Source organism: Dasypus novemcinctus, chromosome 9, assembly GCF_030445035.2.
Source record: "Dasypus novemcinctus isolate mDasNov1 chromosome 9, mDasNov1.1.hap2, whole genome shotgun sequence".
Classification (NCBI taxonomy): domain Eukaryota; kingdom Metazoa; phylum Chordata; class Mammalia; order Cingulata; family Dasypodidae; genus Dasypus; species Dasypus novemcinctus.
In genome coordinates, this window is record NC_080681.1 from 10,491,348 (window position 1) to 10,606,642 (window position 115,295).

Sequence of the window (115,295 nt, forward strand, 5' to 3'; positions counted from 1 at the left end):
CGTCCGTCCCGGACGGCTCTTCCCTTTTCTCCGCTAGAAGGTGAAGGGTGAGACCGTCGTTTCTGGCCGTGACGTGCGTAGGTCACCACGAGCTCCTCGGCCGCGAGGCGGAAGGGCGAGCCCCGTCAGTGATGCTCGGCCCAGCGCGGCCGGCCGGTTCGCGCCACACTGCGGGGGCGCCGCGCGCCGCCTCGCCCGGCGCGGGTCACGTGGCGGGGAGGGGGGCCCCGGCGCGCACGGGGGAGCGAGCCGGCGGGCGCGCGCCCCCGAGAACGTGTGGAGGCGCGGGTCGGCGTCCGCTGTATGTATGGGGAGGGGAGCGGGGAGGGGGGGGCGCGGCGCCCGGGAGCGCAGCCTCCGCCTCCAGTGCGCATGCTCGCGTCCCGGCGGGTTATAAGGCAGCCGCGCTCGCCCGGCCCGACAAAGTGTCTGCGACGTGGTCTGCCGGCCGCGTGGGGGCCGGGGCTGGCGAGCGAAGCCGCCGGCGGGCGACGTGACCGGGACGCAGGCCCCCGTGGAACTCTCGCTCGCGCCACCGCGTCACCACACAGCGCCGCGAGCCGCGCACATAACGGTTAGTTGGGGGAACGGCTCGTGGCGCCCGGCGCCGTCCCTGCGGTGCCCTCGCTGCCCGGCTGGGGTCGGAGGGAACCTCGGGTCCCGCGTCCCGCGAGGCGGGAGGCGGCCCGGCAGCCGGCCTCGTGGCCGCTGGCCGCCGCCGGGCGGGGGAGCGCCGCGGCCCGGGACGCGGTGCCGCTGAAGGGGACCTTGAGGCGCGGGGGAGCGGCGCTCTCCCGGCCGGGTCGCGGGCCCCGCGGGCACGTGCGGGCTGATGGCCCGGCCGAGGAGTTGGGTGGCGGTGCCCGGTGACCTTGGGGGCGTCGCTTCCCCGCCAGCGTTGAAGAGATGCTTCGATCTGGAGCAGGGACGCCGTGCGGCCGCTTCACGTGGTGCCTGCGGACTCTGGCGGCTCTCGGCGCCCAGGGAAGGGACTTGGGGCGGGAGTTATTTTGGACTCGTGGCACGTCCGTCCCAACCTTCTCGGCTGACCGATCCTGGTCCCACCTGGTAACTTGCTGACCTGGAGCTGCATTCCTCGCTGCTAAGGCGCGACTGCGGGATCTGGGTGGACTTGGTGAAGGGCCGGGGCAGCCGGCGGGCTCTCGGGACCGGGGCCGACGGGGTCTCTTTGTCATTCAGAGTCTGCGGCACGTCCGCCCCCGCGCCCGCCCGCGCTCGCGTTTAGGGTGGCGGTTTTGAGGGGGAATCCGAGGGACGGGGTTACGTTTATTTGGTTAGATGCATGCCTTTTGCTTCAAGTACACCTTTTTTCCTCCGCTCTGTGCCTTTTCACAGTTCATTTCTTCGTCGTGTCTTATTTACTAGCGGTTACCAAATCTAGTTGGTAATGATTCTAAAGCAGGAAATGTGTTACTACCTTAGTCCTTCGGTGCGTTTCCAGTTGTTGGTTATAAGGTCGGTGCCTGCTGATTACAAACTACTTTGTTTATCATAACGAGTTTTGAATTTCCCCTCCTAATTATTTCTGGCTTCAAACTCTGTACAAGTCAGTGCCCTGGGATAAACTTTTAATTGTGTGAGTTTGGGAGCGTGTGAGTAGGCATTAGGCTACATAAACTATTTTTTGGTGTCAGCTACCAGCCCAGTGAGGTGAAGCACAGACTATCTTCAGCTTTTTAGTTAGGCTTGAATAGTACCCATAAATCCAAGTCCCTGGGATAAATTTTGCCTTCAAATTTGCCATTCAAATGACCAAGAATTCAGTAGTTCTATCCCTTCAAACTGATAGTGGTTACTTAAATAAAAACATTAATTTATTGTGGGTTTGGAGGGATGCTGTTCTTTCACTGGATTGCGGTGACCCTTGTTAAATATGCAAGTCCATGGGCTGGGGAGCATTTTGCAAGATTTTTTTTTTAATAGTTGAAAAGGTTTAAAAGTTTAGTTTAAGCCCAACATAATAGGCTATAACATCCCTAAAGAGATTAAAAAGGGGGGGAAAAAGGGTACCACTGTAAGGGTAAAGCCAACTGATGTGTGGTTCAATAGTTTACATATCACTTGGCTTTCTAAATATTAGGGCATATAATATTAGCTCTGGAAAGAATCTTAATACCATCTACAGTTCTTTTGTTGTACACATAAACTGAGGCGGGAGGTGACTTGACTTAGGTCTGAAACCTTATACATTTTTATATTTTTTTCCCCAAACTTTTGTGCTTTTTAAATCAAATTAATTTTCAGACAATTAGTGGGTGACTGGGAACTTGACTGTCTTTGACTTAGGCTTCTTGTTTCATCAATATGGTAATCCTGAACTTTATCTAAAATTGCAGATATGGATAGATATTATCTGAAAATAGATTTTAAAAATGAGAACTTTCCCAACTTCTTATGTATTTCATTCCCATTGTATTTTTCAATTAACTTCATAATATGTATTCCTATGCAGGATTCAGGTCCTGTACATGCCTTCGTGGCAGTCTGTTTTTGTTGCGTGTGAGGGCTAGGAAATGGAACTTAGGTATGAGGAAAACTTAGTCCAAAAAGTTGTGAATTGTTGTATATGCAGCCGTTTGTTATTAACTACCAGGCATTACAAGACTTAGGATTCAGCAGTGAGCAACATTCAGCTGGTGCCCTCCCAGAATTTATAGTCTAGCTAGAAAACAGATACATATATCATTACCACAAGGAGTACTCTTGACAGACAAGTCATGAATGTTATGATAGGTGAAGTGCCCGTTCCTTGGGGAACAGATTCTATGTTGTGTAGGTGTGAGAAGGTTTTGGAAGCAATGTGGGTATTCCTTTCTAAAGACCTGAGACCTGAAAGATAAAGGACAGTGATGGTGAGTGATAAGAGCCTTCCAAACATGGGTCCAAACAGAGTGCACTGGAGGAACTGAAAGAATTTCCCCCAAGCATAATGAGGGGCCCCGAGAGCATGGGAAGAGGTGGAAATTAGAGAGGTAGACAATATCCAGATAATAGAGGGCCTTAAAAGTCATTTAAAAGGATTAGGGATGGATTCAGTTTTTAAAAAAGCAAAAACTTATTTTAAAGCTGATGAAAAGCAATTAAAGGGTGTTAAGTGGGACTGCACTGATTAGTTTGTATTTTAGGAACATCATTCTGGATTTAAGTATGGAGAATGGTTTGTAAGGAGGAAACTAGGAAGGACACAATTGTGGTGTGAGACCAGGACAAAATGGACAGTTGTAAGGAGGAAGAGAAAGAGGGACCAGGATTTGGTGGTAGATCGAATGTGGGAGACTGGGGAAGTCAGAGGACTTAAGGATATGTCCCAGGTTTATGGCTTGAGCAAATGAGTTTATTAGGTAGTACGGTCTCCATTTAATCTGTGGACAACCTAAGAGGTTGTATGACTAGCCCAGGGCTGTTCATTTTTTAAGTTTTGAGACCAAATTCAAGCCCAAGTGATATTGATGATTTTCTTATTTTGTCTTTTCTGAACAATTTATTGTGGAAAATTTCAAGTGCAAACAGTTGAGCGTCCCTTTTGTTTCATCTGTACCTTTATGTACTTCCCCTAATCCCTTCTGTTTTGTGAAGCAAATCCCAGGTATTTCATCTGTGACTATTTTAGTATGTATCTCTAAAAGACACAGCTCTTAAAAAATCATAACCACAATACCATTATACCACCTTTAAACATTAACATCACCAAATATCCAGCTAGTATTCAGATTTTCCTAAATTATTTATAATTGATTGATTTGGGATCCAAACAAGGTCACACATTACATTTGGTTGGTGTCTCTCTTAAGTCTTTTTAATGTACAGGGTCCCCTGTTCTCTTTTTCCTTGTAATTTATTTGTTGAAGGAGCCAAGTCATTTTTCCTACACTTTCATTCATTTTGGATTTTGCTCATTGTGTCTCTCTGGTAGTTATAATATGTCCTAGTGTAAAATACCCCTCTTTACCTTGAATTTCCTGTTAATTGGTAGCTAGATTTGAAGACTTTTATCAAGCATAGTTCAGTTCAGGTTTGATTTTGGAGAGGGGGAGGGAAAGTGTAATTTCATAGGTGGCAATATGTATTTCCATCAGGAGGCCTATGATGTTTGATTGACCCTCTTTCTGCAAAATTAATGGCTTAGGTCCATTATTAGGAGTGTGCAAATGGCAGTAATTTAATTCTGCCTTTAATTCTACCATTCCTTCTTAATTTATTGGGTAAAATTCCTCAGTAGTATAGAAATACAGTTTGAATAGGAAGGGCAAATTAAGGTTTGTATGTTTTAATGCAACATAATATATAATTGAGAACTATCTTTTTGGAGAATTATTTGAATGTATAAAAGTACTTTATCATTGAAAACCACTATTTTAGGTTGTTAAAATGTGTTCAGCACAAGATGCTAACTTTTAAAATGGCATTTAATATTTGGAATATTTAGAAATAGTGTTCTTACATTGCTCTTCTCTGCTCTTTTTTGGAGAGTTCATCTGTTTTCAGAGCTTTTGGGGGAATTTCTTGTAGAATGACTTCAAATCTAAACCACTGTCCATAACCGTATTCTAAGTTTTAAGTTCCTTGAAGCCAGTGGTTGGCTATTCTTATTGATCATCTGCTTTTCCATTTTCCTCTTGGGCATTTAAAACTTAACATGTTGCTTAAAGCCTATTATTTTCTGCCTGTTTTCAACTTTCCTTCATCCTCCATACCTTCTTTTTCCTTCTGACTCTTTTCATTCTTCCGAGTGGTCAGGCTTAAAGTCTGAGTCATTTTAATACTTCCTTCACCTGGATCTCCTGCCATATTATTTCCAGTTAGGTGGCAAACCCTTGTACCCTTTGATATCCTTTGTGTCCGTCTGTTTTTCCTTCTTGTTTACTGCTACCTAGTTTAGGCTGCTACCACAGTTAGGGTAGTGGCCTATTCCTTTTATGAAACATTCCTAACCCCCTACTCCAATCCATTCTACATTGTGCTGCCAGTTCCTAATCATGTCGTTTATCAAAAACTTTGTGGCTTTCCAGTAGCTACCAAATTAACACCTAGATAGAATTAAGTCTTCTGTAATATATGCCACCAAGTTACCTTTTTAAGTTCTATGTTACTCTTCCTTTAATTTACCCTGACAAATTGGAATTTCCCTCGCTTTCTTCCCTGTAATTTTTTTTTCTTTTTAGTCACAGGAGATTTTACAGTGGATCTGTATGGTAGAAAGACCAGTATAAGTGACACATTTGAGCCCTTTGGTCATGCAGAGAAGTGATTAAAACAGCAGTGACCATTATGGAATTTTTAGTTGTTCTTGTGGAGACAAGGTACACACAATGCCAGGATGAGTTCACATCTACCACAGCAGTGAGACTGGTTACAAGAACTGGGCCACTGAGGGGTACTGCTGACCATTTATGCAGAAGCATCAGGATTTAGCTCTCTTGGTTGACCCCAGCACTCTTTTGCTAATCACAATTCGTAATATTGTTAAATCTGATTTGATTACAATTATTTAGCTTTTGTAAAGGAGAAATTCTTAAAAGTGCACTGACATATTTGGTCATTGGTTGAAAAATGTTTTCTCTGTGATTTTGCTTTTATCATTTGTATAAATCTTCTGAAGGTTATTGAATGAATGAAAGCATGGTGACACCTCTTTGGTGTATTAGAATATTTTGGAGTATAACAGGTCTTTGCAAGTTGCCTTGCTAAGTTCTGAGAGCCAAAGCTAACATTTTACTTTATCTTTCTTTTCCATTTGTCTATCAGGGCCTTCTAACTTGGAATCTGTAAATCAATCTCCCAAGGCAGATGGAATTTAGGGGATCTGTGAACTTGGTTGGGGAAAAAGAATTGTGTCTTTATTTTCATTAACCTCTAAAATTTGGAATTTCTTTCAACTGTGAATGTAGGCAACAGACCATAGTAGTATTATTGGTATCTGTGGGTTTAGCACCAGTTGAAATCACAGGCATTTTCATATACTGTAGTTATTGCTGTCATCTTGAAATTGTTTATGCTTCTCACTACTTCAAAATTACTCCATCTAGGGACATGGAGAATGAGAAAGTCATGAGACTCACTTCTCTCCCAGAAAAATAGCTTGAGGACAAGCAGAAATGGCCTGAAAAAATTGTTTTAGAGTTTAGGTCACCAGAGGAAGACTGGCCACCACCCAGAAGAGAGAGGGGCAAAGGAAAAGACTCTCGAAGGAAAACTCAGTCAGTAAAAGCTACAGCTGCAGTTGTTGGTGCCCATCCCCTCCACCTTGGAGAAGGACAGCTTTGAATGCTCCGGTCTCTGGCCTGGCAGCCACTGACAGAGGGGACCATAGGGATCCACCTCACCAGGAAACAGGAGAGAGAGGGACAACCTAAGATTGATCCAGCTTTTGGCTCACAAATCTGGTCTGTTGTGTCCCACTAGCTCTTCCAGACTGGGTAGGGCCGTGCTATTGTTTGCCCTGGGAGGTGGCACAGGACTGAAAGATCGAACTCACAGACACCCTCCCTTATTGACTGGGACTGGTTGTTGAGGACGCAGTGGGCAGTGGAATTATTTCCTACCAGGGAAAAGGGGGGGCTGCTGGCAAAGTTGTAGAACGGCCTCTGAGAAAGTTTGATTTGTGGAGCTCTGAATAGCCTTGAGGCAGGAACCTGTGCCACATTGTTGCAGCTGGTGTTGCAGTGAACACAGTCCAACCAGTATTTGAACTGAGAGGTCTGTGGAAGGGCGCTTTCTGCTGGCAGACCAAGAAAGTGCTGTATGAGGAAAATAAACGTAAATAAGCTTTTTCAGGCCTTTACAGCCTCATCTCCAAGGCCCTTGGAAGCGGGCTGCAATCCATTACTGACCCATGGTCCAGACTTGAGCAAAAAAACAGTGATAAATAAAGGATATTAAAGGACACTAGGTGAGTGCAAAGAAGAATTTGAAAATCCGAGTAGAAAAATAACAGAGCTTAAGGGAATAAAAGACACAAAGGTGAGATCAGAAACTTTAGAAGCATACAGAAGCAGACTTGAAGTGATAGAATAAAGATGTGATGCAGAAGACAGAATAGTTGAAATTGAAGAGAGAAAAGAATGGAAAAATTGAGCAGGGGCTCAGGGAGTTAAAAGATAACACAGAGCACAACAACATATGTGCTGTGGTAGTTTCAGAAGGAAAAGAGAAGGGAAAAGGGTCAGAAAGAGTATTTGAGGAAATAGTGGCTAAAATTTCCTAACTCACTTGAAAGAAATGAATTTGAGAAAGCTTTGTGGGCACTTGAGAAGAACGTATAACCTGCTGATTTGGGATGTAACATTCTTTATATGTCTGTTAGGTCTAAGTGGTTTAACATATTGTTCAGTTTCTCTGTTTCCTTGTTGATCTTCTGCCTAATGATGTGAGTGGTGTGTTGATGTCGCCATCTGCTATTGTAGAGAAATCTGTTTCTCCTTTAAGTTTTGCCAGAGTTTGCCTCATGTATTTTGGGGCACAATAGTCAGGTGCATAGATATTTATGACTGTTACTCCTTCCTGGTAGAATGTCCCTTTTGTTAATATATAATGACTCTCAGAATCTCATAACTTTTTTACATTTAAAGTTTGTTTGGTCTAATATCAGTATAGTGATCCTTGCTCTTTTTTTTTTTTTTTTTTTTGATTACTGTTCTGCATGGAATATCTTTTTACAACATTTCACTTTCAGCTGATTTGTATCCCTGGATCTTAAATTGAGTTCCTTGTAGACAGCATATGGATGACTCATGTTTTCTTATCCATTCTTTCAGTCTGTCTTTTGATTGGGGAGTTTAATCCATTCACATTTAATGATATTACTGTAAACGCATTGTTTGCTTCCACCATTTTATTCTTTGGCTTTCATGTCATATATTATTTCTGTCTTTTTACTCTTTTGGTTATTCTTTCTTATATTCTTCCCTTCTACACTCTACTCCAAGCCTCTGTCTCCTTTTTCTTTCTGACTATAAGGCTCCTTCTAATGCTTTCTGCAAAGCTGGATTCTTTGTTACAAATTCTTAGTTGGTTTATTTGTGAATATTTTAAACTCCCCTTCATATTTGAAAGACAGTTTTGCTGGATAAAGAGTGCTTGGCTGGCAATATTTGACATTCCCAGTAGTATGTGTCTTAGAGTAGGTATACGTATAAAGAATGCTGCATCCCAGATCAGCAGGTTTTACGTTCTTTTCAAGTGCTCATGGATCTTTCTCAAGTATAAACCACATGTTAGTTCACAAAGTTGATCTCAATGAAAATAAAAAGATTGAAATTATACAAAGCACCTTTTCCTATCATAATGGAATGAAGCTGGAAATCAGTAATAAATGGGAAAGGGGGAAATTCACAAATGTATGGAGGCTGAACAACACAGCCCTAAACAATCAGTGGGTCAAAGAATTTGTAAGAGAAATTAGTCAACAACACAACTTATCAAAACTTATGAGATACAGCAGAGGCAGTGCTGAGAGGGAAATTGATAGCCCTAAACACCTATATTAAAAAAGAGGGAATAGATGTGGCTCAAGCAGTTGAGCACCCGGGTTCTGTTCCTGGTGCCTCCTAAAGAAGAGAAAACAATGAGAGAGAGAGAAAAAGGCAGACAATGAGCAAAATACAATGAGGAAAATAAAAAAAAGGAACAGGGAGTGGATGTGGCTTAAGCACTTGAGTGCCTGCCTCCCACATGGGAGGTCCCACGTTTGGTTCCAGATGCCTCCTGAAAAAAACAGACACAGTGAGCAGACGAGAAGTGGACACGATAAGCATAAACAATGAGCAAACAGATGAGGGAGCAATGAGGAGGAGGGATATATTTTTTAATTTAAAAAAAAGAGCTAAAATCAAAGCTCAGACACCTGGAGGAACTAGAAAAAGAATAGCAACTCAATCCCAAAGCAAGCAGAAGAAAGGAAATAATAAAGATTAGAGCAGAAATAAATGAAATGGAGAAAAAAAATTAGGGAAAATCAATAAAACGAAAATCTGATCCTTTGAGAAGATCAGTAAAATTAGCAAACCCTTAGCCAGACTAACAAAGAAAGAGAAAAGATGCAAATCAAAATGGAAAGGGGCGTGTTACAACTGACCCCAAGAAATGAATCATAAAAGGATATTATGAGAACCTTTTGTGTCAAAAAATTTGACAACCAGGTGAAATGGACACATTTCTAGAATGTACAAACAACCTACATTGACTCTACAAGAAATACAAGAACTCAGCAAACCAATTATATTTATAGTGATTGACTCAGTTGTCAAAAATCCCCTCCCCCCCCCCAAAAAAAGAGACCATATTAAAAGAATTAGACACCACAACAAGTGGGATTTAGTCCTGATATGCATATGCAGGGATGGTTCAATTCCACATTGATCAGTGTAATAGAATCGAGAGTCCATAAATAGACATTCACCCCTGCGGTCAGCTGTTTTTTTATACACCTACCAAGTCCACGTTACTGAGACAAAACAGTCTCTTCAACAAATGGTGCAGGGAGAACTGGATATCCATAACCAAAGGAATGAAAGAGGACCCCTATCTCACTCCCTATGCATAATTTAGCTCAAAATTGACCAAAGACCTAAATATAAAAGCTAGGACCATAAACCTACTAGAAGAAATGTAGGGAAACATCTTCAAGATCTTGTGGTAAGTGGTGGTTTCTTGGACGTTATACCTCCAAAGCACAAGCAACAAAAGAAAAATAGATAAACAGGACCTCCTCAAAATTAAACACTTTTGCACTCAAAAGACTTTGTCAAGAGTGTGAAAAGGCAGCTGACTCAATGGGAGAAAATATTTGGAAATCATATATCTGATATGTAGAGATGCTTCAAGTCACCATAAAAAGACAAAACTCAATTTAAAAACGGGCAAAAGACTTGAATTTCCAAAGAAGAAATACAAATGGTGAAAAAATACATGAAAAAAATGTTCAACATCACCATTGATTAGGGAAATGCAAATCAAAGCAACAATGAGATATCATTTCACACCTATTAGAATGGCCACTATTAAAAAGACAGAACTACAAGTGTTGGAGAGGATGTGGAGAGAGAGGAATGCTTATTCACTGTGGGTGGGAATGTAGAATGGTATGGCCACTGTGGCAGATTGTTTGGTAGTTCCCAAAGAAGTTGAATATAGATTTTCTATGTGACCCGACAATGCCACTACTAGGTTTATATCCAGAAGAACTGAGAGCAGTGACATGAGCAGACATCTGTACACAGATGTTCACAGTGGCCACAATTCACAACTGCCAAGAGATGGAAACAACCCAGTTGTCCACCAGTGAATGGATAAACAAATTGTGGTGTACACCTATGATGGAATATTATGCAGCTATGCGAAATGAATTTGTGAAGCGTATGATAGTATGGATGAACTTGGAGGACATTATGTTGAGTGAAACAAACCAGGCACAAAATAACAAATACTGTGACTGTGGCATTCTGAACTAAAACTATATTTTCCAAACTCATGGAGTTAATAACTTGAATATGGGTTGCCAGAAAAGCACCATATGGCTAGTAGTGTATAATAATATGTTAATAATCTTCCATTAAGGGTTAAAAGAAAAGGAAATATACTAAGTGAAAGAAAGTAGACAAAAACTACCACATATTTTTTTACTCCATTATATTATGTTATGTTATATATAAAATAAATACAAATATATTAGAAACAATAGCAGCTATGTATGGCAGGGGAAGCATAGACTGAGGTGATTTTCAAGAGGTACAGCTTTTTTTGCTTGTTTATTTTTGGAATAATGAAAATCTTATACTAACTGAAGTGATGAATGCACAACTATTAATTATACCAAAAATCATTGATTGTACACTTTGGATGGAGTGTATGATTTATTTTAAAATTAATTTAAAAATTACTGTGGTTATTAGACCCATTGGTAGATCATACTTAATATATTATTTTTAAGAGTATATTATCATATTCCATTAAAAATATTTTGACAATTATACCTTTGTGTTTTATTTTAGTTAAGTGCATGAGATAAATAGCATTCTGACAAGGGCACCATATATTTTACCGACATCCCCATTTATAAATGAGCTGTTACTATTTGTTACAATCCACTCTATACATTTCCATACTTTTACAGTAAAGCTAATTAAAACTTCTACATATGTTAAACATCGGTAGTCCATCTCAGTCCTCCTCTTGTCTCCTTTAAGAATCCACCACCTGTCCACCAGGTCTTGAAGATGATTTCTTGCAATCTCTTTTAGAAGTTTTATGGTTCTTTTATTTTTAGGTTTTTGTTGCATTTTGAGTTAATTTTTGGATAGGATGTGAGATAGGGGTCCTCTTTCCTTCTTTTAGCTATGGATATTCAGTTCTTTCAGCACCATCTGTTGAATAGATTGTTCTGCCCGAGCTGGGAGTTGGGTTTGACAAGCTAGTCAAAAATCACTTGACCATACATGTGAATGTCTGTTTTTGAACCATCAGTTTGGTCCCATTGGTCTATGTGTCTGTCTTTATGCCAGTAACTTTTTGTTTTCACCACTGTAGCTAGGTAATGGGATTTAAAGTCTGGAGATGAGGGTGTGCTTTTCCTTTTTAAAATGTTTCTGGCTATTCAGGACCCCTTACCCTTCCAAATAAATTTGATAGTTGTGTTTTCAAATTTTAAAAAAATTCTGATGGAATTTTTATTGGGATTACATTGAATCTGTATATCAATTTGAGTAGAATTGACATCTTAATGATATTTAGTCTTCCAATGTGTGACCATAGAATGTTCTTCCAGTTATTTAGGCCTTTTTTGATTTCTTTTAACATTGAGCTGCAGTTTTCTGAATACAAGTGGTTTACATCATTGAGTTTATTCCTGACTTTTTTAGTTTTATCTGTCATTTTATTTTCACTACTCTTTTGACACTTTTAGTTACTTTTATTGATATAATCTTCATTTCTAGACTCTCTTCCAGGCCTCTCTCTCCTGTCTTCTCAGGCCCTAGCACATCCTTTAGTATTTCCTGAAAATCTGGTCTTTTGGTTAGAAATTCTCTCAGTTTCTGTTTATCTGTGAATATTCTAGTCTCGCCCTCATTTTTGAAAGGCAGTCTTGCCGAATATAAGATTCTTGGCTGAAAGTTTTTCTCTTGTAATATCTTAAATATATCAGACCACTTTCTTGCCTCCATGGTTTCTGGTGAGAAATCAGCACTTAATCTTGTTGGGTATCCCTTATGTGTTTTGCATTGTCTTTGGCATTTGACATTCTGATTAGTGTGTGTCTCAGAGTTGGTCTAATCAAAATTTTTCTGGGAGTACATGTATTTCTTGGACATGGATATCTATATCCTTAAACAGTGTTGGGACATTTTCTCCCATTATTTCTTCAAATAATCCTTCTGCCCCTTTTCCCTTCTCTTCTCCTTTTGGGACACCCATAACATATATGTTGGCATGTCTTTTTCTGTCGTTTAGTTCCCTGAGACCGTGTTCAATTTCTCCATTCTTCATCTGTTCTTTTGTATGTTCATGTTCAGAGACCACTTTTTCAAGCTCACCAGTCCTTCTGCCTTCTCAAATCTGCTATTACATGATTCCAGTGTTTTTTAAATTTCCAATTCCACAGAATAGCTCCTGGGGCAGCTTGTGCTCTTCCCTTTCAGAGGTGGGGTTGAAGCCTAGGTTAGGGCTGCAGGCCAATGTGGGTAAAAGAAACCAGTTCTTACTGTCACTGTGATTTCAACCCGCCCTGCTTCCCCTCCGGCTGGGGGTGGAGTAAAAATGGCAGCTATGGCCTTTTTCGAACTTGGGCAGATTCACTCCCCAGCTGTTCCTAGGGTTACACCTTAGCCAACAAAGTACACTAATCAGTAGCCCAAATCTGTGAATCTGCCCAAGTTGGAAAGAGGCTGTTTTTGGAAGTGGAGCTTTCAATTCCAGACGTGGAACAGCTCCCGAGGCGGCTTGTGCCTCCAGTGGAGGATGGGCACCGGCCTCTGCAGTGTGGAGCCTCTACTTAAGAGTTTACTCTGCAGTGTGGAGCCTCTACTTATGAGTTCTCTCTGCAATGTGGAGCCTCTACTTATGAGTTTTCTGCAGTGTGGAGCCTCTACTTATGAGTTTTCTCTGCAGGTGGGCAGGCTCCTCCTCCCATTCCTGCAAAGATGTTGCATGATGCTCTTCTGGCCTCCTGAAGCCCCCAAACAATTGCAGCTCGCTCCAGAGAGCTCTGGGTGTTTACTGACTGCCCTGTAGCAGGAGCTGACTCCAGGAGCTCCTTACTCTACCACCATCTTGCTGGTTATTCCTAACTTACTTTCAAAACTAAATCATAAATTCTGACCTCAAATTTGAGAGGGAACAAAGTGCATTTGCATATGCTAAGGGAGAATAAAATGATTTTCACAAATTTGGCAGAATAATTTTCCTTTGCATTCAGTGAGTACATGTTTATGTAACTTAAAATTACTATCTCCAAAGGTATTCTATTTTAATTGCCACAAGTTAAATGGAACATTAGATGTCTTTGAAAAAATTTCAGACCAATTGCAGGTTTACAAAAAAATCGTACAGAAAATACTGAATTCCCATATACTGCCCTCTCATGCAATTTTCCCTATTAGCATTTTGCATTAATATGGTATATTTGTTGCAATTGATGAACCCATATTATAATTATTAACTAAGGTACATAGTTTACATTAGGGTTCACCTTTTGTGTTGTAGAGTTCTATGGTTTTGTTTTAATTTTTATTCTGGAAACATATACAGAACAAAATTTCTGATTTTTAACCACTCTCAAATATACAATTCAGTGGTATTAATTACATTCACAAGGTTGTGCCACTATCACCAACTGTTACCAAAAGCTTTCCATCACACCAAAAAGAAACTCTGTACCAGTTAAGTATTAAGTCCTCATTCCCCACATCTGCCCTGATAACTTGTAATTCTTGTCTCTAAATTTGCATGTTCTAATTATTTCATGTAAGTGAGATACAATATCTGTCCTTTCATTTAACATGTCTTCAAAATTAATCCATGTTGTTGCTTGTATCTTCATTTTTATGGCTGAATATCCCATTGTGTGGGTATTCCATATTTTGTTTTTCCATTCATCTGTTGATGGACAGTTGGGTTGCTTTCATCTTTTAGCAGTTGTGAATAATGCTCCTATGAACATAGGTCTGGAAAAAAACTGTTCAAGGAACAACAGGTATCTTCAGTGACTTAGGGGATTTTTTTAACCTGCTTTAGGTACCTTCATATCAGCAAAGTACTTGAAATTAGATGCAAGCCTTTATTGTGCTCAACTGCAAAGACCCCTAAAGAGATCGATGAACTTCAGATTTGAGATGCCTGCTGTGTACATTAGAAACACACATTTACTTCAGCCTATTGTGGTTGTGAAATGCTATTGTTTGTATTTACTTCATTACCTAGAAAACCACTTGCTGAAGTAGAGAGCGGAGTAGTATACTATCCAGGAAAAACACTTTGTTTGAAAATTGTACAGTTCTAATAGAACGTAGATGATTATCTTAATAACAACATAGTGTAAGATTTAGTCCATCAGCATTTTAAAAGGCCAAGTTTCACTATAGTCTATTTTGAGGTAATAATGCTGACTTTTTTTTTTTAATGAAAGATAAATGTTTATTACTAGAGAAGAGAAAAATGTATACAAGAAAGTGTATATTCTAGTGTCTAGATTTGGATCTCCCAGAGTTTGACCTCTGTTAATCATGAGCATATTTCCAGTCTTCCCTTAAATGATCTTTTTATAAAATAATATATCCCAAACAAACGAACAGTCTATATTCTTTCTCCTCTGCACTAATTTTGAAATAAAGTTCCAAATAACAACTTCCAAGATATATCCAAGGATAAACTTTCTTAACATGTGACCATTTACTATGTGGTAGATATTTATCATAGAAATAATATACTGCAAACTAAATACATTCTTACAACTTACGGTAACTAGGGGCTTAACAGAAGAAATTATATTTTACTGCAAAATATTATAAAAGTGATACATGGCTTTTAAATGTTTAATTTCTTGTTTGAACAAGAGAATGGGGGAAAATCAAGGCAGGCCTGGCTTTAAGATTTTTTTGTATTTAATCCATTCTACTTTCACGTCATCTCCATAAGTGACAACTATAGAAGCCTGGATAGTCATCAACACAAATGAAAGAATAATGTTTGTTTCCAAGGCATTATATGCTCCAGTGGCAGACCCTGGGTTAATGTAGAATTTATTTTCACACTTAAATGCTTCAAATTTGGGTGTGTGTTCCGAGATAAGAATGTACACATCAAACTGCCTCTGTAATAGGGCTAAGCTGGCCTTATCTCCCCATGGAATCACTTGATGTCCATGGAGCCAACCAATTTTGAACTGTCCGACAGTCACAATTTTCTGTTCGGGATAACTTAAGTTCTCATCAGAGTCTCCTCTCACAGTAGGCACATCACCAGCCAGAGTCTTGAGGTAGTGCTAACTTTCTTTGGTGCAAAGATTTCCAGTGCAGAGAATGTGCTGGATCTTTGCCGGCACCAGCAGTTTTTTAGATGTAGCTGGTGTGGGATGTGCAGATCTCCTAATACCACCACCAGGCAGCGCCCGGCCATCCTGTCACCCGGCTCAGCGCAGACACCACAGCCGCCGCCGCTCTCGTCCTCAGGCACCCTGACTTCTTCTTTCATACATCTTTTAGTGTCTATGAGTATCTCCTAAAACAGCTTTCTAAATAATTTCAGAATGGTGAATAATGCTTTAATGACAGAGAAACAATACTCAATTTTAATAATCTTCTGTTTTTTTCTGATGTTAGTAAAACAAACACAGAAAACAATGTAGTTCTTAATTTGAGGTAATAAGAGTCAAAGGTAGCAGTGATGATGAGGTTCAGACTCATTCAAGGAATATTTATATTTATTAAACAATTACCTGTATACAAGGAATTACTAGAAAGAGATTTAAAATATATATATAAAAATCTGGTTTGAAACTTAATAGAATGAAAGCTTTGAAATAAAATGTTAGATATTGCTATGTTGCCTCTATTCTTTAAAACTTAAGATATTTTTATGTAAAATTAAATATAATGTTAATTCTGTGAGAGAGTTGCTCAACTCCTCTTTTTATAGTAAAACAAAAGCTTCAGATTCGTCAAATTTTAGAATAAGGTAGGTCATATATTAATAAATTGAAATGGCCCACTTAGGTCCTGCCTTGTTGAATATATAATATGGATTGCTGCACAAAACAGAACATATACAGTTATTCTAGAATATAACCTGGAATTCTACCAGTCAGAACCCTCCTTTGAAGGACACAGTGTTAAATTTCCCTTTCTTCAGTATTGTCCTAATTGTGTAAAATATGAACCGGTTCTGTGTTTGAAAACTCTTGCTCAAGCCAAAAAGTAAACTAACATGTGGAAAGGACTGGACTTGGTCTCAACGTAAATAATAGCCAGTTTTTCAGTTTGTGGGAAGAAGACAAAAATGAAGCATTGAAGAAGGCATCATCTGCTTGGGATGGTAATAGCTCAGAAAGTGAGATGGTCAGATAATTTCTATGTGTCAAAGTTGCATTCAGTAATTTTTTTCTATGTTAAAAAGTCCTTTTCAGCCTTTTTGTAGAGATCACTATCTCTAGCAAGTATAACATCACTGGAGGTTTTTTTTTCTGGTTTCATATTTTTCTCTGCTTCTCAAAAATTGGGAAAACCAGATGCCCTGAAGTTCACCCAATAATTGTATTTAGTCACGGGTGGGGAGAAGGTAATTTTAAAAGGAGAAAGAACAGCCTCTGTCCTTAATTCATAATCTAAAAGCACATACCTGAAGTAATTGAACGAAAATATTACTTGCAAAGAAAGAGACATACAGCTTATTGTCTTTAGCTTTTAGTGCTACACAAGAAGCATTGAGATATCGAGGAGGAATTAACTCTATATTACAAGGTCTATCCAGGAAACAAGAATATTAGCGGGCTGGAGTAGAAACCTGCTGTGAGAGAAAATTAGAGTTACAGAAATTGTCAGCTTAATGAAAAATCATTTCATTTTTGCAAATTGCCAAATGTTTCTCTTGTATCACATCGATATGTGAATTGGGAACAAAATTATACTTTCTGCCTTTGTTTATTTCATTCAGAGCTGGTCTTTAAGACTGAGGTGTCCTGAAGCAACAGTGCCTTTTGACAGCCAGTAATCTCTTTTTCTCCCCAGAGAATCATGCAGTTGACTTTCTCTTCCCTTTTCTTCTTTTGCTCCCTCCCAGGTTAGAGTGGCTGAAGCTTGGTTATGTTATAAACTGTTCATACATTCTTTAAAAGTCCCCCTACCTTACCCTCCTCTATTTGCAACTTTTACACCATGAGCCTTATTGGAATATTTCTTCTTTTTCTCCTTCCTTCTTTCTTCTCTGATTTGTGAGACAAAAAACCCTCACTATTTAGTAATAAGTGTGAGAAGTGCTAAAGCCAGAACAATATCATGGAAAAGGAAACTTGTAGACATTTTAGTGTGACTGATGTAATGAAGAATTGAGTCTACTATTCTTAAAGCTTTGAAATTCATAGAAGTTATTTGCCGGTACTTATGACCTGGTGTCGAACTGTTAGCCAACAAATCTTACTTCTCGGCCCTGAATAAACCACTACCCTGTTATGTTGGAGAACTAGCCACTTTTAATTCATCTGATATTAAATACTCTATGACCTCTTGATGTAAGAAAAAACGTAGATGTTGGTTATTGTCTATCTTAAACCATCCTGTCTTTGACATTTACTGAGAATTTTAGCACTCTTAAGTTCTGAATATTGGTGTGGTTCTCAGTCAAAAGTACTTTTACCAAATAATGTTATGAATGAGTAAAAAAAATAAGTCCTTTCTTACTCTGTGTAGGAAGTGAAAATTGGTATAATCATAAGGGCAAGTTGGCTGTATGAATCAAAAATCTTAGAATGTTGTAGAAATTCCATGTCTAAAATTTTTCCTAAATTGCTAGTTCATCACAGTAGTGTTTACAGAAGAATTAAAAGTAACCAAGGGTGTCACAACAAATAATTGTTTTAAAGACTGGTGCATCCATAGAGTAGACTGCTGCTATTCAAAAATCAAACCCTCCTACGAAGGTGTGTCTGTGGTTCCCTGTGCTTGGACATGTTAAGAATTGGAGGCAAAGAGAGGTGGACTTGGGTAAGCCTGGAGCTAGCTTGCTCAACTCCACAGGCTCAAGATCACCCTTTCCCACACAGGGGAAAAAAAAAAAAAATCAGGTTGTAGAACTAGACACGCATGTTGAAAAGTGTTTCTGATTTTAAATGAAAAGAGCAGGCTGTAAGGCAGCATGATACACTCCCATATTTATGTTTATGTACAACTATTGTAGGAAGGAAGTTTAAGAGAATTTATACCAAAATGTTAATAACTTATATGAGGATAGTAGGATGTCAGGTAAATTTTATTTTCTATTCATATTTATATCTTCTAATTTTTCTCTAATGGGAGGTTTTTCCCTTATTTTGAAAACTTGTTCTCAAAATGCTCATTACTTAACATATGCCAATATTATTATCTATTCTGTACATTTACAGATGGCTCACTTACTTTTGAAAGAAATTGCGCAGATGTGTGAGGGGGGATTAAAAAAAAAATTTAACCTTCGAGGGAGGTGGATGTGGCTCAACTGATAAGAGCATCCGCCTACCCTATATGAGGTCCAGGGTTTGAACCCAAGGCCTCCTTGACTGTGTGGTGAGCTGGCCCACACACAGTGCTGTTGTGCACAGGGAGTGCCATGCCACATGGGTGTCCCCCGCATAGGACAGCCCCACGCGCAAGGAGTGCACCCCGCAAGGAGAGCCGCCCTGCACAAAAAAAGCACAGCCCGCCCTGGAGTAGCGCCACACACACAAAATGCTGATGCAGCAAGATGATGCAACAAAAAGACACACATTACTGGTGCCGCCGAGAATGCAAGCGACTGCAGAAGAACACACAGCGAATGGACACGAGAGAGCAGACAACAGAGTGGGGGAAGGGGAGAGAAATAAATAAAATAAATCTTAAAAAAAAAACAAAATTAACCCTCGAGAGGAACTAGAACCTACAATTGAGAGTTTCTATAGTTACTAGGAACATACTTCCTCTTCTTTCCCAACCTATATAAAATCACGCTTTTTTTAAAGATTTATTATGGTTGCCTGCTCTCTGTGTCCATTCACTGTGTGTGTTCTTCTGTCTGCTTGTATTCTCATTAGGTGGCTCCAGGAACCAATCCTGGGACCTTCCAGAGTGGGAGAGAGGTGATCGTTCTCTTGCGCCACCTCAGCTCTGCTACATCTCATCTCTCTTCTGTGTCTCTTGTTGCATCATCTTGCTGCGCCAGCCTTCTGTGTTGGCCGGCACTCCTGTGGGGAGTGGCACTCTCACATGGGCTGGAACTCTGCGTAGGCCAGCTCTCTGCACAGGCCAGCTTGCCTTCACAGGAGGCCCTGGGCATCGAACGCTGAACAGCCTATATGTTAGATGGGAGCCCAACTGCTTGAGCCACATCTCTTTTCCAAATCATGCTTATTTGAATAAACAGATTCTGTAAGTTGTTGTCTTACAAGGAAAATTGAGAATTTGCTCAAGATTCAGATTAAATGAATACGACATTGAGATTGACAAAAGCAGACACTTTACGTATATGTATGTGTGTGTGTTTACACATATATACTACCATTAAGTTTGCTTGTTAGTTTGCCCATTTGCAAATATGACCAATTTCAGCAGTTCTCTATACTATTTATGAGACTTAAATACTTCTCCTTTTTAAACCAGGTACAAGATGATTAGATTTGACATTTGTAAAATTGTGAATAACAACAGCAACACCATATAGGGCTCCTGTCAAGTATATGGTGATATATTGATGGCGAGGAAGCCCTGTAGAAAAACCTAAATCAAACCTGTTTCACCAAACAAGCCAGAAATACTTATAATGCATGTTAGTTGGTGGTGGCACTTAATTCCATTTCCTGGAAATCTTTCTTAAGGCTGGATCTCTATGTCTGCACATCTCCACGTTATTTCCAATTTGTATTTCTGCCTTTTCAAAAAGATGCTTGCTCAGTTGAGAAAAAGATAGTTGGACAAATATTTAGTGAAGATTTTTTACAGAAAGCTGCCATCCATAAGGTAGAAAAGTGTCATACTTGAACAATTTATACATAAAACAGGAGTAGACAGAAGGTGTCAGAAAGCCTGAAAATTAGGAATTATTAATTGTTTATGCTGAAGAAACCCTCCCTTTCAACCTTCAACACTCCGTTCTGTCTTATTTTAGGTGCTGAAAGAGTCCTGAGATCTAACACCCTCCATTTCATCACATATCCTTTAGCACATGATAAATTTACTTGAAACAGAGCTGACCTTTTCTAGATCGCAGTAGAAATGAGGACAGTTATAAACGTTAGATTTCATTTGTTCATGGTGTTCTGCTCTCCTGACAGATATGGGTTGTGAGCTCCTTTCTTGGCAAAAACTTGAAACAAATTCTTTAGGGTAGAGAATATTCTCTAAAGATACATATAGTATTTGAGACTGTAACAAAATGTGAGAAGAATTGCGGGGAATAACCTGGAGAGGCCAAAGGACTTTTTTTTTTTTTTTAAACAAATCGATTTTATTGACATGTATTAATAAAGCATACAATTCATCCAAAGTGTACAATCAGTGGTGTTTGGTATAATTACATAGTTGTGTATTCGTAACTTCAATCATTTTTAGAGAATTTTCATATTTCAATAATAACAAAAAACAGACAAAATTCTTCACATCTCAATCTCTCTATGCTTCCCCTGCTGTATGTAGCTGCTATTTCTGGCTATTCTTGCATATTTATTTTTTTAAGTAGTTTTGAGATATAGTCACATACTGTATACTCTATCCAAAGTGTATAATCAGTGGCTTTTAGTATAATCACCAGGTTGTGATTTATCACCACAAAAAATTTTAGAACAATTTCATTATTTCAAAGAAGAAATCTGTACCCCTTTGGCAGTAATCTCTCAATCCCTCTCTCCTTTCTCAGCCTTTCATAACCACTAATCTAATTTCATCTTTATAAATTGATTTATCTTTACATTTTATATAAATGGAATCATACAATATGTAGTATTTTGTGTCTAATGTCTTTAACATGTATCAGTTCAGTTTCAAAAAAAAAACGGTCTAATATACACAGTTTTACCCATATATTTTGCCTGTGATTTTACTGTGCTATACGGTCCCATATTGCATTTTTTAGCTTTCCTTTTAGTAATAAACATGACCTTGGACTTTCCCTTAATCCACTGTTATACCCATAAATAGTACTGCTAGTTTACAAACATGTTGTACTTTCACCTTTTCTATTCGTTTCCAAAGATTAACACACATCCTTTTTACCAATTTTGTACAAGTTAACCCTCAGTTCTCCATTCTCTAACCTCATTCTATTTTCTGGTGACTTATATTCAGGTTATTAACTATGAGATTACAGAATATATTTAGTTCATAGAAGGGCAAGCATATACAGTATTTATCTTTTGTGACTGGCTTGCTTCACTCAGCGTAATGTCCTCCAGGTTCATCCATGTTGTCATATGCTTCACGACTTCATTTCTTCTTACAGCTGCATAATATTCCATCGTGTGTATACAACACAGTTTGTTTATCCATTCCTCAGGTGATGGGCACCTGTGTTGTTGCTATCTTTTGGCAATCATGAATAACACCGCATTGAACATCACCGTGCAGATGTCTGCCTGTGACACTGGGTAGTGGAATTGCTGAGTCTCTTGGCGAATCTGTATTCAACTTCTTCAGGAACTGCCAACAGTCCCACCAACAGTGAATAAAAGTTCCTGTTGGGAAGCGGACTTGGCCCAGTGGATAGGGCGTCCGTCTATCACATGGGAGGTCCCGGTGAATCCTAGAGGAAAAAATGAGAAGAGAAGATAAAAAGAGAAATAGATATAGAAGATCACACAGTGAGTGGACACATACAGCAAAAAAAAAAAAAAAAAAAAAAGCCGGCGGGGGGAGGGAGGAAGGAGAGGGGAAGAAAAAAAAAGAGACACAGAGGAGAGACCATAGGAGATGCAGCAGACCAGGGAGCTGAGGTGGTGCAAGATTGAGCACCTCTCACTCCAAAAGGTCCCAGGATCAGTTCCTGGTGCTGCCTAAAGAGAAAAGCAGACACGGAAGAACACAGAGAGCAGACTGTGAGCACAAAACAACCGGGGGTGAGAGGTTAGAAATAAATAAGTAAATAAATCTTAAAAAAAAAAAATCAGAGTCAGCCTTAGGCTGTATCGCCCCCACCCCTCACCTTTCCTGGTAGCTGCTTGCCCCAAGGCCTGAAAATTCAGGTGTCTGTAGGTTGGGGTGGATACCAGCAGTTGCAGCTGCAGCTTTTAACTCACAGTTTTGTTGTCATGATTCTTTGCCTTTGCTCCTCTCTCTTCTGCATGGTGTGTAGACTTCCTGTGGCATCCTAAACCCTGGAAAATGCTTTTCCTGGCCGTTTCTGCCTGTCCTCCCACTATTTTTCTGGGAGAAAAAAGAGTCTCATGTCTTTTTAGCCTGCCATCTTCCCAGAAGTCCTCCCAAAGGACTCTAAAAGGAAAGGACATTATTAGCTGTTTCGTTCTATAATAGAATTATTGCATAATTATTTTCTTTATAACTGACTAAATTATGAATTCAACATCCTTGATCAAAATTATTTTAGTAAATGAGAGATTATATTTAAAAATTATAAAAGTTTAAACATTTTTTATATGTGAAAATACATATAAAGGGAGTGGATGTAGCTCAGTGGTTGGGTGCCTTCCTCCCACTTATGAGGTCCCCGGTTTAATCCCAGATACCTCCTTTAAAAAAAATACATAAAAATATAGTTTATTCTGTACCATCTCCTACCACCCTTTCTTTATACATAGGCACAGCTTTTTCTGTAATTAATATATCAAAGTTAGAAATGAGAGTTGCCTGTAGCACTCTCATTGTTACAAATATTGCCTAAGTCCCAGAGATCAGATATTTGAGTGCAGCAAGATGATACACAATCTGAACAGACCAATAGTTACTAATTTAGTCACTTTGGTGATTAAATAGAATTAGTGGTTTAAAACAACAGCCATTCTGAAAGTGTGGTTTGTGGGCCCTTCTGGGACCTCAAGACCCTCTTAAGGATCCTTAGCTCCCAAATTAACTAGTCATTAAGAAACTATGATTTATCAAGTTTTGGCATAGTAGTAATAAAAAATATACACAATTATCTGAAAAGACTAATAAAATACTCACTGTTCAAGCTGTGAAAGATCACCTTAGACCAAAAATTTTGAGATCTGTCTTAAAAAAGAAACACTTTTCTAGGTATTAATAGATTGGTATAACCATATAAATAACTAATTACTCAATTTCTGGTAACTAAAATATCGATATTTTGAGAGATAAATATGAATTAAGCACAAACAAGATGTAAAATCAGTTTTCGTATATTCTAAAACACTTATTTAAACATTCTAAATGGTAAGGTATTAAATTCTCTTCAAGTATAATATATTTAACTTCTTGTAAAGTGGGTGGGATTTGCTGTGAATGATAGGGGATGTGCACAACAGTTGGAAATTTACAGAACGAGGTTTACATTTTGTTTTTGTGGGGGTTTTTTGAGTTCTTTATGTGCGGTTTGAGCAAAATTATGCATTTCACAACTCCTGTTTGACTAGCCAGATACAGTAGTTCTATTTCCCCTTTCATGGGGGTTTTCTGTTAGGTTTTGTTGTTTCAGTCCTCTCTATTGTTTCAAAGTGGTAAAGAAGGCAAGGAGATTGTCTAGACCTTGAATCTTGGAGGTTGCCCTGGGGCAGATGACTCTAAGCCACAAAGCTGGGCCAGTTGCAAAGCGAAGTAGGTATGAGCTGCTTGAGTAACAAGAGCTTCCGTAAATCATTCTCTCTGGATGTGAATGTTTCCATGTGAATTTGAACCCTAAAACTGGTCTCTACTTTAGTAACAAATTTGTTTAAAATTACTGATTTTAGATACTTTCTGCCTCTTTTAAGTTCACAAGGTGGTCATTGTCATTTTAGGAAATGGCAGTGGCTTTGTTTTAAATGTTGATAGGGAAAGAGGACATAATGAAAACTGCTTCCAAATGATTTTGTAACTCTTCTCTCTCGAGTCAGGGTGGAGTACAGGGGCTGGAAACATATAGAGCCCAATTTTGGCATTCTAGATACAGTGAGAGATCTAGGGAGAGTCATGACCCAAGTGTGACCCAAGAGAGTTTATACCTGAATGTGGCAAAAGTCCAGCATCTTTGTTTTAGATCAGAGATCAGCAAACTTTTTCAGTAAATGGCCTAAGGTAAATATTTTAGGCTTTTGGCCATATGGTCTCTGTCCTAACTATTCACTTCTAATGTAATGCAGGAGCAGCCATAGACAATACCTAAACAAATGAATGTGGTTGTGTTTCAGAGAAACTTTATTTACCAAAAAAAAAAAGCAATAGGCTAGGGTTTGCCAACTTCTGTTTTATTTATTTTTATTTTTTTTTAATTCTTAAAAGATTTATTTATTTATTTCTCTCCTCTTTCCCCCCACCCCTCTGCCCCAGTTGTCTGTTCTCTGTGTCTATTTGCTGCATCTTCTTCTTTGTCCACTTCTGTTGTCAGCGGCACAGGAATCTGTGTTTCTTTTTTTTGTTGTGTCATCTTGTTGTGTCAGCTCTCCGTGTGTGCGGCGCCATTCCTGGGCAGGCTGCACTTTCTTTCGCACTGGGCGGCTCTCCTTAGGGGCGCACTCCTTGCGCGTGGGGCTCCTCTGTGCGGGGGACACCCCCGCATGGCACGGCACTCCTTGTGCACATAAGCACTGCGCGTCGGCCAGCTCCACACAGGTCAAGGAGGCCCAGAGTTTGAACTGTGGACCCCCCATGTGGTAGGCGGACTCCCTAACCACTGGGCCAAGTCTGCTTCCCCCAACTTCTGTTTTAGATAAAAACCATTGGAATATAGGACTATAGGCCCTACTTTGTACAGAGAACCATATTGAAACCAGCTCAAAGGAAAGCAGAACTAAAAGAGAGAGAGAGCTCTGAAGACAACTTGTGTCTTTTCCAGATGAATTAACTATCACAATTTCTGAGAGTTATGAAAAAGGGAGAAAAATTAGAAAATCCAGAAGGTGATTCTGTCACCACTGTCATTGCCAAGAAAAGTTAGGGTCATTGTTTCTCTCCTTTGACTTTTACAGGTAAATTGAAGAATGCTCTCATTTTCCTATCACTTTTTTTTTCTTGTAATCTCTTCTTCACTTTTTAAAATTTAATACTTTTTATATAGTTTTTTCTGTGCTTTTGCTGTAAACTATTACAAAATTGTTGTTGTCAGCGGCAGTAGAAAAACATTCCTGTATTTATATTATTAACTACGGTCTTCATCTACCACCAAAGTCACTATTAAACATTCCCTCTGTTATCCTCCAGCTCTTCTCCAACACTAGCCTCCCTAGACTATTCGTTTCAGCCACAGTCACATGCGTGAGTCAAGAGTGTGTTGCCAGTGGTGGTTTTTCCAGGTTTTTGGCTATGTTATGAGAAGGAATTCAAAGACATACCAGGTTAAGCAGGCAAGTAAAGGGTTTATTGAGAAACAAGAGAAAGCCAGAATACAGGAGATTTGAGTGCGGGCATGCTCCAGGGCGAGATGTGCACTTGGGTTGGGGCTGCAGCCTTTTTAAGACTGGCCCTTTCTCCTCACCCTTCCCCATGTTAAGGAGGGTTCTTAGCTATTTGCTGTCCTGATTGGTTGCTTTTCTTCCTTCCTATAGTTTTATACTATAGACCACTCAGGTTGCACCTGTTATCTTTCAGGGAACCAATGGGGAGGCTTTCCTGTTTGGAGTTGCCCAGAGCTTTTTTCAGCCCCCGAGTTTCAAATGGGACCTCATGACCAGGTTTTTGGTGAGCTTAGATATTGTCATATTAGATATTATCATATTCATTAGATATATAGGTACAGCACTTTAATACAAATCAATACTAATCAGTTCTAGATAGGTACACTAGTTATATTTCCCCTTTCATGGGCATTTTCAAAGTTCTTTGAGCTGCAGTACATATATCTAAGTTCCAAGTTTGCAATGCCATATATTTTGTTTCTCCATAGGAGCAATCCATAATGCCAATTGAGTTTGTTTAGGTTCTACTCATATTACTTTGGTAATTATCGCTCCACTTGATATATTCTTCATACAGCCAGCATCCTGCAGCACCATTGGTCCTAGAGAGAGGCTCCCGTGCTTCAGTGGCCTGTGTATATGGCACCCTTCAGTACCATGAAACAGCCAGTCGGGGGGCAGTGTCCATTGTAAATCTAGTGATAGTGCCGCAGGAGTCTGAAACAGCAGCATATTTCCATCTATTTCAGGAGTATGACCAAGAAATGTGTGATAGATGCTTTTATTGTTTTAGGGGTTATAGTGACTGATCTAGCCAGTAACTCAAATCTTGAGGCCCCATGCAAGGAAATGGGGGCCTGGTTTAAATACGTAAGAGAGTTTAACGATACTGAAGTCTATCCCTTTTAATTTTTATATACTTTCTCAATATGTCCAATCCAGTTTATAACATAGCAAATAAACTTAGCTATTTTCAGTACTTTCCTTTTCACTTCTACACTTTTATCATGGTTAGGTTAATTAACAAGTGTTCTACTTTAACAGTACAGAAAAAGCTTCTTTCTCCATTATTTTATGAAAACCTAAGATTCCCAATGGAATCAAGATTATCTTCTCCCTCCCACCAACTTAATAGGCAGATCAAGGTGGCCTCTGACAGGTGTCTCTTTTATGAAGTTACTTTTTGTTATCAGTATCAGTTTAGGTTTCTATTTAATAATGCCTTCCTGGAATTAGCCATTTAAATACTTTAGTTTAGAAAATGCTTTTACAAACTTCCTATAACTAACCATAACCACAAAGACTCATTATTTTACCTTTAAATAAGCCTATTAAATTACAGTTAGCAGAATGGAATTTACTTTTTTTTTTTTTAGTTTTTTAAAAAAATTTGTTTCTCTCTCCCCCCTCATTGTTTGCATTTGCTGTCTGTTCTCTGTATCTGTTTTTGTGTGCTCTCTGTGTCTGCTCATCTTCTTTTTCTTTTTTTAGGAAGCAAGGGAACTGAACCCAGGATCTCCCATGTAGGAGGGAGGGCACCCAATTGCTTGAGCCACCTTCACTCCCTGCTCGACATGCCTCTTCATTGTGTCTCCTTGTTTTGTCAGCTTGCTGTCGTGTGCATCTTCTTTAGGAGGCACAGGGAACTGAACCCAGCACCTCCAATGTGGGAGGGGGGCACCCAACTGCTTGAACCATATCTGCTCCTGGAATTTACCTTTATCCATTTAAGTCTTACCTTACATTCCTCATTCTACTTTTTGAAAACTAGTCATTTCACTTTAGGACAGATCTATGTTTTCTTCTTTAACTTAATTTCATTAAACACAAACTTAAAAATTCTCATCATTTTAAAGATTTAATAAATATACTGCAATTTGTTTTCCTATAAGGTTAGGGAGATTCAACCCATGCCAAATAAAATTCAAACAGTTATAGTTTATGCAGGAAATGTTCTTTATCCTTCCTGTACATGAGGCTAAACACCCCTCCCCCCCCTTTAATAGATCTTCTAAAATTGTGAGTATCCTTAAAAGCACACTGACTGCCAGTTTCTGGAATATATTATAATTGATTTTTTTTTTAAATTATAATTTAGAAAAATCTTTTCCATAGCTTTCAAGGACTTTTTCTTACTGAAATTTGACAATTGGTTTATTAATTATTCTCATTTTAAGGCTGTTAAATAGTTTAAAGTGGGAAATTACAGGACAAATTATGATTCTTAATTCCCTGGCCTACTAGACAGAGTTTTAAGCTAAATTTACATTTCCCTATTTTGTCACATCTAGCCCTTCTGCAATAGCACTCTCAAAGAGAAAGTTCTAGCATGGCAGGGTAGTTCAAGGAGCTTAAGAAAAACTTTTTTCCTCTCCAAATAGATTCTGTATTCATATTTCTATATGATCTTTCCATCCTACTTAGCTTCTCTAATTTGGGCTCCAGAATATTCATTTACATATATAAGAATTTATTTATTTTAACAATTTGAATAGAGCTCTAAGAATTTTCAGTTGTTAATTTGATATTGTCATCCTGATATATGAAAATATACACTGAACAAATAACAGACACAAAGAGAGAGACACTCAAAAACATACAACTTACTAATGTTACTTATAATTTTCATTCTCTTACAAAATAAATTTAACTGTAAAATAACATTCAAAAGATTTCTTTGAAGGCTATTTCTGATTATTATAATCTGCACTCTGACCATGCAGTTTTGCACAAAATTTTGTTCTTTTAAATTATTGGCTTATAAAAAAAAAATTATTGGCATATAACCAAATTGTTCCCAATGCTTTAAAATACAATCTGCAACATTTTCCTTCACTTCAGAGCTTTTCTTATTTCCTGTTATGACTTTGACAGACCTTAAATGAGCAACACCAACTATTTTATACTCACCTAAGTCTTTGAAGTTTCAGGGAAAACTGGTTTCTCTCATGACCTGGTGCTTTCAGGGACCCTGATGTTCTAGATGGGAGGTCCCCCACTCCCCAGCCCTCAGAGATGATAGGACTGTGGCAGCCACTGGACTGAAAGAGTGAACATCCAGCCCCGAGGGTTGAGGATTCCACTTGGCAGTAATCTCAAAGGTGGTGGGTGTCCCTGTGGCTCCTGGCCGTTGTGGAGAAAATGGAGTCCACACCAGGAGGGTCATGAGAGAAAGTAGGGTTTCTCTGCCAGTGGAAGGGTAGGAGACAGGGGTCTCTGAAATCTGCATTCCCCTGAATCACGGGAGCAGAAGTTTCTATGGATTCAAAGGGGAGAATGGTTACCATCACAATGGCAAGTATACACAAGGGGGAGTGCTAATATGGAAAGAGCCATAAACAAAGATAAATTTGGTCTAGGATCACCATCACAATAATAAATATACACAGGGGTGAGGCTAGTTTTGACATAACCATAAGCAAAGGTAAGTTCAGTTTCAAATAACCATTGCAGTAACAAGTCTAGGCTAAATACAACCAGTTTCAGCAATTTTAGATATTATCCTTTTGCTGTTTTATAATACAAAGTCATCTATGTAATGATTTTGTCTTAACTCTTAAAGTTTCTAGTAAATTTTTACTTCAGAGCAAATTGGGTACTTTTATCAACTAAGCAACTAAAAATATTTTATTAGTAACGTTAATGTTCTAAATTTTGTTTTCTTCGACTTTCCAGGTAATTTCTTTTACAAATCAAATCCAATTGCAAGATAGTATTGAAATTTTTTAAAGATTCCTCTTTAGGTTACTTTTTACCATTCGTGAGCAGACAGACAAAATTAAAGTAAGCACAGATTAGAACAGAAGAAAGAATTTTACACACTTAATTAGCATAGAGAAAGACCTGACTTTAGAATTACCTTCACACGAAGCACCCGGTATCCACCCCCAGCAGAAACCTTGCCCAGAACCTCCGGCCTCCTTCCTCCGAGGAAATCCCCAGGCAGCTGCTAGGCACAGAGCTGAGCGATCCAGGGGAGACAGGTATCGAGGCTGTGCTGAGGGCTGCATCCCTTTGCAAGGGGTAAGTCCCACAGACTTTTTTGCTGGAAGGATTAGAGTGTTGCAAGGGAATTGGCAGGGAACTAGGAGGCCATTTTTAATCATGGGCCGGAGGCCTATAACAGCTTCCTCCTTGAAGGGATACTGCTTAATTGATGGCTTTTGAGGGGGTTTCCTGTTCTACAGGGGAGAGGTTTAGTAAATGGCCAAGATCTTGATTCCCCGTGCACTCCCCTTATTAGGCACGACTAAGGCAAGAGAGGTCCAGAGTAGAAGGTCAGGACTGAGTAAGTGGCTCCTGCATTAAGAAATGAACAGAGGGGAGGCAGACTTGGCCAAGTGGTTGGGGCCTCCACCTACCACATGGGAGGTCTGCGGTTCAAACCCCGGGCCTCCTTGACCCGTGTGGAGCTGGCCCATGCGCAGTGCTGATGCGCTCAAGGAGTGCTGTGCCATGCAGGGGTGTCCCCAGCATAGGGGAGCCCCACGCGCAAGGAATGCGCCCCGTAAGGGGAGCCGCCCAGCACGAAAGGAAGTGCAGCCTGCCCAGGAATGGTGCCACACACACGGAGAGCTGACACAACAAGATGATGCAACAAAAAGAAACACAGATTCCTGTGCCGCTGACAACAACAGAAGTGGACAAAGAAGACAAAGTAAAATAGACACAGAGAACAGACAGCCGGGGTGGGGGGTGGGGGAAGGGGAGAGAAATAAATAAATCTTTAAAAAAAAAAAAAAGAATGAACAAACTTACCTTCCACGTCAAGGGTCAGCGGAGGCTCCTCCTGGTTGATAGTCTGTGGTTTTGTCTAAGGGGCCATGCCTGGCCTTGGGCTCCTTCAGTCCTTTTTGGTTGTGGTGAGCAGTGCTCATTCAGTTCCCCGCCTGGCAGGTCTTGGTGGCGAGGCAGCTTGGGGCAGTCACCTTCCCAGTGGCCTGCCTCTCCACACTTGAAGCAGGGTCCTGCTGACATGGCCCCAAGGTGACAGGACACCTTTAATGGCGGCAGCTAGAAGGTGAGCCTGTTCCCGGGCCCTTTGCCTGCTCCTCCTTAACTGTTCCTCCTTAGCAGCATGGTCTCAATTACTGAAAACTGAGAAGGCTGCTTCTAAAAGGGAGTTCATAGAAGTTTGGGGACCTGTAGAAAACTTTTGCAGCTTTCTACAGATATCCAAGGCAGACTGACTAATGAAGTGAGTTCCTAGGAGGATCTGTCCTTTTCTAGAGTCAGGATCTATCAGAGTATATTTCTTTTCATTGCCTCTACCAACCTTCCTTGAAATAAGGCTAGTTTTTTTTTCCTGCTTCTGAGTAATTTCCCTGAGCTTATTATAATTTACCAGTTTGGTAGTATACTTCTTTACCCCTTTAAGGAGACATGACCCTCAGATCTACCTGTCCCCTCCTTCCCTCTTACAAAGAAGCTCTAACTGGAATTCAGGGTCCCATTCAGAGGCCACTTTCAACCATCCTTTAATTTTATTGCAGCCATGTGGTGTGGCAGAACAAGATGAGCTTCTTCCTTTTTAGACCATCAGTAGGCAGGTTGTCTCAGTTTCTGAGGAGACGCCCCAGTAGAGAGTCTGCAGAAACACTAGAGGAGCTGTCCATTATCCTAGGTGAAACATGGTTGTTAGTCTTTTTTTTTTTTTTTTTTTTAGATTTATTTATTTATTTAATTTCCCCCCCTCCCCTGGTTGTCTGTTCTTGGTGTCTATTTGCTGCGTCTTGTTTCTTTGTCCACTTCTGTTGTCGTCAGCGGCACGGGAAGTGTGGGCAGTGCCATTCCTGGGCAGGCTGTTCTTTCTTTTCACGCTGGGCGGCTTTCCTCACGGGCGCACTCCTTGCGCATGGGGCTCCCCTACGCGGGGGACACCCTTGCGTGGCAAGGCACTCCTTGCGCGCATTAGCACTGCCATGGCCAGCTCCACACGGGTCAAGGAGGCCCGGGGTTTGAACCGCGGACCTCCCATATGGTAGACGGACGCCCTAACCACTGGGCCAAAGTCCGTTTCCCGTGGTTGTTAGTCTTAGTGGCTTCCCGCTCCCAGACTGAACAGAGACTGCTTACCGTCCCGGGGATTGGGAGTCCTTCTTGCCATTCTGGTGTCGCAGGGATTGGGAGCCCTTACCCTGGATGTCCCCAGGACCTTAGAGATCTCAGGAGACATCTGGGTCTGGTTCCCAGACCAAGGCTACAAAGCCGAACTTCCTCCCTCGGAAAGGGGCTGGCCAGGGACTCTTCAATTCTTTCAGTCTACTTTTACAGAGTCCTAGGAAGTGACCATGAGAGAGAACTCATTTTATGGCTGATGCCAGAGTATAAATTTTGCCATTAAAACCCAACATTAAGAAGCCAGAGACTGATTGCTTTGCTCCTTGCAGGCAAACGGTCTTGGGGCTCCCAGACGTAATGGATTAACAGAAATTTCAGAGCCTCCAAGGTACTGGGGAAGGGACAAACTGCCAGGCACAGCCAAGAGTGGAAGTCTCAGGGGTCTCATTAACAAATACCTTTTCCTTTTATGAGGCATTCACAGACCCAACTATGAGAAGGACAACAGTAGTTGGAAGATTGAAGGTGCACTAATTTAAAGGGGTCCCCTGTTGGCCTGAGGAGATGCCACAATAAGTGGTAGTCATATTAGGAGGAAATGGTGGTAGGAAAGGTAAGACAAAAGAGGGCATGGACAGGCTCTGATTAAAAACCTAGACTCATCAGTCTTCAGTGGGTGTTGGGGAGTATTGTTTGCCTTGTTCATTCCTGGCTGGCTTACCAAAGATAACAGTGGTGGTTTATCCAGGTTCTTGGCTATGTCATGAGAAGGAATTCAAAGATTGCCAGGTTAAGCAAGCAAGTAAAGGGTTTGTTGAGAAACAAGAGAAAGCAAGAGTACGTACTCGAGATTTGAGTGTGGGCGTGCTCCAGAGCAAGGTGCATGCTGGGACTGGTGCTGCAGCCTTTTTAAGGCTGGCCTTTGCTTCTCCCCTTTCCCATTGTTAAGGAGGGTTTTAGCTATTTACTGTCCTGATTGGTTGCTTTTATTCCTTCCTGTTGTGTTATACTATAGACCACTCGGGTTGTGCCTGTTAGTTTTTGGGGAGCCAATGGGGAGACCTTCCTGTTTGGAGTTGTCTGGGGCCATTTGGAGTCCAGAAGTTTCAAATGGAATTTGTGACCAGATTCTTGGCAGACTTTTCAGCTGTAACTGTTATGGCTTTGTTCTTGGACTGGCTGCCTTCCCTCAGGGGGTTTCTGGGCTGGGTCTCAGCTATGATGTTACATATTTGTGCTGACCAGCGGCCTTCCCTCGTTTCCTGTACTAGCCCGCCTCATTTGTTACACTCATGATAATCTGCTACCATCAAGTCCATCCATTACCACATATTTACAGTTGACCTTACTAAACACTCTACATACATCCAGCATCGTCTCCCCCTTCTCAATCCACATTTTGTTTCCCACCAACCTACACTCCATAGTCCAACTCCATAAGTCTACTCATCATATTAGTTCATATCAGTGAGATCTTACAATATTCGTCATTTTGTGCCTGGCTTATTTCACTCAGCATAATGTCCTCAAGCTTCTTCAATGTTGTCATGCACTTCCCCAATTTATTTTTTCTCACAGCCGAATAGTATTCCATCTTATGTATATACCACATTTTGTTTATCGGTTGACAGACACTTGTTTCCATCTTTTAGCAATTGTTTCCATCTTTTAGCAATTACGAATAATGCTGCTGTGAACATCAGTGTGCAAATATCTGTTTGTGTCCTTGCTTTCAGTTCTTCTGAATACATTCCTAGTAGTGGAATTGCAAGATCATATGGCAGTTCTATATTTTGCTTCTTGAAGGAACCAGCAAATCATCTTCCACAGAGACTGCACCATTTTATACTCCCACCTACAGTGAAGGAATGTTCCTGTTTCTCCACATCTTCTCCAACACTTATAGTTTTCTGTTTTTTAAATAATGGCATTCTGTACGGTTTAAAATGATATCTCACTGCTAGGTCTTCATTTCCCTAATAATTAGTGATGGTGAGCATCTTTTTATATGCCTTTCAGCCATTTGTATTTCCTCTTTGGAAAAATTCTGTTCAAGTCTTTTGCCCATTTTTTAATTGGGTTGCTTGTCGTTTTGTCCTTAAGTTGTGTTGATCTCTGTATATAACATGGAAATCAAACCCTCATCAGGTATGTGGTTTCTGAAGACTTTTCTTCCATTGAGTTGGCTGCCATTTCACCTTCTTAACAAAATCGTTTGAAATACAAAAGTGTTTAATTTTGAAGCAGTCCCATTTATCTGTTTTTTTCTTTTGTTGCTTGTGCTTTGGGTATAAGGTCCAAGAAACCACCACCTCCCACAAGATCTTGAAGTTATTTCCCTCCATTTTCTTAATGGAATTTTATGGTTTTAACTTTTATATTTGGGTCCTTGATCCATTTTGAGTTAATTTTTGTATAAGGTGTGAGATTCTTATGTAGGATCTTCTTTCTTTGTTTTATAGATATCCAGTTTTCTCAGCATCAATTATTGAATAGGTTCTTCTGACCCATATTTAATATTTTCATTCTGCTTAACATGTGCTTGGTCTAAAGCCAATTATAAATAAAGTTGTTTAGAAAGGCCATCTTAATTAGGTCAATATCATAGTTCAGTTTTTATATAGGATATTAAACTCAGTTTCAGCACCTTCTAACAGTGCAATCAGTCATCCAAAAAATGTCAGTTTTTATGAAAGGATTGTGGATGGATTGCTACAAACTTCATTCCCACTTCTCAAAATTACCTTGAAAGATATGCTCTACCTAAAATTAATGCAAATTTTACCATATTGTAAGATATTTATAAACAAATGGCAAACATACACAAAAGACATATATAGGATACAGTTAATAAACTAATCAGCATTTTGGCAGTAGAAATACACCAACATTTGTTAAAACATTTATAACTTTCCCTGTAATCCAGAATTTGAGAACAGTTTAATCGTAATTCTCAATCTAATTATACCTCTTTATATATTGCCTATCGGTTAGCTCCTTTTTTGCCTCCTCTGTGGCAAAATATAATATTATTTTGCAATGATGTAAAGAGACAGTGGTTGTCCTGATACTAACAGTGCTGCTGGAATACTAGTATTATCACTTAGGGCTTTTTTCATTCAATAAGTAAGTTATGGTGATTTTTATCATTTGGTTATTTTAGTATAAATGCTTTATAAAGTTGTGCTTGTCTAGTGTTATTTCTAGGCATTTAACATTTTTAACTGTTGGGTAAAAATCTTAACCTATGTGTTTCTAGGAATTGATCATTAACGTTTAATCTAGGATTTCCTTATATTATACAGAACAGACATAAACATTTGGGACAGTCAGTAAATATTTATTAAGCACCTATTATATGCTAAACAATGAGAAGAACTCTATATTAGAATAGCAAGAAAAACTTGATTGGGTACTCCAGAATATGTGTAACTTTCAAAACTACTTTTCCGGGAAACGGACTTTGGCCCAGTGGTTAGGGCGTCCGTCTACCATATGGGAGGTCCGCGGTTCAAACCCCGGGCCTCCTTGACCCGTGTGGAGCTGGCCATGCGCAGCGCTGATGCGCGCAAGGAGTGCCGTGCCATGCAGGGGTGTCCCCCGCGTGGGGGAGCCCCACGCGCAAGGAGTGCGCCCGTGAGGAAAGCCGCCCAGTGTGAAAAGAAAGTGCAGCCTGCCCAGGAATGGCGCCGCCCACACTTCCCGTGCTGCTGACGACAACAGAAGCGGACAAAGAAACAAGACGCAGCAAATAGACACCAAGAACAGACAACCAGGGGAGGGGGGGGGGAGTTAAAATAAATAAATAAATCTTAAAAAAACAAAAACAAAAAAAACTACTTTTCCATGTAACCCTACCCCAGTCGGTATTTTAACATGTACAAAGTCACTTGTCTACATCTATCTTCAGTGTACAAGCCACCGGAGTCCCAACTATTAGTGAAATCACTTTCTGTGAGCCCTCCCCTATTTTCCATTTTTCAGTTATTTTTTATCTCATAGAACTCCAGTTTTACCATTTCTGTTTATTCTCCTCTCAGACTTTTGTGATGGACGGTACTTCTATTGTCCTTCCTCTCTTCAAACTCCAACCTCAGTCCCACCATAAACTAGCTTTTGTTTCATCTACTTTTCAACGTCTTTATGATTTTAATTTACAGAATTAAATTTTATTTGCCTCCACATGTTTTATTCAAGCTGACATTTTAAATTAGTCCTTAGAATCTTACCTTGTGCCTCCCCAGAAATAGGAGTCTTCTCATTTTTTATTTCTTCTGTATTTGATCAGTTGGGAGAACTTATCATTTCTACCAAGGTGTGTATCTGTGGGTGGTTCCTAAATGATCATAAGATCTGAATGTAATGAACATTCAGTTTGAATCGAATGAATATCTGATTAAAGTTAAATATTCATTGGGAAAAATCGCATAATAAAAGCAAACTCAAACTTGATGGAATAAGGAACTATTTTTGTTCATTCAGAAAACACAAAGTGATTTTTATGGTGGTGATAACATATACATATATAACATAACTTACCATTTTAACCACTTTTAAGTGTACAATCCAGTGGCAAATTTTTTTTACAGTGTTGTGATATCACTATCCATTACTAAAACTTTTTTATCACTTCAAACTCTTTACAAGTAATTAACTTTTTATTTTTTTAATTTATTAAAATTGTCACATCTTTATAAATGAAATCATTTTTACCAAAGTGCATTCATTTATTCTTGTTCTTGCCATCTTATGGCATCCAGGATCCTGGCTGACAGGTTTTAACTAGTGCTGGTGTGATCCTCTGAGGGCTCTTCTTTCCATAGTATGAACCAGAGGCATGTCTTTTCATAACGATTTTTATTTTGATGTGCAAACTTGTTCCATCTTCAGCTAGTGAGAGCCCCTCCAGTTGGTTCCCGTATCCTTTTGACATAATCCTTTTGGTTTCCTTGCTTCTCCTGTGCAATGATGTCCTAGGCTTCCCTTGTACATTTCCTGTTCCAGGTTTGGAATCAATCATTTATCCAAGGAGCTCTGATTCCTTAAGATGGGAAATGGTATTTAAAACCCATCATCGGGGATGAGATGTTAATTGCTACTGAATTGTCACTGGCGGCAGGCCTTTTCTGCAGACACAGCTTCCCACTCTGTTGGAATATCCTGCATTTCATAGCCTGCTTCTTTTATATTTGCTGCTTCTACAATCCTTTTTCCCTCGAATGGTTTGTCCTCTCCAGTTTTTGTACTCCAGGATACAGTAGTATTTGTTCCTGACTGGTCTGTGCCCACGTACTACTACACTTCCTTTGACAGGGCTCTCCACAAGCCACTGAACCAACTAAACTCTGAGACCAGCCCATGCCATCTGGCCTGCTGCCAGCCTGGGTAGGCTCTGCCAGTGCAGAAGCAAGAGCGCCCCAGCCTCTGAGCCCGCCTCCCACCTGAACTCTACATCCCTTTCAGTCAGCTATTAGGAAGTCTTAAAATCATACCTAAGCTAACAGGAAGACTACCATACCTTGGTAGGATTGAAATCTTGAGCCTTAATCCCTTTCAACCTCTGGACTTCACCCAAAAATGGATATGCTCCCTTTTCTCAAAGAGGCTTTGTGAATAATGCCAAAGGGGCCTACTCTCATAATTTACTTTTTGAATGAGTTCTGCAGTTTATAACTGCAATTCCACCAGTTTAAAAGGAAATACGTTTAGATGATGTTATTACTGACATTTTTTCTTACATGCTGTCAGAATTTTAAGTTAACAGGGACAGCCATTTGTCACGTAGTGGCAGAATTGTGTTGAATCTAAGTCTGATATTTTGATTTTTTTCTAAAAATGTTTGGATATACTTATTTCTTATAGTTTCCTCATTTCCTTCTGATTCCTTTTTAAGTCTTCTTGAAGTTTTAAATCCAATTTTGACCCTGCAAAATAAGTATTATTAGAAAATAATACCAATAACTTGATGAGGCAAGTTTTAGTGACTAAAAATGGTAACTACTTTACCTAATTGGGACAGATCATTCTTGCCTCAAAGTTGAATCACGTACAGCACGTATTAGCTGTTCCTGTCAGAGCTTGATGGTTTAAACACCTCTACGGTCTGTGTGTGGGTCTCTCTGTGTAATTATTTTGAGATGAATTTATCTCTTTATTGGTTCTTTGAAAAATTTCAACTGCTTTTCTCTTTATTCAGAATGTAGATGAAGGAAAAACTTGTAAAATTAATGTCAGGAGCATTTTTATTTAATATAATTTTAGAATCCAAACTGTTTTTCTTAGGGGAATTGAGCTGTTAAATAGCTTTTGTATTATACTCTCTTCAGTAGAAATTTCAGGAAACATCAACTTGTAAATATTTTTATCCTGCCCAAATCATAGGTAAGTGAAATGCTCTAGGACAAAGATATTTAATCTTAAAACTAAATTATATTTTTAGGAAAATATTTTCCAGATCTTCAGATTCATACATAACCTTAACTAAAAATAATCTTTCCTGAGAAATGGATGTTTGAGGTCTTCTCCTTTCTTTTCCAAACTTGCCTTATCCAAAAGCCCTTCTTCCTGCTACAAAAGAAAGGTACACTTCCCAGTCATCCTAACTCTTACTGTGGGTGACTGCCCTAGTTTTAAATATCTCTGGGGCCCCAAGCAGAGGAACATTCCAGGATGCATAGTTCCAGGGAGTCCCATGACCGAAATCCAGAGAGGGGTTCGATCAGAAATACTGGAGGGGACTTCACCTGGACAACAAACTCCCGCCTTCTTTCCCTGTTATCACAGGGGGGTGTATTAACACGTTTATTTCAGTTTAAATGAGGTACGACACTGACAGAAATCTGTTTCACCTGATTGATTTGATGATTTGACAAGACTGGCAATTAGGTCCCTAAATTGGATTGGCTAACTCTTTAGTCCCAACGTTTTAAAAATGCACATGTAATACAACATAATAGGCCAAAAAGTATATTCTTTACAATGATTAAGCTTAATAACAAGTTTTAGTTATCAAATTAATATACAAGTGGGTACTTATATTTCAAAACTATTTTGGGGATAAAGCCGTTGAGAACCACTGAGGAATCAGTTATACAAACTCACCTTGTTTCTTTCAGAGTAATATCAAAAAGGGAGAAGAATTAAATTTGAAAGGTGTATTGTAAATCACAATTGAGATCTTTTGTTATTGGCTTGATTTTTTTATCTGTTACTTACTAAGGGTAAAATGTATTAAAGACTGTAGTTCCCAGGAAGAGAATATTATTGTAGGAGATAAAACTTTTCCAAAGCAGAAACAAAGGAAACAGTATTCTTGTACAAGGGAGAATTACATTTAGGAGATTAGGACCAATCTGCAATTTTGGTGTGATTACAGGAACTCTGAAATGTCCCTTATACTGACTACAGTCCTTTTGTAGGGGAAATGGAGATATATTCTCTATTCCCCTGGGTTCTTCAGCTTCTAATCAACCATGCTTATCTGTTGCATCAATGAACAAGAACAAATTGAAAATTATATTTTAATATGGCTGGCTCAATCAAATCCATCTTGATGATATAATCAAGGGAAATGCTGGCAGGAATGAATCTATAATTGCTGTCACAGTCTGTGAATTATGATGACCTCTGGTCCCCCCCCCCCCCTTTTTTGTGTGTGGTAACATATATGTAGCATAACATTTACCATTTTAATTACCTTAAAGCATCTAGTTCATTGACAATAATTACATTCAAAGTGTTGTGCCATCACTGCCATCTATTACCAAAACTTTTCCATCACTCCAAACAAAAACTGCACCCATTAAGCATGGCTTCGCCATTTTCTATCCCCAACCCAGCCTCTCTGGTAACTTATATTCTAGATTCTTAATCTGTGATTTTGCATGTTCTAATTATTTCATATAAGTGAGATCATACAATATTTGTCCTTTTGTGTCTGGCTCATTTCACTCAACACGATGTCTTCAAGGTACATCCAAGGTGTTGCATGTATCAAAACTTCATTCCTTTTTATGGCTGAATAATATTCCATAGTATGTCTATACCACATTTTGTTTATCCATTCATCTGTTGATGGACACATGGGTTGCTTCCATCTTTTGGCAGTTGTGAATAATATCACTGTGAACATCAGTTTGTAAAAGATCTGTTTGAGACCCTGCTTTAATTTTCTTGGATATATACCTAGAGGTGGGATTGCTGGTTCTTACGGTAATTCTATACCTAACTTTCTGGAACCACCAAACTGTTTTCCACAGTAGCTGTGCCGTTTAACATTCCCACCAGCAATGAATGAGTGTTCCTCTTTCTCCACATACCCTCCACACTTATTTTCCATTTTTTAAAGTAGTAGCCTTTCTAGTGGGTGCAAAATGGTACCTCATTGTGTTGTTGTTTTTTTAAGATTTATTTATTTATTCCCCCTGCCCACCCCGTTATCTGCTCTCTCTGTCCGTTCGCTGTGTGTTCTTCTGTGTCCTCTTATATTTTCATTAGGCGGCACCAAGGATCTGTGTCCCTTTTTGTTGTGTCATCTCACTGCGTTAGCTCTCCGTGTGTGTGGCACCACTCCTGGGCAGGCTGCAATTTTGCACGGGGTTGCTCTCCTTGAGCAGGGGCCACTCCTTGCATGGGGGGCACCCTTACGTGGAGACATTCCTGTGGGGCTGGCACTCCTTGCACACAGCAGCACTGTGTGTGGGTCAGCTCACCACATAAGCTAGGAGGCCCTGGGTATCGAACCCTTAGACCTCCTGTACGATAGATGGACACTCTATCTGTTGAGCCACTTGCACTTCCCTCATTGTGGTTTTGAACTGCATTTCCCTGATGACTAATGATGGTGAGCATCTTTTTATGTGTTTTTTGGCCATTTGTTTATCTTCTTTTGAGAAACATCTAATCAAGTCCTTGGCCCATTTTTTAAAATTAGGTGGTTTGTCTTTTTGTTAAGTTGTAGGAGTTCTTTGTATATTTTGGTTATTAAACCCTTGCCAGATATATGGTTCCAAAATATTTTCTACTCATTCTGTAGGTTGTCTTTTCACTTTTTAGATACTGTCCTTTGATGTGCAAAAGTTTTTAATTTTTATGAAGTTCCATTTATCTTATTTTTCTTTTATGTTTGTACTTTTGGTATAAAGTCTAAGAAACCATTGCCTCACACAGTGTCCTCAAGATGCTTTCCTATGTTTTCTTCCAGGAGTTTTATAATTTTGGTTCTTATCTTTAGGTCTTTTTTTTTTTTTTTGAGTTGATTTTTGTATATGGTATGTATATGGTATGAAGTAGGGTGCATTTTTTTTTTTTTTTTTGCATAAAGATAACCAAGTTTTCCAGCACTACTGTTGAAGGGGCTGATCTTTCCTCATTGAGCAGACTTGGCATTCTTGTCAAAATCATTTGGCCATAGATGCATGGATTTATTTACGAACTTTCTGTTTTATTCCATTTGTCTATATGTCTGCTCTTGTACCAATAAAACACTGTTTTGATTACAATAGCTTTTATTAAGTTTTGAAAATGGAAGGTGAGTTCTTTAGCTTTGTTCTTCTTTTTCAAGATAGTTTTCTTTATTTGGGTTCACTTCCCCTTCTGATTTGATGATTGGCTTTTCCATCTCTGCAAAGAAGGCTGTTGGAATTTTGATTGGGATTTTGTTGAATCTGTGGATGGATCACTTTAGGTAATATTGACATCTTAACAATATTAGGTCTTCTGATCCATGAGCCCAAGATATTTGTCCATTTATTTGTCTTATATTTTTTCAGCAATGATTTATAGTTTTCCATGTACAAGTCCTTTACATTCTTGGTTAAATTTATATTCCTGGATATTTTATTCTTTCAGTTGCTATTGTAAATGGAACGTTTTATTGATTTCATTTTCAGATTGTTGATTGCTGGTGAATAGAAACATCCCTGATTCTTCTTGTATTAATCTTGTGTCTCACCACTTTGCTGAATTCATTTATTAGCTCCCTAGGAGCTCTTTTGTGCATTTTTCAGGCTTTTCTATATACAGAATCATGTCATCTACAAATGGGAAATTTTACTTCTTCCTTTCCAATTTGGGTGTCTTTTATTTCCTTTTCTTGCCTAATTACTCTGGCCAGAACTTCCAGTACAAAGTTGAATAGCAGTGGTGAAAGTGGATGTCCTTGTCTTGTTCCTGATCTGTAGTGGAAAGCTTTCAGTGTTCCATCATTTAATATTTCACTGTGGGTTTTTTGTAAATCCCATTACCATGTGGAAGAAATTCCCTTCCTAGATTTCTGAACATTTTTATCAAGAAAGGGTGCCGGGTTTTGTACTACTGTTTTGCACTTAACTTCAATAGGTATGCACATATACTTTTCCTCTAACCCTCCCCACCATTTTTTTGTACTTGTTACCACTTTGTATATTGTATATCCAAAAACCTAGATTTTTCATTACCTTTTATGTATTTGCCTTTTAGCACCTGTCGGAAATAAGAAGTTAAAGTCACATACCAAACAGTGCAATAATACTGGAATTTACAATTGCCCAAATGGTTACTTTTACTACAAGTCTTTATTTCTTTATGCTACTTTGAGCCACTGTCTTAAGTGTCCTTTCCATTCAGTCTGAAGGACTCTCTTTAACATTGCTTTTAGGGTAGGTCTAGTGGTGAAGAATTCCCTCAGCTCTTGTTTATCTGGGAATGTCTTAATCTCTCTCTCATTTTATAAAGTCTCAGCAGATAAAAAATTCTTCGCTGGCAGTTGTTTTCCTTCAGCACTTTATAAGTATTGCAACTCACTGCCTTCTTGCCTCTGTGGTTTCTGATTAGAAATTGGCACTTAGTCTAATTGGGGCTACCTTGTACATGACATGTTATTTTTCTCTTGCAGCTTTCAGAACTCTGTCCTTGTTCTTTGCATTTGATAGTATAATCAATGTATATGATGGTGTGTATTTTTCTTCTCTGAGCTTCTTGGATGTACATATTCACATCTTTTGCTGAGTTTGGGACATTTAGTCTCATGATTTCTCTGACTATTCTTTCTGCGCCTTTCATCTCCTTCTGGAACTCCATAATGTGAATATTGGTGTGTTTTGTGGTGTTCCATTAGCTGTCTTAGGCTATTTTCGTTTTCAGTATTTCTTTCTTTCTGCTACTCAGCCTGACTCATTTCAAGTGTCTTGTTTTCATGTTCACGGATTCTTTTTTCTGCCGGCTTCACTCTGCTCTTGAAACCCTCCTTGGTTTTTTTCACTTTAGTTGTGTGGTCTACAATTTCAGTTCTGTTTGGTTCCTTTTAAACATTTCTATCTTTTTACTTTCCTGTTTTTCTTTCATTGTTTTCCTGAGATCCTGTAGTTCTATCTCTGTACTTTTCTTCATATCCTTGAGCATTTTTAAGATCTCTTTTAAAAGGCTTTGTTTGGTTTGCCCACATTCTTATCATCTTCATTGGTGTTTTTATCCTCTTCCTTTGGATGGGCCATCATTTCCTGTTTCCTTATTTGTCTTATACACTTGTTGCACACAGTACATTTTAATATTTTAAAATGTTATCTGTGGGGTTTATTCCTTAGGATATCTGTTTTTTGGTTTTGATATGAGTTGGGATTTTTTTTTTTTTTAAATAGGTGCCGGGGATTGAACCCCTGGACATCATACATGGGAAGCAGGCACTTAATCCACTGAGCTATACCCACTCCCCTTGTTTTTTGGTTTTGTACCTTTCTCATTCTTAAAATTGGTATTTTGTGCCTTCTTTTTTTTCTTGATAAGTTCAATTCTGATCCATAGGTTATTTAGAATTATGTTGTTCACTTTTCAAATATTTGGGGAATTTTCCAGAATTTTAAAAATTGATTTCTAGTTTAATTGATTTGGGATGGTCAGAGAACATGCTTTATAAGATTTCTATCCTTTTAAATATTGAGACTTATTTTAAACATTTAGAAACTTGTATAGCAGTTTGGTTTTCTGCCACATTCAATGGCATGCACATTTTTTTCTTAGTCATTAATTTTTTGTGTTTTATTAATGTTAATGGTCTTTGAGTTGTTTGAAAATCTGACTCTTCAGCATAGACAGTTGGGCCCCTGGAAACCAGGATTCTCCCAGTGGAGCTTTCTGGCCTGTGTTGGCAAACCCGCAGCTCTCCAGGAACTCTTGAGGAAGTCTCACCCTTCTGTAGAAACAGGAGCAACCTGAATAGTGTGTGTAGGCTCCTGCCTTTTGTGGTGGCACTGCTCTGATAAAGGGTTTCTTGTCATAATTCTGCTTATTAAAAATGTTATTATGTGGTTTAGGATAGTGAATTCTATCCGAGAATTTTAAATTTCAGGGTTCGTTTAAATGACCGTGCCTTTTCTGTATATTGTGAGTGACTAATTTAAAGGAAAACTTGTTATCCTTTGACTTGTTCCCGTTGAAAGCTTACTTTTTTTCTCCTTCTTCTCTTTGTCAATTTTTTTAAGGGAAACTTTCCCTTGAAACTATTTTCTTCCTTTCCCTACAAGGCCCATCATCCTAAATTGTGTTTGAAGTATCCAGATTGGTTGGAAAGAACAGTATTTAGAGGTTGACTATCACTATACAGCTAGAATTTGTATAGTTCTTTAGACTAAAGAATGTGGTAACCAAGAGTAAGATTGTCATCTTTGACTTGTTTTTATTGCTGTAATACAGTCTCAGTAGAGGTAATCTACAAAGGGCACATTCAAATACTGTTGCAGGATGAGTTGTAATATAGGGTGTATGTTGTCTTATATGAAATGGGAGCTTCATGAGAAGACAAACCTTTAACCAAATGCTCTCTCCCATTTGCTCCTTTTTCATAATCTTAACACATTTCATTTTCTAACCACACTATTCACTTCAAGAAAAAAGGAATGGTCTTTGATTTAACACTACCATCTTTGGTATCATTTGATGTTCCTTTTGTGAGTATAACTGTATTGACTAGCTGTTTTTTAGAAGTTTGTCTTATTCAGTGAGGGGAAAAATACTTAAGGCGATTAGATGAAAGGAAACTTCTAAGATATTTTCTAGCCCATTTAATGAGAATTTTATATGTTCAGAGTGAACTATTTTACAAATTGCTGTATATCTCCTGAGTAGTTAGGTCCTAACTTCCTTATACTTTTAAGTCAGCCCATAAATAAAGGAAAGTAAGTATTGAAAAATACATTTTGGGAGAGAAGCTTATAAAGGCTATAATAAACCTTGAAACTATAATAAAACTTGAAACTTTCATAGGGTTGTGTTATGTGAAGTTTGCAAGGAGGCAACTCAAACAAGGCATTTAGTTATCTCTAGTAATTTGAAAATTATGCTATTAACTGCTAAAAGAAGTGGGCTTATTTGAATTACAAAGGCTACATTAATTGGAAACGATTTATTTCAGTTATCGTGTCTAAGTGGTGGGGAGAGCTTTTTTCCTTTATTTTAAAATGCTTTTTTTCCTTATTTTTATTTTTTATTTTATTTCTCTCCCCTTCCCCACTCACCAGTTATCTGCTCTCTCTGTCCATTCGCTGTGTGTTCTTCTGTGCCTGCTTGTATTCTTGTCAGCATGTGGTAGGCAGATGCTCTATCTCTTGGGCCAAATCCACTTCCCTCCTTTAATCAATTAAAAATTATGGGTGATAATGTTCACAACTTTTACAATACAGTTATTGTTTATTTATATTCATGCATGAATGATATAGTTCAATAAAAATGTTTTAAATGAAAAAAAACAGAAATAGCAGTATGATAGAAGTTCCAGAGTAATGAGATAAAATGAATTAAAAAAATTTTTTAATATAATAAATGAAAGCAAAGACTATTGCTATTCTTTAGAAAGTTATTCTAGGGAAATGGACTTGGCCCAGTGGTTAGGGCGGCCGTCTACCACATGGGAGGTCCGCGGTTCAAACCCCGGACCTCCTTGATCCGTGTGGAGCTGGCCCATGCGCAGTGCTGATGCACGCAAGGAGTGCCCTGCCACACAGTGGTTCCCCCGCGTAGGGGGAGCCCCACGCGCAAGGAGTACGCCCCATAAGGAGAGCCGCCCAGTGCAAAAGGAAGTGCAGGCTGCCTAAAAATGGTGCCACCCACACAGAGAGCTGACACAACAAGATGACACAACAAAAAAGAGACACAGATTCCCATGCCACTGACAACAACAGAAGCCGACAAAGAAACAAGACGCAGCAAATAGTCACAGAGAACAGACAACCGGGGTGGGGGTGGGGGAGAGAGAAATAAATAAATAAATCTTTTTAAAAAAAGTTATTCTATTATGGAAAAAAGTATAATTAAATTATAATATAATTATAATTAATTCTGGAAATATCCCTGTCTAAAATGATTTGCAGTTTTTGGAGATCCAAAACTCAAGTTTAATGATGAAAAAACAGGAACTTTTTGCCTAATTTAATTGCAGTTAAATTATTATGCTGTATATTTTACATTAACATACTGAGTCAATCCAGGAAGCAGATATCGCTCAAGCGATCAGGCTTCCACCTACCATATGGGAGGACCTGGACTTCATCCCTGGGACCTCCTGGTGAAAAAGAAGAGAAAGCGTGCCTGCATGGCAAGCCAAGTGCCCACGTGGTGAGCCGGTGCCCACGTGGCAAACCAAGTGTCCATGTGGTGAGCCAGTGAGTTACGCAGCAAGATGATGACGCAACAGAAAGAGAGACGAAGGGGAGAGTCAAGGTGAAGCGTAGCAGAGACTTGGAACTGAGGTGGCACAATTGACAGGGAACCTTTATCCACATCAGAGGTCCCCAGGATTGAAAATCCTGGTGAATCCTAGAGGAGAAAGAAGAAAAGAAAAGACAAAAAGAGAGAAGTAGATACAGAAGATCACACAGTGAATGGACACAGACAGCAAAAACAACAGGGTGGGGGAGGGAAAGGAAAAATGTATTTAAAAAGAAAGCATATCGCTGTAATTGGGTATTATTTGTAAAATAAGTTTATTGCTAAAAAAAATATGGGCAATAACCTGACTCTACAAATCTGATAATGTTCTTAGAAGGCAATATCCATTGGACAAGTTACACTGAAAAGCAATTTAGTTACTTGTAAGATTGATGTGAGGAAGTTTGTGGAAGTGCTTTATTGCTGATAAGCTATTTTAATTTTCTGTTCTTCAGATATTTGGATTTGAACCGCATTTTGGAATTCATCTTTGCTTACAATGCCACCAGCAGTTGGAGGTCCAGTTGGATATACCCCCCCAGATGGAGGCTGGGGATGGGCAGTGGTAATTGGAGCTTTCATTTCCATTGGATTCTCATATGCATTTCCCAAATCTATCACTGTGTTCTTCAAAGAAATTGAAAGTATATTCAATGCCACTACCAGCGAAGTATCATGGATATCCTCCATCATGTTAGCTGTCATGTATGGGGGAGGTAAGTACCCACTATGGCCTATTTTCTTTAAACTTTTTATTCCGAAATAATTTCAGACTCACAGGACAGTTGCAAAAAATAGTACAAAACCCATACAGAAAACTCTAACATTACATCTCCACCCGCCACCCATATACCAGACCCACCAATTTTAACATTTTGCCACATCTCATATTTGCTGTATCATTTTATCAACCAACCCATCTATTCATCTACCTGTCAATCCATCTGTGTTTATATATATGTCTCTCTCTATTTCCTGAACATTTAAGAGTCGGTCATCTATGTCACATTCCTTGAACACATAATACTTCCATGTACATTTCCTAAGAGCCAAATACAGTATTAAGATACTGTACTTAACTGTATCTTAAGTACAGTTATCAAGTTCAAGAACTTTAACATTGATATAAAGCTTACAGGCTGTATTCCAATTTTTTCATATATCCCAATAATGTCCTTTTGAGCCTTTTCTTCTCCATTATTACATCCCATCTAGGATCACATATTGTATTTGTCATTGTCTCTTTAGTTGCTCTTTCTTGTTTTTGTTTTTTTTTAACTGTGGAAACATATACAACATAAACCTTCCCATTTCAGCCACTTGCCACTCACAAGCATACCATTTAGTGGGATTAATCACATTCACACTGTCGTGCTACTCTCACCAACTTCCATTACCAGACCTTTCCCTTCACCCCGAACATAAACCCTGTATCCGTTATGCATTAATTTCCTAGTCCCCATGCCCTCCACCCCTGGTAACCTGTACTCTACTTTTTGCCTCTGTGAGTTTGCATATTCTAGCTATTTCATATGCATGGAATTATGTAATATCTGTCCCTTTGTGTCTGACTCAATTTAGTTAACATGATGTCTTTAAGGTTTATCGGTATAGGGGCATATATCAGAACTTCATTCCTTTTGAAGGCTTAATAATATTCTATTGTATGTATGTACCTCATTTTGTTTATCCATTCATCTGCTAATGGATGTTTGGGTTGCTTCCACCTTTTGGCAATTGTGAATAGTGCTACTATGAACATTGGTTTACAAGTGTCTGCCTAAGTCCCTGCCTTCGTTCTTCTGGGCATTTACCTAGAAGTGGGATTGCTGGGTTGTATGGTAACTCTGTGTTTAACTTTTTGGGGATCCATAAAACATTTTCATAGTGTTAGAATTAAAGAACTGAATAAAATCTCCCACTTGCTCCTTGTGACGTTAAGAATCCTAAAAGCATTTCAGTTGCATCCTAAATTATCAAGGTTTTTCACCTTTTTTCCTTCTGTTTCCTTTGGCATGTTCTTAAGTAAATGTAGAGAATAAGTTGTTTATTAAACATCATTTAAAATACTGCTTGTTTCACCTGGGAACATCAAATTACTATTTAACAAGTCAAGTCTACCATAATATTTAAAATATATAGTTGCACTTCACAGGGATTCTAAAAGCCAGGTTCATTTATATATGTACTATATTGACAGTGTATCACGTTGCTTATCCAGCCAGTCGTTCTCTCCTGTTAATCTTGATTTTGGAGGCAGTTTTAGTACCTTAGATTATTCTTAATTTTTCTGGCTCCTTAATAGCCAATATAAAGAAACCTAAGTGTTAAATTCTAGTACTTTTTTTTTTTAAGTTTAGAGAACTCAAAAGAGGTTTTGGACCTTATCTATCTTCTGAGAGCCAATAATTTTGGAGGCTTTGAACTCCTACCCGCCAGGATTTCTAATCAGGTTTTGACAATACTGGCTTGAAGAAATTGGTATAATATTATCTAGAGGTACTCATTCCAGTGTTCAGCATATTATTAGGCTGACTGCAAACCAGAGGTTCACATGTTGCAATTCTGAGCTGCCAATGAGATTGAGAGCCACTTGCATTAAAAATAAGTAATGTCACAGCTGATGAATGAATACACACGAGGGACTGTTATTCAGCTATAAGAGGAAATATATGACAGCGTGAATGAACCTGGATGACATTATGTTGAGTGAAGCCAGCCAGGCACAAAAGGACAAATCTGTATGATATTGCTATTATGAACTAAATATAATGAGCAGACTCATGGACTTAGTAGCTGGACTATAAAGTCACCAGAGAAAAGAATGTGGTTAGAAAATGGAAGCTGAAGTTTAATCTGTGCAGAAACGGTTTAAAAAAAATAAGTTGTTTGGAAATGAAAAGAAATGGTGAAAGCACATCATAGGATTTATAATTAGTAGCGCTGACATATGGGTATGATAGTGGTTTTGTGGTTTTTTGTTTGTTTTGGAGTAGTGAAAATGTAAGTTGTATGCTTGATAAACAAAAAAGAATAATAGGGTGGGTTGGAGATAAAAATATACCAAGTGTAAGATACAGACTATAGTTAGTAATAATACTTTTACTATGCTCTTTCATAATTTGTTACAAATGTTTCTCAACAATGCAAGCTGTTTGTACTAGGGCCATGTATAAGGAGCCCTGTATGATGTCATGCATGTTTTGTAAGTTTACAGCTTTTACTATGCACTTGTTGTTTATGTTTGTTGATGTATGAATGATATACGTCAATAAATTGTTTCTAAAATGAAAAAAAAGTGATGTCAGTTATGCTAATTGCACATGACACTTTCCATTGGGAAAATGGTTCCTTCCTTGTCCTTACCCAATTAGTGAGATAACTATAACTAGCACACTTCTCTGAACTTGTGTTATAATAGGTCTATAAACGGTGCTCTCCCTATTTTAAATGACGGCTCATTGGGGCCACCTTTCCTGAAATAGCTCTCAGGGGCAAATTACCTATCATGAGCCTTGTGATGGAATTTTTACTAAATGAGTTATTTTATTTTGATTGGCTCCTCAGTGGTATGCTCCCCAAGAATTATCACTTTTACAGCTGTTGTAATCCTTTCATTTATATACCTGGGCCACACCTGAGCTCTCGGAAGTTTAGTGCTGTTGATGCTTGTTAGAGTCCAACTGTCCTCCTGGGGACCATCTGGGGAGGAGATCTTAGTTGCTTATTTTTGGTTTTTATTTTGAGTTTGTCCTTTTTTTAAAGCAGTAAAGTGGAACTGTTGATATTTTTAGCTCCAGAGTAATGTAATCTTAATAATCCTGGTTTGGAGTTTCTGCTACTGCAAACTTTGAAGTATTAACTTCTACCTCACAGAGTCTTTAGTGTGAGGTAGAATATTTCAGTCTTTGTAAATCCGTTTCATGACTCATTTATATGGAAGTATTTCATGAATATTCTTCCAGTGTTCAGTTATTCAGGTTATACAAGCTGTAAATTTAAATTGTTTTTAAAACCAGCTGTGACCTAATATTTTCATGAAGTGACTTAGAGAAGGTAGCAGTGAAAACTGCTTTAAATGCACATCCTTGGTTGAGCTTGAAGCCCCTTCTAGCAGCCAGTCCTTGATTTAGTCCCTCAGAGAGACTTGGTCCTCTGAAACATTAGGATAATCAAAGCTTGAATTCCTTCTTGCATGCTTATTGCATACACACAAACACACACAAGCACACATATATTCATGTATATGCATACACACATAAACAGGTGTGTGTGTGTGTATAGAAAGTGGGAGAGTTAGTATCATCATCGTCATTATTTATTGAGGACCTATTAAATACTACATATTAATTTTTAAATCTTTCAACAACTCTAGGACATAGCAGTTAATAGTAACCTCAAAGAGAGAAGGAGAAGGGCGGTGGACTTGGCCCAGTGGTTAGGGCATCCGTCTACCACATGGGAGGTCTGCGTTTCAAACCCCGGGCCTCCTTGACCCGTGTGGAGCTGGCCCATGCACAGTGCTGATGTGCACAAGGAGTGCCCTGCCACATAGGGGAGCCCCAGGCGCAAGGAGTGCGCCCCACGAGCAAGGAGTGCACCCCGTAAGGAGAGCCACCCAGCGCGAAAGGAAGTGCAGCCTGCCCAGGAATGGCGCCGCACACATGGAGAGCTGACACAACAAAAAGAAACACAGATTCCCGTGCCGCTGACAACAACAGAAGCAGACAAAGAAGACACAGCAAGTAGACACAGAGAACAGACAGCCGGGGGAGGGAAGGGGAGAGAAATAAATAAATAAATCTTTAAAAGAAAAAAATGGGGGAAGGAGAAAAGAAAGTGGTGGAACCATAGTTTGAATTTGGGTTCTTTGGACTCAAGCCCATCTTTTTAATCTCAATATGGCCTACTTCAACCTTGAAGAATATAGTATAACTACTCTTTTTTTTTTTTTTTTGCTGGGAATTATAACGAGTATAACTGTTCTTACACTATATGCAGCTTTCCACAGTTTTTATGGAAATAGAATATAAGTCAACTTATCATTAGAGTATTCAGAATATGTACATTTAATATATCTTTTAAAAAAACAGTTACTTCTTCTGGGGAGGTAAGTATAGGGAAAAAAACGAATAAGGTCAGAATCTAATGTTCTAAAATAAGAGAAACATAATTTAGCTCTTTTACTTTATAACTTAGTTCCAAAAATATAGAGTATGTACATGTAGTGGAGGAAAATGGGCTTTGCATCAGGCAGACCTAGATTTGAAACTCAGCTCTCAAGCTTTGTGACTTTGCAAATTCATACATCAGTCCTTTCCATTGTATCCCCTTCCCTGCATGCTGCGTTACAGTAATTTGTTCTTAGATTATGGTCATACATCTTAACCAGGCAGACAAGTTACAGTGTCCTATAAACAAAGTTGTTATTTCCATGAGTCCATATCCATAAAGCAGAGACAAAAGTTTGTTATAAATATAAAGAAAGAAAATTGAATGAATCAGCAAATAGTTTACTTAAGATTTTGTGTGACTGTTTTTTAATATAAAAGTTTTTTGTTAGAGAAGTTGTAGGTTTACAGAAAAATCGTGCAGAAAATACCGAGTTCCCTTATAGCCCCCTATTGTTAACACCTTGCATTAGTGTAGTACCTTTGTTACAATTGGTGGAAGAGTATTATCGTTGAACTATCAACTATAGACCCTAGTTTACATTAGGGCTCATTGTTTTGTTGTACTGTCCAATAGTTTTTGAAAATTTTTTATTCTAGTAACATATACAACCTAGTTTCCTCTTTAAACCAAATGCAGATGTATAATTCAGTGCTGTTAATGACATTCACAATGTTGTGCTACAATCACTATCATACATTACTAAAACCTTTCCATCATCCCAAATAGAGATTTTGAGCCAATTAAGCATGAACTCCCCATTCCCTACCCCCACCAAGTACCCTGGTAAACTGTATTCTGATTTCTGACTCTATGAATTTGCTTATTCTAAACATTACATATCAGTGAGATGATACAATATTTGTTCTTTTATGTCTGGCTTACACCGCTCAACATGATGTCTTCAAGGTTCATCCGTGTTGTCACGTTTCAGAAGTCCATTCCTTTTTATAGCAGAGAATATTCTCGTATGGATATACTAAAACTTGTTTATCCACTCATCTCTTGATGGACACTGCTTACTTGGATGAAACTTTCTTATAACTAAAATTTATATATAGGAAAAAGGCAAACTACAAATATAGCTATTTGTGGCAAGTAAGAAGAGAGGCCATTTGATTTTATGTAACACAATTGGTGTGTGTAATGCATAAAATCTTTTTTTATTTCTTATAATACTTTACTTGTAATTTGATTCCTTCTATCTTATTCAAGACACACTAATATTTTTATATGTGTCTATTTACCTGAGGGAATTTATTCTGGTATTTCTTGGGTAATTCCCCATAGCCTATCCTTTTGATTTGTTAGACCCAAAGTTATTTTGACCATTACCTGACTTACATTCTCCTGAAAACATTTTTTTTTCATGTTATTGCTAAGTCCCAACATAGTGCTGTAGTTATGGAACCATGTTAACTCTGAAAGATATATTCAGTTCAATGACCTAATTGCAAAACTACTTAAACTTAGAAAAAATGGTTATGTGTTTCTGTTTTTGTTGTTTTTCTAATACAGTGCCTACCACACTTAGGATTATGTGTACATAATGCTCTAAAATCAGAAGCCTATTTATTTATTTTTCTCCCCTTCCCCTGCCCCAGTTGTCTGTTCTCGGTGTCCATTTGCTGCGTGTTCTTCTTTGTCCGCTTCTGTTGTTGTCAGCGGCACAGGAATCTGTGTTGTTTTTTGTTGTGTCAGCTCTCCGTGTGTGTGGCACCATTCCTGGGCAGGCTGCACTTTCTTTCACGCTGGGCGGCTCTCCTTACGGGGCGCACTCTTTGCACATGGGGCTCCCCTACGCAGGGGACACCCCTGCGTGGCAGGGCACTCCTTGCACGCATCAGCACTGCGCGTGGGCCAGCTCCACACGGGTCAAGGAGGCCCGGGGTTTGAACTGCGAACCTCCCATGTGGTAGACAGATGTCCTATCCATTGGGCCAAGTCCGCTTCCCCAAAAGCCTATTTAGATGTGTTTATACATCTTATCATATCAGTGTGCCTTTGCTCCAAATGCCTGTCCAAAACTTAGAGCAAACTCACTAACTGTATGCTGATCATATCCTAGATTAAACAAGGTACCTGACGAATACCCATTACTAAGGTGTTTCCAGCCTGCTATTTTGGACAAAGACTAAGACCAGGGTCTTTTATGTTTTAGTAACATTCTACCCAGTATTTCTAGATGTAGAAGATGAAAAATTATGTTTTCTATATTTTCCAGTACACATGTCTGTGACTCTGAAATAAGTATAGAAAGCAATATTCTTTATCATTGCCTTTTGTCATACCTGTTTATTTTGGGACCTGTGTAGATTTAAGGGAGTAGGTTACTTTCCTCTCTACTCAATTTTTGGTTTTCTCTTAGGTCCTATCAGCAGTATCCTGGTGAATAAATATGGCAGTCGTCCAATCATGATTGCTGGTGGCTGCTTGGCAGGCTCTGGCTTGATCGCAGCCTCGTTCTGTAACACTGTACAGGAGCTTTACTTGTGTATTGGAGTCATTGGAGGTGAGTTGCTACTGCCTGGTTTTCAAGCATTAGTGTATTGCTGGCTATTTGTTATTCACATGCATTTGTCTGTTAAATCATTTGCATGAAATAACTTCTTATAGAAATCACTGGATTATCATTTCAAAGAGCTGTAGATAAATTTAAGAGTATCGGGAAAGCAAACTTTAAAAGAAATTACTGTCATATCCTCATTAAATTCATTGTTCAATGAATGCATGCATGGAGATAGTTGGATCCCTGTCCTAAGAGCAGACAGTGGCGGTAGATAAAATATGCCTGGCAGCTTGTTGCAACAGTGGGCATTGCTTATGCTCTCTCATTACCTCTTCCTCCCAAGAGGAAATAGGCTTCTGTTAGAGCAGGAAAGAGTAGTAAACATAAAACGAGGATTACCTGGTAGAATGGCCAGATACATTTTTGTAGGGTAGAGAATATACTTGATAATTTCTTTCTTTTTTTTTTTTTTTTTTCTAATATCCAAATTGATGTGATGGGCTGCTGGTGAATACAATAAATAAAGATTACTCATAACTTTTTTTTTTTTTTTTTTAAAGATTTATTTATTTATTTAATTTCCCCCCCTCCCCTGGTTGTCTGTTCTTGGTGTCTATCTGCTGCGTCTTGTTTCTTTGTCCGCTTCTGTTGTCAGCGGCACGGGAAGTGTGGGCGGCGCCATTCCTGGGCAGGCTGCTCTTTCTTTTCACGCTGGGCGGCTTTCCTCACGGGCGCACTCCTTGCGCGTGGGGGCCACGCGGGGGACACCCTTGCGTGGCACGGCACTCCTTGCGCGCATCAGCGCTGCGCATGGCCAGCTCCACACGGGTCAAGGAGGCCCGGGGTTTGAACCGGGGACCTCCCATATGGTAGACGGATGCCCTAACCACTGGGCCAAAGTCCGTTTCCCATTACTCATAACTTAATCTAGAGAATATCACAGTAAACATTTTATGCCTATCTTTCTATGCACTTTTGTGTACAAATATATAACCATTTTTTAGAATAAAAAGGGATCAGATTACATATCATATTTTCTAACCAGTTTTGTCACTTAAAAATATGTCATGAACATCTTTCCATGTCATTTATTCTCATAACATTTTTAATACCTTTTATTTCATTGAATGGGTATACCATTGGTGGCTAGTCTTTTGTGAATATGTATATTCTCTTAGGAGAAATTTGTAGAGGGGAACTGCTGTGATTTTTAAAACACATAAAAGCTAAAGTGCCCTCCAGAAATATCGTGCTCATTTATAGTCCCACCCGTAGAATGAGAGAAAATACCCTTGCCAGCAATGGGATATTGCCGTTTTAACCATTGCCAGTTTAGCAGGTGAACAATATCTCTTGATTTTAAATTGCATCTTCGATTATTAGTAAGGTAAATGCTTTTCATGTTTGTGGATATGTGTATTTCTTTTATGAAATACCTACTGGCTGACCATGTTTAGGTATTTTATTATTGATATGAGAGTAATGTGTAATGACTTTGCACATTAAATTATTATCCCTTTTCATGAGAATTATTTTTCCCAATTAATTTTTTGCTGTTGAAATTAGGTTGAAATTTTTTTTATTTTAGTCTATTCCTCATTCTTTTTACTTATTGAATGTCTAAAATTTTCCAGAATTCAAAACCCTCAGTCTTAATGGTCTCTGTCTTGACTATCATTCTTAGAAATTGTTCCCCACCCCAAATTATGAAAATACTTGCCTACTTTTTCTTTTAATATGCTTTATTTTTTACACTCAAAATTCTGGATGGGGGAGCAGATGTAGCTCAAGTAGTTGAATGCCTGCTACCCATGTAAAGAGGTCCTGAGTGTGATCACTGGTACCTCCTAAAAGCAAACAAAAAATGAAAAAAACATCTTTCATGTTTGCTCATGGGGAGCAGATGTAGCTCAGTGGTTGGGCACCTGCTTCCCATGAATGAGGTTCCAAGTTCGATCCCCAGGACCTCTTTAAAAAAAAAATCTGGGTGGATGAAAACACTTGACTTAAAATGAGAAAGAATGAATATAACCTGATTATTCCCACATGATTAGTCAATTTGTTCATTTGCTCTTTTGTTGATTCATTCATCAAATATTTCACAACTACACGTATGCCCAACATCTTCTAGTCTTAGGTGGTGTGGGCCTAAAGTAACAAGTCAGGCAAGACCCTGCTCTTTAATAGGAGGAGGCAGACAGCAGGACTCACAAATAACTGAACAAATTTTTAAAAATCAGGTAGTGAGAAACACTACACACAACCTCAGAACCAAGCATGAAGACAGGGAAGGATGGGGCAGCCTCCAAAGGTAAGGGCTCACAGAAGAGGTGACTTTAAGTAGAGATCGAAATGACAAGGAGGAGCCAGCTTGGTGAGGATCTCGGGAAACAGACTCTCGGGCAGCTGTGTGCTTAGGGCACATGAGAATGGTCTGGTGGGTCACGGAGGGAGGAGTAAGGACCAAGGTAAAGGTTAGATAGGAAACCATTAGCAGGATGAAAGAGGGAGGGGACCTGCTCTGGCACTTTAAGCAGTGTGTGTGTCTGTGTGTGTGTCCCCATCCTAGGAACAGATGGGAGGGAATACGAGGAGAGCCAGGACAGTGTTCAGGCAGTGTGTGTGTGTGTCTGTCCTAGGCACAGATGGCAGGGAACAAGAGGAGAGCCAGAACAGCATTCAGGAAGTTATTTGAATGTTTACTTTTATTTGCAATACTTATTAAATAACTTATGTTTTAGTCATTAATTTAAAATGTCACTTTTATCCTACATTAAATGTTTGGATATATTTTTTAAGTCTGTTCCTCGACTTTTTGTCTGCTCTCATTGAACACTGTTCATCTATTCCTGAGTCAGGGTCATACTGTTCTAATGATTTTAACTTTTAGACATGCATTTAAATATCTGTTAGGGTTGGTCCAACTCCTCCTGCTGTACCGCCAGTAATTTCTTGGTGATTCCATGTATTCGTTCTCTAAATATATTTTAGAATCATTTTACCTCATCCCCCAAATAAAATCCACTGATATTTTCATGGAAATTGCACAATACTAATGTGTTCATTTGGGGAGCATTGACATCTTGACAGTGCTGTGTTTTGTTATCTAAAACTTTGTGTATCATGTTTAATACTTGGACCCCTCAGGGATGGGTTCACAATTTTAGCCATATAAGTTGCACATTTCTTTAGTTTTTGCTACTGTGGTGAAAAAGATCACTTTTTTTTCTTTTGTACTATTGTAAATGTTTTGTCTTTATTTGATAACTGTCTACTTATCTTACTTACTTGATCTGCCACTGGTTATAATAGTCCTTCCAGTGAATTTGCTAGGTTTGACAAATAATCATTCACCTTCAAATAATATAAACATTTGTTGCATGTTTACCACATGCCAGGCCCTCTTATAAGTGCTTTACGTGGATTAAGTCTTGTTCCTCACTGCAGCACTGCGTGCCTGTTTTGAGTATTAGGAAACAGTCACAGGAGGTTGACATGTCTGAGGTGACACTGTAAGTGGTGGTGCTGAGATTTGAACCCTAGTTTTTAAACTGCTATATAACACAACCTCTCTAATAATGATTTTTTTTTCTCTTTTCCATTACTTATACCTCTTACGTTAGTTTCTTTGTTAAGTAATTACAAATATGTTCCTGACATTTGTTACGGTATGTGGTTTTTTTTCTTCCTCTCCAGGCCTTGGGCTTGCCTTCAACTTGAATCCAGCTCTGACCATGATCGGCAAGTATTTCTATAAGAGGCGACCACTGGCAAATGGACTGGCCATGGCAGGCAGCCCTGTCTTCCTCTCTACCCTGGCTCCGCTCAATCAGGCTTTCTTCGGTATCTTTGGCTGGAGAGGAAGCTTCCTAATTCTTGGGGGCTTACTACTAAACTGCTGTGTAGCTGGATCCCTAATGCGACCAATAGGACCCAAGCCAACCAACGCAGAAAAAGCTAGTTCTAAAGGATCCCTTCAGGAAGCTGGAAAATCTGATGTCACCAAAGGGGCCAGTGATGCAAATACAGATCTATTAGGAGAAAAACCCAAAAAGCAGAAACAATCAGTCTTCCAAACAATTAACAAGTTCCTGGACTTATCCCTTTTCCGCCACAGAGGCTTTTTGCTATACCTCTCTGGTAATGTGTTTATGTTTTTTGGACTATTTACACCTTTGGTCTTTCTAAGTAATTATGGCAAGAGTAAGCATTTCTCTAGTGAGAAGTCTGCCTTCCTTCTTTCCATTCTGGCTTTTGTTGACATGGTAGCCAGACCTTCCATGGGACTTCTGGCCAACACAAGGTGGATCAGACCTCGAGTTCAGTATTACTTTGCTGCTTCTATTATTGCAAATGGAGTGTGTCATTTGCTAGCACCTTTATCTACCAGCTATGTTGGGTTCTGTGTCTATGCGGGATTCTTTGGATTCGCATTCGGGTGGCTCAGCTCAGTACTGTTTGAAACACTGATGGACCTCGTTGGACCCCAGAGATTCTCCAGCGCCGTGGGATTGGTGACCATCGTGGAATGCTGTCCTGTCCTCCTAGGGCCACCACTTTTAGGTATAGTATGTGTCCCTACCCCTGCGGTCCTCTTATCGTATAATGAGTGTACCAGACTGGGAAGGGGCTGGAAAGCAAAGATTAGTGCCCTGCTTGATGGCCGAGAGCAGGTCTGCCTCATTTCTGTATCCTTGTTGCTGCACGATGCCTGGCACAGTGTAATTGCTCAAAGAGTTAAATGGAACCATCAAGCTGAAAGGGGAGTCAGAGATTATTAAAACTTCAGTATTTTTAAAAAACAATTTTTACTTTTCATAAAACTAAGATGTTTATTGTAGAAAAGTGTGTAATACACAACTCCACCTTTGAAGCACTGGTGGTGATTTCATTTTAATCAAGGAGTTAATGTCTCAGTAGTAATATTCTACATAATAATAATAGCTACCATAAAGTGCTCACAGTGTATCAGAAACTGTCATTAGCATTTTATCATATCCTGTCATATCTCACAAGTCTAGGAGTTAGGAGTGTTATAGTCCCCACTTTATAATGAAGAAATAGCATCTCCTTAAAGGTGAAATAATTTGCCCAAGACTATCTGGCCAGCGAGTATACTACTGGGGAATATTTCCTACAGTTACTTCATGTCTTAGTTTTCTGAGGCTGCTGTAACAAAGCATCAGAAACTGGTGGCTAAAAACAACAGAAATGTCCTGTTTTGACAGTTTTGGAGAGTAGAGGTCTAAAATCAAGGTGCCTAGAAGGCCTTCTTCCTCTTGAAGGGGAGAGTCCCCTCCGTGCCTCTCCCTGCCTCCTGCTGGGAGGCCAGAAGTCCGAGGCATGCCTTGGCTTGTGGCTGCATCGCTCAGTCTCTCCCGCTGTCACACGGCCATCTCTCTCAGTCTCGCTCTTTTTGTGTCCATCAGGACCCACCCACGTCCAGTTTGGCATCCTCTTAATTAATAACCTGTTCAAAGACCCTAATATAAAGAGGAACACATCTGCCAGATCAGGGATTAGGATTTTCATCTATCTTTCGGGGGGACACAATTCAATCCAGTGTGCTTCATGCTGTAAATTAATAGCTCCTTAGATACCGTATAGCAAAAAAAGAATTTGGTCCTCCTGAGTGTGACTCACTTTCGGAATTATGATACGGGGAGTGAGTGAGGAATACAGCAAAGAAAACCCAAACTGTGTTTTGAGAGTGCCCTCCTCCTGCCTCCTGTCCATACCCAGTGAGTCTCTAAGTCCTGTCAGTTTCCACCTCTCACATTGCTTTCTCTTCTGCCCACTTTCCTCTACCGCAACTACCACCTTTATCCAAAGTGTCCCTTCTGGCCTGCACCAGTGTCCTCTTTTTATTTTTTTAAAAAATTTGTCCTCCCACCCCCTCCTTGTATGCACTCGCTGTCTGCTCGTCTTCTTTTTAGGAGGCCAGAAACTGAACACAGGGCCTCCCATGTGGGAGGGAGGTGCCCAGTCGCTTGAGCCACCTCAGCTCCCTGCTTGGTTATGTCTCTTCGTTGTGTTGTCTTGTGTCAGCTTACTGCACCAGCCTCAGCTTGCTGTCTTTTTTTTAAAGATTTATTTATTTCTCTCCCCTCCCCCACCCCAGTTGTCTATTCTCTGTGTCTATTTGCTGTGTGTTCTTCTGTGTCTGCTTGAATTTTTGTCAGCAGCACCTGGAATCTGTTTCGTTGCGTCATCTTGCTGTGTCAGCTCTTCGTGTGGGCGGCGCCATTCCTGGGCAGGCTGCATTTTCATTCGCGCTGGGCGGCTCTCCTTACGGGGCACACTCCGTGCGCGTGGGGCTCCCCTACGCGGGGGGCACCCCTGCGTGGCAGGGCACTCCTTGCGTGCATCAGCGCTGCATGTGAGCCAGCTCCACACGGGTCAAGGAAGCCTGGGGTTTGAACCGCGGACCTCCCATGTGGTAGACGGACGCCCTAACCGCTTCCCCAGCTTGCTGTCTTGCTCATCTTCTTTAGGAGACAATGGGGGACGAACCTGGGACTTCCCATGTGGTAGGCAGGGACCCAACCACATGAGCCACACAGTCTTCCCTTCAGTATCTCTTGATTGGTCTATCCCTCTCCAGCCAACCTTCCATCTGTTTTCTACTCTGCAGGCAAAATGGTCTTTGCAAATGCAAATCTGATATCCCAGCTTACTTGAATTCTCCAGTTGCTTCCTGTGGCTCTTAGGGTGAAGATCAAAGTCTCGAATGTGCCCGGCGTGGCCCTGCGTGGCCCTGCGTGGCCCACCCCACCGGCCTCTGCGGCCTCATTTCCTAACGCTTGCCTTTTGCCCTCTCTGCTCTGGCAGCCCTGCCCTCTTCCATTCCCCCTCACACCCCATGCTCCCCGCCACAGCGCCTGGGCATCTGCCCTTTCTCTGCCTGGACGCTCTTCGCATCCCTTTTCACTGCTTAAATTCTTTGCCTTTAAGGGAGGCCTTCCTGACCCCACTTACTAGTCCCACCCTCCTGTTTTCTGCTCTCAAAACTTTCCTTCTAGTATTTGTTGCAGTTTGTTAGTTATTTGGTTAAAATGTCTCTTCTCCACTGAACTGTGGATTTATCTCGGTTGTGCACCCTTATCCTCAGGTCCTAGTATAGCCAGTGCCTCACAGATGATAGGAGTGCAATAAATATTGCTGAATTAGAAATAAATAAACAAATAGTGCCCAGAATTAGAAAACCATATGGAATCATATTTGAGTTTGTTACAGATAAGTCCTTTATAGGTGCAGAGTGGGTTTTCCAAAGTTTATTCCTCAAGATACTAATGCTGGTTCAGTGAAATACTAAAACAGTTTACCATAGCAAAAAGTTTGGAAATACCAAATTAAATAGGTTTCTTCACTGTAGGACCTTGCAAAGCCTTTAAGATGCTAATGGGCGCTGTGGATCTTTAAAACACTATATATCTTTTCCCAAATTTATTTGACTTTTGAAACATTAGAGTGATGTCCTAAAGATGCCAACTCTGTAGTTTCCTGCATTTAAATCCAAGCTATTACACTGATGAGCTTTGTGACTTTGGACAAGTTGCTTAACATCTCTGTGCTTCTGTTTTTATACCTGAACCATAGGGATCTGCCCTTAGAACAATGATAAGTTTTTTAGCATAGGAAAAAGCTTCATAGGAAACATTCTTTGGGAAATGCTGATGTCGGGGGGTGGGGGGGATGCCGGGCGGAAATCCTGGCCTAGGAAACTGAAATAACTCTACAGCCTTGGGCAAAACTCTTAAGACTTTTTTTTTTGCATTTTAAAAAATATATTTATTTTTTCTTTCAAATGTTACATTAAAAAAATATGAGGTCCCCATATACCCCCTACCCCACCCAGGCCACCCCTCCCACATCAACAACCTCTTCCATCATTGTGGCACATCCACTGCACCTGGCGAATACATTCTGGAGAACCGCTGCAGCACATGGACAGTGGTCCACATTGTAGTCCACACTCTCCCCCAGCCCACCCAGTGGGCCACGGCAGGACACACAATGTCCAGCATCCGTCCCTGCAGCACCACCCAGGACAACTCCAAATTCTGAAAATGCCCTCACACCATATTCTTTTTTTAAATCTCTTTTGAGTAACAGTGTTTTCCACAGTATAATAACAGAATTAATTCTAGGTGATCTAGGTCTTTTCCAATTCAAATTTGCCAAGATTTAAGTTTCAAGTTCTAAAAATAATCATATGCAAGGCCATCAAAATCAGTGGCATTATAAACAAAAGAGCAGTTGATTTTTAGCAATTTGTCTTTAAACTAATTTGTAATTTGTGAGTTCTTTGAAAAGTAGATCGACAACTTCTTTCTGAGTAAACTTATACGTAAACTTTGGGCAGGGTAAACTTGTTCACTTTTACACGAATAACTTTTAAAAATTTTTTCATCTTTAGGTCGCCTCAATGACATCTATGGAGACTACAAATACACGTATTGGGCATGTGGTATCATCCTTATTTTTGCGGGTATCTATCTCTTCATTGGCATGGGCATCAATTATCGGCTTACGGCAAAAGAACAGAAAGCAGAGGAGAAGCAGAAAATGGAAATTAAAGAGGAGGAGATTGTTGTAGATGTTGTTGAGAAGCCACAAGAAATTAGTAAAGCAGAAGAATCCCAGGAGCAGAAGGGCACAGAAGAAGATCCAAAAGAGGAGGAGAGTCGAGTTTGAACCTGTGGGGCTGAAGAGTAAATAGAGCAGCTTGCGACCCAAAATATCTGAAAATATTCTACTGGCCTGTATTCTACCAGTGGTGCTCAACTGTAGACAGTGGACATTTGTGTGGAAATCATACCAGGTGTTCATTGATGGAATTTTCGTTTCACTCCTTACCAGTAGCCTGAATTTAAAATGTCATATCCTTTGGGGAGAGAATGATTGGTAAAAGATGAGGAAAGGAAGTAGTTTTTGTTTGTTTTTTATTTTTATTTTAGCTCTTAATAATAGTGTCATGAAGATTATAATATGTGCCTTAAGTTTTAGTCTTTAGAACTCTTTAGAGAGCCTTAACTTTTTAAACCATTCTGCTGAATATATCTATTTTAAGTGTCGCGTTAAAAGGAGAAATAGCTAATTTGTTTGAGGCCAATCTAAAATTTAAAGTTAATATTGCTCCATTGTTCATTGTAATATGTTGCCAGACATTGTCACTGAAAGATTTATGTCTAGAAATATTGGTTGAAAGTTGGATTTTTATAAAATACTGACTAAAATATTTTCTAAGCATTGATAGTTGCCTGGCACATGTGCCTGCGAGATATATATTTAGGAAATTTAACCAGTATAACTACTATAGCCACGTTGTGCTCATCAGCACTTCTCAGGTACCTTTTCCTGGGATGCTTATTGAAATCAAGTGCTCATGGGTTGATTTCATTAAATTACTATTTTGTCCCCCATTTTGAGGGTTATACAAAGATTGGTATCGCTTTTCTCACCACAAAAGTTAGTATTAAAATCTACAAAATGATGTATTTGTGCCTCCATAGTAAATACGCCGAATTAAGTATAGGCATATTTTGAACAGCAGCTGCATTCAACTTAGGTTTTCCCAAAAACCTCAGTTAAACTGTGAGACTATTGGAATATTTTTCCCCTGGAATTTTTCCCCTTTGATTCATAGTGATTCCATTTATATCTGCTTCTAGCTTAAAGCTCTGTGTGAGAGATTCAGCTTTTGTGTTTTTTTCACTATTTGCAAATTAAACAGGGCCAGGAGTACTTAGCTCCAGGAAAACCAATAAGGATAAGATTGGGAGGGAAGTTTCTAAGTGTGCTTAGGTTCAATAAGTAATTCCTTTTTTCTTTGTCTGAGAAGGCCTTAAAATTATGTTGTGCTTAGAATAACTGGACACATTCTCACTCTCCATGCAAACAGGAAGATTTTGGGAGCCTCATCACATAGCTGAAAAGTAGAGAAAGGGGTTCAGTATAAGTAGAGGAGGGAGGGTGGACCAGGAGGAAGACTGTAAATATTTTTTAGCCTAATATCTTTTAAATTGAGACAATTAGATACTGATAAACATTTCAGTGAATTATAGCCAATGAATTTAAAATATCATTGTAATTTACAGAGGGAAAGTATAGATACAAAGTCTTGTGTAAGAGGCTGACTTTTCCAAATAAACATTTTTTTTATTTTTCTTACTCCAAATGTTTATTTTTTTTTTTTTGAGGAAAATATTACTGTGTCTTCACTTCCATTATCAAATTTCAATTTGACCCATTCTAATATTAAAGTAAATCATTCACCACATGTGCCTTGGGATTTGTGTATGTGGCCTATTTCTTTTTATTTTCTCCTGTCCTCTTCTTTGCTTTAAGGCAAGCAGGAGTGGAATTTTGAGACCACCTCTGTTGAACGGAGAAAATCCAGAACAGTTCCTCTCAACTGGTAGAAAACTCAATGGAAAACTCCCTTTCTAAAGGGTGCCTAAGTGTAATGACAGATGGGAGAGGAATTTTATGGGAGACACCTACTGTGAGAGTTGGCAGTCTCGGCTCCAGTCTGGGTGCTGCCATTTTCTTTGTGCTCAGGTCAATAGCCTCTATGTGTCTCCTTCCCCTTATATAAAAACAAGGATTACTGTCAGTGAGGTGGTACCCGCAAAGGAAATGTGTTTTGGGGGAGGAGAGGATAGTAAAGCACAAAGCAGGCATCCAGGATTGTATCTCCCATCCCAGCTTTTGAACTGCATCCACACGGAAGACGCTGCTTAGGACTGGATCAATAGCTGGCTTTGGCTAATGCAGCAAGGGGTTTGTGGTGCTCAGAAGGAAGGGTTCTGAAGCTGCTGTCTTCAGAAGCAAGTCTTAATAGCTGTTTCAAAGCTGGAACTAAACTTTAACTCAACCAACAAGACCCTGACTCTTGACCACTGAAGATACAGGCTTAAGGGATTTATTCAGAATCAATTTTGTGTAGCAGAACCAACACTAGAACCTAACAGAAGTCTACCTTGCCATCTCTTCCTTGTCAATCAGCTAATCCTCTCCTGTTGCAAGTCAACACTGGAAGAAGCTGGGCTTTCTGATCCAGTCCCTCAGTCCATTTGGGGATTGACTAAGTTTTCTTCCAGTTCACACATTTTCAGTGGCTGCTTTGGGAAAATTGATGTATGCACAGAGCACCTTTTTGCCTTTTCTCTTTCCTCAACCCGCTGTAAGTCACAGAGTGAACAAATAACAGCTTTAAATAGTTGTAGTACCAGAACTGTTTAAGAGTCCTAAAACAGGTTCCCAGGTCAAAGCTTAAAAATTATTTAAGAATTGATAAGAATGATCATGGTAATAAACAAGACCATCAAGTATTTTGTGAATTTACATGATTTTAACTAGCCAAGGTAAATGGATCATTTGTACAAAACTTATTCAGGAAAGGATGATCATGAAACAAGTTGTAGAAAATTCAGAGGTATTTTATAACCGATTCAATCATGTTGATGAATGATCCTCTGTTTGGATTCTTGGGTTGTCTGAATTTGGTAGTTAATGTTTGTACCATAGATATGTTAATTTTTAAATTGTTATTAATAATATTAAAAGTATCCTGTATTTAAAAAGGAAAAAATTTGTGGGTGGGATCTATTTAATATTTTTTTAAATGAACCATTGTTTTATTGTTCTGAATTTCAGATTGATAAATTGGTTATTGGCTTATATGTTTTAGTTCCAAATGTCAGGATTTTTCCTTACCTAGCCAGTGGCCCACAGTATTATTAAACTTAGCCAGTACAAAAAGTGTGTCCTCCACCCCACTGTTACGTGGAAAGATGAGGAAAGGTAAAACATTAAATTTCCACGTTTGCAGCCTGGCTTGTTTTAATAAGAGAGGCACTTTCCCAGAACATATGAAGAAAGAGACTAAAGAGACTAGACTTGTGTAACCATGAAACCGTTTCAGTATTTGACAGGAAGTGACAACCCAAGCGTTCCTGCTTGTCCAAATGTGAGCAATTAGGCCAAATTTCTTTAGCGTTTAGAAGCATCTAAGGGAGGGTTCAAGTACATCACTCCTGAAATGTGCTCTAGCTTTAGGGTTTTTGACAGTCACACTTTCCTCCATTCAGTCAGTACCATAGTGGCAAATCATTTAAGCGAGAGCAGCTGGAAAGAGTAGTATGTATACGAGTAGACTTTCTTTCTCCCCAGCTGAGCAGCGTAGCTTTACTTGCTCTTTGGTGACTTTTCCCCACGTTCACCTGGAGGAGACGGCGATGGCGAGCAAGGAAAGCCAGCGTGGTGGCTGGGAACAGTGCTGGCCGCCTGGGTTCGAGCCGAGGCCGTCAGACAAGTTGCTTTGCCTTCCCAAGCTTCAGCTGTGTTTCTTCTGGAAGGTGTTAATAATTAGTACCCACTCAAGCTTGGCCACGAAGGTTAATTGATATGGGATAGCTTGTGTAACGCAAGTGCTTAATAATTGTAAGCACCTGACCACGGGCATGCCGCGCTTTATCACAGCTGTTGCGTCTTTCAGAAATTGAAGTTTTGTGGTAACCCTGCATCAAGCAAATCTGTTGACACTTTTTCCTTCTCTCTGTGTCACATTTTGGTTATTCTTACAATACTTTCCAACTTCATTATTATTACATCTGTTACGGTCATCTGTGATCTTTGATGTTACTGTTGTAATTGTTTTGGAGCGCCGTGAACTGCGTCCATATATGACAGCAGACTTAATAAATGTTGTATGTGTTCCGACTGCTCCCTGATTGCTCCACCAGCCAGCCATTCCCATCTCTCTCCCTCTCCTCAGGCCTCCCTAGTCCCTGAGACACTGCAGCATTGAAATTAGGTCAATTAATAGGCCTACAATTGCCTGTGTTTACGTAAAGGAAAGTCACATGTCTCTCACTTGAAATCAAAAGCTAGAAATGATTAAGCTTAGTGAGGAGGGCATGTCGAAAGCTGAGGTAGGCCAAAAGCTAGGCCTGTTGCACCGGTTAGCCAAATTGTGAGTGCAAAGGAAAAGTTCTTGAAGGAAATGAAAAGTGCTGCTCTAGTGAGCACATGAAAGGAAAGATAAGAAACGAGGGAAACGGACTTTGGCCCAGTGGTTAGGGCGTCCGTCTACCATATGGGAGGTCCGCGGTTCAAACCCCGGGCCTCCTTGACCCATGTGGAGCTGGCCATGCGCAGTGCTGATGCGCGCAAGGAGTGCCTTGCCACGCAAGGGTGTCCCCCGCGTGGGGGAGCCCCACGCGCAAGGAGTGCGCCCGTGAGGAAAGCCGCCCAGAGTGAAAAGAAAGAGCAGCCTGCCCAGGAATGGCGCCGCCCACACTTCCCGTGCCGCTGACGACAACAGAAGCGGACAAAGAAACAAGACGCAGCAAATAGACACAGAGAACAGACAACCAGGGGAGGGGGGGAAATTAAATAAATAAATAAATCTTTAAAAAAAAAAAAAAGCGAAACAGCCTTATTGCTGATGTGGAGAAAGTTTTAATGGTCTGGATAGATGATGAAACCAGCCACAATATTCCATAAACCAAAGCTTAATCCAGAGTAAGTCCCCAATTCTCTTCAGTTCTATGAAGGCTGAGAGTGAGGAAGGTGTAGAAGAAAACTTTGAAGCTAACAGGTTGGTTTGTGTGATTTAAGGAGAGAAACTGTCTCTATAACATAAAAGTGGAGGTGAAGCAGCAAGTTATCCAGAAGAGCTAGCTAAGATAATTGATGAAGGGGGCTCCACTAGACAACAGACTTACAGTGACACCTAACAGCCTTACATTGGAAGAAGATGCATCTAGAACTTTACAGCTACAGAGAAGTCAATGCCTTGCTTCAAAGGACAGGCTAACTATTGTTGGTGGCTAATGGAGCTGGTGACTTCAAGTTGAAGCTAATGCTTAATTAGCATTCTGAAATTCCTGGGGTCTTTAAGAATGTTGCCAGATCTACTCTGCCTGTGCTCTATAAATGAAACAATAAACCTAGGTGACAGCACATCTATTTACAATGTGGTTTACTAAGTATTTGAAGCCCACTGTTGAGACCTACTGTTCAGGTTAAAGTTCTTTTTTTTTTAATTCCTTTCAAAACATTACTGCTCTTTATCAATGCAGCTAGTCACCCAAGAATGGAGACAGGTGAAATTCATGTTTTTTTGCTTGCTGGTACAACATCCTGCAGCCCATGGATCAAGGAGTAATTTCTACTTTCAAGTCTTATTTAAGAAAAACATTTTGTAAGGCTATTGCTGCCATAGATAGTGATTCCTCTGATGGAACTGGACAAAGAATAATGAAAACCTTCTGGAAAGGATTCCCCATTCTAGATGCCATTAAGAACATTCATGGGAAGAGGTCAAAATGCCAATATAAATATGAGTTTGGAATTTGATCCCAACCCTCGTGGATGACTCATTCAGGACTTCAGTGGAGGAAGTAACTGCAGATGTGATTTCAATAGCAAGAGTAGAATTAGTGGAGCCTGAAGATGTGACTGAATTGCTGCAATCTCATGACAAAACTTTAATGGATGAGTTGCTTCTTATGGATGAACAAAGTAGTTCATTGAGATGGAGTCTACTGGTGAACATTGTTGAAATGACAACAAAGGATTTAGATTATTACATAAACTTAGTTGGTAAAGCAGCAGCAGAGTTTGAGAGGATTGATTCCAATTTGAAAGAATTTTTTACCATGGGTAAATGCTATCAAACAGCATCATATGCTAAAGCAATCTTTCATGAAAGGAAGAGTCAATTAAAGTGGCAATCTTCATTGTCTTATTTGAAGAAATTGCCACCGTCACCCCAAATTCAACCACCACCTTGATCAGTCAGCAGCTATCAACATGTAGGCAAGACCCTCTACTAGCAAAAAGACTGACTTGCTGAAGGCTCAGATGATGATTAGCATTTTTTAGCAAAGTATTTTTTTATTAAGGTAGGTATGTTGTTTTTTTAGACATAATGCTGTTGCACACTTAATAGACTACAGTAGACTATAACATATGCATCGTGAAACCAAAAAAATCATGTGACTTGCTCTATTGCAGTGGTTTAGAACTGAACCCTCAATATCTCCGAGATAAGCCTATATTTGAAAATACAACAACAACAACAAAATCAAAGAAAATTGATGCTTGGAGGGGAAATGAGCCTCTTGATTTCCAGGGCAGATCCTTATTTGCTGCTGTTGGTTTGGGAGTGACTCTTAAAGACAAGAATTAGTTAAATGATCAAATCCTCCCTTTTGCTCAGATCCTCCTTTTAGTCTTAAAAGTATAAAGATCTTTCTGCGGTAAGTGAATGGATGAAACACTCCTCATGTGACTGGTGTATATATATCCAGCTCTTAGTCTAAGAAGAATTTTTTTAATTCAAATTTTTAAAGTTTTAAATTCTCAAAAATTGCAAGATAAGAATTAGAAATATTCATACTTGATGAGAGATTCTGAACTTTGTAACACCTCAGAACCATTTTATAACTTTTATTTTGTTTTTTACATTCATCTTTTTATCTTTTTTTTTTTTTTTTAGGATACATAAATCACACAAAATGTTACATTAAAAAATAAGAAGTCCCCATATACCCCCACTCCCTACCCCCTGCTTCACTCCTCCCACATCAACTTCTTTCATCAGTGTGCCACATTCATTGCATTTGATGGCAAGATATGTAATGTCCTGCATCTGTCCCTACAATATCATTCAGGACAACTCCAAGTCCCGAAAAAGCCCCCATATCACACCTCTTCTTCCCTCTCCCTGCCCTCAGCAACTCCCATGGCCACTGTCTCCACATCAATGATTCAGTTTCTTCCATTGCTAGAGTCACAATAATTCTATAGTAGAATACCAGTAAGTATTCTAATTCATATTTTATTCCTCCATCCTGAGGACCTGGGATGGTGATGTCCACTCCACCTCTAAAATGAGAGGGGGCTTAGATCCCAAATGGCTGATGGATGGGATTCTCCTGCTTGTAGTTGTAGACTCTCAGTTCCCTGGTGTGGTGGTTGACCATACTCACCTCCCTGTTTGCTGACCTAGGTAAGTCCAATAAACCGGAAAGTAGGTGTTAAACTCTGCTGAGGTTCAGGGCCCAGCTGACACATGGACAGTTGAGAGATTAAAGTCTCCTGAATATACACCAACCCCAGCACCAACCACAGGTTCAGTAAAGGTGACATCTGAGTCCAACTCCATCACACTCAGGAGCACAAATTCCAAAGTAGGGCCCACTGGCAAGGCACTGAACTATAGAGCCATCTGTCATGACCATAGGACCTGGGTGTTTCTGTAGCCCTCAGGAGCACCACCACTACCTGGGGCTGTATCTACTTTGGCCATCTCTGAGATCCTGCTGAGACATGCATAAGTGCGACCCCTCTGATGACCTCCCAACTCATTCTAAAGTCTCTTAGCCATATAAATTCATTTGTCTTTACCATTTCCCCCTTTATTCAAGATCTTTTTCTAGTTGCATCGCCAGCTGGTGCTTGGTAGCAATCCCTCAGTGCCAGGGAGGCTCATTCCTGGAGTCATGTCCCAGGCTGGGGGGAAGGTAATACATTGTTGACATGCTGAGTTTGGCTTAGAGAGTGGCCACATTTGAGCAACATGGAGGTTCTCAAGAGGTAACTTATAGGAACACTGCAGCTCTAGGCCTAATTGAAATTTCAAGCACACAGGCTTATAAGCATAGTCATCAGTATCAAGGGCCCATCATTGGACCTTCCTTCATTGGTCTTTGCCCTTGCACTTGGGGGGTTGTTGCTGCTCAACAGAGTTCCCCGGAATGGGAACTCAGCACTCAGTTGTGTGAAATTCTACTCACTATGTCAATACCCAGTGAACTTCCGAACATATCTACATGCCCTATATACATGCCCTGGAGAACTCCCACCCATGCATTGCCCATCAATGACACCCCACATCAGTGCTCCTCCCCTGCCATAGTTGAACCCCTCTGTGATCCAAATGTTCGAAAATGAAGTCATATTAATATATTGCCAAATTCAATGTGTAAGATTAATTTGAATCCCAAAGTCCTTGCTCTTTCTGCTGTAACACTGCTTTCATAGGGAAGAAGGGTCCTACTCATAGCAGATAAACTTTTTCCCTTAATAACCATTTAATTATCCAAACTTTTTCTGGAACATCGTTTATATGTCTGGCTCTTTACTGAGTAGAGGACATAGAGCACTAAAGAAAATTCATTTCCTTCACAGCTTCTACTCCAGTGGGGAAGACTGTGTAGTGAGTGCAGTGGTGTGGGAACATGGAGATGTCCCAAACCCAATCATCAGAGGGCCTAAAAAGGTCAAAAAGTATATTCTTGAGAAAGTTACTTAATTTCTCTGAGCCTCTGATAAAACAGACATGAAAATTGTAAGGATTGAATGTGACACAGCCTACTATCGATCATATAGTAGTGTTAATGTACTGAGCACCTCATAGTTTTAAAAATTAAATCTGAGGGAAACATGTAGCTCAAGCGACTGAGTGCCGACCTACCAAATGGGAGGTCCTGGGTTCAGTTCCTGGTGCCTCCTAAAAAAGATGAGCAATACAGAGAGCTGATGCAACAAGATGACAACAGATAAAGGAGGAAAAATGCAATGAGAGTCACAATAAAGCAGGGAGTGGAGAAGGCTCAAGTGATTAGGTGCCTTCCCTCCCACATGGGAGGTCCCAAGTTGGTTCCAGTGTCTCCTGAAAAAGATGAACACACAAGGAACAGACACAGCAAGCCCAAATGGGGGGTTGGGGGAGGGGGTAGAGAAATTTTTAAAAAATAAATCTGAATCCACTTGAACTTTCTGTAATGCAGTGTAGCAAGTGTCAGTTAAGTCCTCAACCAGAACATTGAATAAAGAACGGCTGGTAATATTTGTATAGATCAGCAGAGTTTATAAGGCCTTTCAATACATTCTATCACTTGATCTATGAAAATCTTAGGGTGGGGGCATAATTTAAAACACCCCATAGCTGGGCCTTCATTCCTAGCAAAAAGAGCACAATGCAGACCTTCAGTCAACTCAGTGGTTATTGCTGAAGGTTGTAATGGATGAAAGTTTTGGAAACACATCAATGGATTGAAGAGGCCAGAATCCCAGGTAATCCTGAAGGGTGAATTAATGGCCAAAACCAATCACTCAGGCTCTCCACCAAAATGAGTAAGACAGTTACCAGTCTCCAAAGAATTCACAATCTAATTTATAATTGTTTTCCTTGACTTTGAAATTCATAATGTGATTTCTTCACTTGGGCATTTTCTTTGCTTATATGCTTTGCTGATCCCAAAACCAAAAGTTTGCATTTCCTGGGTTTACTCTGGCTAGGTCCCAAGAGGAAGTGGCCAGCAGCCATCAAGAAGTCAGGAGGGGTACTGGGCTGGAATTAAAAGTCACCTAGTGTGCCCACAATCTGCATATGTACAACAATCAAAAGAAGGTTTATAATTGTTGTGGTTTTTCCTTCTTCCTTTCAAAAAACAAAACAAAACACCTTAAAGGCCAAAAGTAAAGGGGGCCTGAATGCTGTCTTATTAGGCTCTATTTGTATATGCTTTTCAGAAGAGAAGCTGTAGAGACTTTTTATAACAACCATTTTCCTGATAACTTCCAAGTGATTCCTTGTCTCAAACACAAACGATGATCACAGAGGAGGAAAAGCCAGGCCTGCGGTAGGGGGATTTCTGAGCTAAGTGCTTTGGAGTGCACCTAAACCACCTGTGTACCACCTCCTTCCTGTTTCCACCTCCCACTACTTCATCAGTTGCCACAATGTGTAGATCCTACTACTTTACTCTGTTTTCCATCCCAGGTTTTCTTTTTCTCAGCCATAGGTCTTTTTGCCTCTTTGCCTCTGTTCTCACCACCTCCAATCCAGCCTCAACCATGCTGCCAAAATGACCTTTCTAAAAAAGCCCAATCTCTCAGCATACCTTTTATTTAAGAAAAAAGAAAAAAACCTACATCACTTTTCTAGCCTGGAGCAAAAGTAGTAAAGATTAAAATAATAAAACTCAAATCTAATCATGTCACTCCTCTCTTTGAGGCTAAAGTCCAAACTCTTTAGCCGGACACACGTGGCCCTTCCAGATAAGCTCCTGTCCTTTTTTTTTTTTTTTTTAAATTGTTAGAGAAGTGAATTTACCAAAAAATCATGCATATAATACAAAGTTTCCAGACACCACCCTATTCTTAACACCTTGCATTGGTGTGGTACACTTGTTACAACTGGTGAAAGCACATTTTTATCATTGTACTAACATGTAGTATGTTTTAACCTAGGGTTCACTGTTGTGCAGTTCCATATAGTTTTTAAATATTTTTCATTCTAATTACATATAAACAACCTAAAATTTCCCTTTTTAATCACACTCATATATATAATTCAGTGGTGTTAATTATGTTCACAATGTTGTGCTTCTGTCACCACCATCCAATACCAAAACTTTTCTATCTTTCCAAATAGAAACTGTTCAAGCTTTAACTCCCCATTCCTTACCCCCACACCGGCCCCTGGTAACCAGTATTCTAGTTTCTGACTATGAATTTGCTTATTCTGATTATTTCATATCAATGAAATCATACAAGATGTCCTTTTGTGTTTTGCTTATCTTACGCAACATGATATCTTCAAGGTTCATCCGTGTTGTCACATGTATAGGAACACCACTCCTTTTTAGGAAAGAATAATATTCTACTGTGTGTATATATCACATTTTATTTATCCATTCACGGGTTGGTGCCTGTCTCTCTTGTAAGTCTTATCACTTGCCAGCCCTCAGCCCACACCCTGCTCTCCAGCCCAACTAAATTTCTTAAGTGCCAGACTGTTTCAGACCTCTCTTTCTTTTCACATGCTGGTCGGTGCCTGGAAAACCCCTCCCTCCTTTCTCCTCTGCACTAACTCCTATGCAGCCTTTGAAACTTGGTTCATGCCCCTCTTTCAGAAAGCTTTACTTAATTTCCCAATTTAATTAAAATTGCTTATGTCAACATGGCAGTTAGTGTTGGAATGTTTGTGTTAAATCCCAGGTCTCTGGATGCAAATTCCAGACAGGCCACTTACAACGCTGAGTACTTAGGCACGTTAACTTCTAGGCCTCAGTTTCCATATCTGTGAAAATAGGACTAAGAAACCTACCTTACAGAGTTGCCGTGAGGGTTAAATAAGGCAACGTCTATAAAATCCTTAGCCTGGTGCCCAACACAGAATAAATGCTCAATAAATTTTATCAGTACCTCTGCACAGATAGCACTTAACACCATTGAAGGATAATGTTCAAAGTGGTAAAATCATGACTCATACAGATATAACATAATAAACATACATTTTTTTAAATCAACTGAGGAGGGAACCAATAAGACGTTATAACTGTTTCAAATAAGAATTGGATTTAAGGAGATGCTCTACTGGATAAAATTCATTTCTTCAATCTGCCCCTTTGAGTCCAAGCTGGCAGTAGTTCCATTTATACATGGAACTATTCATGAAGAAACTTGATGGTTTTGCATGTAGTACACAGGGGCCCAAACCATTAGATGAAAGACCTTTCCACAGATCCTTCCTGAATAACTGCTTTCCAATCCTAACTTGCACTGAAATAGCAGGCAGGATCCATGTTCAGTTAAATCCTCACATGGAGCACTATTCTCTGGGGACTTGCTTTCCAGGAGCTCAAAATTTTCCAAGCCATCAGTTTCTGGTTTCTTTGTGCTCAGGAGTTCACTTCTTAGATTATCCCTTTCCTCTCACATTTTACTAGGAGTTCGCTTCTTAGATTATCCCTTTCCTCTCACATTTACTATGTGCGGCAAGCAGAAACCAGGCTGCACTTTCCACAATTTACCTTGGAAATCTCCTCAGCTAAATATCCAAGCTCAGCACTTTCAAATTCTGCCTTCCATCTGACATCAGAACTCAATTTTGCCAAGTTTTCTACCACTTTAAAACAAGGATCACTTTTCTTCCAGTTTCCAATGATACACTCATCATTTTCTTCTAAGGCCTCATTGGAAGTACCTTAGTGTCCCTATTATCACCAACAGTCTCTTTAAAGCAATCTAAGCCTTTTTTTATCAAGCACCTCATAATTCTTCCAGACTTTACCCAATTCCAAAGCCTTTTCCAGGTTTTTGCTATTTGCAATAGCAGCCCCCACTCTCCTGGTACCAAAATCTGTTTCCTAGGCTGCTCAAAACAATACCATGAAATGGTTCAGTTTAAGCAATGGAAATTGATTTGCTTACAGTTAGAGTCTGGGAAAATGTCCAAATCAAGCATCATCAGGGTCATGCTTCCTTCCTAAAGACTGGCTGCTGGCAATCCCGGGCTCCCCCACCACATGGCAAGGCACATGGCGGCATCTGCTGGTCTCTCCCTTCTCTTCTAGGTTTCATGGATTTCAGATTCTTGCTTCCATGGCTTTCTCTCGTCTGCATTTCATTCTTTGATAAAGGACTCCATTAATAGGATTAAGACCCATCCTGAATGAGGATTTCTCCTTAACTGAAGTGGCCTCATTAAAAAGTCCTACATAAAATGGGTTTAGGGGATCAAGTGTAGCTCAGTGGTTGAGCTCCTACTTCCCATGTATAAGGTCCTGGGTTCAATCCCTGGTACCTTCTGAAAAAAGTAAAATGAAGCAAAATAAAATGGGTTTACAGCCACAGGAATGGATTAAATTTCAGAACCTGTTTCTTTGTGGGGTACGTACAGCTTCAAACCATCACACCTGCTCAAAGATAATGAGATGAAAGGAGGACTAGTCAACAGGAAACTCTGGAAAACGTGTTCTCCCCTGGAAATAAGCTCCATGAGGCAGGGACACTGAGGATCTGAATACGCAGGGTACATTGAATGTATAAAATGGCAATGAATGAATGCATGCATGATGAAGAGCAGAGCTGCTCCAGGAGAGGGCTGCCCTGCTCAGTGCCTTTTAAAGTAGTTCCCAAAGGCTGGTGTCATTACATACCCGAAGCATAATGACTTTTTCGAAACCCTTTTCTCTTTACCATATAATCTTTGGCCTCTTCTGTAGTTGTAGCTGCTTGACAGGAAATAAGACGGGCAGCATGCTGGCAGCAACAGGCCAACCTGAGTACCTGGGCGTCACAGCTCCCTATGAATTCTGGTATATACATTAGCCGGATGGGCTCCCCAGCTCCATTCAGCTCTCAGGTTCTGACAAGCCTGAAGCATTACAATGTTCTCCAAGGCGCTGCCACCAAGCTGGCCTCCCAACCCAGGGGCCTGCTGAAACCCCACCTCACCTCTCACCTCTTAACTCTGCACTGACTGCTGAAGTCTTTCTCCAAACACTCCCGACTGACTGGGCAAACTCTGGCCCAGCCACGGGAAGTACTGTGGGGCCCGCGTGCCTCTCTCAGGCAGCTTTCCAGCCCCTCGCGTCCCATCCAAGTAGCCGCAGCCTCCGGCAAGAGCCACCCAGCCCAAGCCTGACTCCCCAGGAACCTGGGCTGCTCCTGCACACCTGGGGAACGCTGCCCCAGGGCCTCCATCCCAGCCGCCCGGCCTGAGAGCTCAAGAAGCCTCCCTCACCTGGCCAGGCTGATGGGATCACGGTGCCCCGAGGCGACGAGTCAGAAAGACCTGGGCCCGGTTCTACCGCTGCCTGGCAGGGCAGAGGGGAGGCCTGAGGCTCCAGAGCATCTGCCGCCTGCGCCTGGACAGGAGGATCTGCCAGGACAGGGCACCTGAAGATCACCTGGCACCACTGAGTCCCGGAACGTACAGCCGGAGCTGGGGTCCAGGGGGCAGGCTGCTGCTCCACAGAGCTGCGGGGGGCGGCTGCGGGCTGACTCCCTGGGCTGGACACGGCACCCCAGGCCCGCGCCGCTGCAGGGCGCAACGTACCCCTGCGCCTTCTGCCCCTCTGCCGCCTTCCTCCCGACACTGGGACACTGGCGGGTCTAAGTGTTGGAGCACCCTCGGAGTTGGGGGAGTGGGGAGGGAGTCAGTTGGGGAGATGCCGCTTTCAGCTTTCTGCTCTGAATGACAGGAAATGGACGGGAATCGGTGCGCGTTAGCTGGTTAGGGGGGAAGGGGGAGAAGGGGGAAAGGGGGAGAAGGGGGTGGGGAGGAGGGGGGGAAGGGGGAAAGGGGGGAGGGGAGAAGGGAGGAAGGGGGAGAAGGGGAAAAGGGGAGAAGGGGGTGGGGAGGAGGGGGGGAAAGGGGGAAAGGGGGGAGAAGGGGGAGAAGGGGGAAAGGGGGAGAAGGGGGAGAAGGGGGGGAAGGGGAGAGAAAGAAATAAAAAATAAATCTTAAAAAAAAAACCTCCCTCTGGTGTGGTTTGTGCGACAGGCTGGAAGGAAGTAGGACTGCAGGCAAGGATTGATAGTGCTGCAGTCACTTGGGCCAGAGGTGATGGTGGCCCAGGAGAGGACAGGGAAGGCAGGAAAGATTCCGGGGAGTTTCGGAGGTGGCAGGGTGAGCCGGGGGATGCGGGGTGAGGGGCAGGGAGGAACCCGGGGTGGCTGCCAGGCTTTGGCAGCAGGCGCACCCAGCAGGGTGGGGCCCCTATCAGCTCCTGGCACCTGATCCCGGGGTGGTGCCCACCCACAGGCGCCCTGCACCTGGGCTGAGTCCAGAGAAAGTCTCTTCCCGCCCACTCACTTTACGCAAGTCAATTCCACTGACATTACTAAGCACCTGCCAGGTACCAGGAACCACGGGGGCTCTGGAAGGTTTTAGTGGATGACTAAGTGGCTCTCCCACACGCAGGGAAGGTGAAGCCGGGAAGGGGAGAGGGTCGCCTACAGTCAGACTCTTTCTCCTCCCACAGGGCCAGAGGTATTTGCCTCCACCTCTACCCGCCACGGACAGGAAAGACGCAAGGAACTTAGGTTTTAGAGACACCTCTGGGCCCCAAACCCCGTAGAAGAGGCATCTTCCCCGCTCTCTTGCTGCTCTGACAATCTGAAAATTCTGTGTTCTACTGCTGTGAGATCCAGGGGACAAGGAGAGACCCACCTGCCCCTTTCACCTGCAGGACTTGCTGTCTGCGTGGACAGATTCACTCCTTGGAATCAAAACAATTCCCCAGCGGTCTCCTGCTACCAGATCTTAGCCCATTACTGGCTCGGTGACATAGTAACGTTCGGCCAATCCACTATCACACTAGTATGCAGATTAGAGGATTATTCTTACCTGATCCTTAAAAGCAGCCTGCTTCTTAGAAAGGGCCATTCTAGGGTGCCTGAGCCCTGGAAAATACTAACAGGAACAGCATTTACTACTCATTAATTTCATAATTTCTAGATCTTCTTAATTCCCCAAGGTAATTATGGTTCCCATTTTGCAGATGATGAAACTGCGCCTGATTTGGGTTAAATTGCTTATGTAAGGTCACATGGCTAACAGGTATTTGGACTGAAAGTCAACCTGCCCAGCCCTGTCTGGCACCAGTGCCTTCTTCTATTTTTTTTTTCAAGATTTATTTTTATTTATTTATTCCTCCCACCCCCCTCGTTTGTGCTCGCTGTCTGCTCTCTGTCGGTTCATTGTGTGCTCATCTTCTTTTTAGTAGACACTGGGAACCGAATCCAGGACCTCCCATGTACGAAGGGGGCACCTAATCACTTGAGTCACCTCCTTTCCCTGCTTGTTTTGTCTCTCATTGCGTTTCCTCGTTGTGTCTCTTCATTGTGTCACCTTGTTGCATCAGCTCATTGCGCCGGCCTATCGCGTCAGCTTGCTGTCTTGCTCATCTTCTTTAGGAGGCACTGGGAACCAAATCAGGACATCCCATGTGGTAGGTGGGCACCCACCTGCTTGAGCTTTCCCAGGGCCTCCTTCTTGATGTCAAAATGGCCATTAAGCCCTGCTCCCTGGGTCCCCTGCCTCCCTGCCAGGTCCCCCTCTCCCTGCAATAGTCACATCCTAGAAGGATGTTTTTCTCTTGTGCTTTCCTCATGGTTGTTTGACTGGGCCCAGGAGTGGAAGCTCCTAACCGAGGCCAGACTGCTGAGGGGCAGCTCAGGTCCCTGGGTGGAGAAAAGTCGGGAATGGAACAGAATCCTCGGCTTCTGGGCTCCTTTTTCCATTCTCCCGCTCCCCAGCTGGGGTGCTGCTAGGCATTGCAGAGTTCTCCTCCCGCCCAAGCACGTTCTAGAATCCTGACGCTCCTGGGGCTTGCCGCTCTGACTCCTGACCCAGCTCTGAGAGCCCTCGTGCTTTCTCCCGCTCCGCGAGTTGCCATGGCCTTGGCAGTCTGAGGCTGCCGCCTGGGGTTAATTTCCACCAACACTAATGCCCCAAATCCCGGGCTGAGACGCCAGGCCAGGGTACGGCCCGCCGAGCTCGTTCACGTGAAGCAGCGGTCAGGTGACCGCGGCGGCAGCACGGAGGAACCTCCAGGGCCTGTGGGTGCCGCTCTCCCCACACCTGGGCTCCCTGCCGCTGCCCCACACAGCTCTTAGGAAAAATAAAGTCCTCTACACCGAGACCAGTGGTGTTTCTTGGGTCACAAGGCTTCGGCTGTGCCCCTGGGCACATATTGGCGACATCAGGTCCTTGAGCAGGACGGGACGACCTCCAGGACTTGGCAGCGGCTGTGGATCCTAAAGCAGGCAGTGAATCACCACCAGACAGGCCTGGGGGTCGGCACCTCCTGGAGAAGCCCCCGACATAATCCCGCTGGGCCACGACTGAGGGGGTCCTCTCCCCCCCTCCCCCCCAGCCATGTGGCTGAGGGCAGTGAGGACCTGGGGTGCCTCTGGCGGGCAGGCCTCAGGCCCCTTGGCCTGCGGGGTCCTGCTTCAGGAGCGCCCCCCGACCCCCGCTCTGGGGCGAGGAGCAGCCCCCCCCCTCAGTGCACCCACTCTCCACAGTTATCCCTGGAGAAACCCCCACCTAGACGCTGTCACTCCCAACACCACACACACCCCCTGGGCCGACCAGCGCCCCCCAGCGCTGAGGCTCAGAGCGGGCGTCCCTGGGGCGCGGGAAGCCGCCCGCCGCACGGTCCCCCTCAGGGCTGAGGGCGCAGGGGGCTGGGAGAAGGCGGGACTGGGCCCCGGGCCTGCTCCCCCTGCCCGCAAGACTCCCCTCCACGCCCGGGAAGCCGCAGCCGAGCGCCGCGGGGACTGCGCTCAGCAGCCGCGCCCTCGCGTCCCCGCACCCACGCCGAGACCGCCGCGTCGATAATGGGGGGCCGGTGGGGGTGGGGGGCGGGAAGGAAAAAGAGTGCCCAGAGCCAAAGCCCGCTGCGGGCCGCGGCTGCGGGCGAGAGCCTGAGGATCTTAGGATCTGTATGAATACCCCAGGTGCGCCGGGCTGTGGTGTGGGAGTTCCCCACGGGGGCATGACTGTTTTCGTACGTTTACAACTTTCGTAAATATATTTAAAATAATTATAACGCGGTGGGCTGGGGGAGGGAGAAATACCCCGGCTGTAAGATATGGGCTGTAGTTAGTAGCACTCTTCCGATGACAGTCTTCCGTAATTTCTAACAAACGTCTCGCCACAACGCGAGGTGCTGGTGGTGAGGTGATGTGTGGGAGCCCGGGGTGACGTCATGCTTGTTTCGTGAGCTCACGACTTACAATTACTGTGTAATTCTGTGTTCGTGTTTACTTCAACACAATTCTCAAAAATTAAAGAAAAGCTCGGCCCCCGCTCTCGGGTCCCGCCTTCCCGCCGCCCTCGGCCTCCGCGTGGCAGCGTCGGGCGCCCTCGTGCGGGCGGCGGCGGCCCTGCAGGCGGCGCGGGCTCCCGGCCCCCGGCCGCGCCTGCGCACACGCGCCCTCCGCCAGCGCCCCGCTGTCCGCGGCCCCCTCATAGCTGTGCTCCGCTCCCAGCTGGCCTCTCTCCAGCCTGGTTCCCTGCCTGCTTCTTCTCTTCTTTCTCCCTTATCATTGAAAAGAAAATATTTCTTGCATAGAAAAGAACACATTAAATAAACGTTAGGTGCAGAGCGGCGCTTCCGGCCGGGCCGCCGTCCTCCCTCTGTGTCTTCTCAGGGAGACGCCAGCCGTGGGGAGCCCGATGGGGCTCCGTGGTGGAGCGCCGGCTTCCCACATACGAGGTCCCAGGTTCAATCCCCAGCCCCTGTACCTCAAGAAAAAACAAAACCCAGCCATTTTGGAGTAGATTCTCTCTTCCTCCAGAACGCCAGAGATTGCCTGCAACCCCAGGAGCTGGGCAGGATTCTCCCAGGTTTCGGGGACGGCCTGGCGCTGCCAGCACCGTGATTTTGGACTTCTGGCCTCACAACTGTGGGAGGATAAATTTCTGTTGTTTGAAGCCAGCCAGTTTGTGGTGTTTGTTCTGTCAACCCGCGTGAGGAAACTAACACGTCCACAGGCCCACCTAAGCAGCAGCGCTGTGAGGCTTTCTCACCAGCCCTGGCAAGGAATTCTGCTGCACGGAGCAGATGGCCAGGAAACGTGTTTCCTTTCTTCCTTTATCTCTTCCTCTCTGAAACGGCTTCTTCAGAAGAAAAAGGGAAAGAGTCACGTGCCCAAGCAAATCACAGATCTATCTGCTCTGCAGCGTCATCAACACAGCGTTAAGGAATTGCTGACACACAGAAGGGAAATGTGAATTCGCTTCCAGGGAGATTCTGAAAAGGAAAAAAGAAACAGGAGTTTAAAGTTTAATTAGGGCTCTTGCCTGGTGGGATGGGAACGAGCCAGTTCCTCCTGGAACCTTTGGCGGCTAGTGAGAGCGAGGCCCTCGACTCAGGGCTCCCCCTTCCTCACCCGGGCCACGCTGCACCCCCCGGCCTGGGCCTGACTCAGAGGGGAGAGGCAAGGGGTGGGTAGAAGAGGCAGAAACCCCCGTCTCCCCATTCCTCCAGGTCCCTGGCTACACCCCTCAAAGTGCGGTCAGCTGGGGAGAGGAGGTCAGTGAGGCCGGGATTTCAGGGACACGGGACAGGATCAGGGTCCCACGGCTGCCTGCTGGCCGGCTCGCTGCTACCGTGCAGGGTCAACTTAGCTGCTAAAATTTTGTGGGAAAACATTCCTGCTGAGCGACTGACAATTTATAGAACTCCTCTAGCACAGCCTGCCTCCCCAAACAGGAGTCGCCCTGGAGCACCCTAGAGCCAGCTAACGGGGGGGGGGGGGGGGGGGGCTCGGCTTGAAGGCCGACGGTGAGGGGCCCCTCGGCTCACGGAGCAGCCTGGGTCGCCGGAAGGCTCTCCCACAGGCAGAGCCACCGGGCGGAGGCCGACGTGGGTGCCAGGCTGTGAGGAGTACAGGACCGTCTAGTTCCTGTCCTTGACCTCGGGGCAGACCAGGTCCAGAGCGAGATGGGAGCAGGACTTGTCACCCAGGGCCCCCGGCGCTCCGCCTCCGTCGACAGCCTGCTCATGGCTGGCTTCGTGCTGTGACATCACCAGGCGCTGGCAGACGGCACCCCAGCCTGGCCCTGACCCTGTGGCCTCCCCGCTGCCCCAGCCACGAAGCAGGGGCTGCCCTAAGCTGGAGCCAGGTGCCTCCCAGGTGGCAGGAGAGGCTGCTGATGTGCTTGGGGACGTCCCCAGTGGTTTTCAACTTCAGCGTGAAACAACCGGGGATTGTTGAAACATGGCCACACACCCCCATCAAGGTTCTGACTCGGTAGATCTGGGGCTTCCTGAAATTTGCAGTTGTAGCAAATTCCCAGCTGACGCTGCTGGGTCAAGGACCCCAAATTAGCCACTTCCCAGGGACCCCCTGGGGCCAAACTGGCTTAGGCAACCCCACGGCTGGATGCCACTGCCCTGTCTTGCCAGCCCCTGCCCCTGCCTGGCTGGCCAGCCCACGAGGCACCACCTTACACGAGTGCAGGGATGCAGGGGGGTCCACATACGTCCTGAAGCCCACTGAGACCTTTCCTGGGGCCAGGACACAGCCCACGGGCGACACTGCCCACCCCTTCCTCCAGGGCTCAGGGAACTGTGTGTCCATTGACGAATGCCGGGTTCTGTGCTAGGTACAGGCAGACTGCACCTGGCAGACGCCTTCCTCCCTGCCCGGAGGTTACAGACCCACAGACGAGACAGGATGAACCACAGGCTCACCCACGGGGAGCCCCAAAGGGCCAGGCGAGGCTGGGAAGAGGCCCCACCGGGCCGGCTCTGCTCCGGGCGCCAGGACAGCCTCAGAGGAAGTGGCCTCCGCGCTGAGGTTTGGAGGAAGAGTCTGAGCTCACCAGGCAGGGGGTGGGGGGAGGGCCCTGTGAGGAAGGGGAAGCAGGAAGGAGCCTCGGGGAGCGCCTGGGGAGGGGGGTGAGGGACAGCCCAGTGGAGGACCCGTCTACAGGGTTAGACACCGAGTGCGAATTCAGCCCTGGGGTCTGAGCCGCACTAGAGCTGTGTCTTGCCTTCCCTTGGGTCCAGTGGAGTTTCCTACTCTGAATCTCTGATTTCCTCAGCCCTTGGAGATGGGTGCCAATCGACTTGGCTTGCAAGTGAGCATATGGAGGTCCAGTGGGGGGTTCTCCCAGTATCCCTCCCCCACTGGCTCAGGGTGGCAGGTCTGGGGATGGAGCTCAGGGCTCCTGTCCCCCGGTGTCGGCTGCTCATGGCTCCCCTGGGGTTTAACTGACTTCTCGGGGGTGGCACAGGACCTGAGAGCTCCGTCATGGACTGGGCGGTCGTGGGGAAGCAGAACGCGCCTTCCAGCGCTGTGGGATTTCTTTCCTTCTTTTTCTGCGGACTGCACGGGACCCTGGGCTGGGCTGGGAGTGAGAAGACCCGGGTCACCGGCCACCAGCTCCGACACAAGCCCTGTGAACTTGGAGGCTGCGTTGCTGGGGCGACACGCCTTTGATTCCCCCCCCCCGAAAAGGTGAGAAAGGTGTGGATTTAAAGGGCACCATGAGGGAGTGGGTGTAGCTCAGTGGTTGAGCGCCTGCTCGTCAGGGACAAGATCCTGGGTTCAATCCCCGGTACCAACTTGTTCAATCCCCAGTACCAACTTAAAAAACCAAGTGCTTTGCTGAAAGGGCACCAGGAGAGAATCGAGTCAGGTGCGCGGGAGGGCATCCTGGTGGAGGGTGGTGAGAAGGGCAGGGAAGGAGGCGCCTGCCGCCCCTGTGGTCACGTCCTGCTCTGAGGGTGGGAAATGGTGAAGCCCGTTCCCTAATGAGGACCCAGGCTCAGTCCATTACCAGGAGCCCCCGCGCGGGGACGTCACCCCCCCGGAGCTGCGCCTTCTGCAGGATGTGCTGGGCAGGAGCAGAGCAGAGGGGCAGGATGGCAGCGACAGGCCTCCCAAGCCAAGGCGCAGGCCCGCTGGAAGGTCTCATGTGGCAGAGGGTCTGGGACAGAGCTGAATAATCCAGGAAGCGCACGGAGGGGCGGCCGAGCCTGGCTGCCCGCGGCAGCGTCCCTGCCTCCAGGGGGAGGGCGCAGGGGCTGCGTTGCGGGCGGCGGAGCCAGGGCAGAGCCGGCCTTTGGGGGGCTCGGCGGCTTTGCTTCCCCAGGCCCTTTCACGGCATCGTCCCTCCTCTCCCCACATCTCCCCCAGGGCCCCGTCGCCCGGCCCGGGCAGATGACGGGCCTGGGAGGTGAAGGACCGGCCGTGCCCACCTGCCTGCTGGGCAAGGACGGGAACCCAGGGCTCCTGAGCCTCCGTCTTCCGGTCCTTGGCATCACCCCGTGGGGCGCGTCGGGGACCACTGAGGCCGGAGCAGCCCCAAGAGGCCGGTCCTGGGCGTGGCTTGTGATCTGAGCAAGCCACCCCTTCCTGGGCCTGCCTGTCCCTACGTCCTCCTCGTAGGATGTTAAAGGATTAGTGTTTACAGAGGACATAATCATGCCTCTCCTACAGGTTTAAAATGTTGAGTTTAACGTATTAATTAATGAGGAAACCTGTAGGAGACTACAACTGACTCTAAAGGAAACTCTAAGCTCCTGACCTTCCTAATCAGATAATGAGTGAATTTACCAGTGGATGAAAACCTGGTCACTAGCCACAGGAAATAATCAACTATGCTCCACTGGCCACAATTTGCATTTCTACCAAGAATTAATTGCCTGATGGTTTTTACTGGGTGACTGCTATCCCCACAGAACGGTTCATCAAGGACAGACAGGCTGACATCAGCTGGATGGATGAGCTGGCCTGCCCAGCGCAGCCCCTTCCCTTCCAGGTCTCACACGTCCCTGACAAGGTAACACGGGGACGTTGACCTCTGGTCACTCCCAGCTCTGACGTTCTCTGGCTCTAAGCCCCATTGCGCCTTCCACTTGCCCCCGCCAGGATCTGCCTCCTGCTCATCCCCTTCCCCCAGCTCCGCCCAGGAGCACAAGAATAAAGAACCCCCTACCCTCTATGGATACCAGGGACACCTTTCTAAAAAAATCAGTAGTGTTGTTACTTATTAATAAAGCATACGCTCATCCAAAGTGTACCATCAGTGGTATTTGGAATAATCACATAGTTGTGCATTCATCATTTCAGTCATTATCAGAGCATCTTCATGCTTCCAAAAACAACAATAATAATAAACAAAAAAACCCCACAGACCAAAAAAGCTCCGCCCCTTAATAATCACCTTTTAATCTCTCTGTGCTTCCCCTGCCATGCATAGCTGCTGTTCCGTTTCCGTCTTTCTAATTTATTTGTATTTACGTTTTGTATAGATGGAATCAAACAATATGCAGTATCTTTTGTCTAGTTTCTTTCACTTAATATATTTCCTTTTCTTGTTACCCTTAATGGAAAATTATTAATATATTACTATACACTTCTGTCCATATGTTGCTTTGGTTGTATTTTTGCCTAATATCAACATCTGGTAACATTAATGGGCATTTGTTCACTTTCAAAGAAAAACAGTCTTCTATATACAATATTACCTATATTCATTTTTCACATGAAGGTTTGCTTTGCTATACAGTCCCATGTTTCATTTTTTAGCTTTCCTTCTAGTAGGATAAAAGACCTTAGATTTTATCTTTCAACCACTGTCATACCCATATAATAGCACTGCTAGATACAAACACTATGATGTGCTTTCACAATTTCTATTCATTTCTCAAGATTTACAAGCAACTTTTTACCAGTTCTGCACAGATTAACCCTCAGCTTTCCATTCTCCAACGTCATTCTATTTTCTGGTAACCTGTACTCTAGTTATTAACTCCATGAGTTTACACAATATATTTAGTTCATAATAGCACAATCATACAGTGTTTGTCTTTGTGTCTGGCTTGCTTCACTCAACCTAATGTCCTCCAGGTTCATCCATGTTGTCATATGCATCACAGCTTCATTTCTCCTTACAGCTGCATAATATTCCATTATATGTGTACTCCACAATTTATCAATTCATTGGTTAATAGACTTCTGAGGTGTTTCCATCTTTTGTTTGTTTGCTTGTTTGTTTATTAGGAGGTACTGGGGAATGAACCCAGAGCCTTGTACATGTGAAGCAGGCACTTAACCACTGAGCTACACCCTCTCCCCTGTTTTTGTCTTTTCGCAATTGTGAATAATATTGCTATGAACATCAGTGTGCAAAAGTCTTTTTGTGTCAGTGCTCTTAGTTCTTTTGGGATATATCCAGTAGTGGTATTGCCAGTTCACATGGAAAATCTAAACTCAACTTCCTTAGGAACTGCCAAAAACTCCTTCACAGTGGCTGTACCATTCTACGTTCTCAACAGTGAATGTGCGTTCCTATTTCTCCACATCCTTTCCAACACTTGAAGTTTTCTGTCTTTTTAATAGTGACCAATCTGATAGGTGGGAAATGATATCTCATTGTAGCTTTGATTTCCGTTTCCCTACTTGCTAGTGATTATTGAACATCTTTTGGCATGTTTTTTCACCATTTGTATTTCCTCTTTGGACACATGTCCATTTTTTTGCCCATTTTTAAATTGGGTTGTGTCTTAGTCAGCCAAAGGGGAGCTGACGCAAAATACCAGAAATCTGTTGGCTTTTATAAAGGGTATTTATTTGGGGTAAACCCTTACAGTTACCAGGCCATAAAGCATAACTTCTTCCCTCAACAAAGCCTGTTGCCACCGTTGGAGCAAGATGGCTGCCGACGTCTGCCAGGGTTCGACCCCCTCCTCCTCTCTTGGCTCTGTGGTCCCAGCTTCTTCCAATATCAGCTGTAGGCTGGGATAAGGCTTGGGACTTGTTCCTCTTGGGGCTCAGCTGCTCTGCTCTCTCCATAAGGTCAGCTCTCTCACCTCTGCTGTGTCGAATGGGGTCTTCTCTGTTTCCTCACCTATCTGCTTCTTTGTGTGTTTACTTCCTGGGGCTCCAGCTCAAAACTCCAACCTCCCATCTCTGCAGTGCAGTTTCTCTGTGAGCCCCCCCCCCACCAAGGGGGCAGGGACCCAATGTCCTACTGATGTGGCCTAATCAGAGCCTTAATCATTATTTAATCAAGTAAAATGAAACCTCTGAATCCAATATAATCTAATATGCCCAGAGGAACAGACCAGTTTACAAACATAATCCAACATCTATTTTTGGAATTCATAAACAATATCAAACTGCTACAGGTCATTTGTCTTTTTATTGCTGAGTTGTAGCATCTCTTTATATATCACAGATATTAAAACCCTTATCAAATATTGATTTCCAAATATTTTCTCCCATTAAGTGGGCTGCCTTTTCATACTCTTGACAAAGTCCTTGGAGGTGCAAAAGTGTTTAATTTTGAGGAGGTCCCATTTACCCATCTTTTCTTTTGTTGCTCATGCTTTGAGTATAATTTCCAAGAAACCACCACCTACTACAAGGTCTTAAGATGTTTCCTTACATTTTCTTCTACTAGGTTTATCGTCCTGGCTTTTATGTTTAGGTCTTTGGTCAATGTTGAGGTGAATCATGCATAGGGAGTGAGATAGGGGTCCTCTTTCATTCCTTTGGTTATGGATACCCAGTTCTCCCTGCACCATTTGTTGAAGAGACTGTTTTGTCCCAGTAACGTGGACTTGGTAGGTTTGTGAAAAACAGTTGACCATAGAGGCGAAGGTCTATTTCTGGACTCTCAATTCTATTCCACTGATCAGTGTGCCATCTTTATGCCAATACCATGCTGCTGTAGCTTTGTAATATGTTTCAAGGTCAGTCAATGAGAGTCCTCCCACATCACTCTTCTTTTCAGGATATTTCTGTCTATTTGGGTGCACTTTCCCTTCCAAATGAGTTTGGTAATTGCATTTTCTATTTCTGTAAAATAGGCTATTGGAATTTTGGTTGGTGTTGCATTGAATCTATAAAGCAGTTTGGATAGGACTGACATTTTCATGATACTTGGTCTTCAGATCCATAAACATGAAATGTCTTTCTATTTGTTTAGATCTTCTTTAATTTCTTTTAGCAGTGTTTTGTAGTTTTCTTAATATAGGTCCTGAACATCTTTAGTTAAATTTATTCTTAGGTATTTGAGTCTTTTTATTGATTTCCTTCTCAGATTTTTTTGCATGTTGATCTTTTATCCTACCTCTTTGCTGAATTTATTTATTAGTTCAAGTAGCTTTGTCATAGACATTTTCTTTTTTTAAGTACATTTTTTTAAAAGATTATTTTTTATTTGTTTCTCTCTCCTTCCCGACCCCACCCCCACCCCAGTTGTCTGTTCTCTGTGTCCATTTGCTGCGTGTACTTCTTTTGTCCACTTCTGTTGTTGTCAGCAGCACGGGAATCTGTGTCTCTTTTTTGTTGCGTCATCTTGCTGCATCAGCTATCTGTGTGTTCGGCGCCATTCCTGGGCAGGCTGCACTTTCTTTTGCGCTGGGCGGCTCTCCTTATGGGCACACTCCTTGCACGTGGGGCTCCCCTACATGGGGGACACCCCTGCGTGGCATGGCACTTCTTGAGCGCATCAGCACTGCTCATGGGCCAGCTCCACATGGGTCAAGGAGGCCCGGGGTTTGAACCGCGGACCTCCCATGTCGTAGACGGACGCCCTAACCACTAGTACATAAAAAATACAGGGAATTCTCATATACCCCACCCCTAACCCTGTTAGTACTATCTTCCCCTATTAATAGCATCTTACATTAATGTGGTTCATTTGTTACAAGTGATGAACAAATACTGAAGCATGGCTACTGACCATAGTCTGTAGTTTTCATTATGGTTTACGCTTTGCAGTGGACATTGGAATTTTCTAAATAGAGGATCATGTCATCTGCAAGTAGTGAGTTTTACTCCCTCTTTTCCTATTTGGATGCCTTTATTATTTTGTGTTTCTAATTTCTCTAACTAGAACTTCTAGTACAATGTTGAATTAACAGTGGTGACAGTGGGCGTCCTTGTCTTGTTCCTGAGTTTAAAGGGAAAGTTTTAACTTTTCCCCATTGTGTATGATGTTGGCTGTGGGTTTTTCATATATACCCTTTATCATATTGAGGAACTTTCCTTCAATTCCTATCTTTCTAAAAAAATTTTGTCAAAAAGGATACTGAATTTGTCAAATGCCTCTTCTGCATCAGTCGGGATGATCATGTGAGTTTTTTCCTTCAATTTGTGAAATGTAGTGTATAATAGGTTTTCTTGTGTTGAGTCACCCTTCCATACCAGGAATCAATTCCACTTGGTCATGGTGTATAATTCTTATAATATGTTGTTAGTTTCAATCTGCATGTATTTTGCTGAGGATTTTTGTATCTATGTTCATTAGAGATTGTTCTGTAATTTTCTATTCTTGTGCTATCTTTATCTGGCTTTGGTATTAAGGTGATGTTGGCCTCATAAAATGTGTTGGGTAATTTTTCCTCGTCTTCGATTTTTGGGGAAAGGTTAAACAGCATTTGTGTTAATTCTTCTGAAAATGATTAGTAGAATTCACCTGTAAAGCCATCTGGTCCTGGGCTTTTCTTTGTTGGGAGATTTTTGATGACATATACAATCTCTTTACATCTGATTGGTGTGTTGGGTTCTTGTATTTCTTGTAGGGTCAATGTAAGCTGTTTGTGCATTTCTAGGAATTTGTCCATTTTGTCTAGATTGTCTAAATTGTTGGCATACAGTTTTTCATAATATCCTCTTATATCCTTTTTATTTCTATGCGGTCAGATCTAACATCCATTTTTTTATTCCTGATTTTATTCATTTGCATATTCTCTCTCTTTTTCTTTGTTAGTCTAGCTAGGGGTTTGTTAATTTTATTGAGTTTTTTTTTTTTTTTTCTTTTTTAGGTACCAGGGCCTTGGGATAGAACCCAGGACCTTGTATGTGTGAAGTTGGCACTCAACCACCGAGCTTACATCAGCTCCCCTGAGTTGGTTTTTTCATTTGTTTTGCTTGTTGTTTGTTTTCTGATTTTTCCATGAGGCAGCACCAGGAATTGAATCCGGGACCTCCCATGTGGGAAGCAGGTGCTCAGTGGTGCTCAACTGCTGAGCTACATCTGCTCTCAGGTTTTGTTTATTTTTTCCATTGTCTTTTGTTTGTTTGTTCTCAATTTTATTTATTTCTGTTCTAATCTTTATTTCTTTCCTTCTGCTTCCTTTGGGATTGGTTTGCTGTTATGTTTTTTTTCCTAATTCCTCTAGGTATTTGGTTAGTCTTTGACTTTAACTCTTCTTTTTTAATATGGGCCTTTAAGGCTATCAATTTCCCTCTTAGCATTGTGTTTGCTGTATCCCATAAGTTTTGATAAGTTGTGTTCTTGTTTTATTTGTCTCGAGATATTTACTAATTTCTCTGACAATTTCTTCTTTTCCCCACTGATTGTTCAGAACCGTGTTGTTTAGCTTCTACACATTTGTGAATTTTACCCTTTCCTATCTAGCATTGATTTCCAGCTTCATTCCATTAGAATGTAAGAAGGTGCTTTGTGTAAGTTCAGTCTTTTTATATTTATTGAGACCGGTTTTGTGACCCAACATGTCATCTATCCTGGAGAAGGGTCCATGAGCACTTGAGAAAAATGTTTAACCTGCTGAATTTCGTTGCAACTTTCTGTATATGTCTTTCTGGTCTAACTAGTTTATCATATTGTGCAGGTTATCTTTCCTTGTTGCTCTTCTGTCTGGTTGTTCTGTTTAATGGTGTGAGTGGTGTGTTGAAGTCTCTACCTATTATTGTAAAAATGTTTATTTCTCCCTTTAGCTTTGCCAGAATTTGCCTCATGTATTTTGGGACACCCTAATTAGGTGTTACTTCTTCCTGGTGGATTGTCCTTTTTATTCATATATAATGACCTTCTGTTAATATATAATTGTCCCTTTTATTAATATATAATTGTCCCTTTAATAATATATAATATATAATTAAAACTTCTTTGAATTTAAAGTGTTTTTTTCTATATTAGTATAGCTCTCCCTGCTCTTTTTTGGTTACTGTTTCCATGGAGTATCTTTTTCAAACCTTTCACTTTCAGTCAGTTTGTAGCACTGTATCTAAGGTGAGTCTCTTGCAGACAGCCTATGATGGCTCATGTTTTTCACCCATTCTGTCTGCGTATCTTTTGATTGGGGAGTTTAATCCATTCACATGCAATGATATTACTGTAAACGCATTATTTACTTCTACCATTACATTTTTTGGCTTTCATATGTTATATCATATTTTTGTCTGTCTTTTTACTCTTTTGATTATCTTTTCTGATAGTCTTCCCTTGTATACTCTCTTGTCTTTTTCTTTAGGGCTATTAGGCTCCCTTTAATACTTCCTGCAAAACTGGATTCTTTTCTATGAATTCTGTTAGTTTCTGTTTATTTGTGAATATTTTAAACTCATCTTCATATTTGAAAGACAATTTTGTAGGATAAAGAATTCTCAGCTGGCAATTTTTCTCTCCCAGTACCATAATTATATCATACCACTGTCTTTTTGCCTCCATGGTGTCTGATGAGAAATCAGCAATAAGTCTTACTGGGCATCTCTTGTATGTGATGATTTGTTTCTCCCTTGCTGCTCTTTGAATTTTCTCTTTATCTTTGACATTTGACATTCTGAATAGTATGTGTCTTGGAGTAGGTCCATTTGGATTTATTTTGTCTAAGGTATACTGTGCTTCTTGGACATGTAAATACATTTCCGTCATGAGAGTGGGGAAATTTTCAGACATCATTTCCTCAAATACTCTTTCTATCCCTTTTCCTTTCTCTTCTCCTTCTTGAACTCCCATGACAAATGTTTTTGTAATTCATGTTATCATTCAACTCCTTGAACCCCTGATCAATTTTTTCCATTCTTTTCTCTCTTCAATTTCAACTGTTCTATCTTCTGCATCACTTGTTCTTTCTTCTATCAGTTTGAGTCTGATGTTGTATGCCTCTTATTATTATTATTATTTTTTAGGTATGGGGGCTAGGAATTGAACCCGGGACCTTGTATGTAGGAAGCCAGTACTCAACCACTGAGCCACATCAGCTCTCATGAGTTGTTCTTTTTTTCATTTGTTTGTTGATTGTTTGTTTTTGGGAGGCACCGGAAACTAAACCCGGGACCTCTGGTGTGGGCAGCATGTGCTCAACTGCTTGAGCTGCATCCACTACTTCTCTAATGTGTTTTTATCTCATCTATTGTGTCTTTCATTCCCATATGCTCTGTTATTTTTCTATTCATGTTTTCAAATTCCTCTTTGTGCTTGCCCCATGTCCTCTTTTTTTAGATTTATTATTTATTTCTCTCCCCTTCCTTCCCCCCATTATCTGCTCTCTGTGTCCATTTGCTGTGTGTTCTTCTGTGTCTGCTTGTATTCTTGTCAGTGGCACTGGGAATCTGTGTCTCTTTTTGTTGTGTCATCAGTTCTCCGTGTGTGCAGCACCACTTCTGGGCAGGCTGCACTTTTTTTCGTGTGGGGTGGCTCTCCTTGCAGGGCACACTCCTTGCACGTGGGGCTCCCCTATGCGGGGGACACCTCTGCTTGGTACAGCACTCCTTCCATGCATCAGCACTGAGCATGGGCCAACTCACCACATGGGTCAGGAGGCTCTGGGTTTGAACCCTGAACTTCCTATATGGTAGACGGATGCTCTATCAGTTGAGCCAAATCTGCTTCCCTGCCCCATGTTCTCTTAATGTCCTTTGTCTCTTTAGCCATATTGTTTTTCAACTCCTTGATTTGATTTAGGAGATTTGTACAAATTTCATTGATTAGTTGTCTCAAATCCTACTTATCTTCTGGGTCTTTGGTATATCCCCTTGCTTAGGCCATATCTTCAATTTTCTTAGTATGGCTTATAATTTTTTGCTGATGTCTAGGTGTCTGATTATGAGGGTGACTTTACTCTGATGCTCAATTTCTCTCTCTTTCATAAGGATTTAGTGGCAAGAGACTGTGTGTTACTGCCATTCTTTGATTCTTGCTTCAACCTGCTCTAGTACTTTTGGATTATCCCTGTTAGGTGCTCAAATCCAGATCATGGACCCAGTAATGGGTTGCAGACCCAGTTCCTAGGCCTTGGGAAGAGAGGCTATAAAGGCCTAAAAAAGCTTCTCTTATTTATTTACTTTTAATTGGTTTGCATGCACAATCTCTGCCCACCAGCAAATGGCGCCCTTCGGCAGCCCTCTCAGGTCAAACCCTAGTGCCAATGTGTTCACTGCAACACCGACGGCAATACTGTGACAGAGGATCCAAGCTATTCATCTAGCAAATCAAACTTTCTCAGCGGCTCTTCTCCAACCTTTGCCAGCAGCCCTCTCCTTTTTTCCTAGTAGGAAATAATTCCACTCCTCTCTGCGTCCTCAACAACCAGTCCCAGTAAGTAGGGAGGGCGTTTGTTAGTTGGATCTCTTTCATTCCTGCTGGCTTCCAGGGCAAACCATGATGTGGCCCCTCCTGGCCTGCAAGGGCTTGTAGGACACAGCAGACCAAATTTGTGAGCCAAAAGCCAAATCAGTCTTAGGCTGCACCCTTCTCTCTCCCCTTTCCTGAGGAGGTGGACCCCAGCGGCCCCGTCTGTGATAGCCACCAGCCAGTGGCCAGAGAATTCAAAGCTGTCTGCTCCGAGGATGGGGGCGATGGGCACTGGCAGCCACAGCTTTTATTCACAGAGTTTCCCATAAAGATTCTTTTCTTTTGCCCATTTGTCTTCTGGGTGGTGTCTAGCCTTCTCCTGGTACCCTAAACCCTAAAACATTATTTTTCAGTCGATTTCTCCCTGTCCTCTAGCTATTTTTCTGGGAGAGACAGGAGTCTGTGTCTCCTTAATCCTTCATCTTCCTGGAAGTTCTACCAGAGATGCCTTTTAAAGAGAATTGGTTTTCTCAGCTGGACCAGTAGCTTATCCACTTTGACTTGAAGTCTTTAATGAATAGCCCATAAGTCTGGACCAACTTAATTATCAAATGTGCACTTGTGTTAATAAGTACCTTTCAGTTCATGCAGGGAGCTAACACGATTGGAATAAAAAAGGAAGAAAGCCATTATCTTGAAATGTCTGGACTCCAATCTGGGTGAACCTGTTGAAGTCATTATGAATAATTATGGGCTATTATGGGCTATCAATTTGGCTTGGAGTGCAGCATTAATTATCTACAGGTAATGAATAACTGGGCAGCATGTTGTCCCTCCAAGGCAAGGATGTTAGGGCAACTTTCTGTTTTTAGTTTCCTTCCATCTCTCTTTTTGTGAGTGCCCTCCACTCCATCACCTGGCTTTCACCCCAATGGTTTTTCGTTTGTTCGTTTTTAAAATTGAAGTATATTATTTACACATGAACATATATAATCAATAAGTATATAGTAAAAGTTATGAACTTATAAAATAAACGTGGAAGTTTCCTTTTGTAACTGGAGACTCCAGAAGCTTTAAACAGATTTCCTAATTGTACTGATTTCTCAACTCAGTGAGTTGGCTGCTCCCTTCCAATGCGAACTTTAAAGAAGCCTCTGGGGCCTGAGTTTGGAGGGCCACAGAGGAAAGGCGACTTGCCCATGCTCCTAAAGTTTGGCTTGGCTGATGTTGTCTACAGAGAGAAAGCATGAGCGAGAGAGAGAACATGAGCGAGAGCAAGAGCAAGAGAGAGAAGATGTGGAAGGGAGAAAAGCTGGGACCTTAGGATGGACTTTTGAGGCCATTGCAAATCTTTCAAAAGTTGGAGGAGGGGGTTGGCTCCTTCAGACTCCACTTCAGCAAGACGAAGGGTGATTCCCCTCACTACCCATTATTCTAGCCCAGCTGTTTGTGGCAGATTAAACACGGCCACCAATTCTTTGCTGCTCCTCCTCTTAGAGGTCTATTTCTCCAGCCCTTGAGTCTGCCTGACATCATGACTTCCCTTTGCCCAGTAGAACGGAGCAGAAGAGACATTGCATGAGTACCAGAACCTAGGCCTCAAGACGCTTGCAGCTTCTGCTCTCTTTCAGAACACGGTCAGCCACAGACTGCCATGAAAGGAAGCCAGCCTTGCTTCCTGGGGGATGAGAGCCCACATGGAGGAGAGCCTACAGTTAGCCTAACGCTCCAGATAGGTGAGTAAATCCAACTTAGCTCTTCTAGTCCAGCCCCACCCAGCCACTAGCTCAATGCATGCATCCCGGTGGGCTCTCCTGAGAATAGCAGAAGACTTGCCCAGGCAATCCACAGAACTGGGAGAAATAATACTTATTGTTTAAGGCCACTAAGTTTTTGGGTGATTTGTTACATACTATTAAATACCTGATCCACTGCGAGTTTCCATTTCCTATTTCACCCTCTCCTTTTCTCATGGCTGCATCTGCACGTGGCGATCACACACCTTCCCTCCCCAAGGCCCAGCCCCAAAGCTCCACCTCCAGGTGGCAGTCCCCAATTCCCCAGTCAGAAGACTTATCTCCCTCCTCTGATTTCCCAGAGCCCTTCATCTGCACCTCCCTTCCACCTGGCTTTGCAGGTATTTGTATGCCTGATTTCCTCACTGGACAGTGGACTGTCTCTTCATCCATGAGCACCTGCTCCGTATTAGTCACAGCCTGTACAGCACCGAATGAGACAGACAAGCCATTGACCCCACTGAGTGACATTCTCCCCTGGGAAGACAGACGAGACTACATAAATGAACAAGAACAAGTCAGATGGGGCCCAATGCTATGTCAAATGCTTAAAACAGAGTGATGTTATTTCAAGTGACTAGACAGAGTCTTAAGTTGGGAGCCCAGGGGAGGCATCTCTGAAGAGGTGACATTTAAGCTGAAATTCAAATGTCAAAGAAAGACCAAGCATGTAAATTCAGAGTAAAAAATTCCAAGCAAAGGGAACAGCTAGAACAAAGGGACAGAAAAAAAGTAAAGGAATCTGGAACAGGAGAGGGTTGGTCGACAGTGATGCTAATGAAATGTAAGCTCCAGGAGCCTATACAGATTCCTCCAAAGTTCTGTGGTTATTTGTATTTGTAATTTTAGATTATTTTTCTAATCTATTAGAATAATAGATTTAAATAAAGTTTAGGTCCCCCAAAACCTAAGTCTGTCCCTAAGGGCTGGAGCATGGTGGGGGGGGGGGGGGGGGGAAGAGATAGATGATGCAGTTAGAGAAGGTTGTGCACTTTGTTTAATCAAGGTTAAAGAGTTTGAATTTTATTCTAAATGCAATTTGAATCCATTAGAGAGCTAAAGCAGGAGTAAAACACAAAATGACATTTTTCACGTTTGACTCTGGTTGCTATGTGGAGAATGTTTTGTAGGTAGGCAGGAGTGGAAGCAGGGAGAACTGTTAGGAGGCTACTGTAGAGATCATGGCTTAGACTGGGGCGGGGGGGAGCATTGAAAATAATGAAAAATGTTCAGAAGTAGATGGTGGTAACATTTACTGAGTTGGGGACAACGGAAGGAGAAGCAGGTTTCAAGGAAGGGAATCGAGTTATATTTTGACCATGTTAAATTGAAGATGCTTATTAGACATCTGCAGTGGTTTTAAAATGTGCCCATAAAATTTTTGATGCTCTTTCCTTCAAAAGGTGGATCCTGTTTCTCCTCCCCTCAAGTGTAGGCTAAGCTTCTCGACTCACTTGTAATGACTAGAATGGTGGAAGTGATGGTACATGACTTTAGGACCAGGGCATAGAAGCAGCATGGCTGCCTTTTCGCTCTGTCTCCGGGATCCCTCCCCCTGGAGGAAGCCAGCTGCCACGTTGAGCAGCCCTCTGGAGACGTCCTCATGGCGTGAAGCTGGCTGTGGAGAAAGTGGATCAGTCTATTAGCTCTGAGACCAGAATGGAGCTGCCCGGAGCTGATAGCAGAAAGAACCCATAGTGAAAGCATTTGAATGGCCTAAATTGATGGAAGGGTTGGAGAAGGGGCAAGAGAGAGCGGAGGCCAGCATTCCCTAAGAATAGGGTGGGGAAGACATTTAAGTGCTGTGCTGGTCTTGGGCTCAGGGAGTGGAGATGAGGGGTCTAGGTCATCTTGGGAACCTCTCCCCTCAGTCCATCTCTGGTTGAGGGAAGGGAGGAGACAGGGAGGTCCTAGTGGAAATAAATGACATTGCCCTTCCTTTTAAATCTCTTTATTTTATTTTATTTATTAATTAATGTGTTTAGGAGGTACCAAGGAGAACCCAGGTTCTCATACCTGGGAAGCAGGTGCCCAACCACGGAGGTACATTGCTCCCCAGAGAGATTTGTGTTTTGATTTTTTTTCTTTTCTCATGTTTGTTTCTAGGAGGTACCAGGGATTGAACCCAGGACCCATACATGGGAAGCAGGTACTCAACCACTTGCGCTACATCTGCTCCCCTAAATCTTTTTAGATTGGACTCTCATGAGCTCAAGCTTGGGTGGACAGTGAGAGAAATTTCAGAGATCTGGAAAATAGAAGAGGCAATATGGACACAGGTGAGGGGAAGTCCAGGGAATTCAGTTGTCTGGAGAACTCTCCATCAGGGCCAGGTCTACCCTGAGGCAAGGTGGCTCCTAGGGCACAAAAGTTAAGGAGGCGTTCTCTCTCAAGATCATGCAAGATCTTGGTCCCTGAGAGTAGGCGCCTCTTGAAATGATGCACCCTAGGTGCCTTGCTTGCCTCACCCTGATCCCAACCCTGCTCCCCACACCAGCCCTTCTTTGCCTTTGACCATGTCTTAGAAAGTAACAGACTAGCATAGAGCAAAACAGCAAGCTCTTCTCTCTCTTGCTGGAAGGCTGCCTTCATCACGTTGAGACTCTGACCCTGCTCCCTTTGGCCTGTGCCCTCAAACCCTCATGTCTTTCTAGTCTTTCATGTGGGAAATAGAAACCACTCTCCGTAATCTAAACAGAATGACCCAGATTACGCTGACAGGAGTCTTCCCACACTCACAACCTGCCAGACAGGACCACAGCTCTTCAGGCACTTTAGACACGTCAAACACTTCTGTGTTGACAGGGATCTGAGCTCAGGCTTCCCAGACCTCCAGTGTTTCCTGTGTAGGACCTAACACTGGACAATTTGAACCCTTCTCCAGGATATGGGCATGGAGATTATTCTCCCACTCTCCTATGTCCATTTATATTACACCAAGGGACTGGAACCATTTTTAAATGTTTACAATCAAAGATACTTTAAATGCCCTGATCTTGCTTCTTCAAGTCCCTCGGCAGAGTGTCAGGCTAGGGATGGGTCCTAGGAGACGTAGACCTCCAGGTTAGGGCTTTGACCATTCCTCCCATCACATATTCCCGCCCCACATACATCCATACATCTTCCCCACCTTCTGTATGAGGTGGGCCATTTGATACATCTTCCTGGAACTCTGTGCTCCACGTGTGACCTATACAGAAATATCGTCCAACCTGAGCTCACTGCTGATTTGGACTAAAGCCCTGGTGACCATTTAAACAGAAATGCATTTATTGCTCTGAATATTTCATGACAGTGTAGACCAACTGGCATGATTTATTAAAGGCGGGTCACCCATCATGAGTATTAATACATTGTGCTGCAAAGTGTCAGCCAAAGGGAAATTAGCTTCAAGAGACAAGGCTGATGTGCCCAAGTGGCTATTATTCAACCTCATTCTGGCTTTTGATGATACGTATTTTGGGGGCTGTTCATCATGTGGGGCCTTCCAATTACCATTCTGTCTTGGGGAGGGAATGCCCCAGTCATCTCCCAGACACAAGGGATGGGCTAAGAAGCAGCTTTCTCTAGCAGAGACTTTAATTTCTGACATCTAATTGGATCCCAATGGGTAGCTATTGTATTAGGAGGGATTTAGGCAGGCAAAGTCAGAAGCAACTCTCTGCTTTCCTGCTGCAATACTGTTTTCATTGTGTTGCACATCCTACACTAATCCTTTGGTCTATGCTGTCAAACCCACTCAGCAGTCAGGGTTCTGCTCCGGAAACAGAAATCACTCTAGGTATCTGAAGCAAACACAGAACTGACAGTTGAAAGGGCTGGAGGAATTGGGTGACACCCTGGACTTTATAGAATGGAATCACATTTGAGGTTGCCACTGGAATTGTCCATTCAACCTTGACCTTTCTGTATTTTATTATCTTGTAACTGTTAGTTCACTACTAATGATTTAAGAAATTATTAAAAATACATTGTGAGAATAAAATAATACAAACCCTATTTTAGTTCTGCATTATTTTTTCATGAAAATATGGCTTTTCAATCCAATTTTGGACCAATTTGAGCTGCTATAGTGTATATGAGTATGCTTGTTTCACCCCAACTTATGAGAACTGCATGGCTTCATTAAACATTTTCTGTTTTTTTAAAATTAAGAAATATTTTTATTCAAAAAATATTCAAATCAAATTATCTCTAGAAGACAATCCACCCAAAAAACTCCCAATAAAAAGGTGAGTGCCACTAAGGCAGACTGAGGCAGGACTCATATTTTTTTCTTTAATTAAATGCTATCACACTTGAAAAATGTTATTCTTAAAGACCAATATTTCTCTTCCATTTGTATAGTAGTTTATCACTTTCATGTTCTCTTTGGGAGTTGCCTCTTCTTACTCTTTACCCGTCTATTAGTCATAACTTTAAATAAGGTATTATTAATTAAATATCCCTTTAGTTTCCTGTCTTTATCAAAATATTTTTCTGCATTTATTAAGCTGATCATATGATTTTTTTCCTTTATTCTGTTATTGTGGTAACATAAACTGACTTTTTAGATAATTGTATGTTATATTTCAAATCAGTATTTATAAAAGATTTACATGGGGGAAGTGGATTTGGCTCAACTAATAGAGCATCCACTTACCACATGGGAGGTCCAGGGTTCAAACCCAGGGCCTCCTGACCCATGTGGTGAGCTGGTCCATGCGCAGTGCTGATGCTCACAAAGGGGTGCTGTGCAGTGCAGGGGTGTCCCCCACGTGTGGGAGCCCCAGGCGCAAGGAGTGCGCCCCACATGGAGAGTGGCCCCATGCAAAAAAAGCGCAGCCTGCCCAGAAGGGGCGCCACACACATAAAGAGCTGACACAGCAAGATGATGCAACAAAAGGAGACACAGATTCCTGGTGCCGCTGACAAGAATGCAAGTGGACACAAAAGAACACACAGTGAATGGACAGAAAGAGCAGGCAATGGGGGGGAGGGAGAAAGGGGAGAGAAGTAAATAAAAAATAAGTCTTTAAAAAAATAAAAGATTTACACAGATGTGAAGAAAACAGGAAAAATATGAAAATTACCAAAATTAAATTTAAATATTCCATTATGGATGAATTAATCAGGATAAGAAAGACCAGGCTGCAGAAGAAAGTATACAAGAAGAAGTTAATAACTTACAAAACCAAAAGTTTAATTCTCTGATGTGGATTAGTGGGCACTCTTCTCCATCCAGTGGTTCAAGATCTTCTACACCTCAATATGTTGCTAGCATATTTTTACCCTTTCTGTTGTTTCTTCCTTTCTGATGTTCCAAGATTCCTTCTTTTTATTATTTCCTTTCTGTTTGGCCATTCTTTTAGGATAGCTCCACTGGTGACAGTCTCTTAGTTTTCCTTCATCTGAGAATGTCTTCATTTCCCCTTTACTCCTGAAAGGTATTTTTGCTAGATATAAAATTCTGGCTAGATATAAAGTTCTTTTTTCTTAGCACTTGAAAATGTAGTGCCACTTCCTTCTGGCCTTCATGGTTTATGATGGAAACTGTCATTTGAATTGTTTTTCCTTTATAGGTAATGCTCTGCTTCTCTTCTGCTTCTTTTGACTTTTTTCTTTGTTTTTATTTTTCAGGAGTTTGACTATGATGTGTCTTGGTTTGACTTTCTTTGGATTCATTCTGTTTGGGCTTCACTCAGCTTTTTGAATCTGAGGTTTATGCCTTTTATCAAATTTAAGAAAATTTCAAACCATTATTTCTTTGTATATTTCTTCAGCATCACCTTCTTTCTCCATCTCCTTTCATGAGTCTGATGAGACACATGTTCAGTTTTCTATTGTAGTTTGACAGGTCCCTGAGGCTCTGATTATTCTTTGTCAGTTTATTTTCTCTTTGTTTAGATTGGGGATGATTTTATTGATATCTTAAAGTTCATGAATTCTTTCCTCTGTCCCCTCCATTCTACAGTTGAGCCCAACCATTGATTTTTATGTGTATTATTACATTTTTAAGTTCTAAATTTTCTATTCAGTTTTTCTTTATGTCTTCCATTTCTTTGATGAGGCTTTCACATTTGTTTCAGGTGTTCTCATAATTGCTCACTGAGGCATTTTTAGAATGGCTGCTTTAAAATTCTTGTCAGATAATTGTAACATCTGTTTCATCTCAGTGTTGGCATCTGTTGATTGTCTTTTCTCATTCAAGATGAAGTTTTCCTGGTTCTTGGTATGATGCATTATATTTTTTTCAATCGAAACCTGGACATTTGGATAGTATAAGACATTGGATCTTATCTGAATAATTGGTTTTAGCAGTCCTCCTGTAATACCACTCAAGTGGTGGAGGGGAAAGTGCCACCTTGTAATTGTCAGGTGGAGGTGAATGTCCAGACACTCTGCTCAGCCTGATTACGGCTGGGCAGGGAGGGCTCCCCACTAAGCTGAGTGCTGAGTTGCTAATACCACACTTGCTGGGAGGTACTAGTCACTGCTCCCCATGTGGCCTCCACTGACACTGTGGCAGGGGTGGGATGTGGGTGCACCCTCATTGCCACTGGGCAGTGATAAAGTCCAGACTTCCCACTAGGCTTCCTCTGATACCACCCCAGCAGGGAAGGGGAGGGGCACCTTGTTAAGGCAAGATAGGTGGTGGCAGCCCAGGTTCCCTGTGTGGTCTCCACTGGGGAGCTGGGGGGGGTAGCTTGTTACTGCCCAGTGGGCATGAGTCCCAGCTCCCCAGCTGGCCTTCTCTGATACCACGCTGGCAGGGAGGTTGGGTGGTTCCTTACAGCGTGGTTAGGCTAGAAGGCTAGGCTCCTGGCTCAGCCTTTGCTGGTGGGCATGGGAGTGGAATTGCAACTTTTTCTTTGATGTTTGGTTTGAGCAGAGCAGTTATTGTATAAAAGTTTTCTGTCTTGCTAGGCTGTCCCTTTCCTGGTTCTTTTGCTAGAGAGAACAGGCTTTTGTTGGGGCACCTGTTGGTGCTTCTGGCTTCTCCAGCATCCAGTCTGGGAAATATAAGGCAGAATTATATATAAATATATAAAAATAAGGACTCACTGCCATGTCATTCCTTGGGTCCTGAGGTGCCTAGCTCATCTGCTTTCTTCTCTCTACCTTTCAGAGTCTTTTTTTTTTTAACTTGTAAATTTTGAAATACATTCAAACTTACAGAATAGTTACAAAAATAATACAGACCCCATACAGAGAACTCCAACATACCCCTACTCTCCTCACCCAGATACCCAGGTCCACCAATTTTAACCTTTTCAGAGTCTTTTTATAGTTGTTTCATATATAATGTCCAGGGCTTATATAGCTGTATTTGGTAGTGGGAATAGGGAAAGATACTCCTCCTCCACCTTTCCTGAATTTTTCTTTTAAGGAGGTGCCGGGGATGAGCCCGGGACCTCCTACATGGGAAGCAGGTGCTTAACCACTGAGCTACACCTGCTCCCTCTGAATTGAATTTTTACAATGACATTTTTAAAAAGGTGTATTGAAGGATAAACCACATATCAAGCAACTGAGCCTTAGAACTATACAATTCAATGGTTTTTAGTATGTTCACAGTCAATTTTAGAACATTTCCAAGCTTTTCATCACTTGCTCAAAAGGAAACCCCTTACCCTTTAGCCGTCACCTCCGTATTTCCCTGTCCCTCTTCCAACAATCCTCTCCCAGCCCTAAACAACCACTAATCTCTGTTCTGTCTCTATAGCACTACCTATTCTGGACTTTCCTGTGATTTGACTCTTAGAGGACACGGTCATCTGTGACTGGCTGCCCTGGGATGAAGTGGTGAGGCGCTCTACCACCTTTTGCCTGACCTCACCCAGCTGTTAAAGGCCAGGATTTGCCAGGTGATTGTGCTACTGTTTTGAACAATGTCCTGGAGCAGAAAGTTCTCTCTAAATCAATCCAATCACACTGCTGCTTGTTTGACGGAATAGTTTCTGAGGTCATTGTTGGATATTTGTTCTGAACTCAGGAGGGCTTCTCCCAGCTGTCTTTTCCCCAGTTCTCTGCTGCAATTTAGCTGGCATGCAGTCTAGGCTGGACCTTCGTTAGGTCCATGACCCTCCTTCCTCTGTTCTTGAGAGATCCCATAGGTTCAAATCTCTCTACACGCTGCGGCAAATGAAGCCAGGGCCTTCGGAACCATCTGTTCTCCAGCCTCCTCCCCCTGCACAAAGCCTCTGAGCCAGGGCTCTGGAGTTAGGCGTAGGGACCAAGGCAAACTTCCTCCTGAGCGACATCTCTGCTCTAGGAGCTGGGTGCTTGTTGGGGGAGTGAGGACTTCTTGGCATGGCTCTCCTGGCACGGAACCACACCACAAGAGCCACGGAGCAGGGGGATAAGGACTCCAGGATTCTCAGTGTCCTGCACCCAGAGTGAAGTCGCTGATGCATCCATGGGGGCTGGGCAGAAGAAGGGAGCCAGGCTCTCTGGACTTAGCCTCAGAGCTGGCAGCTGAGGGCAGGCTGAGACGTGCTGAAGATCTGCTCCTCCCAGGAAAAAACCTCCCCGCTGGGATCTGGCGGAGAGGGAGCCCTGGGTTCTTGGTTGTAGCATGTGAAGTGGAGTCTCGGCATTGCTGAGCTGGGCTGGGGCTGAAAGAGGTTTCTATTCAAATACCACCAATTCCAACCTTTCTTCCTGAATTCTCATCTGTCTCCTTGAATAGATGTTTCTTTATTTGCTGTTTGCCCTTATGACCATTTCCAGAGGCTTTAAATGTTTGTTTTTAAACAGTTTTCACCAGATTCACTGGGAGCGGGTCAGCAGGACTCACGCTGTCATGCCGGAAGTGCCTCCTCTACAATGGCATTTTAAAAATTTTTCAGAAGTAACTGGGGGTTTAACCCAGGACCTCGTACATGGGAAGCAAGCACTTAACCCCTGAACTATATCTGCTCCCCAGTAAGACGTGGTTTGCTTGTTTGTTTGTTTTTAGGAGGTATAGGAGGTTGAACCCAGGACATGGGAAGCAGTTGATCGAATGATGAGCTACATCAGCATCCAACAATGACATTTTAATGTTTCCTTTGACATTTCCTGTAACTTGTGAAAGTCATACAAAAAACCCAAAGTAGTGTCATTATTTATCATTGAAAACACCTGTTTATACTTCTGTATCTTCAATTACAAGGAAAATCATTTTAAATGTGTCTTCCTCAATAATCGATTCATCTCATGTTTCATACAAACTACTGTTCTTTTTCATAGACTGCAAACACCTTTTTTTCTTTTTTTGGTACCAGAGCTGGGGATTGAACCCAGAACCTTGAATGTAGGAAGCCCACACTCACCAACTGAGCCATACCGGCTCCCTCGCAATCTCTAAATATAATTTCTTCTCCTTAGCCTTTGCAATGTTGCTCTGCAATGTTGCAGGAGTTTTCAAAGCCAGATATTTCAAACTCTTTGAAGAATTCTAATATCTCCCGGATATACTTCATTGCAATATCTATCTGTATGCTTTTACACTGTAATAAATTTAATGACCAAGCTTATATTGCCTGGGTGCTGGCAGGTCCTGTCTCTCTAAGCAGTCAGTGACAGTTAATGACAGACTGCAAGTGGTATGTTTTCAGTTGCTGATTTTTAAAGATTGAGCTGCAAATGTTATGGGCGAAGATCAACAATCTTCCAGAAGGAGCTTTTAATTTCATGTGCATAGGGGGAAAAAAGTGGTTGCGATTGTAGAGGTTAGCCAATTAGAAGATGAAGAGGAAAGCAGGAAAGGCTGTCGATGGAGTTGGGACAGGCGGAGCTTATGGCTTCGTTGTGTAGGCGTGGGGAGGAGGGAACGAAGGGGAAACGTGAGGTGTGTGCACCCTGGCTGGACACAGGTGTTTCTGGGGTGACCAGTGCTGGTGGCAGCTCTGTCAGGCCAGCCTCTGACCAACGCTGTCTTCTGCACGGCCACTGCCGGACTCCTCCTACCGGCTGGACAATGACTCCCAGGATTTCCCCTCCGAAGCTTTACTGGGGTTAGGACAGGTGGAGCGCCCCCTCTTCCCTTTCCCTCTCCATTAATCAGCCAGGCAAGCTGCTGCGACAGAGGATCCTCAAGGACAGACTGCAGGGTGGAAGGGGTCTGGCCGTGCCCGTTGGGGAGCCTTTGAGTCTGCAGGAAACTCAGAGGTGGCAGGACCGCGCCTAGGGCCGAGGGAGCCCCTGCGGCGGGCGGCATTCCCCGGGGGCGCCTCGGGGAGCGCGCGGTGGGTGCGGCGGGGACTCCGGTGAGCTCAGGGGCCATCACGAGGAGCGCGTCGGGTCCTGGGGGAGGGGCTCGCGCTTCGAGGGAGGAGGCAGCGACCCCTGCCCGGAAACGGCAGGGGCTGAACCCCCAGGGCTCGACGCAGCGGAGCGATTCAACCGCGGCTTCCGGGGTGGGGTGGAGCCCCCCGCACACGCTTTTCCAACCCCGGAGTGGAGCCACCGCGATCGCAGGGTTCCCCCGGGGGTCCCGGCCCGCCGGCTCCTGCCTCCCGGGTGCCCGAGAGGCCCCGAGGGCGCGGGACACCCGCCGTCCCCCGAGCCGGTGGTTTCGGGCGAGTCCAGGGCGCGGGGCGCGCCGGCTGTGCGGTGGGTGCCCAGGCGCGGCCCCGCGGAAGCGCGGGCGCAGGGGGCGGCGAGAGCGCAGAGCCGGTCCCGGGGCCTCGGGGTCGGAAGGAGCCGGACCCGCCGGGTGGACGGGGCGCCCGGGAGCTCCCGGGTCCCTCGCCTCGGCGACGCGCCGGAGCTGGCGCGGGGGGCGCGTCCCTGGGTGCGCAGCACCCTCTGGCGGCGGGAATGCCTTGAGTCCCCGAACTGCAAAAACCCGGAGCGGGGTTAAACTCCTGTGACCGCCCACCTTGACTCGTTTACGAGGTTATGCTGGAGTAGACGAAGCACACACCCGCAGCCACCTCAGCAGTTGCAGTTCATTTCCCCATCAACGTGGGTTAAACGCCAGTGCCCAATGTGTTCTTGCTGTGATGAGTCATTTTATGTAAAAAAATGTCGAGGTTCTTTTTGCGGCCCTTGGCCATCCTGAAAGCGACAGAGATTATCTTCAGGTAATTTACAAATATATTTTCCCCAGGATCTCTACTCTGACTATGGATCCAATCACTGAGTTTCTATAATAGCCTCAGTGACTCTCCAAAGATCTGACCTCCTAAGGTATCACTGGGACGAGCACCTTAAAGAGAGTTGCATGTCTGGAATAATGATCAGCCAGAAACTGCCTTTAGCCTCCGTGTTTTACCTTTTGCTTCTCTGCCTTTGTAATAGCCACCTCTGTAGGAGAATTAAGAACACTTAAAATTCACTAATCTGTTGACCATTCTTAACTGGGTTTCCTGCTGAGGTCAGTAACACCTGTTTCCAAATCATTTCAAAATGCGGACCTCCTCAGAGCATATCTTCTCTTAGAGAACACATTAACCTTCTTATCTCTAGCTAATCATCAAATTCTGGGGAATTGAATGAATTCTCCCATCTGGCAGAGGTTCTAGGGCTAAGTTTAGATCTGTTGTGGAACACCCTGCCTGATATTTTCCTGCTTCAGTTTTAAGAAATGAACCATTGATAAACAAGATAAAATCTTCATTTTTAAAAAAGACTTATTTTATTTATTCATCTCCCACTCCCCTCCCCATCGTTTGTGCTCACTGTATCTGTTCATTGTGTGCACTTATTCTTTTTAGGAGGCACTGGGAATGGAACTTGGGACCTCCATAAGTGAGGGTGGCACCCATTTGCTTCAGCCACCTCCACTCCCTGCTTGTTGTGTCTTTCATTGTATTTCCTCGTTTTGTCTCTTTGTTGTGTCTTCTCATTGTGCCAGCTTGTTGCATTAGCCTGTGGCACCAGCTTTAGGAGGCACTGGGAACTGAACCCAGGACTTCCCGTGTGGCAGGCAGGTGCCCAATGCTTGAGCCACATCCACACCCCTAAAACCTTCATTTTCAAAATAAATCTGTTTGAGGCATAAATAATTTTCACACAGCAGCAAGGAAATAATGAAATTATCCTTCAAGAAGCATAGCAAGACTTAAAAGTATTGAGGCAGGTTAGTATAGTGGAAGAAGGAAGGTGGCTGAGACCTGGCAGAGAACATGCCCCACAGACAGCATGTCCAGCAGACCACATGGCTGTGAGACCCCACCCAGAAACCTCCTGGGGGTAAGGCTGCTACTAAAGAACAAAGCTGGAAAGATCCTGCGAGACCCTGGTCACGAAGTCCCATTTGGAACTCTTTCTGAGGTCAAAGAGAAGTGCCAGAAAACCCCAAACAGGCCTCCTCATTGGGCCCCTGAAAGCCAACAAGTGGGGATCGTGAGGCAACCAACGAGAGCAGCAAACAGCTGGGGCCCCACCCAACATTAGGAAAGGGGAGGAGCAAAAGTCTTAAAAAGGCCTAACCTGGGGCCCCACACGTGCATCCCACCCCGTAGTACACCCGCAATCTGTCTCAGGCTGTGCACTGGTTTTTTTTTTTCTCTTGTTTCTTTATAAACTCTTTACTCCCTTGCCTACCCTATGGCATGTCCTTACATTCTTTTATGTGACATAAGCCAAGCACCTAGAAGCCCAGAGTTCAGAGCATTCCTCTAACATATTTGGCGAGCCAGCCAGGAGACAAGGAGGCAAGTAACACTCCCCAACCCCTGCCAAATACTGGTGGGTTTTTAATTAAAGCCTTTCTGTGTCCTCTTTTGTTCCATTAGTGAGGCCCCAAGACTCTCACCCTGTGCCAGGCGGAGAGGTGTGTTCCTTACTTAGCCCCCAGGAGGCCCTGGAGATCATCTTAATCTATTTCCTCCGGGGACCCTGAGGCTGTTTGCCTGTAAGCAGATCAGTCTCTGCTACTTAACTGCCTCTTTTTTTTTAACCAATATTCATAATGCATTTATTTAGAAATCATTTTTTACAGAAAACAAGAGTGATTTTTCTTTTTTTAGAAAAAAGTAGTATTTTAATATAATGTCATCAAATATGAGAATATGTATCAAAAAAACTGCAACAAATTGGTCTTTAAACAAAAATTTAAATTGTTGCCTAATGTCTGGTTTAACTGCTAAATTCAGTCCTTGGAAGTGGCCATAAAATAAGTCCTCATGACCGCTCTCCAAGACCTCTGCAAGAGTAGGCCGAAAGAAAGGTCCCCAGCCAGGTCATTTCCTAGCAGAAAGCCCAGACCCACACATCTCCCAAGGCCTCTAAGGCTCTGGGGATGCCCAGAGACATAAGGCTCCCAATCCCCGAACTTGAGGACAGCAAGCAGGGCTCCTGACCTCCTGGATACTGGCTCAGCAAGCAATCTGTTCAACCAGGTCTATCGGTGGGATGACACCAAGGCTGATGGATGCATTTCTCCTCCCCTAGGATGCTGGGTGGCTTATCCATGCCTATTGATGGCTGATCTTTCCTGCCACACCACATGGCCATAGTACAGTCAAGGGTGGGCTCTGTATGAGACCCTGAATTCCAGCTCAACCTGTGTAAGAGAGAAGGAGAGACAGACAGATCTGAGGGCCAGAAACCACGTGGTCATGTCTCCTTAAGGAACGAGGAAATGCACTACCAAGCCAGTCAATTTTCAATAAGCTCAGGTAAATTAATCAGAGGCAGGATGAAAGCTAGCCTTATTTCAAGGAAAGCTAGGAGAGGCAATAAAAATACCCTCTGGTAGTTCCTGACTCTAGAGAAGGACAGATCTTCCTAGGAACTCACTTTATTGCCAGTCTGCCTCAGATGTCCATAGAAAGCTGCAGAAACATTCCCTGGGCCCCCAAACTTCCATTAGCTCCCTTTCAGAAACAGACTTTCAGTTCTCAACAATCAAGACGCAGCTGCTGAGAAGGAGGTGAGGAGGGGCAGGCTCATGGCTAGGAAGCAGGCTCACCTTGTAAATGCCACCACTCAAGGCACTGTCACCTCGGGTTACCTGAACCCAGGAAATGGCCCCAAGCTGCCTCACCACCCAGGTGGAGTTCTGCCTCAGGGGAGGACGGAAGGGGCCTGAAGCTGTGGGTGAACCGTCAACCAGGAGGAGGCTTGCGGGATCCTCCAGGAGGCAGGTGAGATTGTTAATTTCTTATTTAACATGGGAGCCAATTACTCAGTCCCAGCCTGTACTCTAGAGCTCTGCAGCCCCGGTTGTGCCTAATTAGGAGGTTGCTCAGGGAATCAAGATCTAGGCCAGTTATCAAACCTCTCCCCTGCCTCTAGCCCGAGATTTAAGAAGTTCCTGACTATTCCTAGCTGCCTGCTTAGTCCCTTGCAACACTTGAGCCCTTCCAGCGAAAAAGCCTTGTAGGACTTTGCCCCTTGGGAGGTAACTGACGGGATGCAGCCCCCCAGAGCAGCCCCAATTTGTGTCTTGTTGGGGACAGGGCTTCTCTAGACCCCTTAGCTTCTTACCTAGCAGCTCCCCAGGGATTTTCCTGGAGGAACGAAGCTGGAGGGTCCCTGCATGAGGTTTCCGCAATGAGCAGACACTGGGAGCTTTGCATTAAGGTGCTTCTAAAGTCAGGTCGTTCCCTAAGCTAAGTAAGTGCGTAAAATTCTCTCTCCTCTTCTAGTCTGTATTGGCTTTAACTTTGTCAGTCTGCTTGTGCCTAGGAACTTGTAAATCAGGGTTCATCTGTCACAAACCGATAACGGTAAAAGGTAACCTAAAAATGCGTCTTTACTGTCAATACTATCTTGCAATTAGATTTGCGGTATTTTAGTTCACCTGCTGGCAAAGTCAGAAAACTTAGCAATGTAGTTACTAATAAAATTTTTTAGTTGCCTAGTTAGTAAATGGAAGTGCCCTATTTGTTTTAAAGTGAAAACTTACTGGAAACTATAACTAAGTTAAGATCATTATTTAGAGGCCTTTATATTATAAAACAGCAGAAGCTGAAATTGTTGTAACTGGGTGAATTTAGTGTGTTGTAGCAGAGAGAAGTTGGGTGTACATGCTGTTGAAGGCCAGGATGTGAGAAGCTGAGAAGGAAGACTTATTAACAGCCAGCTCTGCTCGGTAGACTCCTGTCCTAATAAAAAACTGAGCCCCAAATAGGATTTTTGGGTTCCTTTTATACAGAGGATGTAGGAGTGGGGAATCAAATGGTGCTTATATGCAAAAGGACCTTTTTTTGTTAGATTCTTAGAGTTTCAAGTGTTTTATCTGAGTACCAGCTAGATCTTGCATTAACACATATCCCCCATATTCCAGGTAAGCTTGAATTAACACATATCCTCCAGGTAAGCTTGAATTAACACATACCCCCCACATGCCAGGTAAGCGTGAATTAACACATATCCTCCAGTAAAGCTTGAATTAGCACATACCCCCCACATGCCAGGTAAGCTTGAATTAACACATATCCTCCAGTTAAGCTTGAATTAGCACATACCCCTCACATGCCAGGTAAGCTTGAATTAACACATATCCTCCAGGTAAGCTTGAATTAGCACATACCCCCCACATGCCAGGTAAGCTTGAATTAACACATATCCTCCAGTTAAGCTTGAATTAGCACATACCCCTCACATGCCAGGTAAGCTTGAATTAACACATATCCTCCAGGTAAGCTTGAATTAGCACATACCCTCCACATGCCAGGTAAGCTTGAATTAACACATATCCTCCAGTTAAGCTTGAATTAGCACATACCCCTCACATGCCAGGTAAGCTTGAATTAACACATATCCTCCAGTTAAGCTTGAATTAGCACATACCCCTCACATGCCAGGTAAGCTTGAATTAACACATATCCTCCAGGTAAGCTTGAATTAGCACATACCCTCCACATGCCAGGTAAGCTTGAATTAACACATATCCTCCAGTTAAGCTTGAATTAGCACATACCCCTCACATGCCAGGTAAGCTTGAATTAACACATATCCTCCAGGTAAGCTTGAATTAGCACATACCCTCCACATGCCAGGTAAGCTTGAATTAACACATATCCTCCAGGTAAGCTTGAATTAGCACATACCCTCCACATGCCAGGTAAGCTTGAATTAACACATATCCTCCAGGTAAGCTTGAATTAACACATACCCCCCACATGCCAGGTAAGCTTGAATTAACACATATAGTTTGCATCCTCCCTGAATATCCAAAGCCTATGGGGCTTATACCTCTCAATTGGCCTTCTGGGAACTAGGCATACTTGGATATAGAATAAGTTTGAATTTATGCACAGGCCATATTAAGTCTAGACTTACTGTGATGGTGATCCTAGACTAATTTACTGTTGTTTATGGGTACTTCAAGCCTAGCCTCAAACCCTTGCTTTTGCTTGCTATAGTATTGGTAATGATTAAGGGAAGTATGTGAAGGGTGAGATAATAAAATTTCATGGGAGATAAACCTATATACTGAGAAATACTGTGCATTTTCTTTTTTTTCTTTTTTTTTCCTTCAAGATTTATTTATTTATTTAATTCTGCCCCTCCCCCGGTTGTCTGTTCTCTGTGTCTATTTGCTGCGTCTTGTTTCTTTGTCCGCTTCTGTTGTCGTCAGCGGCACGGGAAGTGTGGGCGGCGCCATTCCTGGGCAGGCTGCTCCCTCCTTCGCACTGGGCAGCTCTCCTTATGGGTGCACTCCTTGCGCGTGGGGCTCCCCTACGCGGGGGACACCCCTGCATGGCGCGGCACTCCTTGCGTGCATCAGCACTGCGCATGGGCCAGCTCCACACGGGTCAGGAGGCCCGGGGTTTGAACCACGGACCTCCCATGTGGTAGACGGACGCCCTAACTACTGGGCCAAGTCTGTTTTCCTGTGCGTTTTCAATATAGCATGGAAGACCATCAAAATTAAAGGAGTCCCTGAAAATCAAGTCATCAGAAGCCTCTACTGGTTGAGCTGCAGCCAGCATTGCCCTGAGACCAGGTGATTAGGCTTTTGTCCCTGGGTAAAGAGAGAGGCTGTGGTAAGCAAATGGTTTCTGATGTTGCCTATTAAATTGAATCAGAACACCAAGTCTGTCCAGATGGGTCATGTACAAACATAAAAAGATTTATGATAATTAGATAGTTGCAGATTGAGGAGGGTTGTTGAAGAGCTAAATTTAAATCATGTAATGCCTGTTCATGTTTAGGTTTCCTGAGAAGAGGATGGGCTACTGAGAACATCGTTAGATCACACAGAGGTATGGTAAATTCAGGAAAGTTGGGAATCCATTGCCTATGATAACTAGGAATCCTAGCCAAGGATCCTCTCTTTTGATAGTGATCCGGGAACATTTGAATGGCTCGTGGATAATCTGGGGTGAGGGCTTTACTTCCTTCACATAAATTGTACCCGAGGCAATTCATTTTGTTTTGACAAGACTGTAACTTTTCTTTGGAAATTTTATGACATTCTGAGCCAAAACAAGTTGATTGAGGACATCAGTTGCAGCGTTCATCTTGCCTTTGGAACACAGAAAAACTATGTTAACTATGCATTGGATGAAAGTAAAATATTTTAATATTTAAGGTCCTTAAAGTCTTGGTAAAAATTTCAGAAAAATAGGAGGATGCTTAAGTAAACCCCCGAGGCAGAGCGCTCCAAGTATATTTTTGCCCTTCTCAAAAGAAGGCAAAGAAATATCAACTAATTTACTAATGAAAACAACACAAATTTGCAAATGTAAAATATGTACCCTCTGGAAGCACCTAAAAATAAAATAGTATTTGAGTGTAGTACCACAAGGGAAAAAGTAATGTCTGTTCTACTTATGGCTCTATTGTCATGAACATTAGATTTCCTAAAATGGGAGGCTAGGAGTAGTTCAAAGACTGGTATAAGGTTTGGTAGACTTTCATTAGGCTTTCAGGTATTAGCCCTTCTTCAGCTTCTAGTTTTAGAGCCAGGGCTCTTAACCTTTTTGTACCATGGACCCCTTTGCCAGTCAGGTGAAAACCATGGACCCTTTACTAAGTCCGCACTATACGGTGTATTATTAATAAACAGATCACACCTGCACCAACACATCCCCACAAGAATGATGTGTTTGTTTTTAACTTCACTCCAAGCTCATGGACCTCCTGCTAAGGACCCCTGTGCTGGAGGCCTTGCTCAAGCTTGGGTGGGGGTTTGGGTGGGGCAGTCCGGCCTTGGTGGGTCCAGCTTCACTAATTCTGAAACTATCAGCAGGATTTCTGGCCTATCAAGATCTCCCTGTGGAGATCTTCATTTTGGGATTTTATAGGTCAGTTAGGGTCCAAATTAACTAAAAATTCATTATGAATTGAGGAATCCCCATTGAATTTTAAGGAAGAGGTAATCAAGATAGTGTTTATTCTGCAGTTCCATTTGCGCAGTAAATCTCTATTAAGTTGGGAGGTATCATGTCAGAAAGAATATTCCTTGGTCTGAGATCTGAGCATAACAATTACGGGTGGAATGTTGGGAAACGTCTGAGGGCTATTAGAGAAACCCACCATCTGAACAGTTCATTGACTCCAAGGTGTTGGCGTCAGAACTTAAGGCTGAAATTAATTTTTTTGTGTGTGCAATTTCGTTGTCCTTTAATACTTAGAGAATGTCACCTTTTGAGTTTAAGGGAAATTAAGTACTTGCTTACCCTCCTCATAACACCTTCATTACTCATCTTCCTTATTTCTTTCCTTCCATTTCTTAGCTAGCACAGTAAAAAAAGTTTCTCTAATGTTCTTTCTGCTTATAAGAGCCACAAGTGTCATCATCAAAAGGCTCCTTCCCTCAGTTTTTGATGATGAAGATGAGAGCATCTATTTGTAAGGGCCTCGGTTTATTCTGGGTCTTTTTCTTATTTTGTTGAAAGGCTTTTTCAATATGTTCAGTTACCTACCCACTAATATGGCTGTAACCAAAAAGACGACGAAAACAAGTGCAAGCAAGGATGTGGGGCAACTGGACCCCTGATTATTTCTGGCTGGAATGTAAAATGGTGCAGGCACTTTGGAAAAGTTTAGCAGTTCCCCCAAAAGTTAAATACAGGGTTACCATGTGTGGGAGCCCAGAGACTGGGGTACAACACCCCCTCCCCCAGTGAAACACAGCCTGAAGCATGTAGCCACCTGTGTAAGATGGACGCTACGAGTTAAAAAGTAACAACCTCCCTGAAGGAAAGAACCTACAATTGCTCCTGTAAACTTTAATCCTCACAAGGCTGCATTCTCCCTTCCTGTGATAACATCGCCAAACACCCCCGCTTGTGTACCTCCTGTAACTTTTGCAGAAACTCTGTTCTCATTCCCTGTGGAATGTCTTAGTCCTGAGATCCCGTATATTCCCTCTCCTTTCCTTGCCTCTTTGCAGGGCGCTAACTTCGTACTTCGATTGGCCACCATTGAAGCTTCTTTTGTATGTAAGTCCCAAAAAAGCTCATGAATAACCCTTGGTCTTGTGTCTTCTTTGGTCTTACAACTGTCCCAGCCCGTGTCCTTCAGAGTTGGGTTGAAACAATTGGCGACCCACAGCCACAGATGGAAGGACAACAACAGTAGCGGGCATGAGCTCTGGGAAGGGAGAATCCTCAGTTGTCCTGTGGTGTCCCTGTGGGGACGGATGGCTGCCCTCCGGGACGAGTGGGTACCAGACAAGTAGGAACCTACGATAGATATGGGATTGCCCACTTGCCTGGCTAGCGTGGAACTCCGTGTGAATGGGGACACCCTGAAAACGTGGATAGGAGTAGAGGGTGTGCTGCAAGAATTAAGATTATGAAGTTTAGTGAAAGTACCAGGCATGCTGCCACAGCATTTGGGCTGGCCATTGAAATGGATGGTAAGTTTAGCTGC

General features: G+C 42.3%; 1 protein-coding gene, 1 non-coding gene and 1 pseudogene across 3 annotated transcripts; 2 read left to right on the forward strand and 1 right to left on the reverse strand.

Annotated features, from left to right (window-relative positions):
* Positions 1-207: 207 nt before the first annotated feature.
* On the forward strand, positions 208-66,869 carry LOC101429609 (monocarboxylate transporter 1). 2 transcript variants are annotated; one of them, XM_058303022.1, is made up of 5 exons: positions 208-301; positions 46,921-47,181; positions 54,006-54,149; positions 57,843-58,709; positions 62,566-66,869. In XM_058303022.1, the coding sequence occupies exons 2-5, from the start codon at positions 46,965-46,967 to the stop codon at positions 62,841-62,843; spliced, it is 1,506 nt and encodes a 501-aa protein (XP_058159005.1). In that variant the 5' UTR covers positions 208-301; positions 46,921-46,964; the 3' UTR covers positions 62,844-66,869. The 2 variants fall into 2 exon arrangements, with proteins under 2 accessions (XP_058159005.1, XP_004476619.1); XM_004476562.3 differs by having other exon boundaries at positions 233-574.
* LOC101432863 (vacuolar protein sorting-associated protein 29 pseudogene) lies at positions 15,080-15,627 on the reverse strand (annotated as a pseudogene).
* LOC111760032 (small nucleolar RNA SNORA38) lies at positions 18,130-18,265 on the forward strand. Its single transcript, XR_002793835.1, has one exon. It is a non-coding gene; the product is annotated as a small nucleolar RNA SNORA38 (small nucleolar RNA).
* Positions 66,870-115,295: the final 48,426 nt, after the last annotated feature.

Coding starts and splice junctions, on each gene's coding strand:
- LOC101429609 (XM_058303022.1), top strand. CDS start 46,965: ATGCCACCAGCAGTTGGAGGTCCAGTTGGATATACCCCCCCAGATGGA. Junction 47,182..54,005: donor AGCTGTCATGTATGGGGGAG/GTAAGTACCCAC, acceptor GTTTTCTCTTAG/GTCCTATCAGCAGTATCCTG. Junction 58,710..62,565: donor CCTAGGGCCACCACTTTTAG/GTATAGTATGTG, acceptor TTTCATCTTTAG/GTCGCCTCAATGACATCTAT.